Source organism: Buteo buteo, chromosome 22 (genome assembly GCF_964188355.1).
Source record: "Buteo buteo chromosome 22, bButBut1.hap1.1, whole genome shotgun sequence".
Lineage (NCBI taxonomy): Eukaryota > Metazoa > Chordata > Aves > Accipitriformes > Accipitridae > Buteo > Buteo buteo.
Window position 1 is genome coordinate 12,005,326 of NC_134192.1, and position 126,996 is coordinate 12,132,321.

Consider the following 126,996-nt stretch of genomic DNA (forward strand, 5'->3'; position numbering starts at 1 on the left):
AGAACTGCCTAGAACTGCACATGGAATGTGTCTGTAGACCCATACATCCCACAGAATGAGGTCACAGCAGGGCAAGAATGATTTTGCTGTAATGATGGTGATGTCATGCTAACTGCCACCCTGGCACCCAAGATAGCTGTGCATTGCAGACCAAGATCTAGGGTGGTTGTAGCTGAGCATGGATTTTTTTTTTTTTGAGCTGAGGGTTAAAACACAGCCAGCTCAAGGCTTTTCAGAATTATTTAATTCTTGTGCATGTAGAAGAAGAATGTGGTCTGCTTTGCAGGGACAGATCTTCAGTGCCATCCTCCCTTCCTTGCTGCTCCCAGTGCACTCCTATGTTGAGTTTGCATGGCAAGGTTTTGGTAGTGGGGGGAGCTACAGGGGTGGTTTCTGTGAGAAGCTGCTAGAAGCTTCCCCCACGTCCAACAAAGCCAATGCCAGCCGGCTCCAAGACAGACCCACCGGTGGCCAAGGCCGAGCCCATCAGCAATGGTGATAGCGCCTCTGGGATAACAGATTTAAGAAGGGAAAAAAAAAGTTGCTGCAGCACAGAAACTGCAGCTGGAGAGAGGAGTGAGCACATGTAAGAGAAACAACCCTGCAGACCCCCAGGTCAGTGAAGAAGGAGGGGGAGGAGATGCTCCATGCACCGGAGCAGAGATTCCCCTGCAGCCCGTGGGGAAGACCATGGTGAGGCAGGCTGTCCCCCTGCAGCCCAGGGAGGTCCATGGGGGAGCAGATCTCCACCTGCAGCCCAGGGAGGACCCCACGGCGGAGCAGGGGGATGCCCAAAGGAGGCTCTGACCCTGTGGGAAACCTGTGCTGGAGCAGGCTCCTGGAAGGACCTGTGACCCCATGGGGAGAGAAGTCCACGCTGGAGCAGGTTTTCTGGCAGGACTTGTCACCCAGCAGGGGACACATGCTGGAGCAGTCTGTGCCTGAAGGACTGCAGCCCGTGGAAGGGACCATGGAAAGGACCCACGCTGGAGCAGTTCCTGAAGAACTGCAGCCCATGGGAAGGACTCACATTGGAGAAGTTCATGAATGACTGTTTCCTGTGGGAAGGACCCCATGCTGGAGCAGAACCAGAACCAGAGTCCTTCCTTGTGCTCTCCTTCCCTTTCTGCCCCTAGCCGGGGCTAGCCCAGGCCAGTAGGTAACAGAGCCAAGCAATGAAAAACTATTTCTGCCACGATGCTGTGCCTCCCAGCCAGGCCAGAGGATACATGCACTGTTGCTCTGCTTGTGCAGCTGAAGCATGTTGATGCTTTCTTACCTCCTGCCCCAGTAACCAAGGAGGAAGGTGACAAGCCACGTACTTAACAGGACTGAGTGCTGAAGTAGCGAGGCCACATCTGTCCATCTGTGGTGTTAGTTATGCCCCACACAATGTTGTTCTCTGCTTACACTCAGGGAGGCAAGAGGGGTTATGCGTCCATCATGGTGGGCGATGAGTTGTGCCCCAGGGTAGCAGTTGTACTTCTCTGACCTTGTTGCCTTAGCTTCTTGTCACCATCACGCTGGCATTAGCCACCGTGTAAATAGATTTGGGGGCTGAACACCAACCTCTGGGTGCGGGTTGTGGTGGCGTTGGCCTTCAGAGGAATTGGCAAATCCTTTCAGGTGAAGGATAAAGATTTGTGTACGGTCTTTCTAAATGCTGAGCATCCCCTGCTCCTGTGGATTTCAGAGGCCCAACAGCCTTATTCTTGGTTGCCTCCTGTTTTGTATGAGCTTCAGTCTGATTTTAAATTTCTCACCCAGTTGGTGTCATTGGTTCCCTTGGGAAATTTTGAATAAACCCAGGTATCTTTACATCCATTTTTACAGATAATTCTTCTTTGAAGAGAAATGTGACTTTCAAACAGCTGTTTAAAAATAACAGGAAAGTTCATTGTGATTGATTGATTCTGGGTGTAATTTTCTTAGCCAAAGTGAAACAACTAGTTTTTTTGAGCAGATCTATGGGTGGGATCTGTGAGTAGACAAGATATGCTTGAGTTCCAGTTTATCAAGTTGGTGCAGAGCAGGTAAATCTTTGGTCCTCATCTCTTGCTCTTTTTCCCCCCCTTTTTTAGGAAACCTGATCAAGGTAATTGGCATTTAACAATCAGGTTTTAGGATCTTGACAGTTCTGCAATGTGGTTTCTGTCACTGCTCTGGGAAAGCAAGACTGAGGAGGAAATGGGAGCTATCATGTCATGTGGATGAGTAACTGGCTCAGACAGAGCTTCCTTTGTATCAAGGCTTGAAGCCACAAGGCTGTCTTATTACAGCCTGTGGCTATTGCAATAAAAAGCAGGTGCAGAACAGAAATAGGGGAAATGGGAATTTTTAAAAGTTTTTATATGTTAACACCCATTTTTTTAAAGCTAGCTATAAGTCTTGCAATATATTTGATTTCTTCCAATTTTAGGACAAAACTGACAGACTAGATTTTGTTTGCAGCATAATTTGCTTGATCAGCAGTCTTAGCATGAAGTAGATTTTTAGCGGTCACTGTTGGCTCTTTGTATCACTCTTAATCACACACAGGTAAATGTTTAGCTCTTACGAAAATGACTCTCCAGTCTTAGGTGCTTGTTGCTAAGTATTTGTGTTCTTTTAAACAAATAAAATTGTACAATACCCAATTTAAACACTTGCCATGTGTTAAAACATAATTTGTTTTTGAAGAACAGGATAAAAACTAAATACAGAGTTGAACATGGAAATATATCCACCAATTCTCCTTACTATCAATTTGGCAAAGTAAAAATCTTCAGGTGAATGGCTTTATGTGTTTAGCTTCTCATTCAATTCTTGTTTGCTCTTTGTTTTATTTAAGCTCCTTTATTTCTTTAATGGGAAGAATTCAGCATAATAACACTGAGAATTAATCACAAGTTCAGGACGCGTGCCCCTCAGATGTCTCCACAGTTTTTCAGGCACCAGAGAAGCACAACAGATTCTTTTGCAAAATCTGTCTCGTGCTACCATGTTGGTGTGCGTTACAGCACAGATTTTCTGTTTTTCCGATAGTTGTGTAAGTTGCTGTTAAGAGTCTGTAATTGCACATTGACTGATATTTTATGGAAAATGTATTTAGGAGTAGCAGCCCATGGATCTTTACATACAGCAATCCTAACTTCAGAACTTTGAGTAGACTTGGGTAGTTTTACTGTAATAGGTGACTGTTTAAAATTAAAGCCTGTAAATCTGCTTTAGATAGCTGATTACCAGGGTTGTCTCCTCTATATTTCCTTAGTAACTGGATGCAGCAGGCAGTGTGGACCAAAGAGGTGGAGATAATTCTGCTGTATTTTCCACTGACATTGAAAAACAGAATTCAGCTTCTCATCATCGGTCCTATGAGGATTAAATGTTTTCATATGCAAACTCTTCAGTAATGCTGATTTTTGGAAGTGTGGCTTGGCTGATGTGGACCAAAGGTGTCATAACCAGGTTTGGGAGTTTATCACTGAGTTACCTCAAGCTGGGCAGAAATATCAGTGCATGTTTTTGACAAAGCCTCTGTTGTATTTCCATGTCTATGTTTCCGTCTGTGAAACAGGGGTAAGCAATGCCTTCCTCTGCACTGCTGGAGGTTTGGTACTGTGCTTTGAAAACACTTAGCAGGCGTAGTAGCAATTCTTTCACCTCTGAATGCCAGGATGTCAGGCCTCAGCATCATTTGGCAACGGATCTGGGCAGAGAAACTGGAACATTTCTTAAATTCTCTGCTTTTCTCCAGTAATCTATGAATAAGCCTAAAATTTGTTAAATAATTATGAAAAAATCAGAATCGTCTGGGACTGTAAACTGTCTCAGCTAAGGTCATGTGAAAAAAGATGTCTCTGGTTCTAACACAGTAAACTGAAAAATCATGAGTTCACTTGCCTTCCCCATGGAGTATTTAAAAATGTCTCATGCTGGGTTATTCGGATAAGAAAGGTAGGCAGCAGCATATTTGAAATGACTGTACTCACAGCAACCCTGTTATCTCTCCTATGCTTTCTACACACTATAAAATACAAACATTGGTTTTATTTATAACAAAGTCATCATTTTTATGTTATGACAACTCTGGGAAATGGTTGAATTGCAGAAAGTTTGTCAGAGAAAAATGTCATCTTTGTTTCTGGCACTGTTTTGAAAAGTAGTAACAAAAGTTTATTGACTAAGCTGTTACTATGTACTTTGTTGTTAATCTATATGAAAACACTTCCATGGTCCCAGGTTGTCCTTCTCTGATATAAAAACTTTTTAGGTACCACTTCTAAGATTTGTTTCTCCACTATATCAATACCCTCTCATTTACATGCCTAGCATTCTTGAAATAATAGAAATATTCCAGTCAAGGAAAAAAAAAGTAATAATCAAAGTAAGCCCCATTTACTTGTGCTTAAACATGTCTCACAGTCTTGAAAAAGTTATTTTTGTCTCTTTGTAGGTGTTAAAGTTAGAGGTATGTTGCCAATAGGTTAAATCATGGCATGGAGTGAATATCACTGATTTTAATGTTTAAATATTCTCCAGTACTGCTTGGGAATAGCTGCTATATATCAATTACACACTGAGTAGGAATTTTTAAAACAACTGGTACTGCTAGAAATTCTGCCTGTCAAATTTGTCATAGTTTATTTAATTACAAGTATGAAGAAGAAACAACCTAGTAGCTTTTCACAGTGACTCCCCCCTAGGGCAGATGGGTATTAAAGCCAATTCAGTCTGTTTCCTGATTGCTTCAGGCTACAGAAAATTGTTCCCCAGGGAAGAGAAGTAAATCAGTTATGATCTTTAGTCTCTTGGAGGGAGATTAGAGCCACCACACTGGTGAAACAGCAGTAGGCTTCCTCTGTGTAACTGATTTCACCTTTAATCCTACCATTGATTGAATATTGCTAAGAACGCTGCCATGCATTTTAAGGTCAAACTGATGATGAACACCCCAGGCAAAGGAAGTTATTTACACAAAAAGGTAAAGACGAGTCTTTAGCTTTACCATTTCAAAAGAGCAGTAAAACATCTACTTTGGAAAAAAAAAATTATTCCAATTTCATCCATCAACCTTTCCCAAGTTTTTGTAAGGCTGCTTATCACAGTGGTATCTGAGCATCTTCCAGGTAATATGGAATAGTGAAGTCTTTTGTGGTCTTCATTGAATCTCTCACTCTTCTTTCTTTTCCAGGTGAAAGTTCTCCTTGATGTGAGGCTTTTATTCTTTATCTGTTGGTGTTAATTTTCTTTTAGTATTAAATAGAGATAGGACAAAAAGTAGTGCTAAAGTTGCAAGAGTCATTTTATGGCAGAAAGTGGGTTTACAGGAAAGGAAAAAAAGGTTTTCTAAAAAAAAATAAATTTACACCAGCTACAGCTGAATCTCCTCTCTTAGTCTGTCATTTTGCTTTTCATATAACAGCATGTTTTTTCATTAAGTTCTTTTTTTTTTTTTTTTTTATGAGTAGAAGAGAATTCTTCTGTCTCTGCTGGTTTGGAAAGCTCAAAATTTGCCTGACAGGACACCTTTTTATAGTGACATGGAAAATCTGTGTGTACTAAAGCTGTTGAGAATTACTGGGTATAGTACTGTGGTAGGCTGTGAAAAACACAATGTCTTGATATAGCTGCAGGTGAGGTCTGGCACAAAAATGTTTTGTTTATTTTGTTTTGCTGCTTCTATATTGTTCTGGTTGTTCAAAGTCTTATTTGCCTTTTAATATGGATGCACCAACCCCTGGATGGACAGTGATGGTAATTTTTTCTGCCTTGGGTGCTCATATAAGGCACGAAGAGCTGTTTATTTGACGTCTTGCATGACACTTGATTAGGTCTAAAGACCTTAGTCTGCTGAGAATCTGTATGTCTACCTGCAAAGATAAATTTCATCTTTTTTGTTACTTCTTCAGGATTTCATATATCCAGCTGTAGCATGAGTTGTTTCCAGGCCTTCACACTTGAAGTGAACCTCCCTGGTTATCCATCATAGAGGTTTTCCTCTAGAGTGAGGACTTGTTTAGATCCGGTAATTACGTGTTCCCATCTCTGGAATGCAGGAGATCTGATCTATTGGGTGATCTTGGGCAAACCACAGCACTCCTCTTTCTCTTCCCAAGTGATATGTATGCTGCTTACTTATACTGAAAGCTGTTGGGGGCAGAAACTTGGAGCTAGCTCTTAAAAGGACTTCAAAACATCTTGGAATTACCTAATGACATACTAAATGTAAGATAAACCAGAGTGGGACCTAGAGTGCCATGCAGGATAAATACCTGGATTGGTTGGAGAGAAATGACTGGACTCAACCAAAGTTGAGAAAACATGGTAAATGAGAGGCAGCCTTGTTTTAAACCAGCTTTGTTATTGCTTACTGGTAAGGACAATGTCATGCTTTCTTCATGTGGTCACAGCAATTCTCAGGAGACCTTTGGCTGGCTTAGGTATCCCATCTGTCTGTACCTTAACACACTCTCCTGGTTTGTTGCTCTCTACCTAGGATGTATCTCACACGATACGGCTTGATGCCAAATATCCTGTTTCTGTAGGGTACATCTGTGTCCTTTGTTGTCTCTTAATCCCACCATTGTTAGTCATCACATTGTGGGAATCCGATCAGCTACTTCTGTGTGGGGGAACACGATTGCATTAATACCAACAGAGCCGGCGCTGGTATATGCTCAGCTTTGGCTGCGCCTGGCTGATGGCTGTCCTGACCAGGGCTTGTGCCTGAACTAGTCAGCCAGGACCCAGCGACCTTACTGGCTGCGGTCGCACCGTGCTGACTCCTGGCCGTGACTGTAAAGTAACAGCTGACTTGCAGGTCTGGGCCCATTTAGGAGCTGCCACCCCTGCCTGAGGTTTTAGGGGAGAATCTAGAGAGACAGGGACCAAATGCATCACTATGTGCCTCCAGAAACAGCAATCAGCGGGCATTCAGGGTCTCTCCAATACCGTTAACGTTTCAGAGCGGTTACATCCCAGCCCACGGCAGCAGGTACTGCAATGCTTCTAAAAAGGGATGCAGAAAGGGCTGCCATGGGGGTCCGTGTTTTTGCTGACCAGTGCTGACCAGAAACTGATCCCTGGGTTCAACCTGACTTTCTCTTCTGCAGAGTCGAAGGGCACCCAACAAAGCTGGTGTTAAACTCCGGGGCTCTGGGTAGCAGATAAAACCTGGGTCCTTTCTCCCCCCCACACTGGATAAGTTGGATTTGCTGGTTCACTTTGCCTAGTGCAAGCCTCAGGCCCCTTCCCCCTTCTCCTGCCTCCTGCTGGGATGAGGTTTTAGGCCAAGTCCCCAGCTTGCACCCCCGGACTCTGTGAGGGGCTGGGGGTGCGGGGCGAGCAGCTCTTGGAGCCCTCGGCAGGGTTTGTGCAGTGCCTTGCCGAGAAGGTGTCTGCAGAGCTTTGCAGTGTTGCACCATTTTTGCAGCAGTCACTATGGGAGGAGGGATGTGCTCTCATATTATAGCCTTTTCCTGATATTTTCCTGGCTTACTTCATGCTTGTTCCTATTCCCAAGCATTTCTCTGGTTTAGCCACAAGGTGCCATCAGTAGACACTTCTACACCAGTTTTACATCCGCTGGAAATAGAGAAAGCCAGACAAAAAGTCCCCGATCTTATGTAGAAGGGAAGGCTAATTAATGAAAACTGTAAGCAGAAGGAGATCAAAATATAAGGCAAAACACACCAAGGAAAGGCGGCTTGAACTGTGTGCACCTTGCATGTTTTATGCTGTTGCACTGACAACCTAATCAGCTCAGATTTTTTTTTTTTAAAACTGATTTTAATACTTAGTGCCCCCAATGACAATGACATCAAGCAGTGTCTGTGAAGCCTTGTGTCCTATTATGTTTGCTGCTGTGAAAGGACAAATCAGAAGGCGTGGTCCCTGCCTCCAAGCGTTTCCCGTCCGATCTGAGGGAGGAAGTACATCAAGGGGAAATAATTGGAAAAAGGAGACTGCGAATAAAAGTTATAGGAAGAGTAGATTTTCTGGAGCATCTTCGTGACTCTGAAAGAGTATTTCCTGCTGACCTTTTGTCTGCCCCCTGTCAGATGGCTATTTCACGTAGGCAGATCCGGAGGAGAGATCTGACAAAGCAGGTAACAGTGAATTTACAGAACAGTTCTGGAAGGAGTCATGCTTGAAGAATAGCAAACAGGAAAGGAGGCCCAGGACACCCTTGTAAGACCAGCAGCAGATCTAGCGGAGACAGGTGTTGTTTACAGAGCAGTACAAGAGCGAAGTATTTTCAAGTACGTGATGCATCTGCAGAGTGAGCAGTTATTTTCTTCCAGGCTAAACTTTGCAAATTGGGATGCAGGTCCTGAAAAAGCAGTTTATACTCACTGGGAAAGCAGAGGACACTAAAACATTTTCTCAGCAAGCATCATTGTATTTTTGCTGTGCAGCAGCACAGGTGGTAGGGGCTGATTCCTACTAGCCTGGAAAGGAACAGCCAGGATGCAAGTAGGTAACAGTGCACGTGGAAGAAGGTAGGAGGATAGTGATGATTTTAGAGGAGCTACCATGCACAAAAGCAGAACACCAGTGCTAGAGTGATGAGGTGAATGGGAAAGCTTGGGAGGAATGTGGGGCTATGACTGGAAGTGAGGCACGTCTTGCCTTCTTGGATGTGTGGAACTTCTTCCTAATTGCGTTTCTGACTGCCTCTGATACAGCACAGTTTGTTTGCTGAGTTTCCTTTTTGCCTCCTTACAAATTGACCCATTTGCTTTACTTTGTGTGTTTTTAATTTTCCTTTGCAAAATATCCGCACTTTGGGCTCATTGAGTAAATTAATATTGGTGTTTTAATAATGCTGCTATCAGTCCTTATTTTACACTAAATCTTTCCTACAGGTTTTTCTTTTTCCCTCCTCCTCTCTATGACTAATAGATATAATTTCAACAGTTTGACTAACTGCCGTGTTATAGAAAAGGCAGTAATTTATACTGATGTAATGGCTGTGATAAAAATCATTTGTGTGCTGATTTTATAAATTAGGTAGGAAATGTGAGTGCCTCTGAAAAATGAAGTGCTACCACATGAATTCCAGTGTTGTTAATGCTTCATACCTTTCTGCTTCATTAAACCAATTTCACGGGGAGATGAGTTAGAGGAGGAAGCTGTGCTGCTTAAGAGACGCAACAATGGTTTATTGAAAGAAATGTGGATAAGATTAAATTAAGTGCTACTTGAGAAATATGGAAATACAAAAATATTCAAGCTTATAGATGGTGAATTCAAAAATATGATAAGTTAGCTCTTTCATACCCAAAGAACTGTCTCATCATAATTGCATAGGCTGAATTCACAGGCTACTAATTAATATTGAAGAGTTTCTTGAACCACTCTTATAAATGAGTCAGAGTGCCCTAGAACTAATTTATAACTATTTCCTTTTGGAAATCAAGACAACTTAAAATGCTGCTTTCAGTACATTCCTATCTTGGCTGCTAAATCCTTTGAAATTATTTCTGCCATATATTTTTAATTTATTTATTATTTCACATATTTCATTAATCAGACAAATTTAAAGGGAGGAATAAAAAAAAGCGTAAGATTAAGAAGCCTTCAGGTCTGGTAAGAGCCTTCTAATTTAGGATAATGATCCAGAGCAGCCTAAAATTACTTTTCTGACCACTTTTGATCTGAATTTGGCTGCATTGAAACCAATATGTTTCAGTCATATTTATATCAGAATTTTTTTCTGTTCGAAGTTGTGGAATATGTAACTTAAGAAAGAATACATCTGTGTCCACAGAATAGCTTGAAGATCAGGTAAGATCTAAAACTAAGAGCCTAATTGATTTTTTACCATTTCCATAAAATAGCTGCAACGATTTTTTCCCTTTCCTTTCTCTCCCTTGAGGACTAGAAGTTTTCATTCTCAAACTACTAAACCCTATTTGTTCTGTGGATGGTGGAACATGTAAATACAAAGGGAGTCATTCATTAAATAAGAGGCTTATGCATACACAAGTTTTAAAAAATGCATAGTTTCAAAGCACAACTGAGAGGCTGCCATTTTACCCCTGATTCACAATGAGAACTCTGTGTACAAGTGACCCAAGTACTGGGATTTGGTCCAGCTCTCAGATTAGCACAGAAAACACGTAGAGACATGGACGTCCCCCATCCCCCTCCCACTAATGATAATAGGAGCTCAAAATGTGCTCATCGGGAATGTGTGTAGGATCTTACTGACAGAAGCATATGCCTCCTACCTTTTGCTTGGAAAGACCGCATTTCTTCTCATGTATGATGGGTGCATCACCTAACATTAGCATTATTGCACCATTGACACTTGCTATCCATATGCTTTCATTTAAAATAAATCACTCTATGAAATAGGATAATGTGCCAGCAGCTTTAAGGCTGGATCTTGCCAAGTGCTCTCAATTCCCAATGAGAGGTAATCAGAGCTGAGGACTCTTAGCCCTTCTCTGGATCAGTTCTAGTAGCAAGTACGTAATAGTACAATGCAGCTCATTTCAGTACTGGCAAGGATCTTCCTAACAAAGTACTGGGCACCATCCAGTGCCAGTGCTGCTGGATAGTCAACTTTAGCAGGATTTGGCACCTTATGGGATTGGTCTGTAAGATGTAATTAGCAATTCAACTCATCTGCAAGTGCAGTGCATAGGATTTATATCTTTCTTTCTTCTTTCTTAAAAATCTGTTTGTCAAAGAAGGAGGAAATTGAATAGGAATAAAAATGAAATTTCTGCCAGTGGAAAAATTCTGAGAGTCCAAAACCTTTGTCACCACATGTATAACAAAATGTAAAAATCTTGGAATTTGGTATTGGTGAGATTTTCTAAAAATACACATTCACCTTGTAGAAATAATGTTTCAACCATTTTCCAGAAAAAGAAAAGGAACCTGTACATATATATGATTTTTACTATAGTTGTAACAATTTCCAAGGAAAAAGTGTGCTTTGAACTAGCCATAGTTACACAGGACCCATATAGCTTATCCTTCGAATTACTCATTCTGTGATGTTCTCCCTCGTAACTGTACGAGCTTGTTTTTCATCGTAATGCAGAGATACCTGGACATTTTTTGTGCCTTTTGGTGAGTTTTCAGAGGTTTGAGAATCAAATTTCTTTCTCTGTGTAAGTTCGCGCATGCCTGTTTGGCAGGCAATCGTTCCTTTCTTACTCCCTGCTTATATGTTCAGAACGGGGCTGAGACTTGCACTGGCCTCCGTGTGAATTACTGCCTTTGCGTGCTGTTAGCGGTGGTGTTTGCAGTCACCCAGGTTGCCAGTGGTCAGACCTGCCCTTTTGCTACCACTGGGCTCCTCTTAGTAGTGGTGGGGAGCTCTGCTTGTTCCTGGGAGAACTCAGTATGTTACAGGTCTGAGTTTATTTTTAAGACTTTGATTTCTTTCTCTCTTTGACCATGCATTCTACTTTATCCTTCTTTCTCTTTTGAAAAATTTTGTGTGTGTGTGTGTTTCTTATTCTTATCCTTTCCTTACTCTTTCACTTCCTGTTTACTTTTTCATCTCTGCTACTCTGTCTTTTATCCTGCACTGTGTCAAGTGAATGTAGCTTGTTTGAGTTCAGGAATATAAATGCTTGCCACTTTCCCTTTGCTCTGCTCCAGGCATGTGTAAAGCAGCAGATAAATGTTGACAGCATTTTGTCTTTGTACATGTTGGGCTTACTGCAAGCACTGAGTGCAAATTGCAGAATAAATTCACATGCTGAATACTGGAGAAGAATTACATCAAAGATCTAATAATGAGTAACTGAAGCTGCCCGCAGTTACTAAAGCATTTAGCTTAGTGAGACACTTATAAAAGGTAAACATACTATGAAAAAGAACAGTATAGTTTGCCTGCATGGAGTTTTGAATTCTAATTCTTTTTTGTATCAATATGCATTTTGAATCACTTCATTTGAAGAAAATGAAAAGTAGAGGGTTTTTACAGTGGCCACAAGATTTTGGCACATGTTACAAGGTATCCCACTCTTTTAAATCCTGAGTTAGTTGTGCAAGGAAGACAGTTTCACTTCCTAATGTTTTTCCTACCCCATGTTGTATTATTACACTGGTTCATTTAACTTGGAGGCTTTCTAGAGTGCAAATTCTGTGTGGAAGAATTGCATACTAGCTATTGTTAGAAAATACATACAGGTCTGTAGACCAACTTTGCTGTGGAAACTTTGTGTTAGAAACATTTTGGGGTAGCTTCTATACTTTAGATAGCCTGTATTAATTTTAGAGACTTAATGGTGGTGGGTAACTAGGTTCAGAAGTAGACCTTTGTAAAGAAGTATGACATTTCCAGGATTTCCAGGGTCTTTTAGAGTAAAAATGAGATATTTGTAAATCTTAAGTTGTATTGACAGAGAAAAGCCATGGTAAAAGTGAATATTAGCCTTCTTTTAAAGGCAGACTTTGAGAAAATGAGCATGTCTTGAGTGATACAGGTAAACGCCCACTGTACAACTGTTGTAGACTATGTCTGTGTTACTAGACCTGGCAGCATAGCAGTCTCCCTGGAGCAGGTGCAGGCTTCAGCTGCACAGACCCAGTCAGTCTGCCACAAGTCTTCCTGCTTGTGCTCCTAAGTTTCCTTCCCGCTGAAACCATGGCTTGGTAGGGGAAGAGACTGGAGTATCCTTCGTCTTGCTCTGACTTGGTTCTTCTCCCTCCTTACCAGTTGCTCTCAGCTCTGCCAATTGAATAGTTTGTGCAAAAGTGTAAGATCCAAAGTTCTGCTCTCTTACTACCACAAAGCAGGTAGCAGCTGACAGCTGTCATATTAATGATTTCCTATCCTCAAAACTACGCATGTTAAGCAGGAGGGATTGGTTTGTTTTGCACAGTGAAAATATGAGGGTTTGGTATGTTCAGACCATGGAAAATCTGGACACAAAGAAGTACTTTACTGGCTCATCTCTAGGTGAGTCTCATGCACATCTCTTGCAGTTATGAAATGAAACTCTCCAGAGTGCAAAACAAAAGTTTCAATAGTTACGTGGCACTGCTCATTGGCTGGCAAAAAATCATCTGCTTATTGAAGCTGGATGCTTCATGCTGTACATGGCACTTTCTGGAATGTTTTATTCACTCACTGAGCATTTTGAGCTTTGGAAGTGACTCATGAGCACAAATCCCAGTACATTTAGCCTTTTTCACTTTAGATTGTGTGTTTCCAACATCAAACATTTGTTGGATTTTCCTGTCAGAATAGCAGTCTCTAAATGCGTAGATTCAGTGCCAGCATCAGAACAAACTGGTAAAAAACCATCTGTCTGCTATTAGAATGGGTCAAATTCTTTTATTTTGCTATTCCCCACTGAGATGCAAGTTCAGACTTTTGAAAGCAGCATCTAAAGTTTTACCCTTTGTTTGACATCACAGCCAAGATACTGGGCAGAAAGTATAGGGATGTTAGTGCAGCTTTTCCGCTTTAATGAAGTTGCGCAGAGCTTGTCCACAACCAGCTGTAGTTAGTCACTCACCAACCCTGTGCTTATTAGGCTGATGCTGCTGCTGGTAAAGTAGATATAATGCTTACCTCACCAAAGTCTTACCAGGTTTCAATCATTTTTAAACAATACTGACAATACTTGGTTAGCAGAAATGTCAAATAGTGGGTGGAACATTCATAACAAGGACCTATCAATATCTCAAGTAGAAAAGAAGGGAAAACATGAATACAGAAGGGGACAATGGTCAATACCCTTTGAAGGCAGTAAGATGCCTCCCATTAACTCCCACGGCCACAGGCCTGGGTTTTTCCATCCTTTCTTAATGTTGACATTGGTGTTTCTTTTATATTATTGACCTGCAGGATGTCAAGAGTGGACAAATTAAAAATGCTGCCATCATAAATGTGTATGACTCCAGAAAAGTGGGAGGAAAAGTTAGGCTGAAACTCAACAGTGCAGTAGGACAGTTTAACAACTGGTGAGTGAGCAGAACTGGCCCTGATAAGTAGACCCAATTAATACCATAAAAAGCAATGCTTCTGTGCAGGATTTTTTCCAAGAGATTGCTGCTCTTTGGCTGTAGAAGTGACACTTTTCACTTTTTCTGAAGGTGGTGCTCTTATTTTCCCTAAATGTGCCATAAAAAAAAATCGTGACGTGCAACAGTAATGACTTGTCCTGCCTTTATTCTTGTGTTCTCTTCCTGGTAGCACTGTAAGGAGAAATATTGCACTTGAATGTCATGCAGTTTATGACTTAACAGTGTTGGGCATCTTTTTGGCATGACTGAATATGTTCTAATGCCAGGAAAACATTTGCATAGAATAGTGGAATTTGGATCCTCTGTTGAAACGTTCAGAAGAAGTGTTTTAAGTTATTTTTAACATCCAACTTGTCTGTCTGTTGTGGAACTATAAATCTCCTTCTCTCCCTAAGACTTTCTGAATCAAGTTGTAGCCTATGTAGTCTATTATGTAGTCCCTCATAAATGAGTTGCTTACATTGGAAATAATGCCAAAATATGACATCAGGAAGGTGTTGCTATAATTAATGTTTTTGCTGAGAAAGAGGGGAAAGTATTCTTAGGTTTCTTCTTCCTTTTATGGATAAGAAATATAATAATATATTACCTCATGATAGCATGATTCCAATGCAAATGGCAGAGACTGGTGGCTTATTAATAGGCCTCGCCTGTAGCAAGCCTCCTTTCCCCGCTTCAGTTTGAAATTGATTATTTTAATACAGAATTCCTGAATGAAAGAGGTTCTTGGCCTTTTCCTGGGCTGTTGAATAATGTATGTGGGAGAAAGCAAATAGAAGCAGAGGGTCTCAGCTGCCGGAACAATGGGCTGTGCACAGAGCTGAGGGGGCACATTAGTTTATCATTGCCTTGTCAATCCTCATAGGCTGGGAATCGTGGGATAGCCTGGAAAGAAGCAGCTGCTGAACGTGTGGTAAACTGACCGGGGCACTTTAGAGAGACGACTACATTTACACATCTGAAAACAAGATATTGATTTTCTCTACAAAGCTGGAGAGAAATAGTCATCCTGAAAATATATCTAGATCATGGCTTATTTGCAAATCTGCAGTGCTTTCTGGCTGTTCCGAGAGCCGGGAGCCTCCTTGTGATGGGGCTTGCAAATCTAAAAATAGTCTGCATAAACTTTGCTTTTCCTCTTAGTTGATTGACTGCCTTCCTAATCCTTTTAGTGATTCATTACAAGTAAAATGTAAATGCAAGCAAGCTGGATTTGTAAACGTTAACAAAGATATTTTCCCTAGATTAGTAGAGTTTTTGTAAAGGTAAAAATATTTTTAAAGTTACATATTCTCTTTCTGTGGGCCAGATTGATCTTGAAGATACACTTGTGTGATATCTGTGATATCACAGGCTCTGCCCTTGCTAACAAAAGTAGAATTCCCTTCTGAATGCCAGTTTTGGTTTATTTTACCTCCTCAGGCAGGAGGATTTCTTCATAGCTTTCAGAAGTGATAAAAATAAGAAAGGGAAACAATACTTGACATGAACCAAGTGAGATGATTAATTATTTTAAATTATGAAAGATTTAAAGGAGAGATGAGCACACATTTCTAGGTACAGTGATTACTGTTTCAGTGAGATGCTGATGTCTTGCTCTAGGCCAGGTTATTAGGATGCTATTATGTGACCGTGATCAGAATTTATGACTATTATTTTAGCTCTCAGGATCTTCTTTCTTTATTACTCGGCATCTTCTCTGCTGGGTCCACACAAGACCATGTTCACAATGTGAATCACAACATGTTGAGAAGTTCCAACTGAAATAATGTTGCCTTGTCAGAAAGGAAATGTTTCTATCTATCTATGTATCTATCTATTTATTGCAGATCCAGATTCCCCACTGGTGTAATGGGTTGGCTTGTTGTCCTTATTTGTGCATCTTGGGTGACAATTGCAAACATGAAGACACTTGGCTTCATAAGCCGCTTTCTTGGTTTTGTATTTCAAAAACCAAGTGCCTCAGCAGTTACTAGCAGGTGTAATCATTGCACCTTAGCATATAGTACGCAGGTCTTGCAAGGGCTACACTTGGTGCAATAAACAACTTTAGAGTTTGATACTGAATGTAATCAACAGTAGCCAAAAGCCCCCCCCAAAACCAGGACAAAATGAAGGCATTAGTTTGCCTGGGGTATTTTCAGACTATTATGGTGTTTTCCATCTGGATAGATGTAGGAAATTAGGCTCCTCATTGCTTTCCAGTCTGATACTGTGATAAGAGCAATGGAAGAACTATAACAGAACAAAAAGATTTTGCCGTATCTTTTTAAAGTCAGGGAAAGTATACCAACTTAAGTGTGGTTTGATTCCTAAATCAGTGAGCTATATCACAAGGTATTACACTATATAATCACTTAAAATCACATTTCTCAGTCTGCATCTGAGAAAATTAATAAATGCTCAGGTTTTCTAATGTTCAGAAAAGCCAGAATCCTCCTGTTGATCATAATGAGAATTCAGTGATTTTAAAAGTTGTTCCATTCATTAGTATTTGAACCTAAGACTCTAGGTATAGGCAACTACTGTCTTAATTATTTCAGAATAATGGATCGAGGCAGATTTTGTTCTCAAAATGTGATAAAAGTTAACCTCACTGAATAAGCGCCCTCTTAGGAGTTTGCAGGTTTCCCATAGAAGATCAGAGGCTTCTCAAAACACAGTAATTGTGTTGTGTGATTTCCTGACATCTCTGTACTCTGGTTTAAACTGGTCATTATGAATAGTGTCCTCATGAATAACCACATCTGTGAAAATGTTAGGTGAGACACTTAAAATCTGCGGTTAGAGAATCCTGACTAAGCAACAAGAAGAAAAAGGCTGAATGACATCAGCTAAAGAGGAAGTTTATCACTTACTGGAACTTCACACTGTATTTGCTTCAGAGATCTTTTTTGAACAATAAAAAGCTCGAAGTGCCCTATCTTCCATTCCTTTCCTTGTGATTCAGTAGGAGTTTTGCATGGGATGAGCCAGAAAGGATCTTCTTAAACTATGTCATGAAATACAGGAAGGGTATTTGTTTCTCCTCATAGCTATACATTAAAATAGTAACAGGACAAGATGAAGTCTTGACCACAAAGATACTGTTTTTAACTATCTTCTTTCCCTGGTGAAATAAATGCCAAGAATTTATAAGCAAAGGAAGCATTGGCATAGTTTTACTGAACACTTTTAAGACTAGCCACAAACTCTAGTCTCATTAAAATTCATGACCTATGGAATTATATGGCTGTCAGCTCTACTCAGTTTTCATTCTGGAGGCACATACTATCATGCCACTTGTCAAGGGGATAATCTTCTAAGCAACATGTCTCAGGTTATATGTTTCTCCCCTTCCCTTTAATTCAAAGCAACAACTACCCTGGAAGAGAATATAATGAGGGAATACACCCAAATATGGGCAAGGATGCTCTATCTAAGATCTACTAAGTAACTGAACAATATGCATAAATTATTGGCCTGTCTTTGAACAGTCAAGTTGTTAGAGTCCTGAGAAACAGGAATATCTAGGGAGCCTGGTACCATTAGTTAGAGGATGTTTGTGACTTGCAGGACAGCCGAGATTGTTCCGATGTGTAGGAAATACTGAAATAAATAACTGCATTACAAAGAAAGTACTGATTACAAGGAACTGATTTCTGGATGAGATGGTGGATCACGTAAATGCAGTATTTCTGAACAAAATATTTCTGATGGCTTAGGTGTTTTACATGTGTGTATTTACAGGACCATGATGACAAAAATAACCCTCAGCAGCAGTCATCAAAACACTGCTTTAGAAGACAAGTGTCATCAAGTAGTCAGCCCCAAACCTTTCTGGACACAAAGTCAACAATAGTCTGTCATAAGCCTAATTCTATAAATATAGGATTATGAAAATTGAATATTATTTGAGTTTGATGCAAATTGATTTTTTCCTATCTTTGTTTCATGATTGTAAATAAGGTCTTTTAAATAACTTCATGCTTGTCAGATTGGCTTCTACCTCTCTTACATAGCTTATCACAGAGCAGTAAGAGCTCAAGCATATGTTAATTTTTGCCAGAAATAAAGACTTCAATGTATGTAATATTGAACATCACACACAGCACATGATAAGTACCATGGTTCAGAAGCAGAAGAGGATAAAGAGAGAAGCAGAGACCACTGGAGGCTGCAGTTTAAAGCATTCCCCCGAATATGATGCTCATTTTGTATAATCCTATGGGAGTACCTCATCCAACAGTTGTTGGGTTCTGTATCTGATTACGTTAAGATGAAATCTGAAAAACACAGGAATGCATTGCCTGTTTCTTGAGGATAAATGTAGTTTTCATACACTGAGGGACAGTTATCAGTGTTCCCTAATATGTCTGGGCACTGTGGGTTTAGATGAGGGATCGTTGAACAGATTAATATAAAGCCTTGCTGAGCTGTGGAACTTCCCCTCTGTTGTTCACCTCCTCCAGGGGAAACTGTCATTTCTTGACACCTTCAAGTGCACTAAAGGCAGTTTAGGACAACAGAAGGCCAACACAGGAGTTCACAGTGTAAAGCTCTGATCCTTAAAATCCTGTTTCTCTTTGCCCCTGCAAAACTGCACTGAAATCACAGTGTGCAGGCGTCAACAAGCAGAACTGGGGCCTGATTGCAGATGGTGTGCAATGACTGAGGGGAATGTGAAGAAGGCTGTTTTCCCAGGAGCATGAAACCGTTAGTCAGTATTCTTACATGCACTATAAGTAGAGTCCGTTGAATGCTCTGCAGGCTCACTTGGGTCAGGCAAGGCATTACCAGCTTTCTGCCACTGGTTCCTTTATCTGGCGAATGTAATGTTCTTTGACTTAACGCAATCTCAGACATACCTGGGAAAAACAGTGGATATGAGTTACAACACTCTCAGTTAAAAATTGCTGAATGACTTGTGGCTGCCACCTTACTTTTCTCCTAGCTGAACAAATGCTTCAGTCCTCTCCTGCCCTTCCTCACTGGCCAGTGCAGAAAGCCTGCTGTCCAGTGTGTCCTGCTTCACTGCTGCCACAGAAGAACATCCGACGTCTCCTTTCCCCTCTGCCCGCTGTAAGTGAGAAGCAGGCCAGAGAACTGCATGCCTCATGCTGCCCCTGGGGCTCGCCCTGCATTGCTAAGTTCCCGCAACATCGCTTGCTCACGACTGTTCCCACGCAAGAGGCTTGGCAAACCAGCACCTCTCTCTATGACCAGTAACAGCATTTCCTGATTTTGGTTCGCATTTCCATTCTCCCAGTTTACAAAGCATACTGCAGAGTTAAACATCAATCTGCCTTCACCTTCCAGCCCCAGTAATGTGCTACTGTGCTCTGAGTCCTGCCTTAGCAACAAGGACTCTATTACAAGAAGAATATCAATATTAAAGTAATTTTCTCAAACATTTCCTTTTGTGCATGTGTGGTGTGGGGGAGAAGCAGGAAGTAATACCCGCATTTTCTTTCAGAGTAAATGTTGTTTAAATTACTCATTCTGCAGAGCAGCTAAATGCGTATCATGTTCCCCTAAAATTTCCTATTAAAATGTATGCTGCTACATATTCCCCCGTTTCAAAAGATTTTTGGAATATATGAAAAATTGTAACACAGAATAGTTAACAGTCTTGCTTTGTTACCACTGGTGTTATAGGAATATTTAGATATTTTCCTAGACCAATGTTCCTTCACAGAGTACAGTTTTATGAAAGGTAGTTGATGTGTTTTGTTTTAGAGGACAGAAATAGTGATTACTCAGAGCTATCTCTGTAGTGTGAAACATAGTTAAATTTTCACTTCAAACAGTGAGGGAATACAGAAAGTCCTGTAATATACTCATGCGTTCTTGCCCACAGAGTTTTGTACTGGCTGTAGTCTTTCATGTCAATTTTTTTGTACACATCTGGCACAAACTAGGTGGTCTTTGAAGGTGTTGGCGAAAGTGTAAGGAATGGAGCATTTGACTGAGAATCCTTTTCTTTTTGTAAAAAGTTTGTCTCAAATTTGTTGCTTCTGTGTCCTTGCTGCTGTGTTAATCCAGAGAAAGAGAAAATCTGACATCTATTTTTGCTCCTCGTCTCCATGCTATCTGTGGTCTTTAAAGTTAGTGATCTCCTTAATCTGGTTCCCACTTATCTGCTAACAGATAAGGCTCAGTGGTTTAGTTAGTTAAACACTTCTGTCCCAACTGGCTTATTGTGATTTATTGACCGAGCTAGGTGCAAAGCCAAAAAGAAGTCATTTGCTACCAGAGTTTCTGTTGTTTTTGTTGTTGTTAGTACACTGCATTTTCTTACTATTCCACTTCTTTTCACATCCATCCTTGCCAAACCTGAGGAGCTGAGCAGAGCAATACACAGTGGCTGCCCCCTTGGCTGTGCAAGTCTGATAACACTCACAGCAGGACTGTGAGTAAATAGCATTAAGATGGGATGCAAACCAGCCAGGCCAGAAGTGCACAGTGCTCGCTCCTGCTAACCCTCAGAAAGTAGCTAAGCTATGATGGTAGATGCTTTATAGCTGGTTGTATGTAAGACTCTGGCCCTGGCATTTTAATGTGGCACCATTTGGGAGTGATGACCAGGATCAGAAGCAGTGATAGTAGCTTGTGATAGGTTGTTCTGAGTTCATTTACAAGCAGATGAGCTCCACCCCAGCTGTCTTTCATGGAGAGATTATTTCTTTCCCTTACTAGCAGTTGCAGCATGCTGGCTGTAGAAACAGAACCGTCTTCTACTCTTGGAAGAGAATTATGCTGCACAGACAGGATGAGGTGGGGAATTTGCTAGTGCTGTCCCTTTGGATTCAGGGTAGTAAATGTTTTATTTTTTCCCTGGACTGACAACGAAGATGGTGAAATGTATTTCTAGTTTAATGTCATCTAATAGAGCGGTATCTGTATTTCTGTGGGATATCTGCAGACGCATCTTGTTGTCACACCTGAGGGCAGGTCTTCAGACTTCATCTCAGCAAAGCATTTATCAAAAGTTCACCAGTTCTTTTCATCCAAGATCAGGTATCTCCAGATGCAGCTGAGAAGTGACTACAGATCCTCTCTGCAGTCAGACAGGCCCACAGGGAAGTGGCTTCTTGACCTGACCAGTGGTGTAGAAATTAAAAAAATACAAAACATTTTCAGGTAAACTGTGAATACCTCTGTTACATTATAAATTTTTTGCTAATGATTTTCCTATATGAGTAAAGCTGAAATCAAAGGCAACTTAAGTTGAAGGTAATCAAAGGTAACTTTCTGTCAAATCTTGTTCTGACACCGCACCCAGAAATTACACTGCTTTCCTAAAATGCAGTATTGTTATGCTGGTATAGTCAGGGACCAAACATGTCACTGTAAGCATTCACTACAGCTTTTTCTCTATAGGAAGGGCAAAAAATGGTCTGATGTGTAAGAGATCTTTATATAGGTGCCCATACTAAAGAACATAGCAGCTTATATATTTAATTAGATGACACTCCCAACCAAAATAGTGTATACTGCTGCAACAGTTGGGTGCAGAAAAGGTCTCTGTATTAATTTGTCCAGTGAAAATGTATTAATGTAGTTGGCATATATCCAATGTCATGTGTCTTTGGATCAGGTCCGGACTTCAGCAGGGCAAGACTCATACAGGAGCTTCGTCCTCCTCCATTCTCCAAAGATCTTGAGAAGTTTTTAAGGTCTGTTTGACTTCGCTTAGTTTAATGTTATAATGAAAAGTGACTTTTTACCTCCACAGCATTAGGAAACTTGGGCTCTTCCTGGCAAATACAGGTCTAAATTATAGATTTCATCTGGATGCTTAGAGCTTCTTAGACTTGGCCATCCCTGGCTTCAGACAACATCAGTCCGGTGCTGATTCCACTCAAAGGTAAGTATCAACTGCAGAAGAGCAGGACATTCAAGACAGCTCTTTCATAATTTTTTCTGCACAGTCCAGGGACCACACAACCATTTCAGATGTCCTCAGAGACAGCCAGCATCCTGCCTTTGCTCCTCCACACTGGATCTGCTCTGCTATACACTGCAGTATGGTCAATGTGGGCAGCACAGTCATGAATCAAACCTATAGGGATCTGCTCTGACCTAGAAGAGTAATGTATCTTAACTTTTTCTGGTCAGAAGGTATAGTCTAATATGGAAGTATAAAAGGAAAGCTAAAGGAAAAACTCAGTCCCCAGTCTTCCACAGGGCAAGGAATTTGTACGTTGATAAGACAAAGGAAATTCCATAAATACAGATGTTTCATCTTGCTTATCATTTCATGGATTCCTAAACTATGGAAAGAAAATTCCTAACCATTTTGTTAGAGGTTACTTCCTATTTCCCCAGTTAACCTTCAGCTTGCCTAAAATGCTAACATTTTCCATTTAATCCATGAAATATATATGAAGTGAAAATATTCAATAAATGGAAAAACAGAGTTTAAAGCTAATTTGGGGAAACTCCTATGTAAGCTCATCTTACGAAGGATCTCTGAGCAGAAGAGCAAGTCTTTATCTCTAGCCTATTTACATTTTTTAAACTCACAGCCTAAAGCATATTTTCTTTTCCCAACACTGCTAAAATTCAAGATGCATCTTTAATTGGTTTAATGGAGCCACAAGGCATTACATTAGACAGCTTTTTCCTAGTTCACAGAGGTCATATTGACATGTAACTCATGGTATTTCCTTGTTTTCAAGATAAGATAAAACAAAGGGGAAGTGTTCAGTTCCAGGTGAGTGGGAGAGGGCACAAGAAATGAGAAGAAGATAAGAGTGTTTGATGCAGGTGGGAATTTATCATGCAGTGTCTTTTTGCACTCAGGCTGCAATTGCGTAGGAGTGTGCCTGCTTACAGCATCTCTGTCTTCTTATTCCTAGTTTAAGAATGCAAGCAAATAAGAGAGTGGTATAGCAGAGTAATGAAGAGTTGAATCAGCCAATGTCTCCTTTCAACTACCATAAGGCTATAGCAGGTTTTACTAATACAGATGGCATGATGCTGGGGTAACTTCCAGTCACGTCTTGTGTTAGAATAGCAGAATAAATGCAAGTAAAAGCTACTAGTGGCTGGTTTTCAATCCCATCCTCCTAGCAGACCCAAATAAGTTCTGCAGTTGTGAAAAATTGGGTTGAATTTTAATAACTGAATGCAACTTCTTTTCAGCAAATAGATTTATAAATCTTCTCTCTTCAGTGAAGTGTCATATGCTTCTGGTCTCTCCTACACCAGTGCACATGGCACCCTTGATTAGCAGTGATAGGCAATAGTCCTTCGTTATTTACTGCTGTCCTAGCTGAGTGCAGCTAACCAATAGTGCAAGGTTCATGAGGTTCCCTTGTTCCAGTTTCCCCCTTTCCACTGGGAACAATTGTTCTTGAGCCTCTTGTGCAGCTTATGTAGAGGTGAAAATGTTCTGTCAGTGTTAGGATTTTTTAGCCAACTCATGGCTGTAAGGGACAAACTGGAGTTCATGGTCAATAGCATGCATGATAGAGATGGTTCTTAAGAGTAGTTTCTAGTGGCTAGCTATCCTGAAAGTGAACATTGTTTTTTCTTCCAGACTTAGGGTCTAATCTTCAGCTAGTGTCATGGATTTGAAGGTCCACAGGGATGACTGTGGTCATCTATCTTAACTTCCTGAATAACCTAAGACTCCCCTATGAATTGTTGCTGCAAGGTCAGTACTTGTGCTTCAACTAGAATATCATCTTTACAGAACCATCCATGTACAATAACGAAAAAAAATTATGGATTCTCTGCACTTACTCTGTTCTTCTACCAGCTCAACTTTGGAGTGAAATCTGAACTTTGCAGTTAATGTGAATTTATCAAGTTTCAAAATCTAGCCATTCTGTTTAAAATACAGCAGCATCAGCTGTCAGATTTCTCTTCCTTTTGTACTGTGTAGGGACTATGATCGAGTCAGATGGTCTTTTTTGAAAGGAGCTAAATAGATTGAGCTCTTGGAGTCTTTCACCACAAAGCATCTTTTCCTGCCTTTCACTCATTCATGTGGCTCTTCTCTGGACTCTTGGATTCTCCAGTATTGTTTTTGAATTGTAAATGCCAGAACTGTGCACAGATGTCAGGAACAGTAGTACCAATACCAAAAGGTAATATAGCCTGCTGGTTCTTGAGATTCTGCTGCTTATATACCCCAAGATTACTCTGACCTCTTTGGTTACTTTATTGTGCAGGAGACTAATTTTCATCCACAATCCCACAGATTTTTTTTAAAGTTCTTGGTCCCCGAGATAGATTCGTCAGCCCATTATTGTGGCCTGCATACTTCATTTCCAGGTTTGTGATTTTATATTTGGCTCTACTGAAATGTGTATTTGCTCATTGTGCATAATTTACCAAGCCATCCAGCTTACTTGTATTACTGGTCTAGTCTTTAGTTAACATTCCCCCAGTCTGTATTCTTTATCAGTAATGTTTTTATATTTGGGGTTTTCCCCAAGTCATTGATAGAAATGTTAAGTAGCAGGGAGTAGATCCTTAGGGACTGCACTTGAAACAGGTATTGCACACAATTCCTATTTATAATTACATGTGGAAAACTATTATTTAACTAGCTTTTGATCCATTTAATGTACATAATTTTAGGTTTTTATCGGTCTGGTTTATTAATCAAGATGTCACCCATAAAACATCACAGACATACAAACACTTTGCATCAATGCTGGCACACAAACTTTTGATTTTGAATTAGTCTGACAGCATAAGTTGTAGATAAACTGATGCTGATTAGCTTTGGGCTGATGCCTTCATTGTTACTAGTGTCTGTCTTTAGTAGGTGTTGTGTTGTTTGACTCTCCTGGGGAGATGGCTCTTAGCGAGTGAGATGTTCAACCTCCCAAAGTTCACAGAAAGGTCCAAAGTGGGAGATGAATGGTGTCCATGGCTCACCATGAGCTCTAAGGCAAAGCACTGCTCCTTTGTTGCTGTTGCAGTATTTCTTACGTGTTTGTTTGGACACCACATGGTTTAATATTTCCACCTATAGCTAATGAAATTCTCAAAATAATATCATTACAAACTGTTCCATTTTGTTTACTGGAGGATTATTTTTAAATAGGTAAAATAGCTACAATGAAGATTGTGCAGATAAACAGTGTGATTTTTTTGAGATCTAATCATCATGTAATGCAAGAAAATAATATTACTTTCTGGTATGGTAATAGCTAATGTTGAAATGTGTTACTGTCTACAGGTAAAACACCTGTATTACTTTAATGCAGCACAATTATTTCTGTGTTGTTAGATTATATCTAAGTAGATATCTGGACTAGCTTTTGTTAAAAAAGCAGAAATCTGTGATGAATAATACCATGTGTTTATCGCTTTGTGTGTAACTTCCTGCATAAAATAAATACTAAATTACTTTCAAAATCTCATTAAAAATGTTTCTTCTCAAAAAACAGAGATTTTTCTTCTCAAAAAACACCTCAGACCATATCTGTCTTATCACTGAGTTTAAATAAAAGGGGGAAATAACCATAGGTGGCAATTAATGTGACCTTCCCCCAAATTTTTCATCATCGAATTAATATTTTACTAAAACATCTCATTTAGGCACAAAAATGCTATGGTAAGACCACAATGATTTGTAAATTGTTACTCTGTGAACTGTCTACTGTTGTTTCAATTATAGTGCCTCAATATTTGCAGATGCATAAGACCATTGCCAGTAATTCTTCAACATAGAGATGCAATGTATGACCTGTATACATGATTTTGCAGACTGGAAGGCTGGGTAAATGGTACAAAGAAATGATCTGTCCTATTTATTCCATGAGAATCTTGAGCAAAATATTCTAAATTTATCAAAAAATTAAGTATTTTACTGAAAACAATTTTTATAAGGTGTATTGAGCCACTGTCTGGTATGTTAATAACAATTCAAAAACTCACCAGCATATTCTTCAGATCTCTGACTAAATCATTTTACTTTCTGAAAAGCCATGCTTCTTCTTTACACCTTTAAGTCAATGGTCAACCTCTATCATATCACCATGATGGAAGCATGCTAGTGGAATTTGACTCTGAGCATTAAGGGTTAAGCTTTTTGAAAAGTGCATTGTTTTAAGTTTCCCAGAGGGTGAGTCATCTTGCAGTGCATTGCATCGAGGTGCATCAGTCATGCAGCTTTATGTCTTGGAGTCATAAAGTCACCTAATCAGATGTGACTGACACTATTTGACATGACAAGTCACCCAGGAAAGTGCAAGAAAACAAAAAACATGTTTTTCTGAAAATTCTGGTTAAAGCTGCTGTCTCTTCCCATGTTTTGTTTTACATTGGACTGGGGAACATATGTTTTATAATGGGTAGGGGGAGGGAAAATACATGAAAAGATTTTCTGATGTAGAAAAAATACAAGCTATTGTCATCTGGGCATAATAAAACTTACACAAAAAGTGTTCCTGCAGTCTTTTCACAGTGGAAGCCTTTGGGAACATTATTTCTCTTTGGATATCAGAAGTTGAAGAGGCACGAAACTCTTCACACAAAGCACAAGTGCTTTTGTAATGTAGGGACAAACATGCATGCACACATATGCACGAGGGCTTTTGACAAGTTCCACAAAAGAAATTAGACACCTATGTAACTTTATGTGGCAGCACATCATACATGCTGAAGGCTTCTTCTGCTTGAAAGTACTCACACAAGACACTTCTGGCACAAGAATACTGAAAAATAAAAACCCAGGAGTTTCATAGACCTAAGGAAAAAGGCTCCTCGTACAGTAGAGTTGTTCTCTTTACTTCTGGCTCCATACCATGCTCAGGATATGATACGCAAAATTTTTGCAGGGCTTCTAAAGTTATTCTCAGGATGAAATGCAGCCTTCTTCCACTGTTCCTTTGCCTGAGCATCTATGCACACAGACTGTTGCACAAAAAATACTGTAAATCCTTGTCACATGCTTATACTAAGTGTGTTTTTCAGTTCTCCTGAAGTGCTGCATAGGTGGAAATGTCCAACAAGTCTATGCTAAGAAGAGTTCAGCTACAGTTTGTTTTTGCAATGGTGTTGTCTTTTTTTATGGTATTTGATAGCTTAATTTAAAAACTGATTTACAAGAGTTACATAGTTTTTTACATTATGACAGTCCTGTAAGATAAATGCTTGAAAGGGGTCCATAAGAATTCAAACACTGTGAGATGTAATAGTGAAAATTACCTGAAGAGTTTAGGCAGGTTGGCTCTTGATTATTTTAATGCTTATGTTTGTCAGTAATAAAAAGTTGAAGAGTCTTACAGTAGAAATTTTCAGGTCCTAAGAAAATTATCCCATAATTAAGTGCTCAAGTACTATTTAGCCATGTTATTCCTTGTAGCCTTTTCCCAGCACCTCATTCTTTCTCAGTGGAGTCAAGGAGGCAACAGCTTATAAGTAGGAAAACAGGAAGGTATAATGTATAAAGATACAAAGTTCAGGTTTCTACAGCCAGGCACTGAGAAATCAACATTCAAAAAATCAAGTTATTTGCTTTTTTGTTGCATAAATGTGGATTTAGGAGCTTAATTGTAAGTCCCTGAGTTGAAGATTTGTGCCATGCAACAGTAAGATTCATGCTGTGATAAAGCAGCTTCTCAAGAAGCAAGAAACTGAGCCTAGCTGAGGTATCAGCTTTCAAGAAGCTGGGTTTTATTTTGCTTCTGCGGTATTTATCCCCTAAGCCTCCTCTCAAGCATAGGAAGAGAATCAGCTGTTTAAAATTAGAACAGTACACATGTTAACAAGTAACTGTATATCCACTAACAGGAGCATGGGAATGTACTAGAAAATAACAGTCTTTTAAGACTGCTTTAGTAGCACTGGAAGTTGTTGATGTCTGAGAACTTCAGGTTTCTAGATGTCACATGTTTTCCAGGCAAGACTTTTTGGCTGCCTGAACATAGGCCCATTTCCTAGCTCCATACCTGGTGTGGAAGTAACCTGCCAGCTAGCTGGGCAAATAGGGAGTAAGCGAAGTTGACAGCTGCCTGCTTTGCTAATGGATTGGCTCTGAACATCCCTATTTTTTGGATAGGTATTGGCACAGAGCATTCTGGTTTAGAGGAGTTTCTGGCATGTGGACTTTGTTCCCTTACAGAATGTAACACTGGAAACCTCCAGTTTCCCATAAATAGAAGTTTTTGTTTTCAGCCACGCATAAATGAGTGTTCTGAGTCTGTAACATGCCCTACCCAGGAGGCCTGGGGGGATAGCTTGGCCTGGGTAGGTCCAGTGCTCCTTAGTTTTGGGATATTTTCACTGAGAGACGGGAGAGCATCACCTATTCTTTCTCCTTGCACTGCCCTGGCTGTGTTTGGACAGCTCTGCATCCATACCCACTGCGGGAGGCCCCTTCCCAGCTCACAGGGTTGCCTTGTCCTCAGAAAGACCCTCACAGCCTCATCTTCCCCCAGGGACTGGAAACTTGAGACTGTGAGCCTGCAGCTCCCAACGGGAAGAATATCACATTAGCCTGGAATGATAACCTGGCCAGTCATGTTCCCCTTGGGGTCTCTTACAAGATATTATTTCAAACCTGCGATCGCCTTCTCAGAGCCTCAGTATTGAGTGTCAGCAACATCCCGTCTGACCCTCTGTGTTTCCATACATCCTCAAAGAAAGTTAGTCACCACTCTAATCTTTCTTTTCTCCTTTTCTCTTTCCCCCTGCCCCTTTTTTACCCTCACAGCAGCTCTGTGTCCGGATGTGCATTCTTGGGTGTCCTGGTTGCAGCTGGGATAGAGCGAATTTTCTTCCTAGTAGCTGGCACAGTGTGTTTTGGATTTAGTGTGAGAAGAATGTTGATAACACACCGATGGTTTAGTTGTTGCTAAGTAGTGCTTATCCTAAGTTAAGGATTTTTCAGTTTCCCATGCTCTGCCAGCAAGCAGGTGTACAAGAAGCTGGGAAGAAGCATAGCCAGGACAGCTGACCTGAACTAGCCAAAGGGATATTCTATACCATAGAATGTCATCCTCAGTACATAAACTGGGGAGTTGGCCGGGAAGGGCGGATGACTGCTTGGGCATCAGTCAGTGGGTGGTGAGCAATTGCGTTGTGCATCACTTGTCTTTTCTTGGGTTTTATTTCTCTCTCTTTTTATTATATTCCTTGTCATAACAATAACAATAATAATTTATTTTAGATATTAAACCATTCTTATCTCAACCCATGGGTTTTTTGGTATTTTTTTCCCAATTCTACTCCCCATCCCACTGGGAGTGGGGAGGACTGAGCAAGCAGCTGCGTGGTGCTTGGTTGCTGGCTGGGGTTAAACCACAACTAAATTTGTTATTGGTTGCATTCTATAAACCCCACTCTATAAACCCCACTCCTCCAAAAACATGGATTGTTGTAGGCAGTTAAATATAAATACATTACACTTCCCAACTGATTGTAAAGTGTCAGTTTTGCATGTTTAAAAACTCCTTCCTGGCATTTTCCAAGTCCATTTAAATAGAAAACATACAAATAAAGCACTGTCAAATGGAGTAAAAGAGATTTTGAAGAGGACAGTTGAAAACCATTAGTGAGAAGGAATCTGTTTTCCTTTTGTTTAAATCACATGGAGATTAAGACTTTATTTTAGACAAGTCCTTGACTACTCCTAAGAAGCACTGTAGTATCAAAAGGAGTCTTTCCAAAGTGCTATGGTTACATTGCTTGTTACTTTGACAAGAGGTTGCAGAAAATAATAAGGCTAAGCTTCATGTTGCTCTTTCAGTTTTCTTAAAATTCTGTTTTTCCTGTGTGATATAGTGGTTACTATCTGCATGAACAAAGCTATCTTGCAGAAGTACTTCTGAATAGTTGAATCCCAGCTTAATAAATTGAAGCAGCAAGCTTAATTCTGAAAAGTATGCAAATAGAATTATTTTTATTCTCAAAAAAATAATGGACATTTCTGAATTAATTTCTGTATGTCCCTGTTTTCAGAGTGGATTGTTTAATTCCTGTTTACAAGTGTTTGGCTTTTGTTGCTACAGTTTGCTGTAAGCTTCCCCCCTGCTCCTTTTTTTTTTTCTTTCTCCAATTAGAAAGCCATGCTGCAACCTATTTGTTTAAACAGTGATGTTTTCTCTCAATAAATCATCAGATGAGCTATTGGCTTCGTAATCTTTACTTAAAAACAAAAATATCCACATGGGTGCACAGCATTTGGCTAATTAATTTCCGATAATTTGCAATGTTAACAGCAAGCTGCCAGGGGCTTGTGTGACTGTTAATCTGTGGAAGAAGCCAGGGTGAAATGATTGGAGATCTGCTCCTGCTGGTTGCCAGATAAATTCTTCTTATGACAATGTCACTAGGTTAATTAATTCAATTAATGACTCCCAATGCAATGTTTTTCTTTGTCTTTCTCATTTGCCACAGGCTGCTGAACAGGTACTCCTATGGATGTATTCTGAAGTTATGTCACAGATAAGGAATAATGTGCCATTTTCACGTCTACTTCTGAAGTGTCTTATTTTTTTAATGAAGTTTGGTAGCTGTTAATTCCATTAGAAATTACTTTCTTTTTTTTTTCTTAAATGTAAGCAATCAAATATCCATCACTTTATTATTTTCAGAAACAGTCATGATTTTAGGTAACTTTAATGTTAGATCTTTTTTAAATTCCCTTAAAGAAAAAACTCAGTGTGGAACTTTGCTCTTCAGAGGCCATGAACTGGATGTTTGCTTTCATCCTTGCAAAGGGGAACTGCTGAGCTGGATCAAACCTCAGGTGTATCTAGCTTATCATCCTAGCTCCACTAATAGCAAGCACTATCTGTTTCAAAGTTCAAGCAGCAGAAAAATGCATCTAACGTCTATCTGAGGTTTTTTATTAAGGAAAAAGTGAAAGGAAAAATACTTCCAAAAGGGACATGTAGAAAGAATCTGAGACACACGCTATGAGACTCTCAAGAGTCCTCTGTCTTGAATGCCATCTCATTTTTCTGAGCAGAACTAGGAGAATTTGGAGACAGTGCTTTAAAAAGTGTAGCCATCAATTTTTAGATTAGCTCATATAAAAATGTAAATAAAGCACAGAGCAAACAGTGAAGTGGGAATGAAAGTCAGTTTTTCTTCTTGATCCTCAGCTAAGGAACAAACCAGGGGCAGAGCATCATGACACTCATCCAGATTACACTCTCTATTGATCCAGTTTTGCACCACTACCCCTTGGACTTCCTGCAGATAGCTCTGGATTAACATTATATATTGATATTTGTACTGAGATCACACTACGGCCCTCTGTATTTGCTCTGCTGTGTTTCCCATTCATAGTTTTAATTTTGTTCCTTCTCTTGACTATGATCTGAAAACATGCTTGAATCTGAATTCCAGGTTTGGAAATGAACTGAAGCAAGTTGTAAATCCAAATCCCACTGACACCAAAGTTCTGCCCTGGTAGCTGTTCTGGGTTAGCCCCTATTTGGTATGTGAGTAAATCAGATTTAGAATAATTTTAATCATCTGGATGACTGATTTAAACTCAGTGAAGACTCTAAAAGGCTTCCAAAGAAAGCTGAATCTTGCTAAGGGGCGTTGCAGCAACCTGATAAGCCTGGAGGAAAAATGTAGTGAGGAACAACTTGAGCTATTACCAGGAGATTCATTCTGGCCATTAGCATCACTCAAAAAGCTGAGGAACAGGTGATAGCTGATGTTACCAGTGCAATAAAGGTATGTATGTGGAAAGTTGCCTCCCTCTGAAGTATCAGTGGAAGCTGCACGCTCCATTTGCTCTGCATAGGAATATCTGGCATTTTTGACTGTATTTTCAAAGACTGTCAACTGACTTCACAGTAGCTGTCTCTCCTGTGCCATATTAGCCTTGCTGAGTTGTGGATGCAAGGGTCAGTCTCCTCTTCACAGGTGAGCCAAGTGTAAGGTCTTCACTGCGTGGTTTGTGAGACGTCTGCTCTTCCTAAACCAGACACAGCACTTGAACAGGCTGTTCAGGGAAGGAAGGGGGGACTCCGCAAGTTCACTGCTGAGCTCTGTGCCTTAACAAAGCCTGCCGTGAAGTTTATGGCATCTTTTGACACTTGTTATCTAATGAAAAGACTATTATCCCCCTAAGGGGGAAATCACCGTGTGCTTTTCTTTAAATTCAATCCAAACATATACTTTTTAAATAGAAACACTCTGGTGTTTCATGTCAGGGCCCTTTAGTATAAGCAGCTGCCCAGGCAAGCCATACACCAGAAGCATAATTTGAGCTGTCATTTCCCTGCAGTAAATGCTTTCCTTTGTCTCTAGGAGCTGAGTGATAGAAATCAGGATATGTAAATTTGGGCAATGGATCTTAATTATGAGCAGCAGGTGTCTGTGCAAGAGTGCTCAGGTGAGGGGGGGTAGTACAGCTACTGTGACTTGCTTGTTGTAGGTGTACAAAGGGAGAGCTACAAAGCTCCAATTAATTATCCACATTAATGAGCTCAGCGACCCACGTGAAAGGAGAGTGCCTTGTCTGCTGTGCCAGTTTAGTCTTCTCAGCAGACAGTGGTTTAAAAACCAGTTATGCAGCTCAGCCTCTGAAGAGCACCAATAGTAAGGATTAAATTACCATGATAAACCCTGAGAAATCAATTTGTGGGAGTATAGACTATGATGAATAATCCTGCTGAACAAATTAATTGTCTGAGGAACATTTCCTTAAGATGTCTTGACCAGAGGAGCATCTTCCCAGTGTGTTTGAAAATGTGACCGTCTTTGGGGAGACGACACTGTTTACCTTTTACTGATTTAAAAATAGTTAATTATTATGCTTTTTTTTTTTTTTTTTGTCAGCACACCACTAATCACATGGAAAGCATTAAGGTCAGGTGAGCTGGAGGGCATAATTATCGCCTAATGTAACACGTAGATTACTGTTGGACTGCAGTGTCTCTGTCCTGTGTCTGGACAGGCACAGGTAAGGGAAGACAGACAGGAATGGTGCCTCTAGACCAGGTGCAGTCCATGTTCTCTTCAGTCTGACCCCAACCTGAGTGGGTAATTCAGTTTCTATGTCCATTCAGCCATGGATTTTCTACCAAGGGTGTTAATATTGTACCATTTATTGAAAAATGAAGCATTATTGATCTTTTTTGCCAAAGTTACCAGTCTGCTTTGTAAGCAAATGCATAAAGGTGAAGTTATGCATTGTGGTTTGAGCTGATTTAAGGTCTTGCTGCTGTGTGAAAGAGTGAGTCTCTGTCCCTGGTTGTGTGATGCTGTCCTTGTGCTGGCTCTGACATACATGAGGCTCTGTACTGAGTCAGTTCAACTTGCTGAAACAGAAAGTTAACCCAGAAAAAATAGCAGATGGCTGAGATCTTCCTTCCTCATCCTTTGCTGTTAGACCATCCCTTTTCCCCCCACCAGAGACGTCATAATTCTCTTTTAAGTAGGGCAGTTTAAGTAGTAATAGACAGGAGCCCCCCATGTGGACAGTAAGGACCAGTCTGTCACCTGGACAGTATACTTGAATCAAGTGGTTTTTCCCTTGCAACTTGCTTCCTGTTCCCTGCACTGATGGGCTGAGACCTTGGGCCATTCCTGGGATAACCCAGTTTTGTTATTATATACCTCCTGGCTTGGAGCAGATTGCTGTTTGCAGCCCTTCAGTCAGTCGTCTTCCCGCTGTTTTGTTTTGGTTTTTTTTCTCTTCTTTTTGCCCCCTCCAACTGTGGCAATATCTAAGCAGACATATGGGCCCTCATTATGCATTGTCCTACACCTTGTGTGGCCACAGAGGTTGGTGCAAAGTGGGTGTTAAACAGCATCATTCTTATGTGGCAGTGTTTTACACCCCCTTGGTAAATGATTATGTGAGGTCCAGAGAAATAAACTGTCAGCTCCAATACACCACAGTGCAGTTCTGCTACAAATTTGGGGCACTGTCATTTGAAGAAACCAAAGCCTTTCCTCCTTTGAAAAACAAAACCAAAACCGAAAGAAACAAAATCTGTAACAATGCTAATCGTGTGAAGGGAGAGCATTTGGCCAGGTTATAGCAGAATAACTTAATGGGTGACCTCACATGTCAAACAGTATATATAGACAAATAATTATTAAACAAAACCACTTTGCTTCTCTAGCTCTACTGCTTCTTGCAAAGCAATAGTCCCCGATTTGTTTGTCAGTAGAAAAATTGTGGATATGGTTGCAAGGTTAAAATTGTAACATCCTATCCATTTGTAAATCTTTCCACAGCCAGGAATATTTCTGAGTAAGAACTGAAGCATCTCTACATGTTTAGAGGAAATGTTACACAATGCAGGACAAAGCAGTTGAGCCACTTTAAACAGAATAAATGAACGAAGGCTTCAAGGTAGGATCAGCTGTTTATTTACATCCATTGTCTCCTTGTTTCCCACACAAATATATTCTGTGTTTAAAATTTATAAAGCTGGGCAAGCCCTTCTCACGCTGTTCTCAGTAAAATATTGCTCGCCACATCTCTCTGAGGGGCTACTGACAAATAGGCTCTTGTTGTCTAACTTTCTCTCTGCTGAGGTTAATGATTAAGTGGTTCAGAAGGTTAATTCCTGGAGATAGTGTTGTCTTTGGCTTGAACAGATGTTGGTAGTGCTTTAATGTGGTTATCAAACTCTGCTGCCCTTCATTCTTTGCTCTGTGCAGTCCTGGGTATTGTTCACCAATGCATTCCAGGCCCACTCTATGGAGATCCAGCAGAGCTGAACATACCATCGCATTACCGCTGCAGAGCATCGGCTTTCCTGAGGTCACACTGGATAATGCCAATATATAGCACATAAACTGATAACGACAGTCTTGATCTTTAAAAGATCTGTAAATATTTGTATATGTATAAAGATACAGAATACCTTTTGAGGCTCTCATTGAACAATCTGTAAAGCCACTCACAGTCTTTATATTGGCAAATCTCTCAATAGCTCCTACAGAGCAGTGCATCACTGTGTAAACCCTGCCCCTCCTCCCCTCAGCACCTCATATCTTGTTAGATGATATGAATCTCAAGGGTGTCTGAAGTAATCTGTTGTGTAATCAGTACCTTTAACAGCCTGTTAAAACACTGGGGGTTGGACCAATATTTACAGCGCTTGAAGCTATGTCATTATAGGAGCTGCTGGATATGCGCAGAAGTCCTTTATTCCCACATCCACACTGTCATAACCATCCATCATTAGGTGGTAGGAAGAGCAGTGTCAGGAATGCATTTACCAGGCAGCCTTGCAAACACCTCTTCCTACACACTGCTCTAGACCTGCTAGCGGAAAAGCTGTTGGAGTTAAAGGCATCTAGCCTCACTCTGGATATGTAAATCTCATTGTTTTAATTATTGCATCGATTTTCTTCTTATGTGTTTTTTAACATCACTAGCTCACAAATTGTATCCAGATTCAACACAGGATAAAGCACTGTGTTTTGATTTGGGGAAGAATTAGTTAACTTGTAGGAGTTAACTGGCTTATGAAATCAGGGCATTTTCCAAGAACCTTGTGTTCCTACAATGTAGAGATTTTTTTTAAATCAATTCACAGTCGCAAACAGAAGCTGGGTCCCATGACCAAAATACATGTTAGTATTTTAAATAGTAGGATGCAAAAAAGAGTACAAACTTTATAATTTCTATAAGCAGTCCTTGAAAGAATAAATTTTAAGCCAGCATCACGGTGGGATTCATTATATTTGAATGTCAATACTGACAATGCCATAAGTGAATCATCATCTTGGACTTTACCTGTTCTTTATTATTTGTGAAACTGTAAATGGAGAGGAAGTGTTGTTTTTTGCTTTTCTTTCATTATGCATTGAGATTAAACTTGAAGCTGATGATACCTGCGTCCCTACCCAGTGCTGTGTGAGAAGCTCTGCCCTTGTGTTGTACACTCCTGACTCCCCGATGGTCACCAATGCTGAGTGGCACCATGCCCTGTTTTTAGGTTCCCTGGTGCAGTCTGTAGTTTTAAACCTGCTGGAAAACATTGGTGCCGTTGCCTATGATCACAGGCAATGTCTTATGGCCACAACCTTTACCACAAATGCAATACCTGGGTTTAACTGATCCTCATCCTAACAGATTTCAAACATAATCATGCTTAGAGGCTGTTCTGGCTAAGGCTCTTCTTCAGTGCTTTAGCTGAAGCTGTGCCATGGGTCAGAAAGGAGTGAAAAATCCCAGGGCCAGAAAAAGAGAAAGAATAAATTATCACAGTAATGAGGGTGCTTCTCTGGGGATGGAGTGCGAGGTCCCTATGCCCCATGACTCTTCACAAGCAGTTAATTTGGTTTTGTGTCAGATTGTCTTTCAGCTGAAGTAGCCTTTGCTCTCCCTTAGTTTTTAAGACCATGGGTGTCTCTAAAAGACAATTTGTACCCCAATTCAGTTGTAACCTGCAGGAAGTTCTTTTAATCTCCTTCAGTAAAGCTATTTTTTATATATATATATCTTTGCACTGGGTTTAGGTTGGATCCCACTTTCTTAAAGAGAACTCACCATGGTTATATCTGCTGAAGTCTCAGTGGTATCCTGTGTGGCGGTATCAGTCCTTCCCAGCTGGGTCCTGGGCTTACCTTCACCTTTTTTGCAGCTGTATCACTTCAGTCAATCTTTATTGGCCTGTGATTGATTAGAAACTCCCTCCCACCCTGTCTTTTCCTTTCTCTGTCACTTCCAACTGAGGAACTTAACATTTCTGCTTCTGCTTCTGCTCCTTACTTAAGGCTCGTTATATTTGTTGGTGGTGCTATGGAAGCCAGCTCAGATTGGAAGGCCTGGTGTGCCGAGGGCTGGAGGGCATTTGCAGCTCTGAGGAGTTTCCAGTCTCAGGCGTAAGCCAGAGTGGGCATGAAGCAGCAAGGGTAAGACTGGGTAAGTTGGTCCGTCAGACTTCTCTGGGCAAAGTCTTTCCAAAGTTTTCCTCCTCTTCACCCCGCTGAAGCTGGAGATGTGACTCCCATAGATTTCCATGACAATGCAGTTAAAAAACTCCTTTCCCTGTTGATAACTTATATTTAGCCAACAATCTTGGTTAGGCTAAATCTCTCGGTGCTGCTTGTGTATGTATTCAGACCAGGGACTTGCACATATACACTTCGTTTGATATGAAATTTCTAGTGATTTTATCAAATCCTGGTTGCATATACCCCAAATATTTCTCTACAGAACGATACGTACCGAAACATGAGATAGCTAGAGGGATGGCACCAGCACACCCGTGTACTGAAGGATAAGAAAACAGGAGTTCATGCAAGACAGGAGCCTCCGTGCTTGCTTTTCTTCTGCGTGTACAGCAGAGGGAGCACAAAGTAACCGGCAAACGACGGGAGCCTGGCGCTGCGGGGGGGGACCGCGGGGCAGTGCGGCTTGCGGCGAAGACTAGGAAGAGGAGAAGGGATGGACAACAGGTAACGTCACAAAACCAAGGTTTTTCTGTACTTTAAAAACCGCCTAACACCTGGAGAGAAATACGGTTTAGCCAGATAGAGCTGACTGCAGTACAATAAAGAGAACAGTTGTGTTTCAAACTTACAGAAAATTGCTCTACCACAAGAATCTAATCGCCTCCAAACTATCCCTACCTATTTGCAGGGGTCTGTTCTCATTGGTAATGTACTGGAAGTTATGCTGACACTGTCCAAAGGGTGTTTTGAGCATAAGTAGGAATATGCTGCAGTGAATGGATTTTAATTCCTCTAGGGCTATATTTCTTCTGGTGAGCTGTTGTGCACTTACGCGTGTGCATTGCACCAGGATATTAATTAATGTTGCTAGATCCCTGCATGTAATGGCAGGGAGTCCAGAGGCTGGGAATGGTTTGATTTGGTTGTGTATGAATTTCAGATCACTTGCAGTATTCCTGTGGTGTATCTGTTGTAATTGGTGTTTGCAATGTGTGAAAGCAGATGAAGGCCATGATAAGCGTGGTTACATCTGAGGATGCCTGGCTTTCCCCTGATCCTTCAGGAGGTGACTGCTCTGCAGACATTCAGCAGTGACTCTTGAAGAAAAGCAACCCCTTGTCCCAGCAGCTGATTTCCACCTCTTCTCTGGCTGTGGTGCTTGTAAGCCACATCATCAACTGAGACTGGCTGAGAAGTAGCCCAGCAAAAATAAAACAAATCATCATCTTTCAGATGGATCAACTTCACAGCTTGCTTAACCATAGAACTGCACAGATGCTGTCATGGCATAGGCACATACATGAAGGAGGAACAAGAAACACAGGATGGAGAGGGGATGTGGCTGTTACTTCTGGTTTAAAGGTACAGCAAACCCTGGACCAAGTGCCTTTTACCAAGTTGGTGCTGAGCAGAGCTTGTTCTGAATTAGAATTTATGCCCCAAAAATGTTATCCTCCCTGGAATTATAAAGTCCACATTCAGCAGTTTCCCACAGTGGGGGAGAAATATAGTTTAGAAAGAGATATTTTTGTTTTGAAATCTTCCAAAGGGAATTGAGCCCAGACCCCCACCTCACAGGGCTGAGGAATGTGACTACTTAGCCAGTGCTGTGGGACCAAGGCCAGACCTCTTGTACCACAGGACCCTGGAAAACCTGGGAGGAGAGCTAATTCACCATTTAGCTTAAAAAAAAAACAAACAAACTACTAAATAAAGGGAGATCGTCAAGAGGAATTAGGTTTGTCAGTGAAGCAGAGCAGGCAGCTCTGCAGTGGAAAAGCATCATGGTCTGAGAGAGGTGCAAGGAAGAATGCACTTTCTTGAGGTCCTTGTTAAGAGGCAGTGGAGTTTGATGAAGGTGCTTTAGGAGGTGGGACATGCTGCCGATGTCCTGCTGGGTGCCAGAGACAACAGGAAGCGGTGACACAGAGTTAAGGGCTTGCCACAGAAGAATGAAGAAATTCAAGTCATGTTCTTAAAGAATTGTACAAAAGTTGGTGAAAGGGAGAAAGATGAAGTACAATAAAGCAATTTGGTGGAGTGTCAGAATGGAGAAAAATAATTTTCGTTAGTTGAAGGGCTATAATGGAGAAGAAAGTCTGAAAGATGAAGTTTTTCATGACTCTCAAGGAGGGAGAGAAAGTCCAGACTCCTTTATTGTTTCCTTGGTTGCAGGTGTGAATTTTCAAAGTCACCTAAGACAGTGGAGTATACAGATTACATTAAGATTAAAAAACAACTAAATACTTACTGGCATCATCAGGTCGCTTTGGAAAGCCTCACTGGCTGCAAAATGTGTGTGTTGTATCTATACTTGCCTATAATGAGCTATGTACCAATGCAACAAAATAAGCCATCCTGCGTGTGTCACACAGGCAGACCAATGTTTCAGGCTGCTGTTATGAATATCTGTCCCGCGTGGGCATGGGTAGCAGTCAGGTGGCTGAATTTTATATTTAGGGAAATCAGTCTGTGCGAGATGAGCACAAATAAAACATGGATTTGAAAAATGTGGGATTATTTCCTGCTACAGAACATTGGAGCCCTCGGGTCCTGCGAAAGTCCTTTTCAGGTCACCATTCCTTGTGATATCCAAGAGCGAGACCAGAGTGATGCCCCTGTTATTTAAATGCCGGCTGCTCTCTAGAGAAGGAAAACGTTTGTGGTACAAGAATGTGTCATGGATCCTCTTTTCTTTGTCCACGTTCCTGGGTGCAGTATTTTAGCACTTTGAAACAATGAAAGTTCACAACAGAAATGTTCAATTAACTGTTAAACACTCTCATCAATTCAGGGATCATTTCCAAATCTGATGGATGAGTTCAAAATATTCAATTCATTCTAACCATCAGGCGGAAAAACAGTCAAACTCCTGAGGAGAAAAGAGCAGATAAATGCTGAAATGAACTTGCATATCTTTAAGAGGTATGGTGCACTGGAGACATTGAGTTATGAACATGAAAACTTCTCAAGTGTGTACTGTAAGCAGAATAATAATGGACAATGTCTCAAGCTTAGTGTTTTCTTTCTCTGGCTTCATTTTGATCCAAGTTTAAAAGGCATGGCATTTGTGTTTGTGTACACATGGAGAGAGTCTCATACCATGCACTATTCAATTATTTCTCATGACAGTAAATAAAAAAAGGAAAATACTACTAAAAATATAAAGTTAAAAAGTATGCAAATATTAAAGTCCAAGAGGAAAAACTGAAAGAGATCTTCATGAATTCTTGGCTAAGTGAGTAATTTTTAGAACTCTCTCAAAAAAATGCCATTTTTACGTTGCTTTATTTGGATAGTGAGGATATATTTTGGATTTTTTCAATCAGTTCTGTTTCTAACAGATGCATCCAATGGATTCATGGTGCAGAAACTTTTGAGAGAGTTTTGCATCAATGCAACTTGTAAGCCACTGAAAAGTGACTAGAAACAAGTGAAATTTCCTGCTTTAAAACAATATGATTCTGTTTTGTATAAGTAGTGCTCTTAAATTCACAGATTCTGTATTTTATTAAAAATAGGTAGGTAACATGAAAGAACACGTTGGAGTATGTTTTACTGAATCCCATTACAGTTTTCTGTAATTCTGTATTATGTATTAACACACTCAATTATACTTCCACTAGATTTTTAGACTCTGGTTCCATTGGCTTCCATTCAAAACTGCATTGTGAATATGATGAGCTATGAATTATTAAAAAAACCCCAACAAAACCAACAGTAGGTGCACTGATAGCAATGGAACAGTCTTATTGCCTGATAATATCCATACTGTTACTTTTCAGAATATCCAGAGTTTCCATAGCTGAACTGTTTCCATTGTTATGGAGTGATGTGATGCACGGCTTAAGTGATCTGCTCAAGACAGAATAGAGGTCAGTATGTTTGCTTAAACAATCATTTTAATAGTAATAATTTTAATACAAAAATGTATCATAGTTGCTGAATGGATTCCCATGAAAATCGTGTTCATACTGTGCTTGTGTTTATATAGAAAAGGTCTGGAATTTGGAAGAAAAGGAAGAGTTACTCTTCCCATTTTGTGGGTGGAGAATCCTATCATTAAGATACCAAGTGACATATCCAGGCTGATGTGGGAGATTGGTAAAGGAACTACGAACTGAGCCAAACTTAGTAAGTCTCAGGGTGCAGTTCCACAATGTAGCTGAGCTACCAAAACTGTAGCTCCCACTGAAAAAGGGAGATCTTATTTCCCTTCATCCATTCACTTCTGCCAATGCTGGTGCTTGTCTGACCATTCACTGAGCCAGTTCAGGGAGTCCAACAAGCAAAAAACCCAACTTACCCCCACTCCGGGGAGCAGGAGAAAGGAGAAGGGGAACACCTCTGGGTTCTCCTCACTTTCTCTTGCTGTGTCTTTTTGGGTTACTGCAAAGATCTGTTAATGTTGTGTGAACCTGTATGAACACCAAAATCCCAGGGCAGCAGAGGTTTGGGCATTGAAAAGGGGTCCTGCCCTCCTTTCCACCACCACTGCTCTCCCTGTTCTGGTCTGTTAGGGCCTGGCATGCTTCCAGTGTGGCTGCTTGGATTTCACTGTTAGATCCGTATAGTATGCCAACAGCGAAATGCAGACTGGGTTTCTCCTTGCCAGCTAGGTACTATAAAATAAGTGAATTGCAGGTACATGGAAGTAACTGAAGTTGGCAGAAAGTGTCATTTGTGTGGTATATATGTATCACTTCCTATCACTTGTCAACTCTATAAAATAACAAACTTCATTAGTTGACCCAAATGTAAGTACTAAAAATAAACACATCAGCAACACTTTGCTTGGTCTTTGCAGAATAAGAATCTGTTATTTACAGAGCCTGATTTTTCCATTTCGCTTAATACGCTAACCTTTCTTTATTGGCCCGCTTATTAGTAACACTTGCTTTTGGGAGATTGTAATGTTGCTGAAAGCACACAAAATACAATTCCTCTAGCCATTAATCCTTGTCTTGATGCTACCACCACAGTACAATGCCTCTCTCTTTTACCCCTGGCTTTTTTTCTTTTGCTTTTTCTTTCTTTTTTTTTATCCCCTCTGTTTACCCCAATGCAGCCACTCCACGAAGTAATCCCTTTTGTGGCAAGCTTGCTGCAAACTAACTCCTATTTACACTGGCTGCAATTTTCAATTAAAGACAAGAACTTAACTTTAGCGGAGGGTCCTATAGAAGCTGCAGAGTCCAGCATTTGGGACTTAGATTTGCTTTCCCAGCTTGAGACTTTGAAGTTGGGAAGCATGAGAGAGTGGCTGGATGAGGTGGTAAAGTGTCTTTCAGATAAGAGCTTTAAAGCAGAAAACATGTTAACCCAAGGGCTCTGAGGTTAGGGAAAAACAAAAGGTAGGAAAACAAATCTCATGCAGAAATGATGTATGGGCCTTGTACCTAGAAACATGATTTAAGGCAAACAAGTTGCTGAATTACCCTTTGTACAGTATAATAATATTAGCGACATAAAAACTGGACTTCTTTTAAAGAATATCTCTAAGGTTTCCAGTCTAAACCAATTAGGCTTTAAGCAGAAGACTGTGAAATGCCACTTAGCATCCTGGTTTTAAGCTTATAAAAACCAACTGTAGTAAGAAGGAACTCTAAGCTTTTTGTTTTGCTAAATAAGCAAACCACACAAGAAATTATAATCAGGCAATGAGAAGAATTTCAGTACATAAAAAAATTCCCCTTACAGTTTCTCATTTAACTCTATGTATATTGGAATAGTTTAGTAGACTACAAATTAATTTTGTATTTAAAAAATGGCATGTATACATGTGCCACTTATTTTGTCTGTACCTATCACACTACGTCAGCCAAGATTTTTCTGGCTACATGAAGTAATATGTGTCTTATAGTGGACACGAAAAAGTCCTGAGTATTTTTGATCCTGTCAGCTCCCCCTGTTACAGATATGCACAGCCGTAGAACAGCCATACCTAAACTAATTTTTTTTCAATTTCTCTGTCAGCTAATCAAACTTAAATATCATACACATTGCCTGCTAATTTAATAAGAATTAAATCATGTAATAAACAGTGGATAAAAATAATAGTAGTACACAGATGTAATGCTCTACCTGCTTAACAATTTTTATCATTATTTTGAAGCATCCAAGAAAAACGGGGTCTGAAAAGACTTAAATCTGAATTAGCTTAACTACTTTTGACAAGTTTACACATGGGAGACATCGAGACTGTGTGTACTACTTGCTACTTTAAGTTTCGTCCTGGCTTTCTGTTTCAAAGATTCCAGCCAAAGTTAAATCAACCCACCCTTTGCTGATTTCCAACATTAGACATGTCCCCAACTTTTTTTTTTTTTAACCTTGCTTTCAGACTGACTTTCTCCCAATTGAAATTCAGTCCCTGAATGGTTGTTTTTTTCCTTGCTTCTAAACGTTGATAAAAAAGGGTTTTCTTCACTCCCTCAATTTGATGTGACAGGGCCCTGACATGAATAATGGACGTGTTTCTTTCACAGGCAAATCAACTTAATTTAGCATGCTTTTATACTTTCAATAGCAAAGCCACAAGCCTGTAAATTCCATGAGATCCTTTAGGTTTGCAGAAATCTTTAGAATTAGCAGAAAACGTATAAAGTAAACAGCACTTATTTTGTCAAAATACTTGAATAACTTTTATGCAGGAGTTAGAGATGAATATATCACTTCCTAATCAGATTGTGATTTACATGCAGTTGAGGATGGGCTGCCTAGGCTCAGCCTGCTCTTTTGCTAAGGGAGAAAAGAGGGGTAGGAGGAATTAATTGTCACAAACATTAAACAGAACTAAAATCCCAAACTCTCTTCCGAAGCTGAAGGAGAGAAGTGGAATTAGAAGAAGAGGTTTATGCAATAGAGGCTACATTAGGAGAACTCCATTCTGTGCCCATCTCCCTGTACAATCACACTCAGAGTTGCTGCTTTGCACAGGGTCCTGCTGCCCAAGCAATGAGGAGAGAAAATATTATTTGCTATCTACACAGGAGTGTAAGCAACCAAAACAATCCACCAGCTTTAGAAAAAAACCTGCATATGCACAGCCATGTGCACTGATAGGTATTGTTTTAGAGAGGTCAGACTTAGTGCCCTGTCTAGCTATGACGTCACTGTTTTAAGGGTAGCAGCTCCACCTCTGTCTACACCGTGCTGGGAAAGGTGCATTAATGTGATGCTATAAGATTTGCTTTATGTTAAACATGCAGCAAAACTCCTCCTCAAAGCTTCAGAGAGCAACGTTAGATTCCTCCTTGGTTGTGTGGTTTCAGGATGTACCAGAACAGACTGGTACCTCCCTTTTGACCTACTATAAATCTTATGCGAAGCCAACAACTGCAAGGGTGAACTCTGCTCTTTTCCCCCACAGAACTCCAAGGAGAGGAAATTAGGGTAACTTTCTCAGCTTGCCCTTTTCGCCATTAAGACTCATCTCCCAGGATTCTGCTGGCAGAAACCAGCCTGGTAACACTATCAAAGGAAAATAGAGGTTAATTCTATTGTAATTACTTATTATCATAACATCAAGCAGCTGTAACAGCTCTTTCATTAAAATATATTGATAATGTCAATAATGTATCAGTGAATAATAAATAGGTTAGTTTGAGAGGTACAAACTCCGTTGCTAAAATCATTCTGTTTGCATAGCAAACTGTTAAAAAAAATTCCTTCCCTTTCTTAGTAGTATTAAATAACTAAAATATAAACTAGTTTAAATAAGAATCTTCTCGAGTGAAATGCTACTTGACTCGAAGCCATCAGCCTGGATAGGAGAAAAACGGCCCATACAGATGCTCTGCTGCATTCAGCCTTGCTTTGCTAGATGAAAGCTAACGGGATCCCACATACCTCCAGGTCTGTCTGTAATAAGTAGTTAATCAGCCAATTAGGGGAACCAACAATTACAAATTGGGAAGAAGAGAAAAAGGAAAGAAGAAGGGGGAATGAGTCAAGGTAGGCTGTAATCTCTTTGAAAAGGTTTCTAACATTAACTCCTAAAGAATTACGTTCTACCATACCTTGACTGATTTGTTTTCCCCCTTACTCCCCCTTCCTCTTTTCCTACTCGTTGGGTCAGTTAATTGGCTGATTAACTAGCAATTACCTCTGGGACCAGCTCTATATAGGGTCTCTTTTAATCTAGAATTTTATTGACAAAGGCACCAGAGCAAATTCATCTCTGGTGTAAGCTGGTTGGAGTGAATGGGCTGACACCCAGGACAAAGTTGATCCATTGTATCACAGGCACTGTGTTTTTAAAGTGTTTGATTAACTCAGGACTTTTAAAATTACATTCCTTTTCTGCAAAATCTGTTCATTTTGGTTAGAAGAGAGAAAAAGAGCTTGCGAGGGAAGTCAGTCAGATGGCTGATAACTGTCTGGAGCAGCAATATCTTCCAGCCGCTGTGTCTGTGTAATGATATAACAGCTAAACAGGGTGTCACCTCTCTTCTCTCAGCCTGGCACTATTGCAGTCTTGCTGGCATGGACTTTTTACTTAGCATTGTCCATAATGATTAATTGGCCTAAATTCTCATTCTCATCCAAGCAGCAGCCCCAGAGGGTAGGGGATGTCCCTTATCTTTGGCCGCTAAGGCTGGTATGTGCCATTGACTTCCCCAGCTAGGGGAAGGTGTGCCTAACAGTAATTGGTGACTCAGTATAGTGCAGCTCAGCTGTACCTGGTCCCCTCCCAGTCCCTTTTTGGCCCATCTTTTACATGGCTTTCCCTCTCCTTGCTCCTGGCACTTCTGCTGGTTTTCTGGAGCCCCATGAAGGGTATTTTGTGGTAATCAAACCCCGTGCATTTACTGCAGTGATCTAAGCATCAGAAAACTTAAATGGGACACTGCAAATATAAATCCTTTGTTCTTGCGTATGCCTGTGTTGTCTGGAGAGTGAGAGGACTGACTGCTCCTGCTGTTTCCTCAGGCTGCTCTACTGGGGAAGGAAATGCTAAAGGGGATGGAGCTTACACACAGTTACCAGGCAGTAGGGAAAGCATGATACGGGAGGGGATGGAGATCCTGTTTTGGGAGAACTCAGACCAAAGAGCTAACTCTGAACATTGGAGCCAAAAGGCAGAGGATCAGATTATTGAGGGATCTGGCAAATTCCCTAGAACACTGGGACCTGGCAGGAACACATCCCTTCCCGCATGAAAGGGGCTCTGTATTTTACAGTTTCAAACAGTGCATGGGTTAAAGATAGGCTAGCCTGGGAAGAGAACAACTTAAAGACAAGTAACATGGTTTATCTATGGGGGCGGAGAATGGAAGAAACAATGTCTTTTTCCCATGATATGCAACGACATAAAATCCTGCTCCTGGATGTTATTTTCTAGGTAGGTAGATGGGACAGTAACAGTTTTAGCAGCAGATCTGTAGCTGCCATCCTGTTTGTGGTGCTTCAAATGCTGCAAGGAACAGTGCAGGTGGGGCAAAGTAGTTTTGCAAATTTAGAGACAAAAGCCAGAGACGCTAGTCATAAAAATGACAGTGGATATTTTATAGAGGTGGAGGGACAGAGGTGAGAGATGTGATTACATCCTGCACAACTGCAGCTGTCCAGAATCAGTGCGCAGTGGTGGCATTTTCCATAGCCAGCTCTGACAGCTGGAAATGTCACCATTTCTATCCAGAGGTCATCTCTGCATGGGAGTCACGAGTCACTCTCAGTCCTGTGGTGAGGGCATAATGCGAGTGTTTTCTCACTGCAGACAAAATTTTTCAGGCTAACCCACAGTAGCTTGCTAAAAAGATAAGCCATCCAGGTTTTGTCTTGAGCAGTCTGAGGGCACTCAGAGAAGCCATCCCACAAATCAGACAAGCAGCTGGACAGTGGTGACTTCTAGACTGTGGCAACAGCTGCCTGCAGAGTGGACATCTGCCTGTATCTTCAAGGGCTAAAAAAAGACCAGGGGGTGGTAGCTGCTTCGGTGCAGCATAAGTATGGGTAAAATTTCCAGAGGATATTATTAATGACTAGGATTTCACCTTTCTAGCCAAATCAGCATGGCTTTTTCATAGGCATCTTGAGTTCAAAGGATTGTTGTCTCGCAGACTGAAGTGTGTCTGTGGTAGAAACGCCACCAGAGAGCTGCACCTGAGAGCGGGTGAGTATGGCACTGCTGGGTAAACAGGAGCTGTTCTGCTTCTGTACAAAACTATTCTGAGTAGGCATTTGGCCTATAAGTTTTACAGGTCCCTAAATAATGCTGGCATTTTTGGAAAAGCCTAGTGCTTTCTATTTCTGCACTGTAGTATAAGTGAAATGAGAGGAGATTTGGGCTGGAAAAGCAAAGAAAAAGAGGGGAAGATCCCTTCTTTTTATCAGAGTGAAAACATGCTATCTGGTTCAGGGAGCAGCTGAAAAAAAAAGCAGTGGGAGAACAGTCTTATCATAATTGGTATCCCTGCAAAAGAGACTTGCTTTGCTGAAAAAAAATCTGTTATACTCATAGTGATAAGAAACTTGTAATACAATTACAGGGATCTGAGGGATGTGGGTATCAGAGGGACATACTAGCTTTGAATATCGTTGTACTAAGTTCAATCCCACAAGATATTTTTGAGTCTGAGGAAACATCTGATACCTGGTTTACATGTTTATTAGAGGATAATACATCTGCAGTATCATAAAGGTGATAAAACATGTTCCTCAGATCTGGACAAAGCCAGCACAGACTTGTCACTTTGGTGGTCACAATTCTGGATTCCCTGGGACACAGCTCATCCTAAACCTAGCCATTTAGCAGTGTTATGAAGGGACTTAGTGGAGAACTTACCCAGAAACCATGTGAATTACTAGAAAACATTCCTATCTTTGCAGCTTTGAATAGTCCTTAATGCTAAAGGGTTTGGAAGCTTCAGGTTAAAGGTAGATATTCCTCAGATGCCAAGATTTACTATATATGGCATACGGGCCACATTGAGACAGTAGGCCAGACAAAATAATCTTTATAATTGTTTTAAAGCAATGTATATTATACTTATAAATTAAGATCCAAATTTACAGACAGAAGCAATAATACTATTACGGAGCATGAATGGAGAAAATAAGTGTCTGCAGTAAGAGAGTCAGGACTGAATTAGTGTCTCTGATTCATTTAATCAGTGAATGTATTCCTAGGATCAAGTCCTCCAGGAATAACTTAGGCAAGCAATGTCCCTGTGCAAGATTAAGCTTCAGTAGGAGCAGGTGCTTCTTCAGTCTGTCTACCTCCACCTGTGCTCTTTCCACAAACCATTAGCAGAGGTTTTCAGCCATGGCAGAGAGTATGAAGGGAATGAATGGTAGGTCCAGGAACTTATCCCAAGACCTGATAAAATCGACAGGTTTTCCTATAGGCTAGAAAAGTGCTTTTCATCCTAAGCCTGTTGAGGTCTCTAAGGAAAGAGGTGGGTGCTATGATGGGCTGTGCACTTAAACATTGCAAGTCTTCTGTCCTTGTAAAGGGAAGGAGAGAACCAGGGATTTTGTGTAAATTGCTTAGTAGAAGACAACCTGAGGAAGGGACTGTTAGTCTTCTGTAGCTAAGAAGGACACCAGTTAGGGACTTTCCACGTCTAGGAAAATGCATAATGTGTTAGAAGTGATAAATAAAAAGTTATTTATTACAGCTTTTGAATCTCGTCATAAACTAGACAACTGTCATAATCATGGTGAAAAGGTCTGGTTAGTGTGTTTTTGAGGTTTGCTTTAGAAATACAGACATGGTTGCAGTATGTAAAACTAAAAGGAGAATTTTTTTGTTTATCCTATTCTAATTTCCTACTCATTTGATGTCTCTTAATGTTGTGCTGCCTTCAGTAGTCTCTTGTATGACGGGGGAGAGGGAGGATAGTCTGTAAGAGGTGCTAGTCTCCTATACCTGTGTGGTGTCAGCAGCTAGGTGCTTGGGTGAAAGCAGCTTGTTTTCAAAGGTGTGGAATGGCAGGTTCTCTTTCAGTTCTGGGATTTAGACAGCTTTTGTTCACTGCTAAATATGGATTAGAGATGTAAAGAGAAACAGCTTAAACAGTCAGCCCATCATAACAGAAGTAAAAACATTACAAAACAGGACAATAGGAAAAGAACTGACTGCTTTTTGGTTAATCAATCGGTTCACCCTTTGGGCCATGCACTGTGCCTCTGCCCCGCGCCCCTTCTCGCCAGGATGCTTTCCCCTCCCACTGATGCCAAAGGCAACCACAATAATACAAAAGAGATCAGAGCAATGATAAACTGTCACCTTTAAAAAAATTAAAAATACAAAAATCCAGTTCTCCTGTTTTCCTTCTCATGCCCCCATGCATCATTGTACAGGCTCTGAGCAGACAAGCCCACTATTACAATGTTGTCAGGGTCCTGCTAGTTTTCTAGTTCAAATCCTTGTTCATGCTGTTTGCTAAGTACTTGTTCACTGTGACAGCTTTCAGCAAAACAGAACACACTGAATGCTTCTTTCCAAACAGCTCTGTCCTGCTGGGCTTCAAGTGAAACAAGCCCTTCAGACTCCATCATGTGAACTTTTCATAAGGAACAATCTCCTTTAGACAATTCCTTTCAGAGATACTACCCGTGAAACTGGGACTTGGGGATGAGGTGACATCACAGCCTTCTTCCTCTGGCCAGGGTCATGGCCACCAAAGTTGTATTTGTCAGGAGGCCTCCACATGGCATGGTGCATGATTTCCTTAATTACCTAATGTTTCCCCATTAAAAAAAAAAAAAATCTACAACAACTTTAAAGTGTATTTTAGTACATTTTCTGTTGAAAGAATAGCAAATGCTTTTGTGCAGATAGGCAAATCCTGGGTTGTAAAAATCAGAACTGATTACTGAAAACACAACTCATGTGCAGTTAAATCTTAAAGGCAGATGCGCCAGAACTAGTGGACCAAAACCGAGATAGATTATTGCTAGAAATACCTTGTTGGTGACTGTACCTTGTGCCATTCCCCTCTGGCTCACCTGCCTGTGCTCTTCTTGGTGGCAGTCAAGCATAGAAACAAACAGGAGGTTTGATGAACAAGGCAAGGTGTATATGCTCTTACCACTGAGCTAGCAAGTAAATGGGGCAAAAAGGGCTGGGTTAGAGAGTCTGGGAGCGTGCAAAATGTTGTGTGCACTTCAGCAGCGAGAACTTAGCCCCCTGGGTCTCTTCCCACATCATTGCTGAGAAGAGACCTTAGAAAAGTACCACCACCAGGTGGAAGTTGAATCGAGGACCCATGAAAGCTGTCCCAACCCAACCGACCACCACCCCAAGTATCTGCTATGCATGGGCAGGGGAGAAATAGTAATGTGATAAAAGCACAAGAGAAACACTGTGGAGAAAACTGATGGGAAAGAAAGATTGCAGGTATATGATTTGATGCAGAAAATGGTCTTTCCAGTAGTGGTGTGTCCCATTGATATGGGAATGTAGGATTTTGTGCTTTTTACTATTCTTGGTTTGGTAAGTTAATATACAAAAAAGATATCTCATGAGTGACCTGGTATTTTGTATTGATATTTCTGTTTTACTTGGATGTTGTATTAAAGAACTGTTCTTCTGCACTCCTCTACAAAGAAGAAGATATGCCCCAAATGCATTAAAAAGGCATTGACCTTAAATAACTTAAAACAAAACTTAAACCAAAAAGAAGTCCTTCAACTCCAGGTAGTGTTTGGTCCTTCGTGAAAACATGCTAATAGCATGTTAGTTGCCTATTGGTGAAATTTGTAACTGAAAACATTTTGTTTATCCACCTTCCATGATGAAATGTATCCCAGTTATGAGCTCCAGAACGTGTATTTTTCTTAACACAGTTGTATATGATGTTTTCTAATAATGGATACAAAGGTTACCAGTTCAAAGGGAAAGGAGTCTGATGTGCATGGGAATTATTCATAAGAAGGCATTCTAAAATCCCAACCTAAACTTTGCATTTTCACCACAGGTTGCTCCTGTGCCACAACCAGGATCATATGAAGTAGGTGACAGGTTTGGAGGGGAGCTGTATGGACCCCACGTGAGCAGTGCATTTGTGGTTTGACAATGCAGATGAGCCAAACTAAGAGCTGCCTGTTGCCAGAAGGATCATAGTCTTGCTGCTTGTCTTGCACTGCTACTGCCACTCCTCTGAAACTAGCAAAACTCCTAGCCAGGCAAAAAATTACGGAATAATGCTCAGAAAGACTACAGAACAAGATGTATTAGAGCACTGTATTCATGACACTGCACAAAGATGACACAGCAAAGGTGACCAAAGGAGACAGTAACCCAAGACTGCACAGGATTTGCACAGGCCCTCAGGTATCTCTGAAAGTTGTGGATCTCAGATGGTATTTCTTCCCTCTGTGCTTCTATAAATGTTAGTTTCTGAGCAAGATTTTATTTATCTAGCTGACAGAGTCATTCTGTGGGCCAGACAAAGCTCAAGAACAACTGATTTACATGAAAATTTGTTCTACAACATATGTGCTCTTTGGAATATTTTCTGTGCCATATTTGGATGAAATTCATTGAATAGACTGAAAAAAGTTTTGCGCTCTTAAGTGCAAAAGTAACAATTTGTTTTTTTCTTTCTGACAGCTTATAAATTTTCATCCATTTTCAGTCAGATCAGGGAATAGCACTCATCTGTGTGAATCTGGCCAATAATTTAGGATTTTGGAACACCTGCTGTGAAGAGGCCAGGATAAATAGCCTGAGACAATGGCAGGAGATGAACTTCACACGATTCAGCAACGACTTCTCTTTGGGAAAGCCCACAGTGTAGGCTTATGGATTTTGTCGATATGGGGACAGGCAAACCCTTGCTATCCTATGGTATTTCCACATTGTTCCTTTTATTTCCTTTCCTAAGGGAGCTGGGCTGCTCCAGCTACTCTCTGTACTGACATCATCCCTTACCTCCCAATTCCAGCAGTGCAGATGGAAGCACTTCCATCCAGGACGTGGAGTTTACTAACCAGCATGTCCTCCCTGCCAACAATGTATCCATAAGCCCTGCCAGATAGAAATTCCAATAAAGACATCACTGGAAGATTAAAAAAATTAGTAGATGACACAAAGACAGGCATCCCTTGTGCACCACTTCCATTTTCTCTTCACAATCAAGGGGCTTCTGTTGGCTTGAAGCACTTCAATTCCTTGAAGTTGAAGGAACAATTGGAATAGTGGCAGCTGCTTTCTAAGATCATGGAGTTTAGCTCTACTACTCATAGCAGCAGCTAAACTAACCAAAGCAGCATCCTGGATCACCAGCAGTGGTCCAGGGTTCTTTTACCTGTGCAGAAATATCTCAGAATGTGCAACACTGAAGCAATAAGTCTTTCTTCTTATTTCACATGCTTCTAATGAGAAATACTTACTCATAACCACTAGAAGTTATGGCACTGGCCTTCTTATGCATTTTGCCTGCAGGGTTCTATATCAAGTTATTAAAAAATTGGAGCAGGCTTGGTGTAATTCCACAAGTTATTCATACTCCTGTGTAAATTTGTGCACACATGGAGTTATCCTATTGCGATTGTTGTGGAAGTTATTCTTCTTTCTAACTGCATCCTACCTTAATGAGAAATCACTTCTATGTACAATTTCACAGGCGTTTCTATGCCCAAATAAAGAAGGAAACTTTGAGGACAAATTTTAAAGATGCTGAACAGATAATAGCTCTGCTACATTTCAGTAGGAGATGTAATTGCTCACTACTTGTGATTACCTCATTGGTATGGAAAAGGGAGACCATCTTCATGCTCAAGTGTTTATGTCTGTTTCTTTGCACAACTTGGGACCACAATGCTGTATAATTCCCATTGCGGGCACTGGGAGTTTTTCCTACACCATAATTTTAGATATTAAAGTCATTTTAGCAACAGTCAGTGACTAATCATTAATCCTGTTAAAGAAAAAAACAAACAAACAAAAAAACCCAAAACAACAGAAGAGGGAAAAGACCTCTGGAGAGTCCCAGAATACTTACAAATCAGTTTGCTATAATGTTGTTTTAAATGTAATCACATGAAATCATACTTGACATTAATAATATTACTTTAATGTGCTTTGCCTTAAAATGCTCATCATATCCCATGCTGTCTAGTTCACATTCACCTGGAATAGCCAGTGATAAACAACAAATTTCAGGGTCAGCCAGGTGTGGAAGTTAGTCACACAACTTAGACTGTGTAACCTGTGACTGTATTTTACAGGACCTCATAAATAACAACCAGCTTTTGCCTGTTCTTTGTCCTTTAAGTTCATGTAAGACCTTACATATACATGCAGAGGAAAGGAGAGCAAGAAGAGGAACGTACTGCAGATAGGAGAGCTTGAACATGGAGTTATCTACAATCATGTATTGCATTTGTTTATGCTGTGTAGCGGAACATAACTTCTGTGCTTAACTATTTTTCTTTAAAAGTGCATATCACAGATTTCAAGTACAGGCTGTAATAAACACAAACAAGCGTTGTATTCATTCAGCTGTGGGTTTCTCCCGTTCACTCCTCTGCATTCTCTCATCACTCTCAAAAATGAGAAACGCACGTTTCCAAGTGGGGGGACGAGGGGGCACTGGGATTGAGCTTCTTCTATGCAACCCTTGCTTTTTCATGATTCATTAAACCCTTTCTCCCTCGCGTGTAATTGGACCCCTCTCATTTACATGCATGAGGGATGCATAATTCTGAGAGAGGTACTGTGGTCTAAAAAAAAAAAAAAGAGAGGAGACAGCCCTTGGGCCAGGGTGCAGGAGACACGGGAAAACTTGGCAAGAGCGACTCGCGTAGCGGCTTTGCATCTCTGGAGCAAGCGAGCTGGTCCTGCTGCGCAGTGCCGGTGCTGTGTGGGGAAGTGAACTGCTGCTGAGAAAGCTTTAGGGCTGCCTTGGCTGACCCCAGGGCTGGGGCTTACTTCAAAACCAATCTTTGCCGTGACCTCAGCTCCCCAGAGGAGTGCTGCTCTGTGTCTGAGGCAGTGAAGAGCTCTACTGCCTGGGATCCTCTGCACATTGGCACCTGATTAATTAATTAATTATTGCTGATAAAGCATTCTCTAAGGTGCAATCTCCAGGGTTTAAATCCCAGCCACTGAAGCTGAACTGGAGGTTTTAGGGAGGTGGAAGGGAAGAGACTCTGCTTCTCCCTTCCCCTGCACAATGGAAAATAACTCTTCATATCCAACAGATTTTTCCTTGGGAGACAATGTCAGATGTTTAATAACCTTGTTCCTCCTGTTCATGGTGGAGAAAAGTCTCCAGCCAGAAGGTGAAATATTTTAGTTGGCTTTTACTCACTCAGTTAAACTTCCACTTATAAAACTGCATCCCATACTTAGTAGAAACTGCTCCCCTCTTCCTTTGTACAGGTTCTGTTTAGCTCATCTTTATGCAGCTTTTAAAATTGTTGTGCCAATGCTGAGTTATGTTAAAAAAACCTGTAACGTGTCCCACTAGTAACTCCTGATTTATCAGTAAGATGAAAATATAATCAAGCTCATTATGATCCAGATACTGAATAACAAAGCTTATCTTTTAAGCTATGGTTTTGACTACATAATGCATAGGCCAGATTGTCTGTGTGTGGGTCAAGCAAAAAAATTAGGCACTGGTACCTGCCCTGCAGGAGAAGAACCGCTGCCTCTCTAGGAATACCTGCTCTGTCCTGCCCAGGCAGTTCTGCCTGCAGCTGTGCTTTCCAGCACTCCCTCAGGGGGAACAAGCAAGAATTATATTTTTTTCTGGTACAAAGAACACTAGTGGTGTTTGCTGACTGATACTGTGGGCAAAGTATAATTATCTTCACATTTCAGGTGAATTTGTTGCAAGAGAATCTGCAGGGCATGGAGCCTTAGTAATTTACTTCTAGAGACAGCAGTTGGCTTTACATGTCTTAAGAGATGATGCTTTATGGTGGCAATAATTTGGTAATTTTCAAACCCTTAACAGAAAAAAAAAAAAGCGGTATTGCCCTATGATGTAGCACTTAGGATCGTGTCTATTGTTAAATGTCAAAACCCACTTCAGATTTTTTTTTTTTAATTTATTTTTCTAATGATTTTTGATAAACTAGCTGAGTACATTTGGTGGAAGAAAATATTTAAACACTACCAGGGCTAATATTTGTTTGCACCTTGTCGATGGGAAAAGTTTTTAAGGAATGAGATAAAAACCCCGTACATAAATATATTAATGAGCGTTTCTTCTAAGCTCTTACTTTATGTGCTCAAGCCCATCTTTTAGCTTAACTTCTATTTAAAAAGTTGAAAGAAACTAGGAAATCCCTGCAGAGAACAGCCAGCCACACTTCTGAATTTCAATGTCTCCTTCTAGACGAGCGCCTTTGATTTTAAATGGTAACGTTGTTGCTTTAATCAGGAGACAATCCTTATATATTAGTTGTACTCGCCTATAATTGTAAGAGCTAAATGATACACAAAACTGGATACACATCTTTGCAGGCCGATTAATGGGGAGGACTGAAAGCAAAAGTAAACACTAACCTTACAAAATAAAAGAAGTTAAAAGATAAGTGTTAAGGACCTTTTTCTTTTTGGAGAATAAAACAAGATTTAGTAGCTTTCCACTTAATTTAAATGAAAAGAATCGCTACCTTACATATTGCACTGATAATGCGGGGGAGAGCGAAAACAAAACTGTCTTTGTAGCAGTGACACCTCCTATAGTTGTTGTGAAGAAACTTTTCCCCTTGGTATCTACTAACCAATTCTAATTAATGCTGCACATTCCTCCACTGAAATCATTTAATGCATAACAAGGGGGGTTAAAAAAAAAGAGAGAGAGAGAGAGAGAAAGAAGAAATTCTCAATGCTGATGATTGCCCTGTTCGAATTATGGGAGTGAAAGCCCGGGCCCCCTAACCTACTGTCTATAAAGCAGAGCTTTGAAAGAGAGCTGCGACCTACAAAAGCTGTCAATCTCCCTTGCCCCGAAAGCCTGGGTTCACATGGATTCAAGTGACAGCCCTCCTCCCCCGCACACAATACATCAATCTGTCTCTCCCCCGAGCACCCACGGCCCATTGTGCGAGCCGCAGGTGCCTAATATAGCACCCATGGCCGCCCCTCCGGCCCCCCCTGAGAACCGGCCGGACAAAGGGGCCCGGGCAGGCGGGCGGCGGGTGCGCGGCCGCGGGCAGATGGGCGGGCGCTGCCGCGGGCAGGGGGCTGCCGGCGGGCGCTTGGGCCCCCACTTTTTCTGGGGGCCGTCTCTGCTTCGGAGCGGCGGGCTCCCCGGCTTTGGCAAACCCGCTCGCCCGCCGGCGGCGGGGGCTGGCGCGGGGCGTCGAGCGCGCGGGGTGTCGGGCGCGGGGTTCGCGGCACCGCGAAGGAGTGGGTGGCTGTCGCGAACGGAGGGACGGCGACGCTTTCTGAGGTGTCAGTCACTAGCCCGCTGCAGGGATCTGTAAAGGGCCTCAAACTCTCTTCCCACCATCTCGATGGGCAAACAAGCCCTGGGACCGTCCCTGTTCCGAATTACCTGCCTCTGTTCGGCACAAGGGCAGAGTGGGCACCCAGCTGCCCAGGCACTGAAGGACGGTCCTGGAGGGCTGTGCTGCTGGTGGCCCTAAAAGCGACTGACTGCCCATTTGATACGGGGCTTTGTCCGGTGAAGGTCTGGCCTCTAACAGCATCCCAGGCTCTCTGTCAACCGGGAGTAAGCTGCTTTGTCACTTGGCGTCTCCGTTGCCTCTGTGTAAAATGGAGTGAAGGTTTTTCTCTTCTATCCGCTCCTTTCCTTGTTGATAGGAACTGTAAAAGTGGGGAGATGGGGATGTGTCTGTGTGACTGTACAATGCCCAACACAGGAGGATATTTCTGCCATAAAACAAATTAGCGGCAAGGGTAATGTAGACAATGAAGAAGACGTGCATCCTATTCTACATCCTGCTAGTGCACAGTGATAAAAGTGGCACTGGTTCATCTTCTGCTGCTTTCCATGCCTGAACTGTGAATATTCACACCCCTCCTCTTTTAGATCTGCGTTATTGAGTCAGGTTTGGAGAATGCAGAGGATAGCCATGGAGCTTCATGTGTCAGGAAACTGCACAAGGGAACTGGATGTGGAGAAGAGGAAACTCCTCCATGCACATGCCGTTACAAGTGGTGCATAGCTGGCTATTAATGTTCGGTTTTTCCCAGCACTTACAGCACAGATCTTCTATTCTGATCTTTTTCAGTGAAAGTACATCGCCTGCTCCTGAGTAAACCAAGCAACCTTTTAAGCCCAGAAGTTACTCAATAACCTTGCCTTTACTGAAGTTAAAATTTGCATGAAATAAGCTTCTGTCAATTCCCTTTTACATATATCAAAGACAAACAAGCAAGCAAACAAAAAATAACAGCACAAGCTTGACTTCTTTAAGTTCCTTTCCAGACCAGTTTGTTCTAAAACATCCCAGCAAGTCTCCCTTTCTCATTGCCAGTGACACAGCTCCATTATTTCAGAGCTGCACCCTCCCCTGCAGGCTTTGCTGGGTGGTGGGGACATCCCAGAGCTCAGTAGCATGGCTGCTGTAGCAGCGTGACTCCTGCAGCACTGAGTTGAGTGCAGGCTAATTGCTGAAGTATCTCCTTTGCTTTTGGTGAGGCTTTGCTTCAGTGATTGCAAATTAAAGTGACACTGCAATTCAAGTCAGCACAATGAAATGATGCTCTCACTGCTTTGATCTTGGTCCTTAGATAGATAACTTCTTAAAAATAAAAAAGGAACTGCTGACTAATTTGGTAGTAAGCATCAGTCAGAGATCAAAAATGTCAAAGTGCAGAGCCTGCTTGTAGGTGTGATGATAACATCTGTAGGTGAAGACAGGTAAAAATGTTCTGATTCTCCTGCAGCAGCTAAGTGTGTTCCACTTTGCTAACTGAAGAGCTACGAGCTACGTTTCAACTTTCAGTTCAGATGGATGTTTTGAAAACACCAGCCAGAGCTGGGGCTGAGAGAAACGGCAGTGCAGCACAGTCCAAGCCAGCCAGGTGAGCCTAGTGGCAAAACTGTTTATTTTGAGGCAAAAAAATCACAGATGTAGGATGCCAGCTCTGTTGCAGCAAAGAAAGAAGCTGAGCGTATGAACAGAAAGAGTTTCATGGCTGTTAACTTGTTCTCAGTTTGGACTGACAGAGTCCCTTCAGGCAGATTTTGAGGCTCCTGCCAAAATATATGACAAAAGCAAATATAAACTGGCATTGGCTTGTCTCAGCAATTTCTTATAGTATGAGATCAAATGATCATGTTGTCTGATACTTACGGTTTTCTTCACTTGCCTTCAAGACTAGATGAGCTGATTATTTGGTGTATCAGAACATGGAAAACTCAGCTGTTTCAAGTCGGGCTTTATCTACAACAGGTTCCTACTGATGTCAACAGTAAAAATTCTCTAGCTTCAAGTGTAGCACCAAGCCATTAAATTGGAGACTTACAGCAATTCTCAGCTTTGCTTCTGGGAATGTTGCTGTCAAGTAGCAGCTTTTGTTTCCTTTTCAGGGCTGAGTCAGCTCCAAAGTACCTTGAATATTCGGTGTTTAATACAGTTCATTAAAGACAGGAATGCCCAACCTTTGCTAGGACAGGGCAACAGTGCAAAACAAAAAATTGCATGGGTTGCATCATACTTTGCTTTCCTTGTTGAACTCAGTCTTAGCTTTTAAATTCTTGTGGCCACAAATGACATGTAAATGTTTCCCTGAAGCCAGCATTTCACCAAAGATTTTAGAGAGAGACACCCTTTTGCCTTGAGCATGGGTTCAACCAGGCAAAAAACCCGTGACATGCCTGACCTCTCTGTCGTGGTTATCTGCACAAGAAGTCAGGGTCTGGCAGTCCTGGCTAAACAGTGCTCTGAATCAAGCTTTGTTCTCCTGAACTTAAACACCTTAGGAGAAGTTTAAATCTATTCCCAGTACAGGAAAAAGTAGTCTAAATATGTCGCCTCTTTTTGAAGGTAGCTGCTATCACTGAACAATAAATAAAAAAAGACTAGACTAGCTCTTCAAAAGACCTATCTGCTTCTTTCTTATATAAGCAACCCCTTGCACACATGTAAGTTAAAAATAAAGGCAACAGCCTGGACACTAAGATGAGCTTAACCCATCTGAAGTACAATTTGCAGTAAGGAGACTGGAACTGAACTATGGAAGTGATTCATTAGCCATATATTCAGCTCCAGCACAGTGTTGCAGACAGTTACGCTGGGCCTTAATTGCCTCTGTTAACATCATATTCTAGAGCTCATTAGTGATAAACAATGTGTATTAATATCATTCAGAGAAGAACTAAAGATTAAGGTGGAAATCCATTTGCTGTGATGGCCATTAGTCAATTCAGAGCTGTTGAATGATGCTTGAGAACCTAATATGAATTGGGAGAGTCAATATTTCATCAGGCAGTTCCTCTCATCTTACTGTGAAAAGTTCTTTGTCTAAAAAAAGTTACTTAATGAAAAGTGCATGCTTGAAAAGGACACATACTAAGTACTGCTCTATTGGTCTCCTCAACAGTTTAAATTATAAAGAGTAGATAAGGCCAGTTTTGGGTCTGTTAGAAGCATGTCCACTTTAGGAAGCTTGGGCTGCTTATCACAGTGGTAAATTCGGCCCAGTGTTGCCAACTTAAATGTTTTCAAGTGTAGAGAATTCTCAGCTTCGGTTCCATTTCCTGGCTCCGGACAGGTCTCTTTTTTTTGTAAGTGACTATACGCTGGGATTTCTCCAGCTGTGTCTGACTTGACAGCACAATTTGTTACTCCTTGTTCTTAATTCATAGTAGGGAGATCCCACAAATAGCCTAGCATCAGATGAACATGAAATGTGCCTGTAGCACAAATAGTCTTGTTCACACTCAGAAGCTGTTGTGGAGTAAGTTCACCTGCTCCCTGCCCCCCACTATTTCATTTCCCCTGTCTTCCTGAGTGCCAGCAAATGTCCATTTCTCTTTATAACTTTGCTTTGAATGGCTTTTTCATTAGGATGTAGAAGACCCACATTGCTGCTAGCCTGTGTGATCTGAGGAACAAACATGGTGCAGGTGACACAAAGACACAAGCAGTGGTCCTGCAGTGGGGCTCCTGTTCCCGGGTCTGGAGAGGTCAGTCACACCCGTCCATCTGGTGTTTGTTCTCCCAAGTAAGGGGAAGGAACGTATCAAGTAAAGGGGAGGGGAATGGGATCCTGTATATTTAAATGGGATCCCAGCTCTGGTGTAGGAAGGTCTGGAACATCTTGTGAGAGTTGAAATGAACTTGAAAGAATGGAACTTAGAGTCTTTAAGGTTAAATTTGAGAAACTGCCTGGTTTTAGTTAATTCAAAAAAATAGTAGAGCAGTAGTTTGAGTATTGAGTTACTTATAAAACAGGATATCTGGAAAGGAGGACTTTCTCTGTGTGTTTATAAAAGGCCTAGCAAGATTTAACAGCTAGAAGCAGAAATTTGCTACCTTCAGTGAAGGTGCCATTTCTTACCAGTAAGGGGATTGTACATTGAGAGCTCTTGCTTGGGTGAGCTCATAGAGTGTCATTGTTTAGAATACATCTCCAAGATATACTTTATTCAACTTCTGGGAGAAATTTTGTAACCTGTATACACAGGTGGTCAGGCTAGGTGACCCTAATGCTGCCCATCATAGACCTCAGAACCCAAACTTCTATGAAAGTTGGAAAAGTGCTAGAAAATCTGCTGGATGAAATTGCACGTGATTTCTCTTGACGAGTTTCACGTATGAATTGCCTGTCCCTCACCAAACAATCTCCTACATTTTTTCGGTTACTATCTGCAATGTGGTTCATCTAAAGAAATTACCCCAGCCCACGCATGAGGAAGTCAGCATAAAGGTTTCTGCTATGAGAGATCACCTATTCCTGGTGCTGAGTGCCTGCAGCAGTGTTTAGGGTGATAATTGCTAATGTCAGCACAATGATCCCACGTTTAGCCTGGTTTCTTATTTATTCTCCAGTGTATTAATTTCTTTCTCTTTGCAGTGGCATTAAGAGGGCACTTCAGTTTACAGGAGGCAGCCCAGCCGACGGGAACATCTGCCTTTGCCAAACCTCCAGACTTTTCAGAGCACAAAACGCCTGTTACCCTTCTCACTTCGCTCTCCAAAAGGCTCTAGGTGTCCAGTGCCCACCGCTACCCCTGCCTTTCCTTCTCCTAGCTGAGAGCTGGACCCCGTTTGTGGCCGGGGAAGGGGCCCTTGCCCCGCGCCTGCAGCCGGGGCGCAGCTCTCTCCTATTTGTAGGGGGGGAGCGCCACCTGCCGCAGGTACCACACTGAGCAAGATGCTTTTGGGGCAGGCGGGAGCTACCTGTAATAATTTAATCTAACCTCACCTCCAGATTTTTTTCAGCTGTTCAGCTTGAGGCTAGAGCTCAAATACTGCCCTCATCAGCTGTCACTGATGACCAGGGTGCTACAGGAGGAGAAGGACCTGGGATTGCCACAGTTTGTCTAGGAAAAGGAATTCATTGCATGTGAGTCCTCTTCTGTTTTGATTTTTCAAATGTAAAGAAAATTTTATATTTTATTTTGGTTTTTTGAGAAGCAGCACACTTTCAGGTGTCTATAATACTGACATCATGCAAAACTGCATGATCTAAAATGAGTACCAAAGATGCAGTTCTGATATTTTTGTAACCTAAGCCTTTAGCGGATCATTTCAGCAGGTAGAGAGCAGCTAATTGCCACTATTATTCAGAAGAAAAATCTTAATTTATACCAACCATTAATTTTCTGTTTTATATGGTGAATGGCAAAAAATAATCTGTTAAAAATGATCTGTCTGTGAGTTGAGACCCTCTCTGCAGCATATGGTCTTGCTGACTGTCAGAGCCCTGAGGGCACTAATAGGCCTTAATGGCCCTAAGCAGCCTCACCTGGGGCCTCCTCTCCACACCCTGTCCATAGGCTCAGGAGCCCATTTTAATCTGAGCCCTGGACTTGAGTGTCTGCCTGAACTGCTCTGCAGAAGAACTGGTCTCTGGCTCAGCCATAGCCATACCTTGGTTGTCTCTTGGACCCTGATCTGTAGACTCATGCCCTGGACCAATATGGCATCTGTCTTATCACCATGGTCCTGCCTGGCCATCCTAGGGCTGTGTCTGATGCTGGATATTTTTACTGGACCTGATCCCAAGCTGGGGGTGGCAGGGTGGGTCCTGGCTGGTGAGGTCCTACCCTGCTGGCTTGGTTATCCCCTTGGGTCCTAGCTCCCCATCCCTTGGAGAGCAGCTGGCCTTTGCTGCAGCCTAAAAAAGATCAAACAGGTGAGCTAAAATATACTAGTTTATAGCTGCTATGTGCTATCAAATCTTAGTAGACACCAGGTTGACATGATGCAGTTTTAATATAAATGCTGATACCTCTTCATTCTTTTGTAGAACTAATCTCAGACAAATTGTATTTCTGAGGTGCAATTTAACTGCTGCTGTGATAAGAAGCCAGCAGTTGTGCTACAAGCCCTGGGTGTCTTCCCTGCACATCAAAGCCTGCAGGCTAGAATGTACTTCAGAAATAACACATCTGTGTGAGGAGAAAAGGAGACTTGCTGGGGCAATATCACTGTTGCAGAGCAAAAGTGACATGGAAAGGAAACGACAAATTACAAAACTCAGTCTAAGTGAGGAGGTCACAAGGACATCTCTAAGTAGTCAAACACTGAAGATTTTTAACATCTTGTCTGGGGACAAAAGCATGTGAGAACAGGCAATCAGCATGTTTACAACTGCTGCACCTCTTGACCGTAGCTGACATTACGTTACGGAAGTCTACTTGGATTTCGGGCTAGAAGACTTTTCTACCAAAGTGGCGAAAAGTAGTCCAGAAGCGTGGTTGGATTGTACTGAGTGTATGAAAGGATTAAATCCATGCAAGGATGTGTTGGAGTGGGATACACCACTGTATTTAGAGATATTTCAAATAAATGGCACCTCTCCCTTGCATGAGATCCTCTCTTTAGTCTTATTACTCTGATTCTCCTCTCACCACCCCCTCACAACCAGATGTACCTGTGTGAGATCATCTTCCAGACCTGAGCAAGATGGGGGAGTCCAGTATGACTAGGATAGAAGGAAGGATGTTGCATTGCATTGTTGCAGCACTCTGGAGGAGGTGGTGGAGTTGAGCAGTGGCAGAAGGCTCTTATCTGTGTTGGTCTGTGGAGTCCTGGACATGGAATTAAGTGGCTTGTTGGGCAAATGTGCTAGTGCCTCCCTGGGGCTCTACCAGACCCTGTTAGAAGTGATTTTCAGAGTTAGTCTCCTGCTACTTGCAACTCAGTGGCCCTGATGCCCACCTCCTGCTGCACAGCCAAAAATCCCATGTCGATCCATGCCAAGTCCTATATCTTACCAGCTCTGGCCTTGTTGCTGTTTGGTGGTTCAGATCGCTTTGCATCTGGCACGTCTCTGCATCCTTTGGCTTCTTTTTGATCTATGGTGCTGAAATGGAAGGAGTGGTTGCCTGAAGCAGCTTTCTGAAAGAAATATTGCCCAGCTCCAAAGGAGACAGAGCAGGAGAAGATTTGAGCACAGAAAGATGCCCAAAACCCACCCCCCCCCAACCTGAAAGAGCTGAAGTGTAACCTAACAGAACTGTTGGCTCTTCTGCTTTTGCTATTGTTTCCACCTGGCAACACAAAAGCCTCTGATGGGCAGAACTATGTCCTCTGTAGCAGCCAGGGGTAAGTGAACAGTACTGCCATGTTGGATATTTTTTTCTTGGTCTCACCAGGTGCTGCAGGTGCACGTGCTTGTTGACCCTAGAGAAATGCCTGAAGCAGGGGCACTGCAGATTTGCAGGAGGCTGGGGATAATGCATTACCAGATAAGCTCTGTGTCGCTCAGATTTTTGCTCCACCTCAGCTGGAGCTTTTTGTTCTGGAGAAAGATTAAAACTCACCTCACTGAAGTGGGGAACACTCTAGGGAGCAGATGCATCAATGTCTTTCCATGGAGACCTAAAAATTGTACAGAGATGTTTTACCTGGCCTTCTGAACTCAAGAGTCATACTGCGCTGATTTTACTTAGGGTGAAAGCAGTCCCATTTGCACATCATGGTAAGCAGCTGTCACTTGCTCCATTGGCCAACAAAATCCCTTCAGAGAATAACAACCCTTTGAGTCTTTGGTCTGATGCTGCATCCAGAAAGGTCAAAATTTCTGTCCTTAGAATGTAAGCTTTCCATGAAGCTTTAGAAGTACAGGTGTCAGTAATATAAATACTCTGAGCAACTTTGTAACTACTCTTTTTGCAGTTGTGCTGGTACCAATCTTCAGCGTGGAAACCCAACTGCAGCAGAGGAAACCAGAAACCAATGCTGGTTAGCTGTGTCCAGCTCTGCCTTCTAATGAGGGCAGAGCACTAAGACCAACGCTTTGCTGTCACCTTCTGCCCATCTTTCTTTTGTATACCGACTATTGAGCAGAATGGATGTACAGTTGAGGGTCAGCCAAGGGAGTTGCTCTGGATGGACGATGAATCAGTCTGTAAGTGCCTAAAACCAGGAAGATACTGACATTTGGAGCTGCTTTGCTACTTACTGCTTTACAAGGTATGTGAATTCTGGAAATTACTTTTTCTCCTCATGTTGAACCACTTGTGAACCAAAAGGTAGACCAAGACAGCGAAAAGGATGAGCAGCAAAATGATAGTCACTGTGAAGAGTATAGATTCGTTCTGAAATCCAGGATTGTCCTGTTCATGATTCTTCAAGGACACCCCTGCAAAATAATGAATCAGTGTTAGTTTATATAAAAAGTGCATCATGTTGTAAAAATGTAAGAGTAGCAGGACTGGATTATGGAGAACCCAGGCACAGTGGTGTGCATGTTACTGACATGGGGAAATGGCATTTCAGCCTCTCTGGGATGCCATCTGGCATTTACATCCAGTGCAATGCATTGAAAAAATGCCTATATGGTTGTATTCTCTGCTCTATTACTTTAGGAAGACTTTCTCCTCTTCTCATCCGCGCACTTTCCTGCACTGGGAAGAACTGGACCAGGAGCTTATTCCCAGCAGCAAAACCCAGAATTGCTGGGTCTATGCTTGGCAGGTGATTTCTGGTCTGCAGTAATGACAGGATTGGAGACTGAGCACGCCTCTTTCCAGACCCACATTTCTCCTGAAGATCTGTTTCTAGAGTATTCTTTGCTTTGAAATGGACTCATATATTCTTGTTTTGCTGTGAGGTACTTCTTCCAGGCACCCATGGAAGCATAGTATCTTCTTGGCAAGTCATAATTAGAAAACATTAGAATGGGAGAGGAGTTTTTAAGCTACAGTATGTACATTCTCTTGCCTCAGGTGTGGTGAAATCATGCACAACAGAACTAAGCAGAAGAAATGTCAAGCCTGAGCAGGCAGCCATGCTTCCCTGTAGTCCCAAAGCCTGCGTGCACAAATGATGCCCATCCAGCACCCACAGGACTCACATCAGCCCCACGGTGCAGTGACATCCACTGGCACATGTAAATATCTTTGAGGTTGTTATGAAATCTTGGATGTGGGCATGACCTGCTAGCTCACTCGAGCTCACACCTAACAGAGCTCTCTGTGTTACCAATAGGTGTTTTTCTACTGTGCTTTGCCATGTTTCATGGCAAGATCATCTTTCAGAGGCTGTGTGGATGGGCTTATGAAGAGAATCAAGAAAACTGGGGAGGATGCACAGGATGAGGCTAGAAGAGTATTTGGCTCCATGTATTTAACCACAGTAAAAAGGTAAGTGTAGAACCATGTGAGGGAGTGTTTACATTGGTGCATCTGCTTTATTTTACCCTGTGTTAGCCAAACCCATTATTTTCACCTAAGAAATAGAGGCAGTTGTCACCCTCCCTTACTTACAGAGCTGACACAATGCCCTGGCAAGGCAGCAAAACCCCTGTCTCAGCCAGGATCCAGCTGTAAAACAGGAAGGAAAATAAACTAATCTGGAATTTCCTGTATTGTGAAAGAGCTTGTAGGCTTTGAGTTTGGATTTGGTAGTAGCTGAATTAGCTCATGCGTCTTTTAGGAGGGCATCGTCCATCTTAAAGCACCTTACTCTAAAAAAAAGAGCTTCCCCGATCAGGTAGCCCATGTGGCACAAGCAGCAAATAACTGCACGTCCCGTTGTGTGATTGCCCCATGATCTTCCCCAGAGCGCTAACGCGAGCGTAGATGAGAGCACAGGGACTTTGCAATGCTCTTTGGTTCTTCTGCCATCGTGTGGCTGACAGAAAGATGCAGGGCTGGTTATCCGCTGTGCATGGTAAGAGCTTGATTCCCTTGGTAGTGACAGCTTAATGAATAAAAGGTCTTCTAATAAGGACTGGCTGTGAGCTTTCTCCCTTGCCTCAACCCTCTGTCAGGAAAAAGGGATTTACAAGACTCGGGCAGCTCTCCACTTCCTGCCAGAGCAGGGGAATACTGGGAAGGGCTCCTCAGCTTGGGATGGAGGAGTTTGAGATCCCTGTCACAGCAGAGTCTGGGGTGCAAGGCATGGGCAGCCTCCAGCCACTGAGCTGTGCAGGCTGTTGCTGCAGGGGGCTGGTGGGGAAGAGCACATGCTTTCTTCAGCCACCCTGGAGACACAGCAGTGCTTCAGCTATGCCCTGCATGGCTCCTGCAGAGGGGACCGGAGTCCCCACTGGGACTGCTACAGAACAGGGTGTTAGAAAGCCAAGTCAAGTGAATGCCTGCTAGCACGGCCCATGGGATTTGCAGAGCAGAGAAAGGCAGAAGCCATTCCCAATGTCGAGGGTCTTGCCAGCAATATCAATGTGGCAATGACTGCAGTGTGAACAGGAGCATGTGTGAAAGCACAGGGAACAAGCCCTTAGGGGTGTGATGGGGTCTCAACACTGGCATCCCAATCTGTGTCATACACAAGTAATGCTGGTTAAACCACATGGGCACTGGTGTTGGTGCGTGTGTGTAAATGGATAAAGTCTGCGTATGAATGCATATGAGTGAGTTAAATCACATTACCTGGAGATGCTGTAAATAAATAACACTCCTACAAGTGCTACAAGGTTGTCCCCCCATCCCCCCCCCAAAGGAACAAAAAGCAGATGGAGTCTTCAATTTCCAATATTTATTCATATTAAAACAGTGCTACTACTAGTACTGATTTATGACAGTGATTTATGGCCTTGCAGATAGAATGTATAAGTGTAAGTAGTTAGTTATACTTTCATCACTTTTGTAAAAAGAAGGAGAGCACAAGGTGGTACAAGAACGTCATTTGTAAAGGTGGTAGGAGGAAGGGAAGGAAACAGAGGGAGGACACTTCCTTCCCCAGCTGTGATGCACTGAGAGTAGTGATGCAGCTGGGAGATGAATGTGACTGTCAGCTGCTGCCTCTCAGCACTGGCAGCACAGCAGTGTGATCTTCCCAGCAAGGACCTGGGTGAAAAGTACGGGATGAGGAGCCATGTGAGCTGTCCTGTTGTATGCTGAGAGCTGGGATTCTTCTGCTGTGTCTTAAATTAACAAAGTGTTGCTTTGTCTTAGCTGTGGCTTTCTCCAAATCTCATTCCCAAGAGAGAAATGATGCAGCATGTTGCTAGTGTGGAGTTCATGCTCAGCTGTTCCTCAGGTAACAGCTCCACAGTGAGGGGATCACAGGCTGCTGGAGGCAGAGCATGAGGGTGTGTCCAAATGTGCTGCGAGAATTACATGCTTTAGGCCTGCTTCCTTCCTTCTGAAGACTTTTACTGAGGGGTAATGAATGCAAACTCCAGTGACTGCTTCTTCTGAAGGGTTATCTGGAAAACAAGCTCACTTACTCCTTGGTGCTCCAACTGCAGTATCCCCGGATGGCCCCAAACAGCAGGTCAGAACATGGGCAAGGATGAGTTATGTGTTCTTCAACAGCAAGTACCTGTAAGTCCAAAAACGCACTTGGGCATCTTGGAGCAAAAGGAATCCACATCCCAGCTTGACTATGCCAGTCAGGGGTGATCTGGTCAGCAAAGCTACACCACAGCCTTCCCTTGGTTGGGAGGAAAGGCTCCAGTTGCTCACAGAAGCTAAGCACCAACTGCTTTTTGAAGTAAGGCAACAAAAACTGTCTTCTAGTCCTGGGGAGAATTAATTTATCTGGTGAGAACAGCTAGGACACAGCACCCACCTCCTGCTTGAGCATGCTTTGCCCAGCACTGTGTGTGAGTTGACATGCTGGTATCTGGCACAGAAGTGATGCCACGGGGTCTGTACTGGCCATTCCCAAAGGAGCAGGTGATCCTCAGCTCTCCTAGGATTCTTCTGTCTGCACAAGGAAAAAGAAACATCGCTTCAGAGCTTCTGCTGTGTACACATCTCCTCCTTGCACTGTCTGAGGGCAACTCTTCCCTACGGAGATTTTTAGATGCGTTGTACAAATCCTGCCTCACCTCCTTAAAAAGGTTTATTTTCCCTGCTCTGTCTCCATTACTTCTGTTACAGATTTCCCAGCGGTCTACACAAACAAATGCAGAGAGGAGGGAGAGGGAGGAAGAAATGAAATCGGGAGAACTCAAGACAGTTTTTCATTGCCTTGCCCTACCATAAGCACCATAACAGGGTAACAAGCCAGGAAAGTAAGATTTACAAGAAGAGCTGCACTCCTGCATGCAGAAGCTAGAGTAAACAAATTATTTTTAGGAGGCTATTAAGTAAAGTGGATGCTGAGAAGTGCAGGACAACAAGGAGCAGCACTAGGAGTAAGGGGTGAGGTAGCGTCCCTGTGCTTTCCCTAGCACACAGCCAACACCGATTGAGTCAAGACTGGGTCAGCTGCTGACAAGTCCATGTCAGCTTGTCTCCTGCCCGTGCGACTTTTCCCAAAGCACTAACTAATCAGAGCAACCGCTCCTTAAATGTTAGTTATGGACCTTCCCAGGAAGCTTTGTTTGCCAAGCTGCTCTAACTCACTCTGCTGCATGTCACAGCCACCCACCTACCAGCCCTAGTCACTGGCCCTTAGGGGCACCACCTCAAGGACTGCTGAGTGCCCTGCTGGAACCCCTCATTTCAGCCTCTGGGAAGTCAGTGGTTGGGCTCCCAAAGGTAGATAAGGGTTTAGATTTGTTCACTCACCAGTGGGGGGCACTTCTGTATCTTCTGACACTCCTTGTCTGGGTGGGCTTGTGCTCCGCACTGAGGCTTAAAGCTCTTTCTGTCTTTATTGTATCGACACAGCATCATCTGTATTGGCACAAGACTCTTGTGAAGAAAAAAGAGCAAAACTGCAGCCAGAAGAACATAACTCTTGAGCAAGATTTCCCAATGGCAGTTCCCTTGCCTGTACCCATTCATTTATTGCTTACAACACAAGACCCAGTTTCATCCAGGACAGCATCATTTCAGTAACATGGTAAGTCTTTAAACATCCATGATCCCCTAAGGACAAAGGCTGACTTGGTGCCACGTCTTGGTCCTTTCTGCACCATGCAACTTGTATTTACACCCAGGGTACAGGACAATTCTACAGAAAGCTTCACAGTCTTGCTCTGGCAGTACTCAGCCAGCTGCCAGTGCTACAGCCTGCAACAGTCAAGCTGGATGCAGCCAGCTGGGTTCACAGCAAAACACAAGGACAGCTCATGCTTCCTTCGCCCTGGTCAGAACTGAGGTGTAGCCCAAGAAATACAAGTGTTTTTACCTAGTGGCTCGATGGCAGTTTAAGAAGTTCTTCATGTTGTTGTGGTTTAATCCCAGCCAGCAACTAAGTGCCACGCAGCCGCTCGCTCACTTCCCCTCTTCCTCCCCGGCAGTGGGATGGGCGAGAGAATAGGAAAAAAAGTAAAACTCATGGATTGAGATAAGAACAGTTTAATAGAACAGGGGAAAAAAAGAAACTCATAATGATACGATAACACTAATTAAATTACAATAGTAACAATAAAAGGATTGGAATATACAAGTGATGCACAATGCAATTGCTCACCACCCGTTGACCGATGCACAGTTAGTTCCCAAGTGGCGATCCCTCCACCCCCACTCGCCACAGTTTATACACTGGACATGATATCACATGGTATGGAATACCCCTTTGGCCAGTTTGGGTCAGCTGTCCTGGCTGTGTCCCCTCCCAGCTTTTTGTGCCCCTCCAGCCTTCTTGCTGGCTGGGCATCAGAAGCTGAAAAATCCTTGACTTTAGACTAAACATGACTTAGCAACAACTGAAAACATCAGTGTTATCAAAATCCTTCTCATACTGAACCTAAAACATAGCACTGTACCAGCTACTAGGAAGACAATTTACTCTATCCCAGCTGAAACCAGGACAAATGTCCAAAAGTTTCCTCTTCACACTTTTCTCCACCCTAATACTTTCCTTTCAGAAAAGGAAAACAGTGACTATGCTCCAGCTGAAACACCTCAGACCCGTCTCCTTTACTTCAGCCAGTGATGCACCATGTCCAACATGATGGTACACCTCTCATACTCAGTGGGGTGCAGCTGTGAGCCCAGGTTATAGCCTAGACCCACAAGGTAAAATACACAGAGCGTTCATGACATTATTCCCTACAGTTTCAGAAATATGCCTATTTAACAGGTGCCTCCCTTTTTCTGAAAAAGCTGTCCTGCTGACAGTGCCATGAAGGGCATGGAGCAGCACATCTCAACAGCTGTGCAGCGATTCACAACTGGCTGCAGGTACCCTCATGCCAAGAGGCTTTCACCTTATTTCTACCCCTCTGCCACCACTCAGTGCATGGTCTGTATATACGCAGACCTGCTCTGAGTACACAACACTCACTGCAGAACTATGTCTGAAAAAGCTCACTACCCTGCCTGACAGCCACAACCGCAAGGTATAAAGAAGATGCACGTCCTTCACACAGCTATTCCCTTCATCTCACCTCTAGGACATTTCTCACTCAGTAGACTGAACAGGTCCATTTTTCTGACAGCCTCTTTTTCCTGAAACAGAAAGGAAGACGCACAGTGCTCCAAACCACACAAAGAACTGCAAGTCTCTGTGCCCAAACATTTAAGTATTTACACATACAAGCACTAAAAGCTTCTTCATAACTTCTCCACTCCAGAAGGTGAAGGACGGAAGAGAGGTTGCAGACCATGACTTAGCTTAAAAGCAGCTAAACATTTCACCCCAAGGGCATTGCAACTCCAGAGCCCCTCCCCAGCATTACACAGACATCAGTCCACAGATCCTGGAGCTCTCCACAGAGCACTTACTGCCACTGTACTGCAGACAAGAGGCTCAGATCACTCAGCAAATGAACATCTCAGAACACACTTAATTTAAAAGCTAAATTTAGTATCAGGATGATGCTTGACAGTGTTTCTTTAATAAAAAAGTTATGTTATTTGCCCAAAGATTTATACCTTTCAAATGAGAATTTGATACCTGATGATATCTCTTTTTCAAGTACCTATGCTTTCCATTTCTACAACTAACGTTTTACCTACTATAAAATCCCAAAGGCTGTATTAGCTTGAATTGAACTGAGAACCTTTGAATATCCATGCTTAAGTTCAGGTACCTGAGGCACAAAAGCCAGCGATGTTGCCCTGCCAGCTTTCTTGTGGAGTCAGCAGTGCTCAGTAGTTCAGCTACTCAAAATGAGACATAATAATCCACTCCTGTGACTTGCTGAAGGACACAGAGCAGAGCTAAGGGTTCACTCTGAGTTTCCCAGCAGCCAACACACACCACACCACAAAGCATGTTGTAATTCAGCTGCTCAAAGAAAGAGGGGTCAGTGTCACAGGCTTGGCTAAAGGAAAGTAGAGCTCTTCCACTGCTCTGTGATAACTGCCTTCAGTGGCTTTATTCTCTGCTTCTGGTGGGCTGAGCCCACTTCCATTTGGGAGGGTAGAAGGTACAACCATCAGGGCCATCATTCAAGATGACATTTGCATCCTGCGAGTCTTCAGTTTCACCCTTCCTCTCTGCTGTATGGCCCTATGTCCCCAGAATGCCCACTGTCTCTAATGGGAAACAAGGCAGACACATAAAAATGAAAGTTCCCTATCTCCCACCCAAGCTCAGCTGACACCAGTAACTGCTTTGCTTCTGAATACCTGCCTCTAGCCTTACAGCCAAGAGAACCCCCTTGCCCTGCAACAGCACATTTGATGCCTTGTGCTGATGAATTATACTTTATGACATGAATTTCCAAAGCGCCCCAAGGTTATCAGCTATAAAAGCAGTTGATATGACAGTGGAGGTTTATCCAAGCATTGCTCCAAGCCATGAGACTGGCAGCTCATCAATAGGGAAGGGACACTAGGCACTGAAATGCTTCAGATCAAACAACACATCCTTAAAGAGGATGCTAAAAATAGAAAAGCAAACCTGCTCTTTCCAAATTGCACAGCTCCCTTAGTGCTGCTGAACATGCCCTGTTCCCAAAGCCAGCATAACAGATGGGTATCTGCACTGAAGTCAAATATGAAAGAGGCGTGTGTGTCTCTTGCCTGCTTTCTTAACAGTCACTCAGCAGAGTGATTTGAGGTTATTGAAAAAGAAAGTGGCCTGGACCAAAAAAACCCTTCCAGAGACTCCCCAGCTCCTTCTGGGCACCTAAGGGGGACCTATGCTCCAAATGCAAATGCTACTAAGCTTCAGCAGCATTGGTAAGTCACCCAGGACTGGTAAGGCAGGGGAGTTGAGAGCACCAAAAAGCAGGAGGAGTGTTTCTCAGGATACTGCCAGCAATTCCCTCTCTACCAGAGGATGTAAATGCAAGTGGAATGAAGAACCAAAGCTCAGCTTTTATCTGGACTTACTCAGCTCAGTGCCAAAAGTACAAATCAAGTTATGTCTGAAAACTGACAAACCTTGTCTGTGTGTTCTTTGCTGCTAATCTTCTCTTCTTCCCAAGTTTTTTTCTTGTCTCCTATCCCAGGGCTCCCTATGGAGAGCTACTTGGGAGTACAGGAAGCTGAAACAGAGAAGTGCAGATATCTGAGGACTTCTATTTTTTTGTGGGAACTCCCCTGATTTCTAGCAGCTATTCCTTGTACATTGAAGCACTAGTCTAGGAACACAGACTCACACTATCAAGTGACTGAGTTGGCACTTGTCAGCTGAGACAGAGTTGCTTGCCACATACACAAAGCTTCCTGCCACTGTGAAGAAAATGCACCAGGCTGGGCTGATTGATGCAAAGGCATTTTGCTTGGTATCTTGAATTTGCACAGTGAACGACTGCCTCATCTGATGAGCATGGACCTGGGCCCTCAGCAGTGCGAGAGGGTTTATCTGCCACAGGGGGACTGTGCTTAGCTGGCAGGCAGCTCTTCATTCCCTTTTTCACTTTGCCCAGCAGTTCACTCCCAGGGTATTGCAGTTAATAGCTCAAGTAGATTCAAGTCAAGAACAGGTAGGTTCAGATCAGATTGTTTCCAATTGAGATTATTTTCTGCATTTTTAATAAAGTATGGTTGCAGAGCACATGTAGGATACTTTACTACTCTGAAAATGGACCATGCACTTGTACATATTTTAAAAGGTGGGACACAAATTAGCAGAAATGACATTCATGTAGCATCTCAACTCTCACCTCTGCCTGGAGACATGTTCAGTGACACCGGAGTTACACTGAACTCCTAACACACATCCACTGGCACAAGCAAAAGTCTTGCTAGACCAGCAGTGCAGGTCCGAAGAAGCTTGTGCCTGTGGCAGGACAGCAATAAAATTTAGGATGACATTCAGCTAACACTGTCTTCACTTTAGCAATCATTACATTTCCTTCACCCACAAATACAAGTAGCTTTCAGGACTAGCTTTCATGGCCCCAGGGTCACTATACTTCAGCAAACAGACCTAAATTTAACTCACAGAATCCAAATTTAAATAAGCGAAGCATGAACAGCACAGAAAAAGTGAAAAAAAATTGCTAGTCTGGACCCAAAATAGTCATTACAGTACTAACACAACAATCTACACTGGTGCAACTTACCATGAAGGGCTCAAGTACCTAATGTGATAGGTCCCGCATTCCTACAGTCATTTGACCTTAACCCTGCCATATGGGACATGTCTGCATAAACCATGGTACTGTTGTGATGCATAAATGCACTGTGGATGAGAAAGAACAATTAATCAGTATAAAATTTTGTGTTGTTTTTCAGTTGAAAAAGAAGTCTGGGAATTTGGAAGGCTGTTTTTTTAAAAGCTGCCTAGTATGTCAGGGGAAAAAAGAAGAACAGAAAAAGAGAATCAGCCTTTTGCATGTGATTCATGTCTAAAAACACCCACGCAGCTCATCACACTGACCTCAAAAGACAGAAATGCTGCAGCAAGACACCTCCAGAGAGGGAATCCATGGGCACTAAACCACAGTGAACAAAGAGCCCATGAATTATCAGCTCTTCAGAGTTAATCTGCCAAGCAAATATTAATACAATTAGTGCTGATCCCTGAGTCTCATAATTTTCAAGTTATACTTGAATTTTTTGAAGGATGGAAACTTGTCACTGCCTTCAGCATATCTGAGCTGGGAGAAAAAAAAAAAAAAAAAAAAGAGAATAACCTAATGAATCAAGGAACCATTTCTTTTTTCTCTATGTAAGCAAGCAGCAACTGGGCATGGCCAGAATGGCAGAGATGATGCTTAGCGTTGTTTTCATCAGGCTGTTCCAGAAACACTGTTCTCTTGGCTCTCAGGAAGTGGTATTGCCCATGACTGCTTGCTGTGCTGTCTCAATCTGTCATATATCAAGCTGGTCTATATTTACTGAGAAGGAAAGGTCTGAAGGGCCTGTCATTGCCCTGTGCTCATGCTCTGCATGCCCGCACAGTAAAACTGTGCTCCTGAAGAATTTCATATGCCCCAACTGTAGCTCAGCACAGTCCAGGCAAGAGGTTGCTCATGGCTCCCTGGAAGTGAAGAGGCTGCATATTAGGGTAAAAACTAGAGCAATAGGCCAGCCACTATCCCATCTCTGCAATCCTCATTGAATCCAACCAAAGAAAAATCCCCTCTTTCCTCATCCCAATTAGAACAGTAAAGAAGAAACCTACTGCTTGGATATCTACAGATGAATCTCCATGAATAATTATGAAATTATCATCTGTGATTTAGAGAGTGGTCAGATCCTAGAGGTTTTCAACCTCTTTTCCCGCTGCTTCATGTGTTGTCCAGCCAGTTTCTGATTTCTCCATAAATTTTTGGACTCCTTGTAAGGTGAACCTGTCCATGGAGATAGAGTCACTGGAGAGTTTGCAGAGAGACCCTTGTTTGCTCAGTACACATCCAAGTTTGTAAATTGTAGCCCTCAATGTTCAAACCAACCAATTCTTGCTAAGAAATAAGGAGTAGACTGCAGCTATCTGTTGTGTGAGCACCATAACCAGTGGTGTTGAACACATCTGTCCAGAAATGATGAACAAGCTGAAATATACTGTCCAGCTATGCAATCCACAGCAAGAATATCCAAGTGTCAGCCATAGCTTCAGCCCTCTGAAGATGGGAGAAGCCTCTATATCCTCAGGCTACCAGAGTCACAAGATATTCATATCTAAAAAGACAAATCCCTACTATGGCAGCCCAAGCACTGAGTCCCCAGACCAGATCCCTCTGAAAACTGTACTTCTTGGAGTTATTTTGGAATGAGACGACCTGCATATCAGAACAACTAGCTCTTACATTTCATTCATATCTTATCTGCATCCAGGATAGTTTTTCACATTTTTAACACGGTTAAACATTGTTCTGGGAAATTCCTGACCTAATACTGATTGTGGTTCAAAAATTATGTGTGCCTGAAGGTAAAATATCTCATGAAAATATGGAACAATATCAACATGCAAAACCGACAACATTTTATTCCAAAAGATGAATGAAAACCAGTTATCAATACTCTTAACATATCAGTTTAAACATTATGTAAGAATTAATCTTTTACTTTCCAAATATAAACACTTTTTAGAATTAAAAAAAAGTTTGTATAGAATAAAAATAATAAGAGGACATAAAATTCTATGTTTGAGAAAGCACCATAATGAGTCACATGACTGTCCACAAGTCCTAGTACATCACTTCTAACAGGAGATGAAAGCAAACGGAAGGAAGGTAAAAGCAAGGCCAGACTGTGAGATTCTAATACTCTCTAATACCTTAAACCCTTTTCAGCTCCTGTGACTCTGAGGCAGGTGCAATTCCTCTGTCTTTAGCAGCCCTAGTAGGAATGTTTTTCATTAACTGACTTTTCTCCCCTTGATCCTATGTAAACCTTTGCCATCCATGATATCCCTTTGCAGGAAGATCTACAGTTCAACCACTGGCTGAGTGAAGAATCACAGCCTTTTGCTTGCTTCCAGACTGCTCCTATCAGTTTTATTTGATGCCTCCAGATGCTTGTAGTGGAAGAGAGGTCAACAGTCAGTGCCCAACCACTCCCTCTATTCCGCTGATATGTATACCTGCTGTAGTCATATAGATGAGACACTGGAGTAGATATTGGATATATGTTCAATAGAACAGATAGTGGAATTCAATATAACAATATAAAGTCTTTTGATAGACTGATAGGCTCCCCCCCTAAATTGTCACAAGGCAAGAAATTTCAAAGGCTGCATTTTCAACACTTCTGCATGAAAAACAATTTAAAAATAGCAGAATTTCCTTTGATACAAAAAATCTGGCTTCTGCTAAGCAGTGCTGTTGAACAAGCACATTCTGTGGCATTTTTCCTCTATTGTTTCTTTCCAGAGACAAGCTCTGTGCTGTCCCCTTTCGAGGTGACATCTGTTACCAGTGAGAGGATGCGACAGGCAGTTTAGAAGTTTCCTTTTTCACCTACTTAAGAAAGGAGAGCTCTGAAGCTTGCAGCAGTGAAGTGATTTCTTGCCATTTTCTCTCTTTGTGCTTAGCTGCAGGTTTCTACCTCTGGTCTGCAGCACCCCAGGGAAAATACATACTACTTGTAAGCTGTCAAGACAAGGTAACTCACTGAAGGAAGTCATAATCAGGAGGCTTAAATTAGCTGTAGAGGGGGCTGCATCTTCACTGGAAAACACTTAGATGTTGCATACTGATCGAAATTGAAAACAGACGGCAGCCCTGGATCCAGTGGTTAGCAGAGAAATGATAGAAGCAGCATTTCTTCTTCTCCCTCCTATGTCCTGAAATATTGCTTCTCTTCTCTTTTAATTTATGCACACTTTCGATCTCTATCCTTTTCAACCAGAGCAGTGCAGAGGCTTTCCTCTCATAGATGCTTTGCATTGTTTGTTTTGGTTTTTTTTTTTTTTTCTTTTTCCCTCTCCTCATTTGCCCCTTTCTTCCAAAGAGCTTTCTTGCATGGAAAATGGCAGCCACCTGCTTCTATTGTGAGGCTGCTCACAAATGCGGACAGCCACTTTACTGAACACAACTGCCTTTGGGCAGAAGCAGGCCCAGCTGGGACTAAGATCTACAAGTGGACAATTAGCAGCCAAGTAGTGGACTAAAGCTGGTTATTTTTATTGCTGCCCTGAGGACATAGGTCAGGCAAGGCAAAAACATTAGTATAACCAGCAAACTGTAAGCATCTGAAGCTTCTGCAGGCCCTGAAATGCCTGTGTGCTACATTTCTGCGCAGCACTGGGCAGCAGGAAGATGTTTTTCTCATTGTAACATTGGTAGCAAGAAAGCTATTGAAAGAGAAGCATGAAGCACCCTTGATTATTATTTTTTGTGTCTCAGTTTTAAAAGCCAATTTTGTATTTTTTCTTTGCTCACCTTGTTATGATTTTTCAGTGCTGGCTGCCAGCACCACTGGTCACTGGTCATGCCAGAATGGCATATTCCACTTGCACATGCATAAGATGAGATGGTGACCCTCTGTGCTAAACCCACATCTCCAGAACCAGCCCAGAGACACAGGGCAGACTCCAAGTGACCAATCTGCCCAGTCCTGCTGTCAGAGGCACTGAAAAGGAGGTGGCCACAGTTTTCTTATGCTTCTTTGTGCATCAGCACCATCAATCAGCATTGCTGTTTGGCAGAGCTGGGCTGCCCTGTGAGGTAAGGATGTAGATCAGAGATGGATGTTGCGATGGAGAAGTAGCCCTAAGCTGTGGATATGCTAGTGTGAAACTGCTAAGCCTGCTGGGAATTACTTCCCTCATCACAGACATCTGGCTGGCCTTTGTTTCTTTCCAATTTTCAGGCGTGTTTTATTGCAAGAAATGGGACATTAGAGAAAGAACTGGAACCTGCTTGTCTGAATCCTCCACGTACTGTTACGACTGCTCTTCAAGCCACAGTGACACCTCATGTAGTGCCAACCTGGTAGCTGAGTTCCCAGAATAGATGCACGTGATTTTTTAAAAAATCTGTTGTGATGTCAGAAAACTTCCCTTTTTAGCTTTTGCCTCATCTATCAGCTATAACTTGCTTACAGTTGCTGAGCCATAAATAGAGGCTAGCAGTTAACATAGGCTAAGATTCACAAAATAATTTGAAGAAGTCAAAGATCACTAAGAGGGAGCCTGAACCTCCTACATGGCTTTTATTGCCTTAACCTCATGGCATGATGAGAGGCATGAAAATGTGATGGAAATACATAATACTTCATTGTAATGCAGGGAAGCTCTTCCAACATATTTTATATCTATATCATCGTGAAAGACTTAAGGCACCAAGTAGATAAATGTTTTTCTTGGCCTAAAAAAGTCAAAGGCTGAGAAGGGGGGACAGACAAAGGGACTTGTACTCCACTTCCAGAGCACAATTCATCTCTCCCTGCAGTGACTGGAAGGAATCATCTTCTAGAAGAAGTTGGCTATTGTCATGGTTTAACCCCAGCCAGCAACTAAGCACCACACAGCTGCTCACTCACTCCCCCCTGGTGGGATGGTGGAGAGAATCAGGAGGGTAAAAGTGAGAAAACTTGTGGGCTGAGATAAAGACAGTTTAATAGTTAAAGCAAAAGCTGCGCATGTAAGCAAAGCAAAACGAGGAATCCATTCCCCACTTCCCATGGGCAGGCAGGTGTTCAGCCATGTCCAGGAAAGCAGGGCTCCAGCACATGTTAACAGTTACTTGGGAAGACAAACGCCATCACTCTGAAAGTCCCCCCTTCCTACTTCTTCTCTCAGCTTTCTATGCTAAGCATGATGTCATATGGTCTGGAATATCCCTCTGGTCAGCTGGGGTCAGCTGTCCTGGCTGTGTCCCCTCCCAACTTCTTGTGCCCCCCCAGCCTCCTCGCTGGTGGCGTGGGGTGAGGAGCAGAAAAGGCCTTGGCTCTGGGTAAGCACTGCTCAGCAATAACGAAAACATCCCTGTATTATCAACACTGTTTTCAGCACAAATCCAAAACATAGCCTCCTACTACCTACCATGAAGAAAATTAACTCTATCCCAGCCAAAACCAGCACAACTATAAATGCAGGTTTGGGTGAAAGCTTCATATGGAGACATCTGAACAATACATATCAGAAGTAAAACGAGGAATTAAAGTCTGCCCACCTGTGCGTGCCTACAGCTCCACAAGTGAAACTCCTGAGCAGCTGGGGTCCTCAGCAAAAGCTGGAAGCTGCTGGGGGCCCAGCAGGGTGAATCCAGGCTGCAACCCCTCACTCCTAAACCCTCTGGGACCTTCTGAGGCTGTGCCAATTGGCAGGGCACTGACAATTAGTCTTCCCAGACCAAAGCCCACCTCACTTCTAAACATCTCTTCAAACAAAGCATTGAACATCTCTGCCACAACCAGTGAATCAAAAACATCACTGAGTCCAAACAGCAACATGAATTTGGCTAAGAGGTTGGTAGAGATGTTGTACATATAAGTGAGAAGCATTTGCTGTTTTTTCTTCCGAGTTATTTACCACAAAGCAAGAACATGCAATGATACAATGCCTGCAGATACACTCACGTGCATCCACTTAAGGAGCTTTTGAGCACACCTAGGGATCTTCAATTGCTCTGGCAGTTGATAAAAGCTTGCTTTGCAGTGTCAATTCCTGTGGAGGAGAAAGACCAAAACTTTAGGGGGGAAGTGAAACATGGCAATGTCCCCCCCCCACACCTCGCAACGGTGAAGCACTTAACTTTTCTGTTTCCATTCACTTCCTCCTATTCAGCCATTTCAGAAATGGCAACTTTGCTTAAATACTCCAGAGAAATCACTAAATGGTGAATTTTGGAAAGCAGTAAGACTGCTTCTTCACATCTGACTGCATGTAAAGCAGTTTGCCTTATAAATCTCAAATTATGCGGGACAGAAGGCTTCCTCCAATTCCTTTACTAAATGCCTTTCCTTAGAGATGTGCAAAGACTCCCACCCACCCGCCTCAGCCCCACCTTCATTCACCTCCTTACTTTTTCTGAAATTCAAGTTATGCAATTCCAGATCACCCATTACATCTGGTAACCCTGAGACAAGCGGAGCATTACAGAAATGCGAAAAAAATGGACCTAAGAAGAAACCTTGACACACCTCATGGGAAAACTCCTGCATGCAGCAAGCACATTTCTTCAGCACAGAGACACAGAGCTGTGCTGCATCACAAGAAATAGCAAAGGTCAGAGTCAGATCAGGGCTGGTACATAAGATAGGATTTTTTTTTTTTCCCTTTTAAAACCAGTTTGTCAACAGCTGGTATCAGTCATTTCCAGCTTTATTTTGCTTTTGAGTTGGAATCTTCACCCTTTTGTATCTATGGTTAAGGACAGATTTACTATTCTACCACAATATCTTTGGCAACACTATGTCTTTCACTATCTGGTCATCATATCATCATATTCTGCCCTCCCTCCTTTTTTAAAAAAATTTTTTTTAGTGGTTGAGGTTGCCAAGGTATCTCTGACTCCTTTTCCAGCATTGTTTCCCTGGGAGCCTTTTGTAAGAGTGCAAAGTCATGGACCAGCCACCTATTGCAGAGTTACTTGCTTCTAGTTGCTATGATGCAATTAGCCAGCAACAAAATAGTCTGACAGATAAATCAAACTACATTACACCAATGAGCACTTTTTTCTGGTAGGCAACTGAATCAGCTATGGCACTATTAGCTGTATTTGGTCCCGTGCTGATGAAAGGAGTGTTCAGCCCCAGAAGGCTCTCTTGCATGTAAACCAGGAAATCCTTAAATGGGATTCACATAGACTTGAGAAAAAGATCTCCAGAACAAGGGGAGTGAATGGTCTCCAGTGAACATTTCTGAAGCTGACAGTCTTTGATCCAAACAATTAAAGAATGGGATTTTAATTATTTTGAAAATACAGTCATAACTACTTTCCATTACTGTACGACAAGTAGAAAGAACACAGTCCTTCTGCCTGGAATGATTTCTTCAAAAGAACTGCAGTGAGCTACAGAAGGTGGTATAAAGTTTATAAAAGTACATCTCTAGGATTATTTATCTCTGTGGTAGAAGTGCAGGTCTCACCTGGTGACTTTCAGGTTGTTTCAGATAGGGGTTCTTGGAAGATTTCGATTTCAGATTAAAGATTTAGGAACTTCATGTTAGTGACAGTATAGCAAGTTTGCAGGTGATCTGTCCAAAGGCATACGGTATTTGAGGGCAGAACTGTTTTAATCCAGAGGGGTTTGTTTTGGTGGGGGTTTTTTTTGGTTGGTTGGTTTGTGTTGGTTTTTTTTTTAAAGAAAATAGACAGAGGAGACTTGCACCTTAGAAATGCTTAGATGCATACCTAGATTGGCAGTCAGGTTAAAAAACCAAAGTTCAGTACATTTACTTATCTGTTACACTTTAATATTAGTTTTGCTAACCGCAGATTCAGTGCTCTTTCACTTAAGCAGTACAAAGCCTGCAGTAAGGTCAAAGATGAAGCATTCCTGTGCAACTCCTGCTCACCTCTGGCAGGTTTTCATCTCTCTACCAGGGAATCCCTTGACGGATGGGGCCCATTCACCCAAAACACCTGCTAGTCCAGACATGACAACACCATTACAAGTCCTCCTGATTTGTCTCAGCAGCCCTCCAGTGCTGAGCAAGTTGACCTTAAAACATGATGTCAAGACCTTGATGGCTTAGCATATTTAGAGCCCCTGATCAGCTCCCTCTCACAAATCTCTCCTAAATTATTTTCCAGTTAATTTATAGGGTACTCATCTTCTAGGATTTGTTTGCTGCCTTCAAGCTACACTTTGCAAGAGAGTGAATTTGTGGGAAGCCAACAATCCATGGCTGAATTTTCCAACTGAAAGATAAAATTAGGAGGGCAAAAAAATAAAGGGAGAGCAAGGGGCTATGAGATTATATCATGCAATCTTCTGGGATAGTTTTAATTCCGATTTCACTTCAGTTCCCAAGGCTTGCCACTAGATGGTAATAAAACCTAAAATAATAAAACTGACTTGACATTAAGATCTCTGCCAACAGCAGCTGCAGGAGTTTCCCAACGCTACAGCACAGCCCCTCTATGCCTGTGAGCCCAGAAGAAAGCCACTTGTCCCTTCAAAGTCCAGCAGACCGACATTACCTCCTAACCACAACAACTTGCAGCATTTGGGCTCTTCAGCTGTGTGAGAAAAGCGCATTGCACAGTGGTACCTGCCAGCGGGGCTGGCTGGCATGGGCACAGGACAGAGCTAATGCATGTTATAGTCCCCTGTAGGGCCTCGGCTACATGCCACACAGGAGCTTTAGGCAAGTCTTTGCTCCACATTCATGCAGACACCCACCTTCGCAGAAGCTATGTGTGCTTTACGCACTGCTCCCAACCGAGCTGAGCTTCCCAACCTGCAGTTCAGAGAGGAAAACAAGTTTTTCCTGGACATGTCACAGAAATGACTGGGAGGGACTGGCTAGACTTTGTGTCACGTTAGTCCCTTCGAAGCCTGGTTGTGGCTCAGATATCCCACTCCTCCACTGCATTTAGGGTAAAGGGGAGATATGCCACCTCCACTCTCTGCTCACAAAGATCCCAATTTCCCTTGGATTGCTTAATCTACTGAAAAGTATTCAGTAAAGCAGTGAATAATTGTAGCCTTCAGCTTGCCTGGAGCATATATCATACCAGACATCAAAGCAGGTCTGATTGGACCCTTTAATAGGGCGGCATCATTTTGGGGTCCAAGATCATCTGCAATAGTCTGGGACAGAGCCAGGCTTTCAGCAGAAAGGCTCACTGCCAAGCTTGAATATGCCTATGGATGGCAGGGTGTTCTAGCAAAACAGTCCCCACCTAAACAGTGCTTTTTAGAACACTAGGTACTCATGGAAAATTACCGGATTTTGGGTACGAAACAGCCTCAAAACTGGTATGAGCTCAAAGCCAGTTCAGAGCTCTTCTTTTATCACCTAGTCACCCATAAAACCAGTGCTTTAGTAGAGACACCCAAGAGGATGCACCTGTTTTGTCACCTTCCCTGAAGACCATGTCTTGTATTTTCATCAGGTTTTTCACCCTGTGGTTACCTTAACTAGTTGGGTGTCATCTCCTGTGGTCAGTTCTGGTGATGGGAATGTGGGGTTCATTGTTCTTCAGCTATTCCCTGTAGTCCATTTCTGGGATTTTTCTTTCCTTCGCATACCTCTTGGCCTGACATTAGCAGAACCACCAGACTGAGAGCTTCAGCTGCCCATTTCTAATCTTTCCTGCATACACTAGGAGAGCACACTTGGTCTGTGTTGTACAAGGCAGTCACACAGCTTCAGGAGCCCATCTTCTCTTCAGATGCAAGATGACATGCGTAAGGAATGGAAGAGTTTTGTTATTGCCAAATTGGGTCATTCATTACATTTCTTGTAGTGAAGCAAACCCAGGGTACCATGATCCCAGCTGCAGAAGGCTCCCAGGAGGGGACACTTGCCTTTCCTCTTAAGGAAGGTCTCCACAGAGCATCCCCCTCAGTGTGGCACACGTACCCAGGCAGGGGCTCCACCTACTGCTGCTTCCACAGAGATTACCATCTCCCTCTAGCAAGACTTGAGTAATCTGGAAGGAAAATCTTAAGTAGAACATTTAAAACACTGAAATAAATGGGACTGCTTGAAGCACCACACTGCTCAGAAGGTGTCAGGAGCTAAATTATTCCAGAAGCACCGAACCATATGCTGTCAGGAGCAATTCTGCATTGGCAGAGAGAGGATGGACAAAGCAGCCTGATAGATCCCTTCTTTCCATCCTAGCATCTACAATTTCTCTGTTAATGACTTGTAATTGCGTCCTACATGTCAGGACACATTTTGATTCCTTGCTTGATAAAGCGCTGGGGCCAGTAAGATCACTCAATTAACTGCACAGTCCAATACCTCCCCCAGCGCCAAAACCTCCCATCCCAAATCGGCTGGGATTCTTTCTGTACCTCTGCAAGGGCCTAGGGGGGAAGGGAGCAGAGCAGAGAGAAATATTCATTCCCCTCATTTAAAAATGTAAAACACATTCAGGACTGCGTGTAATAGTGTTGTAAATCTTATTTCCATAAAGTACCTCCAGGGCTAATTCACGAGACATTAATCATATTCCAGCTTCTCCCAGCTGTTAACTTATCTGCGGGGTTTTTAATAAAAGATTTTGTGTGCATTTTCAAGAGGCAAAATTGTACCAACAAGGCCTGGCCTACTCGGAGCAGAGATTTCCACGGTCTGGAACAAAGGCCACCTTAGAGTCTCCCAAGCCGCTGCCTGGCAGGTTTCACTCCTCGACTGAGCCCTCCCCGGCTCCAACCAGGGTTACGTCACCCTCCATTCAATGACACCCTATGGTGATGAGGTTTGGCTAAGGGACAGGCAGTAATATATTTCCAGGTCACTTCCTTCAAGTGCAATCTGATTTATTCCCAGCCAGTTCATTGGCATTGTTCAGTGGCAGAACCCTTAATTATTCCTTTAAATCTCATTTCAAATTCCAAGCACTGCCTCCCTTCTCCCTCTCCCTAACCTCCTGGAATTATAATCTGATTTGTGGATAAACACACTGTTTCCTTTTACCCCACCCGTCTGAAAGCTCTTCTTTCCAGGAAAGGCCTCGACTCATCTCTGTGTCATGTCAGGGAAGTGACAAGCAAACAGGGCCATGGGGTCTGCTGTCTCAGGGACCAGGGAACACGACTGTCCTCGACCGGGGAATGCCACAGCACATCCAGGGAGATGGGATACACCTCTTTAATATGCCGCACATACAAATCTCCCTTGGCAAGACAGCAAGTGACTCCAAGTTGCAGCAGCGGGGTGACCAAGCATTGGTGTGCTGCATTACAATGTCTGTTCTAAGTCCTCCTCCGCTAACACCCCACCCAACCCACAGCCCCACATGCATCTGCGCACTCATCCCATGGGTCTCACCAAGTCCTGTTTGCTCCTTGCAAAAGCAACATCTCAGATCACCAGGCTTGTGCCTCCCCATTCAACCTGCATGCTTTTCCTCCAGGTGAGCCTGGGATAGCAGGGGAGAGCTGGGCTTGTGTTACCAGCCAGGCAGCAGGTCTGCCCTCAGCCTCTTCTTCCTCAAGGTAGTTTTCCATATGCAAAGCCAGATTTGGGAGGATTGCATCATCTAACTCCATCCTCTGAATCAGCTTGCTGGCTAATCCTGTTTTAAGTGTACTCCACTTTCAAGGGAATATCACTGTGGTTGCAGAAGCCCCTCTCTTGCTCCGCTTAATTACACAGAACAAGGTTAAAACCAGCCTCAAACTACAGCAGCCCAGTTGTCAAAGGGAAAGTGGCAGAGGCTTTCCAAAAGCAGTTTCCTCTCCACTGTGAAGGCTATAAAAATTAAAAGCCAGGAGCCACCAGTGTTCATCAAAAAGGGAGAAAGCTGGGCATCTTCCCAATATCAGGATGGGTAGCTTGCAGTAGCAGTGCTCACTCAAGATAGTACTCCTACCTGATAACTCAATTTTTCTTTGAGTTACTTAACCACTTAAAAAAAGACAACAAACAAACAAAACCCCCCCCCAATTTTAAAATTAAAAATGCCACTTCACACTGAAGTGTTCAGATATTTAGATCTCTTGTTTTCCAAGGGAAGTGTTTCAACTTTTTCTTTCTTTTTCTCAGATGAAGTTAATTAGCAAATTTGCCTCAATTCCTCAAGCTGTGTCTTTAGAAAAAGAAATCACTGGTGTTTCTAAATCTAGGAAAAATTTTCTTTCTTTCAAAAAAAGGACATGGGTAATAGAAAGCCAAATTAAGCATAGGTGGGACCTCATTAGATTTAGACAGCCACAGTGAGAGGAGAGACGTCTTAGTTTTTACTGGAGGAGAAAAGGTGTAGAAATTTAGGAGTAATTGTTGGTGGGCAAATAAAGCCTTCATATTTCAGCTTGTGCAGCTTTCCTTGCAGTTTTTTCCTTAAAGACCAGCTTCAACCTCCTACTCTTTCCATAAGCAGTTGTGGTGTCAGTGCCCTCCAATGATACCAGATGTAGAATGGGACTAGCAGCTATTCCCAGCTTCCCTCCCAGCTGCTTTGGTGACTTGAAGGACCCCAAAGGCTGGTTTAAGGCTAAGAGGGTCCTCCAGCTGCTCCCAAAATCCAAGCATCCCCCAGCACTGGGTGAACTTTCAGACAGCTGCATCATAAGCGATGCAAAGGCAATCAATGCCTGAACAGGCCATTGAACCAAGAGACTGTACTTCCACATCTCGCAAAGCTGCACCCAGGCTGGCAGCTGCTCTACAGCAGAGATGGGCGACCAGCGTTTGCTGGGAACGGGGACCTGGCTCTAAGCCTGCACCAAGCACACAAACCAGGGGAGGTCTAACCTCACCAGTAAGTCATTCAAGCGTGTGTGGGGATAAAGCAAAAAATACCTGAGCAAATCAGAGTCAAAATGCTGATTGCTGCTGCATTTTGGCTAAGAAAGTACAGTCTGTGCTCCAAACCTTTTGTCTGTTGACAACTACAAAACTTACCTCCACAAGCTCAGCACTGGCACAAATGCATCCCCTTGGGACTGCACACTTGTTTCGTGCTCTGTCTGCAACTCTCTCTTCAGAAGAGCTTGCACTGCCTCTCTCCTCCCTTCTCTTTACGTGTGCTTCTTCCTTTCTAGAAGCCTTCCTTCGGAGATGACAGTCCAATACTGTAGCTATTCCAGATATGCCACTCTCCAAAGAAAGGGGAACATTTTTCTATGATTAGAAGCCTCTCTCCTACTAATCCACTGCCCACCATGCTGCAGGCCTCAGTCTTCCCTCCTGTTGCACCTCAGTTTAATCTTTAACACCATAAAACAGCATTCAAGGAATACCTCATTAAAGACAGAAAAAATCAAGAGCATTCTATCTAGCACCCTGACTGTATCACAGCTAAAACGTGGTCTTGCAAGTGACACAGCCAGCAAAAAAAAAAAATAAAAAAAAAAATCAGCAACTCTGATTCCTTTTCTTACCTTTCTTTTGCTTTCATTCCTAAAATATGATGGTTTTGTTCTATTATTTCTGTACGTTCCTCACTGCCCCACACAGCCTTTCACTGTGAGAAAACAGACTCTCCACATTATTACCAGACAACCTTATTCATACTCAGAATTTGTTTTCTGCATTTCACCTTGGAAAGTACCATTCATATCACTGCTATTATCTCTGTACTTCTTTTGAACAGTAAAAAAGACAACACCAAGTGCTATTAAACCTATGTGATACCAGCAGTTATCTTCATGTTTTCCACTGCATGGACTGTCTGTACTTCCCTTCTCCCAGCCCCCGCTGAAGAACCAACCCTCCCCCCCAAAAGTCCCAACCCATCACACATTTGGCAGCTAGCAATAATTATTTTGGAGACCCATGGCTGCAACTGAACAGAACCACCACGAGATCTGTGAGCAGCTTAATTTGGTCATCTTGGATAATCTATTTGTTTTCTTAGTGTTATGTAGTTTAGATTGATTTTGCTATTATTTTCAGCTCCACAGGAAAGAAAATTGGTAAATAACTTTTTTTTTTAAATTGTGACAATCATTAACTGTCAACAGACCATCAAACAATCAAACTGCTACTAGCAGAGATCACTCTGTAGGAGGGAAAAGACCACAAGCTCCACAGGCACTCTCAGGCCAGGCTCAGGCAGAGCTAGTACTCAGTGAACACAGCAAAAGCCAGATAGGTCTCCAACTTCTGGCCCCACACAACCATGGAAACTCAGTTTTCCTCTGTAAAAAGAGGCATTATGGGCCCATAAGGCTGCAGCATGTCCTTGCACTGCTGGGAGGGTGCAGGCATGCACAAGACATAGCTTTGAGCCTGACCTTCCCCTGCAGAGGTCAAATCCTGTACCCAGGCACGCAGCAAGCTGTCTGCCAACTGCCCCACTTGCAGATCACCTGTTGGTACCACCTGCATCCCCTCAGTAACACATCCCTGAGCACTGGTGGGGAAAATTAAAACCACACCTAGCTCTGAGCACCAGACCTAAAATACAGCCAAAGCCAACTTTTCTGTTCCCCAAGCCACCCCTTACTTTGCCTTTTCTTCTCTGATTTTTCTCACTCTTCCTCTTCCTCACCACCTACCCAATATCTCAGGCAAATCTTTAGCAGCAGCTCCACATCTTCAGACCCCCATCTTCACACTGAACCCTCCTGCTTCACCCAGCCCCTAGCCAATAACGCAACACAGCACACCCCAATGCTTACCTAAAACTTACATCAAAAAACTACTCTCCAAACTCCACCACCAGCCCAACCCTCCTCCTAAAGCAGCCCTCTCCTTCTGGGCTTTGCCCCTTTTAACTCTAACAGTGGTGTCAGGCAGGGCTGACTGAACAGGGCTGGTAAACAACAGGGTGATAGGCAGCCCTGTTGTATGTGAACACCAGTTCTTCCAAGACGAGGCACTCCATAAGCATGGAGGGTGGGCAATCAAATACCACCTCTTTTTCTCCTCCAGATTTAAGATTTCAGGAAGTCAGGGAGTATACCTCATGTTTAGAAAGCATTGTTCATGTAGCAGCACAACAGGGCTTGATGCTCCTCTACAAAGTGTGTGCAGGTATCATAAAACAAAGCTGCTACTGCTGCTTGCTCTGAGGATTAAAATCATTTGGGCACTGGGACATAGTTCTCCTAGCAACAAAGATCCTTCTCCTTACAGTTCCTAATTCATGAGATGTCAAAGCTATCTATCTGCCATCTCCTGTCCTTAAGAAGCAATCTGCCCTCCGTATCACTCCAGCCAATCTGGCCATTTCATGGCTCAGAACAGCACACATCCCTTCACTTACTGTTGCAGTCCGCAGCACGGCTGCACCAAGGGCAGCACTCTTCATTTCCCAGAAGATTATATGAAGTCTTTAACCAGGCCGAATACTTTAAATAAACATTTGAAGACATGTTCCCATTCTGGGAATTCTTCAACACAAAACAGATGGATTGATAGATGCAGTAGATTAGTTTGAGTACAATATGATCCAACATGATACTCAAGTGATTCAAGCAAGGGAACCACCTGCAATGCACTGCTTAAAGAAAAATAATGCGTTTTCTTGTCAAGAGCATCAAGATGTTCTGATACTAACCCTCTCCCTGCATACACTTCCCATACAAATATGGCCTGCTATCATCCATGGCCAGATGGCCACAAGTGCCTCAGTGTTTCTCTAAGTGAGCATCATAGGGCAAATTTTGCTCCCACATACGCTGGATTACAACAACTCCAGGGGAGACTCTAGTGGAAAATTTCCAGTGAGGCCAGTGCAGGACTGACAGCACAACCAGTTTTGTCCAAGGAGAGATTTGGACACCAGGCGGGGAGGAGAAGCAGCAAACATCGAGGCTTAATTTTATGTTCAATCAGGCCTTCGCATTTCCTTCTCACTCAGCTCCTTATAATAGGCTACCCTTTTCCTAAACATTTATTTGAAAACAGTTACTGAGTTTATCCTGGGAGCTGGAAAGAGAAACTCTGAGGTTTCTGTATCGAGCAAAGCTGTCTGTGCTACACCAGCCCAGCGCTGTCTGAAGGCAGCATCTTTCTCCCCAGGCAGGCATTTGAAGAGCTGTCATACTGTGACATCTAACGTCCCGCTCATGTGCCTTATTCTTGGATGCCAGCCTTTCACCCTTTGTACTCAGTTTCATTTCACTGTCAGAGCAAGAAGAGCTGCTGCAGAATCTGCAGCAGTCACAGTTGCTAGGGCTGGGGGTGGTGTAACCTCCGTGCAAAGGGGAACGATGGCATGGTGGCAGCCAGGTGACCATTGATGACTTTGGTCTGTTTCTTCATGTTCTGGCTGAGGGCTGGCACTGACACTTCAATTTACCTCCTTCCCAGACATTTCACCGAGCCTTCCCCTTGCTGACTGGTTCCTAGAGTGTTTTGTGGGGAGGTGTGGGACTTGCTTCACCCAAATGCCTGCATGGCTTTCCCCACCTGGGGCACTGTCAATGTTCTTGCTCTTCCCTTGGTACTGCGTCTTTTTTGTAACACTTACCTCTCTTGGGAAAACAACTAGTGTACATGATGATCAGACAGTCTGATAAAGGAAAAATTACACATATTATACCAGAAAGGGAAAGGAAAGATTTTTTTCAGGCCTGTGTGGACTAATAGGCTTTAGTTGCCTCATCCGGGACCCCCACCCATCACCCATGGTCCTAAGAGCTATACTTAAGCTCTGTCACAGTTTCTAGCTTTGTCTTCAACTACTCCTGACTGAACTGCTGGATGGACAATATCTTCCCTTGCCTGATGGTGACCACAGGCTCACCAGAGCCTCTTAGTGTCACCAGTCTGCCTTGTTCAATGTGGCGAGAGTGCATCCTGGTTGGTGAGGGTACTGCTGGCACTGTGGTCACCCTCTGCCCCCAGCTTGGTTTTCCTTTTCTTGGCTTTCCTTTCCTGCTAGATTTCATGGGTAGACAAGATGGGAAAGGGAGGATGGAGGGAGAAAAACCTGCCCCCGTGCTCAGACTGTCACTGGATAAACAGCAAAGGCTGAGACAGGATGTGATGGTTGTTTGTAGCAGGCAAATCTAGAAACTAAAGAAATAAGTCACCTGGTAGGTGGGGAATACAATGAACCACACTTTCTACTGTCCCATGCACAGCCCTTTTACTGACCTCGGAAAGATGGAGGAGATAAGACCACACAGCTCGTGCTTGACCGTGAGCATATGATTAGCTTGTGGAAAGCTGCATTTCCAGGGTACAGCTCAGCTCTGGTGAAAGCCTCTGGCAAACTCCTACTGCTTTCAAAAGCATGCATGGACAAATCCAGAAACACCAGGCACTCTGTCGATGTAATTTGATGGATTTGTCAAACACATTTTTGCAATTTTACCGTGTTTTTATGTAGTGCAGAATCACGAGCTTTTTCTGCGTTTGATACAGCTTAAATGCCTTGAATTTCTTATAATGGAAAGCTGACCTTTTGCGTGCTGGTGCTGTACCACATCATGTTGAGGCAGGGAGTTCGGAGGCAGCATGTGCCAAGGTTAGAGGAGAGCAGTGTGCCATGGTGGGACTGTACTATGTGTATTTCTTGACTTGGGAAAGTGGAAGGCAAGATGTACTGGCCGTGTTGCTGGCTTTGGGAGGATGGGAGCATGTCCCTGGGATCAGTAGAGCTCCCTTATATTCAGTGTGCAGGGTGGCACAGGAAAAGCATTCCCATTCCTTGGTAGGAGGTGCGGGGCCCATGCAAGGGGCAGCAGGGAGGAGACGACTCCTGGGTGGCAGGAGCAGACCATGGCAAGGAGATGGCTGTCTGCACACTGTAAGTGATAAATGTGTCTTGCTCTGCCAGGCGGTGTGGCTTCAGTGTCTGAAGAGAGATTAAGTGTCCCTGAAGATATGGGCAAGGAAGTGTCAGATCTTGCTGATTGTCTTGTGGGTGAGGGAAGGGAGAGCAGCCATGCTCTGCAAGATACAAATGCTCCTGTGAAGTTGGATGCATGTTGGGGCAGGAGGAGATATATTTGCAGTTCCATAGGTGAGATTCTGGTCCCCTGGGTCCATTAGTCAGGGCTCTTTGCAGCCCAGCTCTGTCCCTACCCCTTCCTGTCCCTGCTGGCGAGGGTGGCCCCGCACAGAGAAGGTCCTCAGCGTAACTCAGGGTCAGATCACTCTTGCAGGGGATTCCTTGTGCTTTCTGCCTCTCCCTTTGCAGTGTGCAAAGGCTCTCTGGTTACTGCTGTATTTGAAGACTTGGTTGAAGAAACTGACTTTCTTTCAGCCGATCTTCACAAGAGTCTCTCTTGAAGCAATTTAAAATTATTTTCCCTTAAGTAAGGCTTTGGCTGACAGCAGCTGCTCCACTGTCAGTGCTGACAAGTGGAGAGGAGTGTGGAGCCCAACATGAAGGAGGAGCAGAAGGAACAGTAATGGAGATCAGCAGCATTGCAGTGGCTTGTTAGTTTTGGCATCAGCCAAACTGGAAACAGGGACATGTGGGAAGCAGGGTCAGGGGAAAGTGAATAGCAAAGAAGCTGATGAACATCTCAGACAAGACTTTGTACAGTTGCTCAGCACTAGCACCATTGGTGCTGTTGTGAGGATATTTCAAGCTGTTATTAGTCCCTGATCCTCGCAAGCCTTGTTGCAGCAGTGGAAATGGGGTAGGAGCAGGGTTTCTGCAAGGCATGAGTCAGAGCCTCTGACTGCTGCCTTCAGAAGTTGGTGGTGGGTGGTGGTGGGATCTCCCATGCCTGTGACTGAGGTCAGAGCCTGACTGAGCTCCTTTACGGGCCATAACTAAGACCATCTACGTTGCATTGCACCTCTTGACCTCAGATGTGACAAGGACGTATAGGCTGATGGGGCATGAAAGTATGGTCTCAGTCATGCCTACAGTCCACTTGGAAAAAACAGTGCTCTGCCTTCTTGTCAGGCAACAAATGAGGACGCTTCTGAACACACGTGGGGTCCATACGTACCACACAAGCAGACCCTGTGAACTACAGAGAGATATTGCCCATGTTCACATGGACGGGAACTGTTAACTGGGGACAGGCAGCAGCACTCAGGAAGAAGGAATAGCTTTGTGCTAGAGACTCCTTCCCCATCACCATATACATCCTTCTTGTTTGTCCCAGCCAGAGACCATCTGTGGCCTTGCTAATGCTCAGTGGAAAGCAGAAGAGGTGGAAGAGGCATGGGTGCTCCCTGGATGGCAGTGCAGGCATTGGGGGCTGTAGGAATTCACTTGTGCTCGTTTCCAAGCCTAACACTGGCTCTTGGACTCAGTGCAAAGAGCCTCAGACATCAGGTACATTACCAAGTAGGCTTTAATGGTCCTCAGCAGGCAACATTGGCCCTGCCAGGCTTCCCGCAGCACAGTTGGGAAGATCAAAGCTGTCACGCGTGAGTGCCAACCTGACTGATGGTGACACAGGGGAACAAATACGATTAAGCAGGAGGGATGAGGCTCTGCCCAGGTCTTCCCTGACAGCGGTGGGAGTTTGGAGAGCAGCTGGTGTTGATCTGATGTCCTGTTCTGTGTCAGGAAGGATGAGAAGCAGGTAGGGGAGGAACTGGTCCCCAGCCCATTTTCACACAGGGCTATGTGGGAGTAACTCAGCTCCTGGCACTGCAGTTTCAGCCCTTCCCTCTGCTCTGAGTACATGGGGATGGTCTCTCCTCCTCCTCCCAGACCCCCACTCCGTAATTTGGAGAGGCACCAAGGTGCACACTGAGCTTTGGTCTTTTCAACCCCCTCATCGGGAGCCCGAGAGGGAGATGGGGAATTTCCCTGCAGTGATCCCACTTTTGATGCTGACTTTGTAACAGAGACTTATCATGAATTAATTATGCATTATTAGCATCCATTATTCATTCCTATTATGTGTACATACATGTGTGGCACTGAATAATAAGGGAATTATGCCAGACAATTAAATGGCCCTCCACTGAGAAACAGCCTTGAGAGGAGGGAGTGTATCACAAACAGAGGGGGTTTGGTGAGGACTGGCATCAAACTGGATGGGGGAAGGACACAAACAGACCATGCAGGAGGAAAGCCAGGGCAGAAGGCAAGAAACTAGAAGAGACATATGAATTACAGCTGGTTGAACAGACTATTTCTCATGCGAGTGGCTGAACCTAAAGCAATCAGAGGAAATTTGGGTCAACCATTTCGGCAAAACAAACTAAGACCCTAAAGATCATTGAAGTCAAGCCTAAGTGGTTCCTTCAACAGGAAGAGAAAATTTCCTTTATTGTCTAGTCTGGTTTTTAATGTTAGGCTAAACTATATTTGCATCTGTTTTGAAATTTAAAAAAAGGCCATTTCGAAACATTTCAGTTTGATGTCAAATCAAAAATGTTTCAACATGTCCTGTGTGCTTTTGGCTGAAACTGTTTGTGGAATTTGACACAAATTTGCACATAGGTTGGGTTTACCTCAAAAAGGAAATTTTTCAGCAATTTGGCATATTTGTTTTGATTATTCATGTCATGGTCAGGAGTGGAGAGGAAGGAATCACCCAGTGCTCAGAGGAGAAAAGCAGATCAACCAGCATGGCTCAGAGATGCAGTTTGTGTGTGAAACACTAGAGTTGCAGCAAAGCCGGAGAGGGGAAACTCAGGTTTTCAGAATCTATCTCAATTGATGAAGATAATTACAAGTGCCACATTCCCAATTTCTTCTTCTGGGAATTCTCTTCTTTAATAAGCTCATTCTAACAAATTGATCACAGCCTCTCTGGTACTCAGCACATATCAAAGCCATTTTTAAGATTGAAGAGAACAGTTTGGGTGAAAAATAGGAACCAGTGCCAGACTTTGTAGAGATCTACCTCAGCTGTAACACAACTGAATTAACTTGCTCCCTTCACATGCCTGCTACTCAATATGTTCATGTGTATTGGGTTTGGGTGGTGGACTTTTGGTAGTGGGGGAGGGGTTGCAGGGGTGGCTCCTGTGAGAAGCTGCTAGAAGCTTCCCTGGCTCCAAGTCGGACCCACTGCTGGCCAAGGCCGAGCCCATCAGTGATGGTGGTAGTACCTCTGGGAGAACAGATTTAAGAAGGGGAACCTGCAGCAGGGGAGGGGATGGGAATGTGAGAGAAATCCCTGCGCAGAGAGCAAGGTCAGTGAAGAAGGAGGGGAGGAGGAGCGGGGGAGGAGGGGATGCCCCCGCAGCCCATGGTGAGACGGCAGGCTGTCCCCCCCAGCCCATGGACGGGAGCAGGGGAGCAGATGCCCACCTGCAGCCCAGGGAGGACCCCATGCTGCAGCAGGGGGATGCCCGAAGGAGGCTGTAACCCTGTGGGAAGCCCATGCTGGAGCAGTCTGTGCCTGAAGGACTGCAGCCCATGGAAAGGACCCATGCCAGAGCAGTTCGTGAAGGACTGCAGCCCTTGGAAAGGACCCATGCCAGAGAAGTTCGTGGAGGGTTGTCTTCCATGGCAGGGACCCCACGGTGGAGCAGGGGAAGAGTGAGGAGTCCTCCCACTGAGGAGGAAGGAGTGGCAGAAACAATGTGTGATGAACTGACCCCAACGCCCATTCCCTGTCACCCTGCGCTGCTGGGGGGGAGGAGGTAGAGAAAATTGGGAGTGGAGTTGAGCTTGGGAAGGAGGGAGGGATGGGGGAAGCTGTTCTAAGATTTGGTTTTACTTCTTGTTATCCTTGTTTTGATTTGATCTGTAGTAAATTAAATTGCTTTTGTTTCTTCCCTAAGTTGAGTCTGGTTTTTTGCCCATGACCATAAGTGGTAAGCGATCCCTCCCTGTCCTTGTCTCAGCCCACGAGCTTTTCTTTATATTTTCTTCTCCCCATCCCATCAGGGTGGGAGGAGTGAGCAAGCAGTTTCGTGGTGCTTTGTTGCCAGCTGGGCTTAAACCACAACTTCATGGATGTCTACTTCTGAGCTTTGGACAGTGATGAAACCTGAGTCCAAAAATCTCAGGAGAGGCAAGGACCAGTGGGACTTACCCATGGTGTTCCCTGTACGCTGCACCTGAGCTGGGTAGCCCCTGGCAAGCTCAGATGAGTAACACACTGCAGTCACCCACCCAATGCTGCTTGAAGACCTCTTGTCTCTGTGCTGGTTTTCGGCTGACTTGAATAGGCTGATCCCAGCAGGACAAGTACATTCATGTAAACCTTTTGGAGAGGTTTGGGTAGATGACTGCTTGGTTGGGTCTAGATTACTTCTCTTGGTATTTCCCAATTCTTTTTTCTATATTTTCAGTGATGTGTGTGTGTACCAGCATAATTGTAGTGAAATAACTAGACAAACACTAACTTTTTCACGGGAACATCCAACATGCTGAAGACCTGTTTTCTAAACCAATATAATTAAACCAGCTCCAAAAAAGAAAATCTACAACTGCCTAGGTGAGCTTTAAACCTAGGCTTTTAAGTGCATTTCATTAGACGTATGCAAATGCTGTGAGGATGCCCTAATTTCCTATTGCAATTTAGTCTGCGCCCATGAGGATAACATTACATTTAACTCCCCTGCCTCCAAAATAAACAGTTCTTAACCCAAACTGAGAGTACCCAGACTGGCATTGTTACTTGAATCAGCTACCTGTTCAGATAACTGGTGCAGGCAAAACCTGAGCTATGTGGAGATGGTTTGCTCTCCACGCAGAGAGCAATGACCCATTCAGCTATTTAATCTGGCCCATGTTCTTGCAACAGTCCAAGTTATCAGCTATTTACAGGAAGCAGAAATACACGGGTAGGGCTTATCCTGGACTCTTTTCCTGATGTCCAGTTTAAATAGTGCTCAGTCTAATGTGGGCTTCCCCTTCTGCTCTGTAAGTAAAGCTGGGGGGGTGTGTGAGAAAATGGTTTGCTTTCCTCAATGAGGCTGGGAAGGAGCAGCTGAGGTTTGCATTAAGAGCAACACATCTCAAGGGAGAGAGAGAGGTCCAAGGCTCAGAACGGCACATTTGTTTGCTGCAACTACAGCTGGGTTTTGTCATAATCAAGTCCTGTGGGGAGTTACAAGTCACTTTTCCCCAAGATTCAGGAGCTTTTTTGCAGCTGCTGAAATTCCCAGAGTGATGAGGGCTCAGATATCCCCACCTTTCTGTTCCTTGTGCTCTCCCAAACCTGCATCTCTCATATACCCTTTCTACCCAGGAGAGGCTTCGTCTGCACAGAAGAGTTGCATCAGTTTTACGTAATATGGAGTTGAAGCCAAGACAGACACCTGCACAAACCCTCTTCTTGGCACCCCTTGTGCAAGCTTTCGGTGCCAAAAGCACCTCCTCCTGCTCCTCAGTGACAGCATTGCTAGTCTCAGGGCTTCATAGCCAGCCCCAAGAAAGGGAACGGCTGCTCTGCATCTCTCCTTTGCACTCCTACCTCCCTTGGTCAGCAAGACTCAGGTACCGACTGGCTCCATGTCCTTTCAGACTCAGGAGAATTGTGCCAGGAGCATTCCCCAGTGTCCTCTGCTGGGTGGCTAAAGCAGTGCTGCCAGCCTTGCAAGTGGCTGTGCAAGCTCCCATTATGGCCTGACACTACGTTAATAGCTAGAGAGGGATGCAGAGAGCAAGGCACAAAGCCAGCTGCCGGCACCACATGCCTTTGGCTGGCAGGAGCTCAGCACCGCAGGCAGGTGCAGGTGGACCAGGAGCACGGGGAGCAGCGTGCATGGAGCAGCCAATGGTGGCTTATCAGCAAGATACTTCCTGGGGCATCCCACTGAGAGATCAGGCCTTTGTGGGAACAGCAGCAGCATTTTGCAGGCCTGGGACTGCAGAAATGAGCTGCTGGCAGACTGCTCGTGCCCAAAGGGACTTTGCAAAGAGCTGGGTGGGTGGCTGACAGCCTGGGAAAGGAGCCATTCAAAAGCAGAGGAAAATAATTTTTCGAGTTCAGGTGTGGTTTTGATGTTTCATATGCATTTTTTCAGCCTAAATGAGGATGAAAATTTCAAATGGAAAAATAAGTTCTAAAATGCACCAAATAAGCACATTTGAACAGCTGAAACATTGTCCTGGTAGTTTTTGTGTTTCATTTCCTTATTGATCTTTTAAATGCCATGTAATTTGAGCTATGAGTGGATATAAATTTATGGAAAAATGATTGATCTTTTTGTTTAGAGCAAGTTTATATATGGGGGGGGTTTTAAATTTTTTTGAAAAATGTATAATTTATTGAGACCTTCCCTGTCCCACATCTACTTTTGGCTTTGCAGAATTGGTTTTTGATTACTAAAAAAGAAAACAATTCACCAAGACACTCACAACCCCTCTCTGGCTTCCTACAAGGACCATGTAAGGCAAGGCCATGACTACATTCACATATAGCCAAGGGACCCTATGTCTAGACTCCCAGAAAAAATTAAGAAGTCAGAGGCCTGTGACCAGAAGCTCATCCTCAGTTAGTTCAAAAGCGCTTGGTGAAATAAGGCTAAATTTCAGCTTCATAATAAAACGTGAAGGGGGGCAAACATATTTGCTCTGTGGGTTTTACCCAGTGCCAGGGATCAAAGGTAAAAAGAAAGCCACAAATGGGTTAAGAGCAAAGATCTCAAATCCAGGCAAGCCTAGGTTTGGCTTATAATAGCAGAGGAGAAAGATGGTGGAAGACCAGACAGCACATTTCCTACAGGGAACCATTCTATTTTTGCCTTATTGCCCACCTGAAGCTCCACGAGAAGCACCAAGAAACCATGAAATAAATCCAAAACATGCTCAGTGTTGCACAAATGTGAAAGAGAGAGACTGCCACTCTGCAGCGGCCACTGCTGTGCTGTTGTACCCTCTTGGGGACACCGCATCCCCCTCATCCAACCCCAACATGGTGGCAGTCATCTCCCACTCCTGGTGGGGACAGCAGGACAGGCACTATGAGCTGTGCCACAGCAGTATTTGGTGAGAAAAGGCCTTTTCTGCTTTGCAGGGCAGTGCCCAGCCTTAGCACTAGGTGCCTCTAGCAAGCTGGGGGACCGAGAGCTTTTTGCCGTGTATTTATAGAGATGCTATACGGCCATTACTCTGGTGCCTTTCCTCACTATCGCCCTCATGCAGCCTTTCAGCCCTCTTCTCGAACTCCCTCCACTGTGTCCTTGCCACTGCCCTGCTGCCAGTCCCCCCTGCCCACCAGCACCCCTTCCCTCCCCAGCCCTGTGGGACGCGGCTCGGCTGATTGGGGAGGAACACTTTTCAAAGAAACTCCATGAGAGATGGGCGGCTTACACCTCTGGTGAGGGCGAGCACGCAGGACACCCAGCTGTGCCATTTCCCCTCCAACCTTGCTGTACTTTTCGTTTTTGGCTGGGGAGGGGGGCCAGTGGGGATTTAATTTTGCTGCTTTAAACACATGCAGGCTCATCTGCAATGAGAACATCGCTGTGGTCATTAAAAGCAAACAGAGCATGCTGACTCCCAGTATCAACACTGCTGCAGAGGGACAAGGTGAGAGCCGGCAGCCCTCCAGGGAGTCCATGACTTTTCTGAGGTGGGGACAACTGGCCTATTTGGAATGAGGTGAAGACACTTTCCAGACCAGACTCCAGATAAGGAGCCCAGTCATCCCCCGGAGAACAGGGGAAAGACTGAACCATCTATCCCCAAGACATAAATAATCAGTGCAAGATCCTCAGCTGGAGTAAAAGCACGTTATTCCCTTGGCTTCCCATCACCACTGCTGTTTCATCAGTTTTTCACAAGACAAAGCCACACCGACCTGGTCTAGTGATGGTGGCAGCCCTATGTTGAGGTTGGCCTGGATGGCCCCCACCACCAGTGTCTAAAGCATGGAAACCTGGGGGCCACCCGAAGGGGACCCCTCACCAGACCCTAGCAAGACTGGCCAGGCATCCTCAGTATTGCCAACAGCAGAGAGACAGAGGGTTCCCCCAAGGTGGGCAAGCCCTGGAGCTGGTGGGCTCTTCTGCACCCCCAGCTCGACTCACAACCTCGTGGCAGAGGATATGTAATGTCTGAGATACAGCAAGGTTGAACTGTGGTGTGGTAAGGCCCCAGCTTAGCAATGTGCTAGCAAAAAAGCACCGGCACTGTGCAATAGCAAGCAAGAAAGGTCAAATCTATTACATCAACTTCTATTTTGGCTGAAAATGTATTCGCTTTTAGCATTAAAAAAAGTTTCTCCTGGGGTTAGTATTTTTGTGGCATTTATGGGAAAGGCAGACTACTGCTCTCCTGCTTTTCAGGAATATTTTTGGATTGGTTAAGGGTCCTGGGGTGTCCAAAGCTTAAAATATTATTTGGCTTTTGGTTGTTACTGCTGCCAAAAATAAATCAAAACCAAATCCCCAAACAGAATCTCATTAGGGGTTGCTTAAAGGTCAATTTAAAGAGTCCCTATAAAATGGATTATTAAATTTGTGTTAGGGACACCTGGCCTGGAGCTTGGCACAGGTCTGGAGAGGTGCAACTGCCCCTCCTCTCTGCAGGCATGCTCCCTTGCCCTGGTGCCCACTGGAGCTGAGCGCCATCCATCACCAGGCTAGAGCAGCAGTGATAGCAAATAACAGAATAACTAAGTAAAAAATCTTGGTGCCCCACAGGACCTGTAGCTGCTACTGCCCCAGGGTGCATGTCAGCTCTGGCAGTTGGGAATGAGATGAGCACATGGAGAGGGAGCTGGGGTAGGGAGGGAAGAGATGCAATGGTGCAGATGAGCCGCAGAAGCCATGGTGGGACATCACAAGTTCCCCCGAACAATCTGGTATATGCAAAGAAACTCATTATGATGAATTCCAAGTCCTGAATTTACATCTTTGAAACTATCATCGTAAGGGAAAAGGTTAGACTATTTTTTGTTTGTTTGTTCATTTTCTTAAGTGGCAGCTGAGATTAGAGCTGACACCAGAAGGATAAGCACTGAATCCTGGGCTAAATATTTCATTTCCACAGATGCTGACATCAAGTTGGTTACAAAGAAACTCTTTTGCATTGGGTTTTTTGGGGGGGTTCTGTTGTTTGCAGGCTTTCGCTTAATTTTTTTTTTCTTTTTTACACAACCTTCTACTAAATTTTGGGGTGGACAAGGGAAAGGATAACTGAGCTCAAAAAAATCAAATTGGAACTGGAAGGAGGCAAGATAAAAAAAGGCTGAAGAAGTAAAACCACATTACCTCTGCCTTTCTTACAATTTTCATGTGCTCAACTGATGTGCCTCATGCAAAGATTAAGGAGGGCTTTGCCCTAATTCATGGCAAAGAAGAGATTTTTCTCAATTATCACCAGAGATGGGGTTCAAATTTAGGCAGAAGGAACTGCAGCCAGGGTCATGGTAGGCTTTTCAACTTGCTGTTCCCCGTGCCGTGACAGGCATCACTGATGTCAGGAAGCCCACCTGGGACACACTTGGCTTTAACAATCCCGAAGACATGTTCCTCTGTGGCACTGTGCCTCAGACACGCAGGTAACATATTGCTTCTGGTACAATCAGCAAAGGGCAGCTAAAGAAAGAAACGATGCTGAAGAGCCACAGCTTCCTCTTGTTATATTTCAGAGAATCACTATAAAACTTCACATGGGAAATTATGTTTATGCTTCAATGCAGTGAGCAAAAGCATCCCATTTCCCTCCTCTGCCATTCAAGCTAAATTCGGCTCTCCCTGACACTGGTATCTTCAGAATACATCCACTGAACTTATTCTGGATTTCCACAGTGGCATCTGGGAGCGGAACATGGAACCTTATTTATTTATTAAGGCTATTTGGGTTTGAGATTTGCTGTTGCAGGAGGAAACTTCCTCAACATATTTTATGCTCAGTTGTGGAGGGTTAAGCACTACATCCAGAGGTACAGAGCCAATTAACAGAGACAGGGCTGCAGCCGTCTGCACAGTGCAATCCTCCCATGCTGCTGCTGAGAGCGCCAGCTTCCAGGAGATCTGACCAGGGTCTTTCCTGGCTGAGGAGCCTTTGACGTCGGTGCTGATGCTGAGGCAAGGGAGACACGGATGGATTAAAATAGCACAGCTATTATCAGCTTCACTCAAAATTCTGGTTCAATTTAAATTCATTTGTCAGGAGAACAAGAAAACTGACTTTTTCTTTGAGTGGCTGTTCTCCCTCCTGGCTCCAGAAGCATCTCAGTGCCAGGAACAGCAGTGTCCAAGGCTCAGGACAGAGGTACCGTTTGGCTCCCGGGGGTGTCCCAAATTCTTTCCGAACACAACCAAGTGGTGGTGGCTCAAGTTGCATGTCCCACTGGGCAGCAGTGAGACACAAGAGGCCAACTCCGTCCTACTGCCCCAATTACTTTCAAGGTCAGGAACCAGCCCACACAAAAAGAAGTCCCACGGGTCTGCTGTGGTCAGAAGATATTCTCTAAGACAGGAACCAGAGTTCCAGTTTCACCTTCATTTTGGGGGCAAGTGGCTCTCTCATCCGCTCTGTTGCACTTAGGAAAACAGCCATTAACAGCACTTTCCACTTTGCGAAAAGTGTAATGTCTAACACAATTCTCTCTGCATTTGTGCAGGATGTTCTCAGATTGGTCTTTAGGAGCTGGCACATTAGGTTTCCTTTACAAGCACATTTAGGTACTTGGTGCTTCAGAGCTTGGGGACATCCAGTAGAACATCCCAGTTGTGCATTGGTCGAGCCCAGGAGAGTGACCCCAGTGTCTCTTCCTCATCCCAGCTCTGCCCTCCTGCTTTCCCACATTATATTAGTGCAAGGAGACTATTTCCCTCCCTTCCCTTGCTGCTCAAAAAAACAGGACTAGCATCAGTACGGGGACCCTCATACAAACAAGCCTCTGAGGAAGTGGTTGAATTTTTCTTGCTCCTTCTGAAGGGAAGGCGTCTCTACAGAGCCCAGTGTGATCCTAGCACTGGGCTGGTTGCCTGCTCTCCCTGTGGTTTCTGGAAAGTCCCTTCACCACCCAAGGCTGCTCTCAAGCAGGTGACTTGGTAATGCTGCTGACATGTCCTTCTGTGCTTCCACTTAGGTGTTTGAAGAGGGAAAAAAAAATCTGGGGCTTCTAGGCAAGAAGGGTTTGCTTCTCTCTGCCTTTGAGTTTCCCCTCAGGAGGACAAGTTGAAAGCCCTCATGCCTTTTAGTTTAGAGCTTGCCTCAGCAACACCTGGTTTTGCAGCAGTTTGACTTGGAACTTTAAAAAAAAATTCCTTCCTTGCCAGTCCAGCATATTTCCGTTAAATATCTCCCTCCTGCTTTGGAGGCTATAGGAAAGTGAGAGCTGTCTGTATAGTCATCTCTCCCCCACACCACATTGCACATGGTTCTTGCTCCAGTCCTCCCCACTTGCTCTGCCTGGCTGCTTGGCAGCATCACCCCAAACATACCTGCACCCCCAAAGGGAGCCAGTCCCAGGCACAGCCAGCTGCGACACCCACCCAAGTGAAAATACGGATGCTGCTTGCAGTTGCTGCATGCCTGTTTGACTATGGGCCTGCCAGCAGGGGCCTGGCAGGTCCTGCGAGGGAGGCAGCGACAGAATTGCAGGGCAGCTGTTCCCAGAAGGATCTGGGGTCCACCAGCCAACTCTGCAGCTCAGGTCACACCTTCGGTGCAGGAGAAGCACAGGAGGTGGCTTGTGGACTTCTCAATGAGGGCAACCTGCTCCCAGGACTTGGATCTCAAACGTTGGCTCTTGCTTCAAGCCAAATTCCCAGCTCTTTGGCAAGCTTATGGAGGAACAGAAGAAAACCTCCCTGGCCTCACACAGCCTGCCTCCAAGTCTGAATTCTGATAGGACCTGCTGAGCAGCAGCAGCAAGGAAGAAGCTAGGACTCAATTCATTCTTGCACTGCTCCCTGAGTGCTCAGGTACCACGAGGGATGGAGAACGCTTCCAGATCTGAAACCAATTACCAGTCCTCAGTGTGCATGTGCCACAGCCAGTTTCTGCAGTGGGGTTTTGGCCATCCTCCCCACCAATGGGAAGAGACTTGATGCTGGTCCTTCCCTTGCTGCTGGAGTGGCATGGCCCCTTCCTGGGTACCTCAGACCCCAGGGTGCCAGCTGCTAAACAACAAGAAAATACAGAAAGGCTGATGCCAGCACCCACCATCTTGCTGCCTGAACACGAAAGTACTTGTTCCCCACCAACCCCAAGCAAGGAAAACAACGGGAATATGATGACATGACTCAGAGGCAACCGCTCCTCCTTTCAGTATGAGGTACATTAACGCCCTGTGCTCAGCAGTGGCTGCCTCCAGCTCACAGCACGTGGGCAGGACAAGGATGCGCTGACAGGCAGAAACCCAGCCAAGGAGGAGTAATGGGTAGCAACACAGCTGGACCTGGTTCTGAATGGGGTCCTCGTGTGGCGTGGCAAGGCCACACACACACCCACCCCCCACAGCCCACCCAGGGGAGCTTCATACACACAGCCATCCCCCGTCGCAGGTGACACTCTGCTCAGGATTCGGGGTGGTGATCTCCTGTATCCCATATGTGAGGCAAGCTCTGCCTGTGGGGAAACGGAGAAGCACGGGCAATGGAGGAGAAAAAACCATCATACACAACAGTCAGTGGGTTCACAGTACCTCTGCTCTAACAGCTACAGGCCTCCTCAATTGCCCACCTCTCTCCTCTCCTCTCCCTCCACAGCTCTGCTTCCCTCCCCTGCCCAACCTCTGGATCAGAAGTTCTTTTCTTTTCTCCTCCCTCCCTTCCCCGTGGTAATTCTTGCTGAATTCATGAAAAAAAGATGAACACGTTTCACACACAGCTGCCCATCTCCGGAGACCACTGGAGCGAGAGCAGGAGCTGCATCACTGGGTACTCTGCGGCAGAGCCCCCGGGACCCATCCTCCCCTTCCCCGGGGATGGGGCTGCTCTGCTGACGTGCTTGGCTGGGCGTGAGAAGGCTCGTTAGGGACAGAGGACTCCCGCAGGCCCTGGCCATGGCGCAGGCAGCGCAGCCCCAGTGTACCCCTTGCTCGCTCTCCTCTGCATGTCTCTGAGGAGGGATTCACCTCCTCTCAACCTTTGCAGAGCCACCCCTGGTCTCCAGCTGGAGACGGACACATCCTGGTCATCAACCCCAGTCCCACAGCACACAGGCAGCCTGTCCAGGGAAGGGGAATTTATGACGGGGAGCCTGGGTTTTTATTTAAGTGCTGCAGCTACTTCCCAGTAAATAGATACTGAGCATGTGAAATGCCTGCCCTCCTTGAGAGCATGTCATGAAGTCTGTAAAGGATCGCTATAACCCTCCTCTGAAGAGGGGCTCTCCAGGACCGTTAGCCCTCCCGAGCGGCTGGTGGAGCAGCCTGTGTCTCACTGCATCCCTAGCTCTCACTTTGCCGGTCCTCACTGCGCTCTGCAAATCCCTTGCCTCTGACATGATGGTTATCCAGGCTCTTGCTAGCTCTGTTCCCTGCAGTGCTGGAGTCACCTTGTTGGATTTCAGGTGTGTTCTGGGCCTCAGCCCTCCATCAAAAAGGAAGGGGTAACGGTATCACCATGTCAAGGGGCTATCATGGGCACAAGCAGAAGGCTACCAAGGAACGTTCAGCTGCTAAAAGATTAATTCAGCAGTTGGCAGTGATTTTGCCCAGCTCCCCATCACTGCTGACCACAGATCTCTGAGAAGCAGAGCTGACAACACAAATTTTGGGTGGGAATAGCTGCATTTGCCCATAATGGCACTTGACACTATTCTTTTTGTGATGCCGGTGCTTCAATGCCCCTGAATCCTGACCCCACCACAGACCTGGCCCCAGCTGGGTGCTTAAGTGTGGCCCAAAGTAGAGCTGGCACAGCATCAGGAGCAAAAGTGCGCTGGCTGGACTTGAGGACCGGCCCCATCACTAACTGCAGTGACACTACATTCAAGACTTCCCCAGACACCACTTGTGCATGAAGAAGTCTCCACTCTGTGCTCTCTTGCATGTTGGAGACCTTAGGTTGTTCCCTTTCACTGTTCACCCAGGTAGCCCAAGCAGGATATCCCCTTTCCAGGCACAAGAAGCATCATGCTGATCTGGGGCAGATACATGAGTGTGCTAATTGCTGCCAACATCTACCTCATGAAAGTAAGCTGTGGCCTGCTAGTTGCTTGTGTGAGAGTATATGAAAAGATGGGTGTGATAGCTCTTCAGCTGCCCTCTCCAAGAACCAGGGACCTCACCCTTGAAAAGCACCCATTGGTGAAGAAAAGGGCCCTGGCTGCTCTGAGGAAGAGTGCTTTGCCCCAGCCTACGCACTATCTGCAAAAACATGCAAACTCTTGACCAATCCATCTCATTCAATTAAATCCCAGAGCTGTTGGACCAGAGCTTAAAAAGTAACCAGAGGAGAGGAAAGAAGGATTGTTGCATCCCTTTGGAAAGATTTGTTTCCTATGCAGGGAGAGCCCTGTGCTTCCCTCCCTCTCCAGCTTCAGAGGAATTACCCACACAGTTTTGATTTGGTATTTCCCACCTCTCTCCCTCATTTCAAATCCTTGAGCTTGCCACACCTTCTGCACTGGAAACAAAGCCTTAAGATGAATTAGAGGAGAAAGGGAAGAGAAAGCACACTGATTCCCCAATTAGCACAGAGCACTTAAGCAGTCAGATCTTTTAATTGTAATCACTCCAAACACAAAAAGCTGAAGTGACAAACCCCACAGCTAATTCCAGCTGATTAAGTCACTCCCCATCCCAACGCTTGTGTATGTTTCTGGTTTAATTCCTTGGCCTCTGGACACAGTCCACTGATAAAGGCAATGCTTTATTTTTACTCTCCTCCACCCAAATCAGTTTGCTTCACTGAATTTTTTTCCAGAGTCATGTCTGCACACCCAAGCTCTTTTCTCTGGTCTGGACCATGCCCTTGGGTCTTGTGGTGCCAGGAACATCTGCAGCACCTAAGGCTGGTGGTGTGAGGAGCAGGTGGAAGAAAGATAAGAGCCAACACAAAGTTCACAACATCCCAGAATAACTCAGGTAGGAAGGGAGCTCTGCAGGTCTCTGGTCTAACTCCCAACCAAAGCTGGACCACCTTTGAAGTTAACTTAGGTCCTCAGGTCTGTCCTGTCAAATAATGAGTATCTCCAAGTACAGAGATCCCACAGCCTACCTGGGACTGTGTTTTGATGACTAACTGCATTCCCGATGGAAATTTTTTCCTTTTATCTAATAGAATTTCCTCTGTTGCAATTCTGCCTCTTATCCTATTACTGTGAAAATTAATTAGGACCAAATTAAATCAGAAAGCGAGTACACAGACCCAAGAAGAGCTCTCAATCCTCTGTGAAAAGCAGGGTGCACAGCACAGCCTCAGCTTTGAGCACAGCAGATTCAAACCAAGCTGTAGATTTAGACTTCCTGGGGATTTAGCCCCAGATCAAGATGTGCATAGCTACATACACCAATAGATATGACTCTCAAGAAGCAGCCTCTCCACAGTCTTCCTCAAAAGGGGCTCTTCTTCCCAGTATTCAGCATAGATACGGCGTTGGATCTTCTGAGATGGTCAGTCTACTCTTCCCACCCCTACACAGCATAGTGCCACCAGTTACCCCTTTAACCACAGGAACTCTCTATTTGAGCCTGATGTGCTCTCCTTCCAGCCACAGACACCTAAAGTAAAATCAGGATGGAGACAAAACCGATGACATTTGTCATCAGTTGAATAAACACCACCAAAGCAACACTGCGTGTGGAAGGACATGCAGCAGGGGATTCCATATATACCAAAACAGTGCAGAAGAGGCTGTGTGAAAAGGAACCCAAGACTAGAGCTGGGTCAGACTCTTTGCATTATTGTCCCTGCAGCAGCTTCTAAAGATGCCAGGGGACATCACATATCAGAGCAGGATCAAGGCATGGACCTTCAATTGTGAGACTGGCAATTCTTTTTGAAGGTCTTGACTGAGAAAGTTGGGACAGACATTGAGAAGAAAAAGAACTAGAAAAACTGTGTCAGACTAGTGCAGAGCCCTGTAACACATTTATTGAAGAAGACAGTAGAGAAGCAGATAGGAGGTGTAAATCTAAATGTGACATTACATAGGAAGCTCCCCCTGAAGTGGAATCTGAAGCATAGAATGACTGGGACCCCACTGCTTCATGACAAGATGTTGTTCTGGGGTAACCATGGCCCTACTCAGGAGGAGCTGGTTGTTGAAGGACCCAGAGTACTGAAGGTTTGCATGACCTCTCTGGTTCCCATTATTCCTGTTGCTTCAGCACAGGAGCCAGCATGAAATGTCAAGTTGGTCTTTTGAGCTCAGAAGCAATGAGGTGCTGCAACTGTTGTACAGAGCTCACAGAAGGGTTTTCTCTGCTTATTGTTGCTTTGTAAATTAGTTCTTTTAATCAAAGTGTTCTTTACCTAAGAGCAATTCTTGGAAGCAGAAGCGTAAGTAGATGTGAGGGCTCAGCTTTCCTCTAGCCCACATCCCTCTCAGGTCCTGCAGCTGAGTGCAGAGGATCTGGTGCAGCACAGCTCACACCAACGAGCAAGGGAGAAGCAGGTTCCTGGTCATCACCACTCCACAGGACAAGGGACGCAGAGTGTCACCCTGGCTCTGCCACTTCTAATTCTGCAGGTGCTCAACTGCAGTCAGGATTAGGTCTTGCATAGTCAAACATGTACTTCAAACACATTCCCTTTCTGTAGAAGGGATGGCTCAGACTCCTTATGTTTAGTACATTGTTTTCAAGAATATCAAAGCCCAAAACTGTGGGAAATACTGAACTTTTATTTCCTCCTGTAAATAGGGCTGTGCTCACAGAAACACATTTTTTTTTGTTAGTCAAAGTAAAGAAGCAATTCTCACAGAAGGGTGGGAGATGAAGGGTGTATAGCTTTACACTGAATCAGACATTTCATACCAAAGGCTTAATTCTTTTTTTTAGTCCCATAGAAAGGAAAAAAATAAAGAAACTAAATAGTCTTACAGAACCGGGGCAGGAGGGAAAAATCCTGATCCCAACATAGGCTCAGCAGTTACAGTCAGGATGTGGGCAGACTCAGCTCCCTCCTCTGCCCAAAGGGGTTTGAAGCAGCAGGTCCCACATCTCTAGGGTGGGGAGGGCATACCAAACTGCTTCATCCCTCCCATTTTGATGGGTTTCCATTTTACATGAGTAACAAAATGTTCACTGTTGCAGGAGGTAGAGGCCATGGACTGCATCCCCAGAGCATGTTCTCCCACAGCAGGTAGAGAGTGGGTTTGACCTTGCACCTAGGAAAGGATCAGGAAATCATAGGAAGCAGGCAGGGTCAATACCCCCTGTGCTATTCCATTGCTTGCCTTTAAGGCCTTTTTGGCTGTGTGTTCAGGGAAAATCCTCACCTCTGCAAATATCATGAAATTGCCCCATGCACCATATAGAAAAGGTCCTAACCAAAGGAGCTTGCTGGCCAAGGAGAAAAGAAAACCACCTGCACACCTCCCCTCTCCTTCCCACTAAGTGTAGTGAGGGACTTAGCAGGGTAAATCCCAAGATGCTCAGGAAAAGGCCACATTTATTGCCCAGACTTCTCACTGCCCAGACCAGCAAGTCATGCAGACTTCCACCATGCACACTGCAAAGTAACCACATCCAGGAGACAACTCCTCAAGCCTTTCTGCCAAGGTCCCCAAAAAGAGCTATTTGGCCTATGAAGAACTGAGGAGCAACCCAGACACTTGGCAATATTGATCCATCACCTCCCAGTTAGGTAGGAAGACAGGACTGCCCTGCGAGCATGGCTGGGGCCAGGAAATCAGGCATCCTTTGGTGATCGAATGGAGCCCGCTGTTTGCTCCAGCCTCTCTCAACCGCCTTCCTTCCCTCTTGCTACGTACTTACAGAAATAAATCATTTAATTAATCAGCCTTAAAGGAGAAATACAAACCCCATGTAGGTAATGGATTTTAACACTAGCTGCATTTCTAGGGACAGAAACCCAAATCAGTTACTGGAGCTTACCATTCATTCATCTACATTAGCAAATGTATTTGCCTGCCGTTCCAGGCCCTGACCACCCAAGTGCAGTGCTTGCAGGAGTTATGCATGGCATTTAACAATGCCCACTGCCTTCACATTTTCCACTACTTCATGAGCAAGAAGACAACAGATCTCAACAGTTTCAATATCAAGAAACACCCTGTGCAAACCTCAACTCAAGTACTGGACACCATGGAGGACATTTAGCACACCTCAGTAAGTCCCTTGCACACTTCAAGATTTCCTCAGAGAATTTCTGCCACCCCACCCTTTCTCCTAGAGCTCAGGGCCTCTTGCATACCAGCCTCAGAGGGCAGGGCTTTCATCGGATGTGTTTTGGCTGTCTCAGATTTTACCTTTTTAAAGTGAGAAGTTGTTCCAGTAGTCCTGCTACCAAATGCCGCTAGATCTTCTGCAAAGATGGGAAGCAGCAAGAGCAGAGCTGCTCCATGAGTTGTCACAAGGGCAGTCACAGTCCCACAGTACCCAGGCAAAGCAGGGCTGGTAATGAGATCAATTGACAGCCCAGTAACTGTGAAATAAACGTGAGACCAAGAGACAAATCCAATGCCAATCCCACCCACAAGCCAGGATAGACCTGAGCACACACCCACCAGCACAACTCACACCAGGACTAGATCCCAGGTGAGGCTGTTCAGACTAATTAAAGCCTGTTAGTGCAGGCAGGGCCCTGACACAGGATAGCAACCAGCATGACTCAGGTGTGCATCTCTTGTAGGTACCTGGTTTGCTTCAGTGGGTTTGCCTGCTGGCCCCCAGCACGCAGCCTGCTGCTGGACGGAGGCCCCGCACCTTCTGCAGCTCACTGGGGTAGCACAGCAGCTTCAAATACCTGCCAAGTAAAGAGAGAAAAGCCACCTTTCTTCCTTTCTCTCTTTGGCTTTAATGTCCCCTATGCCAAGGTCTGGTAGGAATGAAGGTGTGTTGGTAAAAGTAGTGGAGAAAAGGCAGAGCACAATAATGAGCTGCACGGCTTAGTCCCTACAGCTGAAATGGGGAGATGTAGGGCTGTGTTCACAAGAAGCTTCCACACCCCAGAGACACAAAAGAGAGCAGAGACAGATCTCCATGGGCAAACTTGGGGTGTGTGTGAGTCCACCATGATACTGAAAAATTCACAGCACATTAAACAAAACAAAGGTATTCAACCTGCCACAGGACTCTGGCCCCTGTGTCCTGGTTAGCTGTCACTGGTACCAAGTTCTTCCAGCCTCAGCCTTACTCCTCATTTCTTTCTTTTCAAAGTATAACTGATAACTATGCATGTTCTTCTTTGTTTCATTCATACTCTTAGGAGCCTTTCTCCTCTCTCATTTTTATTTCTGCTGTGTGTTTTGCCTTTGTACAATGCATCCTGTCTTCTCCATTTGCCTTCTGGCTGCAACGCTTAACCAGCTGAGGTTCCCCCCCCCCCCCCCCCCCCCGCTAAGATTTTCCCCTCCTACTGGAAAGTTTACAGAAGTGCTGAGGCTGCAAGCTTTGTCCCTCCCAGGAAGATGCATGGAGCAGGTAGGGTTGCTGTCCTGGGACTCTGGGGTACTCTCAGGTTAATTTGTGAAATTAACTTCAGACTCAGCAGCTGCTGTGGCTGCTGGTACTTCAAGGGAGAAGGAAAATGCTGATAGTAACAGCTGCCTCTATGATTTACGAGCCATATAGGAACACCTAGCAAGCTCCAGAGAGCTGCATATGGAAGGGGATTTTCCTGTGTATGACCTTCCTTAAGAGAAGGTACTAGGCACATGTTTGAGGGGAAATTGCAAAAGACTCCCTCAGTGGTGAGCAGTTTCATCTTCCTTTTGCCTGCCTATACATCAACCCCCTCTCTGCCATAAGGAATGATGACAAAGCAGTGGTCTGAAGACACTTTCAGGGAAAGGATCCTCTTCTGTAAAACACTGTCCACTCACCTCTAAGGTCTGTGAAGAAGGTGCTTTTCACTATCCCGATACCTCAATGTGACTTTATCTAGGAACTTTGCATAGCGACAAGTAGGTCAATATATGTGCAAATATGTAGGGTGGTGAGAAGAGGGGTTAAACATCCTTTTCTGTTTTATCCTTCTTGATGCCCTTCTGTGGACAACCTTTTCATACAGTTAGGGTGACCTAGGTTGCACAAGAGCTTCTGCCAATGCAGCACTCACATTGTCATAATAGGTTGTAGGAGTTTCTCCCTAAGATGCACCGCAGATACCTTATCCTGCCTCCAAGGACAGTGCAATGCTTCCCCCGACTCCAGCTGGACAGCTCTAGCAGTAAATAACATCAGCTGATTGGGACAATAGTCCTGTCTTCTCTTTCTGAACCATTACTGGAGGGGGAACAAGCTCTTCTCTGCAGCAGGAAGCCTTGTGAATTCCCCATCAAGACCACAAATACTCTCTGATTCTGCCATGATCCAGTGGGATAGGGTACTGCACCAGGAGATCTGGAGACCTGAACTCTGCGTTTCTGTTTTTCTTGTTTATACCATTCTTGGGGGCTTTCTCTTGCTCTGCTTACATACCTCCTGGGGCATTCAGGTATTCCTGTAGTGTGAATCATCATCACTGTTTCATAACATGAAGGCAGGTGGAAACTTTGTCCAACAAAAATGTAAAAATGAGCAGTCATGTACTTCTATGCCACCCTTGCTTCCGCTGCATAAATTATGGTTTTTTTCTTTGTCCAGCAAAGCTAATCAGAAGCACTGTTGTGAGAGAGTCCCAGATGAGAAAGTTAAATTCTTCTGTGGGGGTGTAGGGGGTGTACACATACATGTATGTTGCAGGGGAAGGGAGATAAGGAGATTTCGGACCGGGTACAGAAATACCATTAGACACAAATATTGAATAATTATTAGTTATTTGCCTTTTCACTTCTCCAAAATCTTGATTTTGACTTGAAACCTATTACTTGATTAATAAATATTTAATGGCAGATTCCTTTAATTTATCTTCTGATAATAGACTCCAGCAGTCACATTTATGAGAGCTTGTCTCCATGACAGAAACTTGCTTTTTGTTTTTAAATGCAAACACAGCCCTGGATGTATTCCCATGAATCGAAGAACATGTTGTTGTTTTTTTTAAGAAGGACTTAGAACTAGGCTCATGATTAATTCACCAAATTAAATTAAACCAGTTGGCAACTCTGATTTAAAGTTGGCTCATTTTCACCCATCTGACTTCAAAATGGCAGAATGGATTTTGCTCAAACTTTAGAAAAAAAAAAGACCTTGCCTTTGGGAAAAGGAACAGAGACTAGAAATAGAAATATGAAATAGCAATAGTATTTGTGTATCCTCCTTGGTCATCCAATGTTAAGCAGAAGAACTGGCTTGCCAGTGGCTCTGCCTGAAGGTGCATGACAGGGGAGGGATGTCTTTGTCAGACGACGATGACGTCCAGGTGCAGAACTGAGCAGTGATTCCTGCTCCAGCAGGAGTGCAACTGGCGGTGCTCAGCAGAGTGCTGACTTTCCAGTCCTCTCCTAAAAAGAAGCTCCATCTGTACCTGCAGCACCTGCCTTTAAACTCAGTATTTTAAAAACTGGGCAGCAGCTCCTGTTGTGATCTTCACAGCTCCTTGAGGAGGGTGCGTCTCTGCATAGCAACTGAAAGATGAATCCAGTTGAAAATGTACTCATCATTCACCAATAAACCCACAGAGTGAAAGAATATACAGTGTGAGGATGTGGGTGGGTGAGGATGGATCTACCCTGTGGGATCGGGTATGCGGTAGATGGGCCATCTCAAAACAGTACTGCTGTGAGCTCTGTATTATGCCACCAAAATGCTGGCTTTATCTACATGGGGAAAGCTCTTTCCCGAGGGCTTGTACAGCAGAGATTTTAGACACGGAGCATGAAGAACACAGCCTCGTATCTGCCCTATCTACTTCTGCTGATACTACTTCATATTTCAACGACTGATACATTCTAATTGGTCTTGCATGTTCACCTGACAACATCTCCTAAGGGAGTGGTGTGAGTGCTAAAGCTGAGCTCTTCTGTTGTCACATGAGTGCAAGTACAGGGGAAAGGGATGGGTTGATCTTTTTCCCGTATAGTGGATCCAGGCTGAAGTCAGACCCTTCCTTGACACAGTGTAATGAGCTTTAGGGAGCTCTTCTAAATCCTGATCTAGGACCTGACCTGTAAATACACAACTGGCTACAGAGGTGAATTTTCAGCCCTAAAACTGAGGTCATCATAAAAACCACTGTCCATAACAGCTTATACAAGTCACATTTTTAACCAGGAACTCCTCTGGAGACTATTTTTCCAGCTACAGACCTTGTGATCATAATTTGTGCCTTCATTATTGCAAGGCCAGACTCCTGCATTGTGCCTAGTATGATGTCAAAACTTAAGTGAACCCATTAACCAAAGCTGGTGCAGACCCTGACATGATGCTTGTCAGCAACATCTGTTGCTGGCTTGTTTGACCCCAAGCATGCTTGCTTCCTGGTGGTTTACAGGAAGCAGGTTTTACAGTTTGGTTTTTTGGCCAAGTAGCCAAATGTCTCAAACCTGCCTGTTTTGGAGGTAATAGGTCCTCAGTTTCATGGAGAAGGAGCGTTTATCCCTTCAGCAGACATGTCCTGGGACGCTGAGTTACTTTTGCTTGTGTTTGCAGCAGCCTGCCCGAACAGACCCTGCGGTCATGGAAAAGCCCTGTTTTCCTACATAGCCCTTTTGGTATAAGAAATGGAGTGACAGAGCTGGCTGTTGGAAAGGAATGTGGGCTATCTCCAGGCTCTTCGTGACTGAACAGCTCTGTTTGGGGGAAAAAGTCCATAAGCAGGATTCAAGGTTGAATCCTCTGGCTGATACTGCATTTCCCACGGGCTGGTGAGAACACATGGAACAGTTAATATTTAAACTGTTGACACAGTGCCCGATTTAGACAGCTGCTTCAGCATCACCCTCATTTGGAGAAGTGTATTGTCTGGGGGAAAGCTGCATGATCTAAACAGCAAGCACAAAGTGTCTAGGCTCCCTCAAACCACGTGTTTGAGTTGCAGCTGAGTCGGCTCGGCTCCTTTTACTCTCCAGGCAGAGAATGACTTACAAGGGCTTTTCAGCACAGGGTCTATTAAATGAGATTTCAGAAGACAACTGGCTGGAAAATGTTTGTTGTTCTTTCTTTTTTTCCTTCAAAAATCTGCATTTTTTCAAAAACTGTAAAAAAAAAGTGAAATCATGGTGGTTCAAATGAAATGCTTTTCAGCTGCCTTGAAATAAAATACTTTATTTCATTTAAGTTTTAGTATCCATTTTGCTCTCAATTTTTCTTTCTTCTGCCTCTGCCTGCCTGAAATTAGTTAATGAAAATTGTGTCGATACAGGTCAAAACATAATTTATTCTTGGACACAGAATGCTCCTAAGATTTATCAACAAAAAATGAAACCTTTTTAACACTGAATATTTCACATGCATTAAAGATATTAGTTTGAAATTCTCAAAACAACTCTTTTTTTAGAATCTCTGTTCTTTCTCAAATTTAAGTGGCTACATATTCACTTTAATGCATGATAGTTGACAGAGCAATGCACTAGACTCTGCCTTGTTGCTACATTCCAAACTTTTGGAGATTGATCTGCAGTGGTATTTCCTGCAAATAGAGTTAGGAGGGAGTGTATTGATATTCTTGCATGCTGTTATACAAACTGATCTTGAGGTTTTCTTCTTTCCAACAGCAAGAGAATTTCCAGAATAAACCGATCTAAACACGCTATTAATGTTTTTACAAACTTTGCATATCACTTTGGATATTACTATTATGCAACTTATATGCCCAAGTCATTGAAAAGTCAGAGTAACTTGGATGCTTCAGTCACTTAAGGGCTTTTGAAAATGTGGAGCTCTATCATTATGTGAATATTCAATAAGTTTACTAGCACCATTAATGATAACAATGTCCCTGTTGTTATTAACAAAAAATCCTTTCAGTACCCCATAACAGAGGTGGGCAGGTATTGAATTTAACAGCGTGTTTGTTGCTGCCAACAGTGTAGACCTACCCTATCTGGGCTTCCAGGGTATTTGGGTATATACTGGTGCTGCTTACTAAGGATACGGATTAATATAGCAGAAGTGCTGAAATTCTAATCTAGACAAAATATTCTTCATAAAAGGACAGAGGGTATTTACACTGGGCAGGTGTGAACCCTGAAGATTGTCTATGGATGTGAAGCAATTATTAGCACCTTGTCCCAAACTACGACTAGAAGAAATCATTAAAGCTTCTTTCCTGTTGCAGTATGAGATCTTGCCATGAAAACTCGGGGACAATAGGTTAAACAGAAGAGAACAGGAAGGTAAAGTGAGATTAACAGGGCTAAAACCTCACTTTAAATTAAATGACATGGCAAGATGAGGAGTTTTTCCAGCAGCTAAACATAAACACAGTTATCTCTAATAAAATGAAGGCAGGAGGAAAAAAAGCATCACAGAAACTCTCCAGAGTGGCAGATTAGCAGGAATTGTAACTCACCATCGCAGCTTGAAAAGATTTCTGTTGTGCTGCTCTCCTCTGCTCTAGACTCCCATTATTTAAGCATAAACACGGCAGACACTATCCACTTGCCATTTCTCTTTTAAAGCTACCAAATAATTGGCTCTTACTGTTTTTATTGGGGGTCAAAGCCTCTGTAGCTTTCATCTATGGTTTTGGTGAGGCTGAGACGCTCAAGAGTTTGGACATCCAAGACTGAGGGCTGGATGTCTAGCTCACGTGTTAGGTTTCAAAAAGCTTCAGCTTTAAGCAAATATGACACCAGTGGGAAGGAAGTCTAAGAGGAGCAATGCTCCCAGGGCCTGCTCACCACTGTGGCTGTGCCAGGAAAGGGCAGCCTCTCAGCTCAGCAGGGCTTTGGGGCTTTTAAAGACAAGAACTGTCCTAATGGCTGGTGAGGAGAGCTAAAGGTTGAATTGTCATATTTGAGGAAAGCAAGGTAATGGTTTCATATTATATATAGACTTCAGTGAAAAAAAATCCAAAGGCAAAAAAGAAACCTTCCTCCCCATCACATGCCAAATATCATACAGTTGGTTTGCTGAATGGGTGGTGGCTTTGGTTGGTGTTGGAGAGGGGAACAAGGACTGGATTTCACATGTTGAGTGCTGAATGCAGTTCCTAGCATGATTTTTTTTCCTGACTTTTCATCCTAGCGCCCACACTGATCCCACTGGCAGTAGGTCCCAGCTGAGAAGAGATACAGATACCTGAATGCCCAGCTGGAGCATATCAGGCAGTGCAAATTTTCCTGCTTCCTGCCCGAGTGTGGGGGAGACAGCATCTCTCTGCTTTAGGGATGCAAGAATGGTCCTGTCAGTGGCAAGCAGACTTCCAGCATCCCACCAGGGTCCCTGCACTAATCACTTTCCCTGTATTTTTTTAACTGTTAGATGTATGCTTACAGCACGAAGTCACAGAGGTGTGGAGCAGACCAAGCAGTGAAGAACGCAGCCTGGATGGAGCATGGACACCCAGTGCAGATGCTGTGAGGGACTTTAGGGTAGTAACATCACTTTGCACCACAGGGAAGTGGAGATACAAAGCCAGCCCCCTCCTTTTACCTGTAGTCATAGCTGACCATGCTTCCCACCTCCCTAAGAGCATCCCCCCATGTCCCCACAGCCCCTCACTGAGCGATGCTGACACACTGCAGCACCCCGGCTGCTTAACACACTCGCCCACTCTGCAATGGCTGTCCAGACAGCCTTACTTGCAATTCCAAAAAACTTCTAGATGACCTCAAAAGGCCAAGCCTTTTAAACTTTTAAAAAGAAATTTGGGAGCTTAAGACTCAGCCTATTAACATGAAATACCTCAATGCCTTAAAGTGCATCCGTCATTTCTGGAAATGGTCCCGTCTAATCCACTTTTGCTTAGCATGGCAAAGTCTAGAAGTGCTTGAGTACTTTATTTGCTTGTGGAAATAGGACTCAAGAGCCTTTGAAAATGTAATCTCTGATCTTTGTTCCTCAAGGTTAGGATAAGTTACTCACCTTGTGGTGGAACAGTAAGACTGGGGATTTATTCTAATTTTCCCCTCTGCTCTAGGCAGTGTCATAGAGCTTGTGTGTATCCCAGCTCTTGGTTCAACCCAGCAGAATGCTTAGACATGCAGAAAACTTTGCCTGAGTCTTAGCAAAGTCCTTTGGACACACATTTCAAATGGCATCACTACAATTATGTTTAAAGTTAAGGACAAGTTTGAGTCCTCTAGATGGTAAAGTTGATTTGCTTTTCAGAGGCCAGTAATACAGATTTGGCCTAAAGACAGTGCCTTGAAAATGGAAACATGTAAGAACATTCAAACCAGCAGAGAAAAAGTTGACTGTTTCTCCTTAAAGGCTGTATTTTATAAGTGTTACTTTTGTTCTGGGTAGGAAAAAAAAAGCAAACCCAAAAGCCCAAGAAAGATTCCTAACCAATTAATAATTAACAGCGTTCAAGTACATTTATGTCCACATACAGCATTTGTTAAAAAAGAAATATTTTTGTGTTTCAACACCTTTTTTCAAAAAAAAAAAAAAAAAAAAGAAGAAATTCATGTACACATTACATTATTTTGGCACTGGTATGGACCATTTTTAAAAACATTTGTTGTTAGTATTTATAATGGTTTGTACAAAATTGTAAACTATTTTCAAGTTTGTTTGTTTTTACTTTTGTTCATCATCACCTTTCAAAAACTGTCACTGCAGGAACAAAAATACCCCAAACAAAACCGCAAAATAAAATCAAAGCAACTCTCCTTGCCCCCTCCCACCCTTCCCCCTGCCCTCCTGCCCACTCTCCCTGAAGAAGATGAAGAAGACAGTTTTTGAAAGCACCCGGCAGTAATTGGTGAGCACACCCTTCCTGGGAGCCCTCCTGTGGCATGGGGCATGGGCTCCGGTGCCTCTCTGACTGACACAGGGCGGCTCTGAGAGCAGAAAGTGCCACCCACCAATCACACCTTCTCACCTCTCGAGTAGACAAAGATGGCTCTTTAAGTAATTTTATTTTATTTCTTTGTTGTTTTTCCCTTTTTTTTCTTTTTCCCTTTTTTATACAAAATTTTCTACATCTAAATCACTTTGCTAGAAACATTATTTTTCTTTCCTTTTTTTTTTTACATTAGTTAAAGCAGAATCTGCTTTTGTGAAAAAAAGACAAGGATCAAGGTCTTATTTCATGCAGAAAATGCAAATTAAAGATTGTAAAAATGGGTGTTTTGTTCTGTTTTTTTTGTTATTGTTGTTTTTTGTTTCTTTTTTTTGTAACACTGTACAGAATGCAACGCAGCCACTCAGAGTATGTTAAGATGGTTCACAGCAGTCCCTTTGATAGTATACATTGACATTGATCTCCCTGTCCTGTTGTCGTTGTTGTTCAGTTAGTTGTTTGTCTGAATTTCAGGCCACTTAAGATGTCCCCAGTTAGAGAAGATGTTGCTGCTTCTTCATCTTTGAGAGGAAGACAGATGGGTGCAGTTTGAGAGGATGATACATTGGCATAAGTGTTTTAGATTTTCCTGGGAAGGATGCCCCAGCCTTAGAGGTCTAATCTTGTTTGCTTTCATACCTCTTGGCGTAACATCCCTGTAGTGAGCACATTGTGAGAGGGCGTTTGTCCTTCAGAAACTGGTTTCTCTTCTGAAAGGGCATGTGATTTCACACAAAGACAATATTATGACATGTCAGGCAATGGAAAGAAAAAATACTGCAGACTGGACAACGGTCCTGCCATCAGGGTCACATGTACTTGCCGATGGGATGGGATGTTTCTCAGTAACTGTTGAGGCTTTCCTTTATTCTCAGTTTTCCAATTTTCTTCTCCAGCATCTAGCTATTTATCTTTCCAGATCTTAGAAACTCTTCTCTGTGACAACTGCTGAGCCTTTCTAGGGGGTTGCTCACTAAGAATCTTCCCTTTTGGCCTGCCAAGCACATTGGCCCTGACCCAGTGAAGCTGTCAGATCCAGGCATGATTTTAAGCAGATGTGCAGTCATCAGGTCTGCTCCTGTGCTTAGACTTGAGCAAGGGCTGGGACTTTGCTGGGCTGGGGTACTGTGTAGGTTTAATACCACGTTTCTCTGCTTTGCCCATCCCCTTCTTGCTTCAGTGCAATTGGAATGGGAGAGAGAAAGGTTGAGGCAACCTCACCTCCCTTGCTAACCTCTTCCTTCATCAAAACCTAGCCTTGGCAGGGGCTGAAACTCAAGGATTTCTGCCCAGTCTCTGCCTGTGGGAGGCTCTGGGACACATGTCCTTTCTGCCTCCGAATTCATGGGGCACGAGGCTGGCAAGATCTCTAACAACAGCCTGGAAGCTGCACTAGCAAAAGATATATTCCTGTTCAAAACACCCCTGATGGGTCCCCAGATGTCCCTTAGGCAGGTAGCACAGCGGTCCCCAGAACTTCAGGTCCTGTGGGTCACTGTCTCTGGAGAAGCAAGGTTAAGCATCACCAGCTATGCCAGTGCCAGGTCTCTCAGAAGGCGCGCCTCCTCTTTGGCCTCCCACCTGACATGTCATGATATTGCACAACAGCCACTGTTGCAGTGAGGAGTTACCTGGTCGCCTCCTGCACTCACCACTGAGACCCTCTGGTCTCGCTGGGAAAGGCCATTGCCTTGGCAGGGCTTGGTGCTGCAGCAGCACAGGCTCCATGGCCCTGGGCACAGCCAGGGGACGGTGATGAGAAAGAAGAGGCGAACCAAATGCACCATCCCCTACAGGTAAAAACAAAGAGGACCTGATCAAGGACTGAGTGGGGTCAAGTGAGTCTGTCCCAGTATGGGGCAGAGCATCTGTCAGCAAAGAGGCAGTGCCAGTTCCTTTCTCTGCAGAGAAGAGTTGAGATCAGCCACAAAGAGAAATGCCTCTGCTAACCTGAGACAAGGTGTTCCTGATGTTGAAAAATAGGCCATTGCCCCTTGTCTGAGTCCACAAGAGGCATTGGCATCACAACAAAGGCAATCACATTTTCTTTCCTTGCTGGCCTGGCTTCTCCCAGCCTATTGGTCCCCAAGCCCTCCCCACCGGGCTCAGCAGCACCAGGGCTATCTGTGCAGCTGGGCAGCGTGAGCCACATGACGGCATACCCAGCGAAGCATACTGTGGTCAAAGACATGTCCAGAGCGGTGGGAAAGTCAGGGAAAAGATCTTTGATGCTCCTGCCTGGGCACTCTGTCCACTAGATGCCCAGAAAGGTCCCCAAATAAGACCTGGACCCAGTGTCTAACTGGGTATGGCAATTAACCCTGGAGCTGCCCCATGTCATTCAGCTGGCATAGCACTGAAAGCTGGGAGGCATTAGCCTTTACAGAAGGCAAACCAATACTAATCTACTGTTTAAAATACATACTGGAAGAGATATTATCACCCTCTTCAAAAAAACAATGTTACTCACCATTGTGCTATCTCATCCTTTCTGGGGGAAATGTCTGCCAGTAAAAATGCCAAGCTCAGCCTGTGCAAATGATAATATGTGCATCCCTGTATCGTAAGTGGGTCTACCACCTCTCATCTCCCCACTTCGCCATACACGTATTCAATACTACTCTGTAAGTGCTTTGTGCCTGTGGCACTGGCAAGTTCTGGCTGTCTTAGATGGGAGCAGGCCGCCCACAGCATGGAGCTGAGAACAGAAGGTTTGGGATGGTTTGGGTCCATTGTCTCTAGGGAGGGTGATGACAGCATAAGCTTCTGGGAGCAAGAGACCACATTTTGTTCCAGGGTTTTCTAGCCTAGAGCACAATGGGATGCAGGAGCTCATGCTCACAAAACTCCTCCTTGTTTTGTCTCTGCAAAACACCCGTCCTTGCTTACCCACCATCTGCTCATCAGCAGAAATGGCTAAGTCAGGGCCTGTGTGGCTGCACCATACTGATGCACTCTAGCTGGAGTGGCAGCTGCAGTGGAGAGAAGCTTTACTGCTGAAGAATAGCCTTTCCTAAGAGGATTGAGACTTCCCTCTGGTCAGCCTTCCACATAAAGTTTTTTTCTTCTAGCCTCGCTGTAGTAACACAACATTCATTAGCCCAGCTGTAGAAAGAAGCCACACTTCTGCCCCATGAAGGCAACACTGTCCTCTGATTTTCCACAGCACTAAACATAAGATAGGCAACATAAGACAGGCAATTTCTCATATTTCTTTTTACCCTTGACGCTCCTCCCAGTCCAGACAAAGATGGATTGTAAAACAGAGGGTTACCCATATGTCTCAGACCCACTACCATCATCATCCTTGGCACTCCCCATTAATCATTTCTGCTAACTGGAAGTTGCATGGAAACCAAGTGTTCCTCAGTCCAAATTCAATCAGTGCCCTACACTTGAGCCCACTCATTTGTACTTCTGACAAAGAATTTGTCTCTGCAAGGCCAATAGCCACTAAAAAAGATAACTAAGCTTAACACAAGGTCCCCGCTTTGCACTCTCTTCCAAATCCATCCTTCACAAACAGCCAGGAACCCACAGACAAGGTTCTATTGAATTGCAAAGCATCTTAAGGTAAATCTTTTCACATGGAGGGCTTGCTTTGTACCTCTTCTGAGCACCTGGGCATTTCCTAGCAGTTGTCACTTTAGGCTAAATCACAGGGTGGAAAGCAGCAGCAGCAACAAAAGCTTCTCAAAGAAAGTTCAGGTTCATACTGCCTTTACTCCAGCTGCATTACTTCATTTATGCAAATGATAACCTGATATCATCTTCACCTCCTTCACTACATCCCAAATACAATAAGGCATAGTGCAGGTTGGCTCTCCAGGAAGAGACCATGTGTGCAAGAGATGATTAGCATCTAATACACAGCCTCCTCCCATTGGCCTCAGGGGTGGTGGGATCAAACACTGAAAAGTTACTTACATACCATCACTTCCACCTCTACTGCCCACCTCTTCTTTGTGGCCCTTGGGGGTGGATCAGGGAGCCAGCCCTGAGGTCACCACCCCAGCAGGCTGCGCCTCCGAGCAGGCACAGGCACAGGCACAGGCACAGGCACAGGCACAGGTTTGCCCTCCAACCCCTGTGGGAAAAGTCTGGGGAAATGCATTTATAATATCAGCCTGGAGGACAGTGCTTCTTTATTACACTTGTCACCTTTCAGCTGTTCTTTACTTCTGAATGTACAGAACCATTTTTATTTGGTTTACATCAAGACATTAGAAATCAAACATCTTTTTTTTCTTTCAAAAAAAAAGAACAAAACCAAACAAAAAACAAATGAAAAATAAAACCCAAGCCCCAATACTATATACATGTTCTCCTCCCCAGTCTCTGCTCCCCTCCCCCCCTCCCTCCCTTCCTCCCTCCCTCCCAGCATCTGTGTTAGGTCCTGCTTCCAACACATAGGTTTCACATCTCTCACCCGGCCCATGCCCCCGACCCAATTTCCATGTCTACTGTAAAGACATCCCACCCTGCTTGGTAAGCCCAATCTCATCTCCAAGAAAGCATTTGGTAACCCACATGGCATTTCTTGCCCAGTTGGCTCTGATCTCTGACACCAGGGTAGAGCTCAGCCGTTGCCCCAGCTTGGCAAGGTGGTCGCTCCCCTGTGCATCCCAGCCCAGCTCCTGCAACATTGTCCAGATGCAAATGATTGTCCCTGCTTAAAGGGACTGAGCTTATACTGATGGCAGTGCACCGTGAGTCTCCCTCTATTTTCCCCGTTCCTGACCTCACCACCTCCCAGAGACTGTGGTCTCTGCCCGCCGGGGACTGCTGCCATGGCTGGGTTTCCTTGAGTGCTGCCCGCAGCTGCACCCAGCCTGTCTGACTCAGTGGAGGTCCCTGGTTTTCAGTGCTCTAGTCCTTTCAAACCTGTTGTATTGCACATATATTTTTGCTACCTCTCTCCTATTTGCTTTGCTTCTGAAGTTACAGTTCTCTTCCACCAACAACCTCTTCCTCATCCCATCCTCCCCATTATGATTTCAGTAACCACCTTCCCTAAAGCCACTGTCCTTTGGTCTGCAGCTCCAGAGGTTTCTCTTCTGCCTGGTAACAGCTCAGAGATTTAAAACCCCTTCCTCGCCCCAACCCCCCAAAAGAAAACAAAACCAACTCCCTCCCCCACCCCTTATCTCCTCCTGCCAGAGCCTCTGGAGCAGATCTGGTCAAACAGACTGGCCCGATCAGTTCCCTGCACGGCTCTGTTTCTGGGAAGTGGATGTGCTGTCCATTGGACAGAGGAAGTGCCAAGCCTTGGCAGGTTCCCTACTTATTTGCAAGACATAAGCTGCTGGCGGGGTGTCAGATGTGCATGCAAGAAAGCTGGATGCCAGTTAAGACCTACAGTCCTGTTTGTTTCATGCACTGTGAACTTATCCTATATACACTATGGGCTGGTTTATGCTTGAAGACATGAATATAAAGGTATACATTTTCCTTTTACGGTAGTAACCAAAGCTTTACTTTCACCCATGGAATAGCAGGGGATTGCTACCAGGGCTCTTATTTTCCTGTTTTGCTCTTTCTCTCATTCTCTTTTCAGTTCTTAATACTCAAGGTGAAGGGGGGGTAGGATGGGGACAGGTAGGATTACAGTCCCAAGGTCCTAGTTCCTAAAGGTCCCTGAGTGACAGCACTATACAGTATCAGAAAATGAAGCGATAGAGTTGTGTTGGCCATGTATATCCTGAGAGAGATTTCATTTCTATTTCTCCTCTTCCTTTTCCTCCTCCACATGCCTGCCTTAGGCTGTTATGCATGGCAAAGGTGCAAAACACTGTCCCCCAGCCCAGCTCCCTCAGGCAGCCTGGAAGGTCCCTCACACTCCGGTTACAGTCTCTGCTAAAAAACCACAACGCAGCAAGCAGCAATCCTGCCCCAAGCTGCAAACAAACCAAGTCCCAATCAGAACTGCCTCCTGCACCACTGCAGCAAAAGTCAGAAGAAGCTCCACTTTGGAACAGCACTCACAATTTCCTCCCTCTTTCCCCACTTCTCTCCCCACAAAGAAAAGGTGGACAGCAGCAGGCACGCAAGCTGCAGCGTGGAAATCCCCACCACCTTTCCAGTAACACAAGCTTTGTACCCACTGCATGAGAGGTTCATGCCTTTCCTTTCCTCATGCTTGTGATGGCTTGAAACCTCTGAGCCTTGAGTATGATTAAAATGCCATTTTTTCTCCACTATCCCCTTTCTGGATCACTAGACCTCAAAATGAGACATGGGTTTGTTGCCTTTCTTAGGGGTGGACACAGGCAGCTATGGAGGGGGAAAACAGAGGTGCCACCTGACTTCTGGAGGAGGGCATTTCTAAAGACCTTCAGCATTCTTCCCTCACCTCTGTATGGGAACACATTTTCTATTACTCATTCGACTCACAGGACGCTCAGTTGTTCTCCCGCATTCTGCTCCATCACCAGAAATTGTAAGGCAGTTCCTGAACTGTGAAAAGTCCTGACTGCACACTCTTTGGCAAGGATTGTTGTGTAGGACCAAATAGTCCAGATGTCTGAATGTACTAAGACTGACTCTATGAAGTAAAACTGACCTGGTAATACCAGGTCAGAAACATTCAAAGAGAGAAACTAGGATGACTCCTGATAAGAAAGAGAACCCAGCCAACAGAGAACTGAGGCAATAGCAAAGGAGTCTGGCTCCCAGTCCCAGCTCAGCTGAGCAGTGCTTTTCCCCTGGAAAGCTTTTGGATTGTTGCTATGAAATTCTGGGCTCAGTCTCTGATTGAAGCCTCAAATATTAAATGCAGCCCCCATGTGCTTGATCTCCAGCTGCTGGAGGCCCTGGGCTGCACCTGCAGGGTGCTGGAGGGGTCAGTCAGGACCCCACTTCTTGTGGGGCTCAGCGCCCAAGCAGCAAAGAGCATCATCTGTGTGCTGCTGCCCCTGCCAGTCTTTGGGACCAGCTGAGAGAGCTCTCAGGTGCCTAACTCCTACTACACATTTGTCAGGCTTTTATTACAACTAGCAAATTACTGGAGTTCCTGAGTCATCTCCCTCAGCTTCATAATTTCTTACCACATGGCCATTTGTTCTCCCTCCAATCTTAATAGGCTTCTTATAACTGCCTCTTTTTTTCCCTTCTATCGTTCTGGCCACCCTTTACATTGCAATCACATATATAAAGGGTGAGTGTTTAGATATTTTATTTAATCATCAATCAGCTGGTTAGACTCCCCTTAAAAACTGAACCTGCTGATAGGCAGCCTCCATCTGGGAACTGCAGTCATCTGACATGCATTTATCCACCTACATTATACCGCTGATGTTATAAAACACAACTTTATGACTTCCATTAAAACATTTAAAAGCCATTTCCAAACAGAATGCCACTAGAAAGTGTAACTTTCTCCATCGGCCAAGCTTTAACTTTCTGTGTATCAGGTAGACAAAACTACCCAATCCAGCCCTAGCCCTATTTATCCAGATCCATTCACTCTTCAGACTCTTATTACTATACACACCCATTTAGACCATAAACTGCAATAATGTTGGGAAAACCCATTTTCAACAGCATGGCTTTTGAATGTGGAAACCAGCAAGAGACTGTTCTGCAGGGCAGCTGGGAATCTAAGTCTGATTTAACAGTTGTGCTAAAACCTTGGTGAGTCCAGGTAGGCCTGGACCAAATGTGTGCCTGCATGAACATGAGAGAGGGAGGCAGAGATTGGGGGCAATTGAGAAGGATGGATGTTCTAGCTTTATGCTTAGGATTCTGTTAGTAGAAAATGCGTAAGACACATTACTGATAAAAAAAATAACAACACATATTACTCTGATAAGCCCTGATCCTGCTTCATCCAAGTCAAGGCAAAACTTTCCATGACTTCAGTGCTACTGGGTCAGGCCTATAGTGATTTATATTTTCATAGCACTGTACAGACATAAATTAGTAAATGAAAAGATGTGCATTAGATGCATCTGTCATCTGAAAAACAGAAGTTTCCCTGGTCTCAGAGGGTCACTCTGCTCTCCCAAGCAAAGGGAATCAAGGCAAAAGGAAGAGAATGCTAGCAGGAAAATAAAGGGATGGTTGGATTCAAGGCAGTGTGTGTGTGTCTGTGTGTCTGGCATGTAAAAACCTCCATCAGATAAGAACAAGGTTCTCATCCTTACTCCAGGAATGGCAGAATGACCCTAGGGTTAAAGTTTTGCACTTGTGAATTTATTATTTTCATGGCTTTTATCAATATTATAAGGGAGATTATCAATCATCAGTGATTACCAAAGTGGCCAATAATTCAGTGATTTTCCTGAAAGTCACTGGCTCCTTTGGAAAAAGTTGACCTTGCTTTCCAAGGCCAAGTTACCCTTCTGTACCTGTATAATGAGTGCCTGTGGATGGAAGCTGCTACAGACTTAGGGGCTTCCACAAGCACCGACAAACTCAGCATTTTCATTGCAACTCTCACCCTGCCCAGTCTTTGAAGACCATCGTCTTCCATGCTCCATGGAACTCTACTGCATCCTTAGTTACATATTGTGCAAGAAGAGATGCAGGGTGCTCTTCTCTACACTCTGCATGTATTAACAGACATAAAGCAAGGCCTGGTAGAAGCAGTACAGATCAGAGGGTAGCAGTAGCCCACCATTTGCTTCT

At 43.7% G+C, this 126,996-nt stretch overlaps 1 long non-coding RNA gene across 10 annotated transcripts; it reads left to right on the top strand.

Moving 5' to 3' along the window:
• Nucleotides 1-11,216: 11,216 nt before the first annotated feature.
• Nucleotides 11,217-74,098, top strand: LOC142043184 (uncharacterized). Of its 10 annotated transcripts, none has more exons than XR_012653967.1 (15): nucleotides 11,217-11,355; nucleotides 34,147-34,264; nucleotides 36,643-36,790; nucleotides 37,085-37,326; nucleotides 40,608-40,697; nucleotides 57,650-57,787; nucleotides 59,776-59,894; nucleotides 60,785-61,067; nucleotides 61,142-61,276; nucleotides 62,183-63,483; nucleotides 64,057-64,353; nucleotides 64,749-65,272; nucleotides 65,371-65,525; nucleotides 68,967-69,141; nucleotides 73,878-74,098. It is a non-coding gene; the product is annotated as an uncharacterized LOC142043184 (long non-coding RNA). The 10 variants fall into 10 exon arrangements; XR_012653965.1 differs by having other exon boundaries at nucleotides 61,153-61,276; XR_012653966.1 differs by lacking the exon at nucleotides 73,878-74,098 and adding exons at nucleotides 70,112-70,262; nucleotides 70,350-70,651 and having other exon boundaries at nucleotides 60,785-61,276.
• The last annotated feature ends 52,898 nt before the right edge of the window (nucleotides 74,099-126,996 follow it).